This window comes from Phycodurus eques, chromosome 10, assembly GCF_024500275.1.
Source record: "Phycodurus eques isolate BA_2022a chromosome 10, UOR_Pequ_1.1, whole genome shotgun sequence".
In the NCBI taxonomy this organism is placed as follows: Eukaryota; Metazoa; Chordata; class Actinopteri; order Syngnathiformes; family Syngnathidae; genus Phycodurus; species Phycodurus eques.
In genome coordinates this window covers 18134429-18277905 of record NC_084534.1, presented here as the reverse complement: position 1 = coordinate 18277905, position 143477 = coordinate 18134429, and the positions used below count along the sequence as shown (strand labels likewise).

At 41.9% G+C, this 143477-nt stretch overlaps 8 protein-coding genes across 17 annotated transcripts in view; 6 read left to right on the top strand and 2 right to left on the bottom strand.

The window, feature by feature from the left end:
• kaznb (kazrin, periplakin interacting protein b) overlaps positions 1–14427 on the top strand; it is a 116580-nt gene extending 102153 nt beyond the window's left edge. For 2 of the 3 annotated variants that reach the window (XM_061687532.1, XM_061687533.1), the window contains 5 exons: positions 776–912; positions 1131–1301; positions 2940–3135; positions 3884–4017; positions 5735–5952. In XM_061687532.1, coding sequence (XP_061543516.1) covers positions 776–912; positions 1131–1301; positions 2940–3135; positions 3884–4017; positions 5735–5905 — 809 coding nt within the window. In that variant the 3' untranslated portion in view covers positions 5906–5952. Of the gene's footprint in view, positions 1–775; positions 913–1130; positions 1302–2939; positions 3136–3883; positions 4018–5734; positions 5953–9582; positions 9762–9840; positions 9960–10216; positions 10449–10527; positions 10630–11636; positions 11804–12466; positions 12564–13946 lie in introns of those variants that run through there. The other variant, XM_061687534.1, reaches the window with a different exon arrangement.
• Positions 14428–16873: 2446 nt separating this feature from the next.
• Positions 16874–20858, top strand: tmem51b (transmembrane protein 51b). 2 transcript variants are annotated; one of them, XM_061687869.1, is made up of 3 exons: positions 16874–17149; positions 18235–18652; positions 19621–20858. In XM_061687869.1, exons 2-3 carry the CDS (start codon positions 18249–18251, stop codon positions 20057–20059), a joined length of 843 nt encoding a protein of 280 aa, XP_061543853.1. In that variant the 5' UTR covers positions 16874–17149; positions 18235–18248; the 3' UTR covers positions 20060–20858. The 2 variants fall into 2 exon arrangements, with proteins under 2 accessions (XP_061543853.1, XP_061543854.1); XM_061687870.1 differs by lacking the exon at positions 16874–17149 and adding an exon at positions 17166–17627.
• A 2500-nt stretch (positions 20859–23358) lies between these two features.
• skib (v-ski avian sarcoma viral oncogene homolog b) lies at positions 23359–82436 on the top strand. The gene is made up of 7 exons (XM_061688133.1): positions 23359–24631; positions 76419–76532; positions 76730–76833; positions 77027–77223; positions 77647–77927; positions 79779–80009; positions 80798–82436. Exons 1-7 carry the CDS (start codon positions 23756–23758, stop codon positions 80963–80965), a joined length of 1971 nt encoding a protein of 656 aa, XP_061544117.1. The 5' UTR covers positions 23359–23755; the 3' UTR covers positions 80966–82436.
• A 2190-nt stretch (positions 82437–84626) lies between these two features.
• plch2b (phospholipase C, eta 2b) lies at positions 84627–101030 on the top strand. 2 transcript variants are annotated; one of them, XM_061688581.1, is made up of 20 exons: positions 84627–85104; positions 88273–88419; positions 89419–89662; positions 90783–90912; positions 91728–91898; positions 92675–92768; positions 92833–93036; positions 93795–93915; positions 93995–94166; positions 94631–94741; positions 94815–94898; positions 94973–95073; positions 95973–96061; positions 96148–96333; positions 96408–96515; positions 96594–96718; positions 96810–96894; positions 97354–97500; positions 97607–97680; positions 97743–101029. In XM_061688581.1, the coding sequence occupies exons 1-20, from the start codon at positions 84801–84803 to the stop codon at positions 98799–98801; spliced, it is 3756 nt and encodes a 1251-aa protein (XP_061544565.1). In that variant the 5' UTR covers positions 84627–84800; the 3' UTR covers positions 98802–101029. The 2 variants fall into 2 exon arrangements, with proteins under 2 accessions (XP_061544565.1, XP_061544564.1); XM_061688580.1 differs by lacking the exons at positions 84627–85104; positions 88273–88419; positions 89419–89662 and adding an exon at positions 89725–90033 and having other exon boundaries at positions 90796–90912; positions 97743–101030.
• si:dkey-183j2.10 (probable glutamate receptor) lies at positions 100363–111461 on the bottom strand. 2 transcript variants are annotated; one of them, XM_061688583.1, is made up of 10 exons: positions 111336–111461; positions 111180–111256; positions 107927–107958; positions 107657–107836; positions 107365–107588; positions 105611–105708; positions 103568–103785; positions 102320–102539; positions 101098–101342; positions 100363–100713 (listed from the first exon to the last, which is right to left on the bottom strand). In XM_061688583.1, the coding sequence occupies exons 2-10, from the start codon at positions 111238–111240 to the stop codon at positions 100591–100593; spliced, it is 1401 nt and encodes a 466-aa protein (XP_061544567.1). In that variant the 5' UTR covers positions 111241–111256; positions 111336–111461; the 3' UTR covers positions 100363–100590. The 2 variants fall into 2 exon arrangements, with proteins under 2 accessions (XP_061544567.1, XP_061544568.1); XM_061688584.1 differs by lacking the exons at positions 111180–111256; positions 111336–111461 and adding an exon at positions 109805–109997.
• A 1851-nt stretch (positions 111462–113312) lies between these two features.
• Positions 113313–130885, top strand: brpf3a (bromodomain and PHD finger containing, 3a). Of its 4 annotated transcripts, none has more exons than XM_061688579.1 (13): positions 113313–113651; positions 115147–116642; positions 117744–117900; positions 118682–118813; positions 118891–119019; positions 120079–120391; positions 121921–122205; positions 122864–123346; positions 125920–125974; positions 126074–126162; positions 127138–127235; positions 127324–127478; positions 128427–130885. In XM_061688579.1, exons 2-13 carry the CDS (start codon positions 115165–115167, stop codon positions 128611–128613), a joined length of 3561 nt encoding a protein of 1186 aa, XP_061544563.1. In that variant the 5' UTR covers positions 113313–113651; positions 115147–115164; the 3' UTR covers positions 128614–130885. The 4 variants fall into 4 exon arrangements, with proteins under 4 accessions (XP_061544563.1, XP_061544562.1, XP_061544560.1 ...); XM_061688578.1 differs by having other exon boundaries at positions 122831–123346; XM_061688576.1 differs by having other exon boundaries at positions 122810–123346.
• Positions 130886–131705: 820 nt separating this feature from the next.
• mon1bb (MON1 secretory trafficking family member Bb) lies at positions 131706–142581 on the bottom strand. 2 transcript variants are annotated; one of them, XM_061687720.1, is made up of 6 exons: positions 142398–142581; positions 140998–141092; positions 140283–140816; positions 137824–138616; positions 136624–136771; positions 131706–133645 (listed from the first exon to the last, which is right to left on the bottom strand). In XM_061687720.1, the coding sequence occupies exons 2-6, from the start codon at positions 141074–141076 to the stop codon at positions 133418–133420; spliced, it is 1782 nt and encodes a 593-aa protein (XP_061543704.1). In that variant the 5' UTR covers positions 141077–141092; positions 142398–142581; the 3' UTR covers positions 131706–133417. The 2 variants fall into 2 exon arrangements, with proteins under 2 accessions (XP_061543704.1, XP_061543705.1); XM_061687721.1 differs by having other exon boundaries at positions 140283–140813.
• Positions 142582–143436: 855 nt separating this feature from the next.
• tcta (T cell leukemia translocation altered) overlaps positions 143437–143477 on the top strand; it is a 1040-nt gene continuing 999 nt past the window's right edge. The window contains exon 1 of the mRNA XM_061688688.1: positions 143437–143477. This exon is cut by the window's right edge and continues 299 nt beyond it. The gene's annotated coding sequence lies outside the window, so the exon portion shown is untranslated.

Here is a 143477-nt window from a genome sequence, read left to right as displayed (position 1 = left end):
GTCACAGGGCAAAAAAAAAAAGACAAACAACCGTTTACACTTACATTCACACATATGGCCATTTTAGAGTCTTCAATGAACCTAACATGGATGGATGACGCCCTGAGATTCGAACCTAGAACCTTAAAATTGTGAGGCAGACGTGATAAACATTAGGCAACAACCCTTCTGCCCGCAATTGTTTCATTAGTTTACATAAATGTTCTAATATTCGGAAATGTTCATATGTGTGAAAGTGAATATGAGTGCTCATTTCCCGTGTGATTGGCTGAAAACCACACTGACAAGGGTGGCAAGGATTGGCTGACAAGGGTGTACCCCGCTTCTTTTACGCAAAGTCAGCTGGGATAGGCTCATCTCACGGACAACCCTCATGGGGACAAGCGCTATAGAAAATGGAGGGACGTATGGATGGATAAAGGTTGGAAAACTAATGTAACTGAATTATATATACATAGATAACTTTGTCCAGTTCCTCTGAATGTTGGCATTAGCTTGCTTTTGAATCAAATGTATGGCTCGAGAAAGTCTTTTAATGCAACCTTAATCACCACCAATGCCAATTCGACTGATTCCATTCTACCTCATGAGATCCAATTTGAGAGCTGTTTAAAAAAAAAATAAAAAAAAATCTACTTTTACAACGATGATAACGTTCCCATTTGATTGACACTCACGAGCTATGCGTTTAAAAATATGTTTATTATTGTGCATATAGTTCACAGTCAACGGCGATCACAAAATGCATCATAACTCGGTGAATGTTGCATTGCAGCCATGAAAGCCGACCGTAAACGTCTAAAAGGGGAAAAGGGCGACTTGGTGAGTCAAATGCAACAGCTGTACACGACGCTGGAGAGCCGAGAGGACCAGCTCCGAGAATTCATACGCAACTACGACCAGCACCGAAAGGTAACGCTTTGCTCAATTATTGCTGAAAAGAGACACGTTCTGCATTTTTTTTTCAATTTTCATTTGGCTGTTTTTACAATATTCTATTCAAAAGGTGAATTTTTGCTGCGATCTTCAAGTGACATTACGTTCCTGTATTCTCGCCAGTTTAGCTGCCTCGTTTTAGTGGCGCGCCACGGATGCTTTAAAGCCATCGTCCGCTGCGTTCGTTCTTGCAGGAGAGCGAGGATGCAGTGAGGTTGCTGGCCAAGGAGAAGGACGTGCTGGAAAGGGAGAAGTGGGACCTGCGGCGACAGACCAAAGAGGCCACGGAGCAGGCCAACATCCTGCGCTCTCAGCTGGACATGAAGGAGAACAGGATCAAGGAGCTGGAGGCCGAGCTCACCATGGTGAGTGAACTCCGCAAACGGTAATTTTACATGCATTCTGCTATTCTCGTTTCCGGCTGTGCATTCAAATGAGACGCAATACGGGAGTTGCATCAAAGATTCTGTCTCAGCTTATGTTTGTCTGTAGAATATTGTTCAATTTTGATTGACACTGTCAGAGAGGTATGTGTTTATTAATGTGGTTATAGTTCAATCAAATAATTCATCAATATAATAGCTGAGCTGTCCCTAGTATTTTCCTCCATCATGTGGCTATTTGATTATTATTTTTTCCTTACATTCCTTTTCTACTGGTTATCCCATATAAGGTTACGAGTGAGCTGGAGCATATGCCAGCTGATTTACGGCCAAAGGCAGTATACACCCTGGACTTGATGACATTAATTTTTTCTTGTAATTTGTGCTATTATTTTTCCATCATAATTATTTTTTTAAAATATTTTTGTATTTATTTGATTTTACATCCATCCACTTTCTACAACCTATGCTGTTGACAGTCAGGTCAGTTCTGGACTTAATTGATTTTATTTTATTTAAAAACAAATTTACCGCTTATCCCATTCTGTGGAGCCCAACTCAAGAATTGAGTGAAAGATTTAAAATTACAATTATAATTTTTTTTCTTATATTTGAAATGTCATGTTTTAAGCATTATATTTCATTTTATATTATTCTATGTTATTTTAGTTGTTATTATTTTGTTCATCGTCAGATCAGTCCAGGACTTTTGATTTTATTTGATTTTATACCGCTTATCCACTCAGACTGACAGGTAACATGGAGCCAAACTCAAGACTTAGGCAATAGGTTTTATTTTATTTTATTTTATTTTATTCCATTTTATTTTATTTTAATTGATTTCAATTTGCTATTTTCATATTCATATTATTGTTGTATGTTTTCCTTTTATTTCTTCCCTTTTATTTTTGTTTTTGTATTTTATATTTTAAATTGTTTTAAATCTAATAGTTGATTTGTTTTTCTATATCATTGTATGTTATCCATCCATCCATCCATTTTCTGAGCCGCTTCTCCTCACTCGGGTCGCGGGCGTGCTGGAGCCTATCCCAGCTGTCATCGGGCAGGAGGCGGGGTACACCCTGAACTGGTTGCCAGCCAATCGCAGGGCACATACAAACAAACAACCATTCGCACTCACAGTCACACTTATGGGCAATTTAGAGTCTCCAATTAATGCATGTATTTGGGATGTGGGAGGAAACCGGAGTGCCCGGAGAAAACCCACGCAGGCACGGGGAGAACATGCAAACTCCACACAGGCGGGGTCGGGGATTGTGCCGCTCATTGTATGTTAGATTTATTTTTATTTTATTTGCATCCATTAATTTCCTACAATTTAGGGTTAGTTCAGGATGATTTTATTGTATTTAATTGTTTTATATTTCATTTTTCTAAATTATTTTATTAAATTGTATTATTTTTATTTGATTTTAAGTGACACAGCTCTTGACTCGGACCACTGGTTGATATAATTGTTTTTAAATAAATATTTTTATTCCGTGTCTTATGCCGATGTTCTTATTATACGCCCTTATTATATTGCTATCAAAAGCACAGAAGTGGTGATGAAGAATGCTCCATCATTCACATCTGAGTGTTCCTTCCTCCTTTGACCAGGCCAAGCAGTCTCTGGCCACACTGACTAAAGACGTCCCCAAGCGCCACTCGTTAGCCTCCACCAACAACGCCGGCGGCGCCGAGCCCGTGGTGAACGGCAGTCAGGAGTGGGTGATGCAGGCCGATCTGCCGCTGACCGCCGCTATCCGGCAGAGCCAGCAGACCCTCTACCACGGACACAACGCCGACAGACAAGGTAGCGTCCCCCCTCACTCGCCAGACACGTCATTAGGTACACCTAATGTTAAAGGTCAGAGGTGGGAAAAGTATTCACACACTGTACTGAATTAAAAGGACAGATACTTATGTAAAAAAGAGATCTGAAGTACTGAATCGACTCCTTTCAAAAGTAAGCTTAAAGAATTACAGACTGAAATAAGATAAGATAACCCTTTGTTAATGACTCAGGTATTCCAACAATATAGTGTAAAGCAGCCGTGTTATTAGTTATCTACATTTTTGGCCATTTTTTTTTATGGGCAAAAATGTAAAAACAGATGTTTGCAAATCTTTTATTTTGATCAAATTGAGAATATTTAATGTTGAGAGGCTGGAACCGAAGGATTTGAACAATTTGAAGTTAAACAGGGCCTCTAAACGATTAATCAATTGTCAGAAAAGTTGTTGATTAATTTCATAATCGATTAATTGTTGCGCCTCCAGCAGGGAGTAAAAGTAAAAAGTTGCCTGTAAAATAAATACCCAAGTAAGTAGAATAACATCACAGCATTTCAACGTTGTCACTTCCCACCACTGTCGAAGATGCATGTGTACCTAATGAAATGGCCTTTGGAGTGTGTCTTCGTGTTACTAATAACGGGTTTCCTTGAGGTTTCTCAAACTAACAGTGGGACTATTTCAATGCTGGGACAACCTGTGTGTGTGTGTGTTCGCGTGTGCGTGTGTGTGTGTTTGGTGTGTGTGTGGCACCCAACCACCCCTAGCTGTGGTCAGGGTCAGCCCCTGCCACTCGCGCCAGCCGTCCGTCATCTCTGACGCTTCGGCCGCCGACGGGGACCGCTCGTCCACGCCCAGCGACATCAACTCCCCCCGCCACCGGACGCACTCCCTCTGCAATGTAAGAGCTGCCTGCAACTTGTGTGTGCGTGTGTGTGCTGTGGGTGGTTGCTGTGCCTTCTCGGTAGTGGTGGTGGTGGTCTTGTTTCATTCCAATCGTTCCCTCACAAACCATTTCTGAGCCAGGAAACATTCTAAATATGTATATACTCAACTGCAGAGAGTACCAGACCCTTAGCAGTGAGGCGTTTGCGATTGTAGAAATAAAGGCCTCCCCCAAATTGACGCGGCATTGAGTAAATGAACACACCTGGTCACTTTTTGTGGAACGATACATCCATCCATTTTCTGTACCGCTTATCCTCACTAGGGTCGCGGGCGTGCTGGAGCCTCTCCCAGCTATCTTCGGGCGAGAGGCGGGGTACACCCTGAACTGGTCGCCAGCCAATCGCAGGGCACATATAAACAAACAACCATTAGCGCACGCATTCATACCGATGGGCAATTTAGAGTCTTCAACCAACTTACCATGCGTGTTTTTGGGATGTGGGAGGAAACCGGAGTACCCGGAGAAAACCCACGCAGGCACGGGGGGAGAACATGCAAACTCCACACAGGCGGGGCCGGGAATTGAACCCTGGTCCTCAGAACTGTGAGGCAGATGTGCTAGGAACTATACATACTGTACTTAATTTAAAAGAAGGAAAAAAAACAAGCAGCTGAAGAAGTTTATACATCAACTGCAGAGCGTACTAGATGTTTATTAGAGGTAAGGCTTTTATTTCAGGAGGGTCTTTATTCTCTTTATGATATTATTTTTTATCATTTTGGATGACAGCTGGGATGTGGGCTCCAGCATGCCCGCGACCCTAGTGAGGATAAGCGGCTCAGAAAATGGATGGATGGATGTTTGGAATTTTCTAAAATAGTCACATGGCTCTCAATTAGTCCACCGGGCATGTTGTCCATAAAATTAAATGCTTCCCTCAAACAAATGCCTCCCTTTTCCCATTATCAGTTTAAACTCATCTTTTCACTTGACCTAAATTGTAATATAACACTATTACAATTGTTTAATCTTAGTGCAAACGTCTAACACATTTAACATTGTTTAAAGTATTTATTGGTACAAATAAATTTTAATTATAATGTCATTGTATCATATTTTTAATCATTTGTTTCATATTTTTGCAACTAGTGACATGCCTCTCAATTAGTCAGCATCCTTCCAGTCGATGCTGTATTGGGTAAATAAGCACCCCCTGTATTGTACTACTGTACTATACTGTATATATTATGGACATATAAATGTTTACAATATATACTCAACTATAGAGCGTACCAGAGTTGTGGGGGGAGGCATTTGTTGAGGGGAGGCTTTTATTGTACCAAATGTATTTTAATAATAATATAATCTTACTTTAAATCATCGTTTTCATATTTCTGCAAAGTGAGTAGTGACATCCCCCTCCGTTAGTCAGCGGGTATGTAATAAGAAAAATAAAGACCTCACCCTCGATAGACACAATGATGTGTTTAAAAAAAAAAAAAATAATAATAATAATCTTAGCCACTTTGCTGAAATACAGTAATGTACAGCTAACTTTTTTTTCTTTTAATCTAATTTTCTGTAGCTTGGTAGGGCTTTTATTTTTTATTTTTTGTGTTCTTTTGGACACTTTGCACTGGCTCCCTTTTACACTAAGCTAATGCTCGTTTGCAGTACTATAGAAGTAACTCGTGTAGCTGTGTGTGTGTGTGTGTGTGTGTCCATATAGTCCATGGAGGACCTGGAGGAGCAGAAGCGTAAGAAGAAGAAGGAGAAGATGACGCTGGGCTCGCTGTCGCGCGTCTTCGCCCGAGGGAAACAGCGCAAGTCTCTGGACCCGGGCCTGTTTGATGGTACAGCCACACCCGACTATTACATAGAGGAAGATGCCGACTGGTGATGCTGAGTGTGTGCGCGTGTATGAGATGGGCTTGTCTAGGGGGGGGGGGGGGGGGGGGCATCTAATTTAAAAATAAAAGCCTAAAAGCGACTGCGATTCCACCAAATGTACAGTATATTATGCTCTTAAAATTGTATGTATGTAAATGACATATATATATTTATAGATGTACATGTATGCATATGTATATATGTTTACATGCATATAAACATACGCGGGGTTATCATCATGTGTATTTGTAGACATGCTGTATTATCTTGTCTTGATGTTTCTTTCTTTTTTTCTTTTTTTTTTTTACAACTTGAGACTTGAAGGACTGCTGTTCATGTGTAAATAGGAAGAATTTGTGTTTTTACTGTTTGTTTGTTTATTGTTTTTACTTAATCACGCATTACAACAGCATTTTATCCGACAAATTTCACGTTCATGTGGGGCGAGGGGGGAACAGCCCCAAAACGGCTAATTATGCAGTTATGCCTTGTCATATCGGAACGGTGGTCGCAGGGATGGAATTTAAAACTGAAATAATAAATTACTGACCATAACAAAAATGTCTCGCATCCTGGAAAATTACCTTATTTTCTCAAATAGTGGCCTCAGTTTTATTACACATCTCACTTTCAACAAGTAAACCTTAAAAATAGATATTTCATGATATTGGTACATGATCATATTATACTCTATACTATAATAATGGAATTAATACAAATATTGTGTTAGTGTATGTTCTGTAATAATAATCCTACTTTTGTTTTATTTTGATGACTTTTAATGAAGTATTATTTGTTTAGGGTGGGGGGAGAGATACAAAATATATTAAATATGATTAGCTATATAAAGAATTTTGTACAGTGATTAACAAATGTATCAGACACCTCAATGTAAGCCACTCAACCACTCAATGGAAGCTAAATGATGCATCGGTAATGACAAATATCATTTGTGTCTGTTATTATGTCAATACATCCAATTGATATTTTAAATGCTAAAATATATTTATTCTTGTTTTCTATCCAGTTTCTTATTTGCTGTTTTAACCGTGCTCAAAAGATAGAAAAATAAAATTGTAAAGGACATTGTTATTTCTTGTTTAATATGTCAAATATTAATTGTTAACTTGCATTCCTGAAGAGGAAAGGTTTTCGTGGTTGAATGTCCTATAATTTAAAAAGAGTCTGCATTAAAGCTCTCTATAATACTGGATGGTCCCTTTCTACTAGGTGGTCTAAATAACGGGTAAAGTACTGTACAATGATTTATTTGTAGAAAAAAAATATATGTATGCTGTAATATTATTAAATATGAATATAATGCTTTAGTATGAACACGAAATCTCTTCCTCCTAAAAATAGTTGTAGTTTTTGTAGAGGACACATTTTGTCGTATGGAATTCATGGAATGACGATAAATGCATTTGAGGTTTTTTTATTTTTATTTTTTTAAATGTTTACACCTCTAATCAATGCCACTGTTTGAGAAAGTTCGGTAATTTAGTGTAGTCTAACTGTTAGCATTTGCTACTTCATTTCTTCCTGGGAGCTGTCTAACATGCCAATAGGAGTTGAATGAATGTGTGAAAAAACATCTGCATTGCATTGTAGTTGTTTTTTCATTCATTCATTCGTTTCCATAAACATTCATTCGTAAAGGTTGCTTCCTCCCTTTCTCACCAAGTTGCTTGCATTGTAAATGCAAGGTCTCTTGTTCTGCCCGTGTTGCTTTGTTATACTGTTTGTGTAAAACTCTTCCTAATACTGTTTAATGCTTTGTAATGTAGGCAACATGGAATAAAAGATGAAATCTATGGAAGTATTTTATTTAAAAATTAACAAGAAATATCTGCTGCAGATAGTTGTTTTTTTTGGGGCGGGGGGGGACATGAAATTTTATTTTCTAAAATAAAACTACAGCACATGTTCTATGGAGTAAGTGTTGTTTCTAATGTCTTTTCACTCTCTTGCCATTTATAACCACTTATCACAGTAGATGCAATGGGTATAAAAAGTCTACACACCCCTGTTCAAATGCCAGGTTTTTGTGAGATAAAAGACACCAGCCTAAACCAGTTCAAAACATTTTCCACCATTAATGTGACCTATAACTTGTATAATTATATATATATATATATATATATATATATATATATATATGATCATAATTCCCTACACCTTGACTAAGGCACTAGTTCCAACTGAAAAAACCGCTGCAAAGCATGATGCTGCCAACATATTCACATATTCTTGGGGGATTTTGAACAGGAACGTGTATACTTTTTACATCCACTATGTCTTTTTCTTTCTGGGGATTATTCATATCACACATCCTGTATCAACTTAGTTGTTTTTTTTTTGAAGCGACACTGGACCGTGGATGTGAGGATGAATCAGGTGAACGCTTCATCCTGCGTGTCAATTCAGTATAGTATAGTTTAGTATATAGTATCGATGGCCATTTATGAGTAATCCCTAAGTAATGTACTAATATTGCACATCTCTCTAATGGTCTTAAAAGTGTCATCATAGTAGGTAGTTAGTAAAGTGTTAAACATTTACTAAAACAATGTCATATACTGTAATCCTATATCTATATGAGTTCTATCATAGATGAGTTGTTTTTGGACCCATATGCATCTCATACTGTAGATATGCATGTTCAAAACTACAATGCTACTGTATATAAACAGCAACTTATATTATAGTCATCGACAATGTAATTCTATCTAGTGGTCATAAAATTTCAAAACAACTCAATGCAGTTGAATAGAGGGACAGATAGTTTCTGTTCCATTCAGGTACACTTGGTCCAAGAGCTGTATTTTGAGTTCATATTTGTTTTATTTTTGTTTTTAATTGTTTAATTTAAATTAGGGTACACTCATAACAAATTCAAAGTAAAAACGTAAATATTTGTATTAATTAATGTACATTGAATTATTATTTTATCCTGATTTGTTTTTTTCTTTTTTTTTATCAAAGGTTTTGTATTTTTTAATTATTTCTTTAATTCATTATTGTTTTCTTTACAGCGATAATGCTTCGGGACTTTTATTTTCTATATTTCTGATTCACAGCATTCCTTATTAAGTAAAATACCACTAAAGATATATTGAATTTAAATTAATTATTTTAACATTGTTGCTGCTTACCTTTCAAAAAAGAACTTTATTAAATATATTTAATTATTATTTACTTTACAAAGATATAATTGCCTCTAGTGTTTTATTTTAGATTTTCTTAGTAGAAATTCACTGCATGCCTTCCTAATTAAAAAAACAAAATTATATTACATTCTAATTAATGTTTCTATTTATTGTATTTTAATTATATTTTTAAAATGTGTACCTAACTTGTTTTTGTATTTCTTTTTTATTATATTAATTCAATGGGTTATTTTAAAAAATAATACAAACAATAATAATAACATTTTATAGAATAGAAATTTGCTGTAAATCAAATCGAAATTGAGAATTATCGTCTTTGGAAATGCAGCGCTTGTGCCATGTACCTAATAAAGTGGTCAGTGACGGAGGCAGTAAAATCGGCACATAGGAGAAGTTGATTTTTTAATGCTACAACCCTCTGCTGCGCTGCTAAATAAAATCCTCGCGAGTCATTTTTATGTTGTTCATATCCTTCTGACCCTGAACCTGCACGTCTACCCCTGAACTCCGACCCCAGACTGCGAAGGCCTCATGTCCGACAATGAGGAGCAGCTGGACCGCCTCCAGCAGGCGGCGCTCACCCGGACCACGTGCATGTCTCTGTGGAGGGCGGGCGCTGTCCAGGCCTGGCTGGAGGTGGTCATGGGAATGCCCATGTACACGCGGGCCTGCTCTGAAAACGTCAAGAGTGGCAAGGTAGGCGGATACTACAGAGCGTGGCGTGCTTTCAGTGCTTTTCCCTCAGATATAAAAATGATGGCTCTATGCATTTTAGGTTCTTCTCGGCCTGACTGATGAGGATTTAGAGATGGGACTCGGCATTAGCAACCCAATTCATCGCAGGAAACTAAGACTAGCCATCGAGGACTACAGGAGAGCCGAACGAGACCAAGGGTGAGCTACGAGAATTATTATTATTAAAAAACAAAAACTCTTTGGGGTGGGCTGCAACGGAATAATGCCAATTCCATTCATTTCAATTGGGGAAGATGCTTTTGAGTTAAGAGCATGGTCACAGAACGAATTAAACTCAAGACACCGCTGTATATACTTTTTGGGACATTTGTGTTTGATTTTTCATGTGTAAAATATGTACTTGAGCCAATAAAGTTTGGGAAACAGTGTTTGTCTCTATTCCTTCCTTCTTCCAGTTTATCCAAATCGTCCGACATGGACCATCACTGGGTGTCGACTTCGTGGCTGAGCGACGTGGGTCTGCCTCAGTACTCGCAGACCTTCCACGGTCACCTGGTGGACGGCCGGGTGCTAAGTTCTCTCGGCCGCCGAGATCTGGAGAGATACCTGGACGTCAGCGACCGCTCCCACCAGACCAGTCTGTTGCTGTCCGTGCAGCTCCTGCAGGTGCTGGGCTTCCGTAAGGAGGTCAGACTACAGCGCGCTGACACAGGACTTGGCTCAAGTGAAAGGTGACCTGAACTCACTTTGCGTTGTGTTCTTGCAGGCCTTGCAGGCACGAAGGGCAAAATGTGAGCAGCAAGACCGGGACCCCATCGTTTGGACCTGTCACCGAGTAAGGAAGTGGATCAGGGACATTGACCTCAAGGTGAGTGGAGGACCGTTTACAGCGCTGCCTTGACATACGGGTACTCCTATTTACAGGTTTTCAAAATTTCAGTTACGAGCAAATTTCAGATGCACTGCCGTACAAGTTAAGTGGGGGGGGGGCCAAATGAGGCAGACATCAGTCTGAAGGAGAACGTTAGAGAGGACACAGGTTCAAGTTGCTGCCGTTCTACACAGGGACCTAGCTAACAGCTAACTGCAGTCCTTTCATTCTGACATGCTGCTCCAAATGAAAGCCAAACATGCAAGATAATCTAATAAGATCCAATTTTAGACATTTCTTAAAGCTATATCAGTCTTGTTTTCGTCAACGTTGACAATTTGACAATGGTGAAATGATTTCATTGACGCCCGTTTTTTTTTTTTTTTTATGATGATAACCAGAGTACACCGATTTTTATCAGCTGATCGGTATAGGACAATATTTAGCATTTTATGCTGATGGGCTGATCAGCTTTAATGTCATAATTCGCCAATCCGATCAACCGCAAAAGACATTAACTCCGCGTCACCGCCTGCACAGTATATTTGAATCCAATGGCTGGTTTATTTTTAGCCTTGTTGCGTGTCTTTTGACATAGTACTGTAAATATCTGATGGCCAATGAAGTTAGTTACAAAAAAAAAAAAAAAAAAACATGTCGGCGGTGTGGAACAGACAACACGTCTTAGACAGACAACACGTAATGCCCGGATCAGACTACAAGACAAATTTGCTCTTTCAGGATTGCACTATTTCAGACTACTGCATTAAAATCTTGTGTTCCGATACCACTGCATCCCGCTTTTTACGATCATTGGGCTTTATCTTTATCTTTATCTTACATTTCCAAAAGCCACTGTAATTTCATTACACATTTTCTCCCAGTAAAGTAATAGACTACAAGAACATAAATGTTGTAATTAAATTACATATTGTAGGTACACGCAATGATTTACTCTCCAACATTGCTCGTGAGTCAAGTTAGCACTGGTACTTGTTTTTCAGGAGTTTGCCGACAATCTTCAGGGTAAAGGCGTCAACGGTGCCGTGCTGATTCTTGACCCGGCTTTCGACGCGGACGCCATGGCAAGAGCGCTGGAGATCCCCGTCAACAAACACATGCTCCATCGGCATCTGCGTGAGGAGATGAAAGCGCTCACCGCCGCTAGCAGGTGAACCTCAAACACCCAAAGTTAACTTCTTCATAATATAAGGACAATTAAAACTGCTTCTTGCTTTTAAAACACCTGAAGGACATCTAGGACAACAGGCCTGTTTGCAATACTGTCACAAAGTGGCGCTTTATAGGTACTGCCCGCTGCAACAAGGGGCAACATGGTGCACTAGTGGTTAGCACAGCTATCTCGCAGTCAAGAGCTCCTGGATTTGAATCTCGGCTGTAGCACTTATTTTGTGGAGGTTTCATGTTCTGACTGTGCTTGCGTGGGTTTTCTGCAAGTAAACCACGTTCCAAAAACAAGCATGTTACTTACAGTGGAAGAAACAAACAAAAAAATGTCCATAGGTGTGAATGGTTGTTTGTTTATATGTGTCCTGTGATTGGCTGGCGACTAGTTCAGGGTGTACCCTGCTTCGCTCGCCAAAGTCAGTTGGGTTAGGCTCCACCTGTGACCCTAATGACGACAAGCGCCTTAGAAAATCGATGGATGGATGGTGGAACAAGTGAAATAACAAAGAAAAGTTCAATAAAAAGCAAAACATACTTGCAGACTTAATCCTGTCCTGGCTCATAAGATTTGCTGAAGCCTCACGTGAAGTCACGCTCCTGCGATCTTCCATTTTGGAGTTTCTACTGAACACATTTACGTTCACAGCAACGTGGAGCAGGAATGCGAGGTGGTCCTTTCTTCTACGCCGGTGGCCGTCCACCGCTTTGGTGAGGGGAGGGTGCCGATGAGGAGATCCAGCAAGGTATCGTAAGGCTCTATTGAAATGTGTTGAAACGACAAATTATTTGCCCGTATGGTTGCTTCGCTTTCAGACTTTTACTTCTGTGAAACAACAAAGAAAAGAAACACAACACTGTTACACCTGCACAGTCTAATACAAGATGTGTATCCAATAGTCTGCTTTTACAAATATAATGAAAAAAGGCATTTCTTCGAAAAAAACATCAGCGAATAAATGAGCGCCGGACCGCAAATAGAAAGCCAGTTTGTTGCCTCCAGGGCGCAGTCATTACCTTCACTCTGACATCATATACAGCCACTCGGACCTATTTGACCCAAATACAATGCATTTCAATGATACCAGTAAATTATCATATGTGAGTGTGACAGGTTGTTTGTCTATATGTGGCCTGGGAAACATGCCCAATCGCAGTCAGTTTTCAGTAAATATTAAGTTTGGCCCGCGATTTTGTCCCGATGTTTTATTTTGGCCCACTGTGAGTATGCGTTTGACACCCCTGCACTAGTGGTACATGGTCTCCCTCTGGTGGTACACCATATGCATTTAACCTTAGCACTGTTTTGTTTTTAAACTTAATTAGGTACAATTTTATTTAACTTTTATGTGCAATACATTTTAATCAAATCATTATTTTGGTACAAGTTTTTATTTTACTTTATTGTAACAGTGTTAATTTTCTAACTGTGAATAATGTTACAGTGGCTTATAAAATGAAATATACTGTTTAGGAATAAAATATCTGTCTTGTTTTTAATGAACACTCAGGCGTACTAGATTATCGTATTTTAATGTCATTATGGTGGTACTTTTTATATTTTTTAGGTTGTACTTGGTGTAAAAAGTTTGAGAACCACTTATAAAGTTAAAATCTAAACAAATAAAACAAGTTTAAATGATTTATTTTGCATAATATTATGAAATACAAAGAACATCTAATATATAGAAGATAAAAATATAGAATATACCTCGTAATATAAAAGGCTTCGGTATACAGTGAAATCACAAGTATTCACAGCGCTTCACTTTTTCACAATTTATGTGACAGTCTTATTTTTTTTTAAATAATTTAAAAAATTCTACACACATTCAATACTGACAACATGAAAAATAAGTTTTATATACGTATAGATAATTTATAAAAAATTAACCAAATCACATCTACGTGATTCACAGATGCACTGAAAATCTTTTTCAATCTGGTCTTTATACAGACAGAAAATGTTGTCGTTTGGAACTCAAGCAACAATAATGAAGGCGTTTGAAGGCCTTAATTTGTATGATACTGGACTAGCTTTAAATAATCCAGAGCGTACCTAATAAAATGGTACTGTAGCAATCAGTGGCTCTCACCATTCAAGCGTTTCACATCTTGCATGTGTCCAGAGTCCGCTGAGGTTCCGCGCAGCGAGCCGCCCGGCAGAAGCTCGTGTTCAGTCGGGGCCTCGGACCTCACGCGGTCCCGTGCACGCCCGCAAGAGCGTCGAGATCACCAATGTGTGAACAGCACCTGTGTTTACATGGATGTAACATTGTTTACTACACAGAAAAAGAACACTTCACTGGACTGATCTGCAAAGCTTTTACCTCGTCAAAAAGGGATCGATTGGGAAAAATGACTTTTTAATGTCCTGTATACAAATGTAATAACTCAGCCATCAAATGTGAAATTAAACAACCAAGTAAATCTTTTGTTTTCAGCTTCTGATTTTTTTCTGGATTGTTATGTAGCAGTGGGGCTGGTTTGCACAATAACCACCAACTTTCTTCGCCCCTGACAAGATCCTGAGCCGCTTTCAAGTGACTACAATGGTTGAAACGCTATCATGCAGAAACCGCAACATCGCCACTGCTTTCATGTCAAAGACAAAAGGTAAGCAGAGCTGCGGTAGGTTTTGTTGGATGCAGAGATGAGTGCTAAGTGACACATACTTGATTGCCTGGAGGTGGCGGGGTCTTGTGGGGGCATTTGCTTTTGGGGGTGTATCAATGTGGCACAAACAGTGCAATCCATGAACTTCTGCCTTCACGGGTGAAAATTAATTTTATTGTCTTTGCGACAGAGTGTTTTTTAATTGTGAAAACATTTATAAAACTGTCTCCTTGAGTTGAAAGAATCAGCATTGAGAGTAAACAACTAATGAACAGAAGCTGCTATAAATATAAGAAAAGAAGACTGTATGGACTTTAAAGGTATTTCTGTTAATATTTTGACTTTTCTAATAAATGACACTGATGACAAGACTATTTAATCATTAAATTTAGTGTTGCGCCACGGTTGCCTTATCTCATACTGGTTCTTGCTCGTAATATATTTTTTTTTTTACTTTTTTTTTTTTTTTTAGCTCACTCACTGAAAACCTTCAGAATGCATCATTTTAACCTATCTAGAAAATAGTTAGAGTATACTGCAATTAACAAAATGCTTAAAATAATCAGTCATTTCTATTATATTCATTAGATATTTTTTATAATACACTTTTAGCGAGTCAAAGTTTGGACACATATTTAATTAATCACAATGAATTAATTTGACTGCGTCTGTAGCTACAGTACCTCCCATTGCCCAACCAAGCATGTTAGGTTCATTGAAAACAATAAGTGTACTACTATTGTATGTAGATTGACTGGGGACCAGGCCCCAACTTCTCTCACCAAAGGTCTGCATAGAGCCCCCACCATGAAGGTACTTTATAATAACCAACCAAAAGTAAAATAACTATGAATTTTGTACCCTCGGTGGCATTTTTGTATACCTGCTGTACTGTTGATTTTGATTAGTCCGGGATGGGATTTTTTTCCCCCCCACTTCTCTCAACAGAAGTCTGCTGGAAAACGCATTGAACACCAAAGAGGTAAAATAACCATAACTAACTGAAAGTAACTACTACTACTATTTTTTTTGTACCATAAGTCTTATATTTACAAAACAAAGTCTTATATTTACCACAAAAAAATGACTCCATTTATATGCTGTTTTGTGTTAAATTACACACACTTCAGGTGGTTCAAAGAGTAAAAAAAACAGGTTTGTCTGCCGCTTAGTGGGCGTCGCCATGCTTGTTGTTGAAACAAGACAAGTTCAAACATGCAGAGAGATGCGAACCACTTGAAAGAATTTGACTTTAATACATACGTGGCTTTTTCAGCTTTAATCGCCCATTTGGTAGAGTTAGTTTAAAAATAATAATAAAAGCCCATGTATAATATAATAATTCAGTCAAGCGACTCGTTTGGTTTACTGCTGAAGACGTTGCATGATTCCATATTAGAAATTAAGATAGCATTTCCATTTGACAGAACTTCATTGAGTAAATGCTTATAATACACACCACGTTTGAGTTAGTTTTATTAGAATTTTCTCATTTAGGCATGATGGATTTTGGTTACTCACTGTGGATATTTGGATTTTATTATAATTATTGTTTTTAATATTTAATATACTGTAATTGTATCATTAATATCAGTATTGTTTATATGTTTATAATTAGATATAATTGTTTATCATATACATTGCAATTTCCATTTAATATCCACAAAATAAGGCATTTTTAATGACATTAAGAACATGTTTTTAATTATAGTTATTGATCTTGGCAGGAAAAAAATTTTAAGGAAAAGGAAGACTCACAATTAATACACAGTTGTCTGATGACTTTCTAACCAATGAAACCATGTTAGTTTCTGGTATGATTTTATTACGTTATAGCATTTTAAAAATTCGCTCATGCCGCATGCAGTGTTTCCCGAAAAACCCAGAAAGATGACATCAGTGGGAGTTAAACCCTGTACTAATCACACAAAACCTAGCATCATTACTTTCAACTGATAATCACTTGTTTTGTGTCAAAATTTATATATTTATATATATATATATATATATATATATATATATATATATATATATATATTTTTTTTTTATGTTCACCAATGCCTTCTGACGGCCTTGATAAAAAAAATTAATGAATAATTCATCCATCCATCCTTTGAACCATTTATCCTCATTAGGGTCGCGGGTGTGCTGGCGCCATCTTATGTTGTATTAATAATAGTAGTCTATTTCTTTTATAATTCACTAACTGGTCATAATGAGGATTTCATCCATCCATCCATCCATCCATTTTCTGAGCCGCTTCGCCTCACTCGGGTCGCGGGCGTGCTGGATCCTATCCCAGCAATCATCGGGCAGGAGGCGGGGTGCAACAACAATGCAGGTAATTTTGGTTTTCGTGCCCCCCACAAACATGGAATGTGCCAACACTTTGCCCCCACTAGCTTTAACGTCACTGTAAGAGGGCGTGTCGTATCTGCCTACATTTCAGATCTATGCGCGCTCCGGCAGGAAACAAGGAGGTTTGCCAGGTTGAACGAAGGCGGTGGTGTGGACTAAAGTTCCTCTCAACTCATTAAAACTCTGGGATAAACACACATTCGCTGCTTTGAAATCGTACATCTGTACTGCCGAGCAACCTTCTTTTATTTGACTTGTGTTTATTATTATTATTACTATTATTATTATTATTATTATTATTATTATCTTTGCCTTCGTATGTGCGCGTGAGCTGGGCGAACACACCTGCGTGACTTAGGTAAGTCACCCATAAAGGAAGTCAACGGCTTTGTTCAATTTACGAAGGCACAGGAGACTAAATCACTTCTCGCTTTCGTTTCCTGTCGCCATGAAATGTTCAATTCAGAAGATGGCAAAATGGGCTTAAAGGTGAAAGCCATTAATTGAAAGTCCTCCCTCCTTGCTGCTGTACGTTATGTAGCATGGAAGCTAGTCTAAAGGACACCGAAGTTGTGCTAATGTAAAGTTGGCTCACTATTCGGCAGAAACCGCAGGACACTATGTGGCAGGGGTTAATGATTGATACTACATGTCGACGTGAAGAGACCGTGAATGTGTCATATCACGTTTTGATTTATTTTATTTGTTTTACAATGCGCAAACATTATCACGTTCGACTGTGTCGTTGCGAGATTGCTGAAAGAAGTCCATCGAGAGATTTGCTGATGGTGGTGGCACAATTGAGTCCGAACATGTACACTTACAACAACATACAGGTATGCAACAATCATAGTTTCTAAAGCAAAAATAAACAAAATTGTATGACCAAAAATAAGGAAAATAGAACATTCGGCAAAATATATTCAATTAATATTCCATAAACATAATGGGGCGTGCAAACATATATGGAAAGATACAGACTTATTACGGAAAAATACTGAATTAGAAAAAAAATTAGATGCAAATTACATAAATAGAAAAAAAATAGAGGAAAAAATATTTTGAGGTCACACATGATGAATACTACAAAAAGTATTAGGGAGGGGGGGGGGGGGGACAGTAGATGAGTAATACACAAATAATATACAAAAAAAAAAAGAAAAATATAACAACCAAAATACAAATACTGTACTAGGATTGGGGGTGCTGAACAATTTCGTATAGACGCCAGGCGGCGACATCAGGTGTTGTAATAGGTAACTGGGATTGTACACGTCAATTGACGTCTTTAGTTAATCTGTCCCCGTACGAGTTTAAATTCTGTTGTGGTCATGAGTGTTTTTCAGGAACTAACATTAAAAAAAATAAAATTAAAAAAAAAAAACAGCAAACAGAAACTACATGTAGTCAAAATGTGTGGAGTAACCTTGGTTTTTGTTGCAGCGCATCCTGCACGGATGTGTTCCAGTCGGGGTATTTGCGGCAGCGGCGAGCGACCCGCCAACCGGTCTTCCCGCTCCGAGAGCACCGGTTCGGGAGCTCACTATGCCCTGTGCGCCCTGGGAGTGGGCCTCATTGCGCTGGGCGTGGTCATGATCGTGTGGACGGTGATACCCGTCGACGGGGAGGCGTCGGGCGGCTCCGCCAACTCCACCGTAAATGGAGGCGATGATGACGACGACGGCAAAGAAGGGGAGCTCTCCAAGTCGTCATCGGTCGCCATGGTGCTGGTGGGCGTCGGCCTCGCCATGCTGCTGCTGTCCGTTTGTCTTGGCGTTCGGAGCAAGCGGAGAGCGAATAACAGCAGCGAGCAAACTACTGCGCCAGCTTTCATGGACCACGTGGCCGGCGAGCAGGAAGAGTGAGTACGGTGCTCTTCAGTCAGTAAAGTCCCGCCATTATCACTTTCCCTTCTCTCCAGATGTTTATTATTTACTCATTTCTAAAAGGGTCACAATTAATCGATTCAAAAACTAATCGATTATCAATTTAATCAACTATTTTGATCATCGTTGAGAGACTGTTTAACTTAAACTTATCAAAATCCTCGGAATTTCACCCTCTCAACAGTAAACATTCTCCGATTTCTGTAGTCTTCCATGAAAGTAGACTGATTGTGTTTTGACATTTGCAAAGATCTGCTTTTACTTTGGAAAACAACACTAAATATTTTTGCCTATTTTCTGAGGGAAAATAAGGACCAAACCAGTAACTTAATCATTATCAATTTATGTTTGTGCATTTTCTGCGCTGTCCATCTGAAATAAAGTCATCTTTTTGCATTAAGGGATAGAAATTGGATTTTTAAAAATCAGATTTGTCAATTAATTGAAAAAATAATCGACACAATATTCTATTATTAATGTTTTGGTAGTTGCACCCCTAATAGCTTGCATTTTACAAAAATAAACAATATTTATAATTTCATATTTCCCTGTGGCTAAAGCAAAGGGTGGAGAGTCTCTGTTGCCAAAATGAATGGGACTATATCATTGCCCACATCCTCTGAAATATCCACACTTCTTTTATTTCTTTCCTGTTTCATCCCTTGGAACTGTATTATAGCTACAGCGGCCAGAGCAATCCGGTTCTTCCTTGACAATTGCACCATGTCGCTTGTGGTTCATTAAAAATAATGCGGTATATGTGGCGCCTCAAAACATTTTCTGGTCAGAACACCAGGGGTTGTAGTTTTTTTGTTAAAGCGAGTTGTGTGCAAGGGTAATTTCCTGGGTGTGAGTTACCAAATATAATTTGTTCCCGTTCGCCGGCATCGCTCGGTGTGCGGCGGGGCTTTAAGGTTAGTGGTGTTTTGTCATTGTTTCTCAGAGTTCCAGATCCGGCCGCATTCAACGTTCCGAGCTACGAGGAGGTGGTCGGCAGCAGCGACTACCCCGTGCGTCAGAGCAACCTCCGCCAGAGCAACACCCACCTGCCGTCCTACGAGGACATCATCGCGGCCGTGGAGAACGAGGGCAGGGACCAGCCCGCCGAGGACTCCCCTCTCAACGACGCCGCGCCGCCCCCGCAGCCGCCCGCCGCCGCCGAGCACCAGGCCGACGCCGCCCGTCAGCCCAGCCTGCCGGCACGCGGCGCCAGCCGAGCCAGCCGCCTGCTGCGCCCCTTGCGGGTGAGGCGGATCAAGTCGGACAAGCTGCACCTGAAGGACTTCCGCATCCAAATCCGCAGCCCCACGCACAACCCCGTGACCATCGAGCCCATCACGCCGCCGCCGCAGTATGACAACAGGCCGCCGGAACTGGGCTGAATGCAATTATCTCTGGACTGATAAGACTCCTGAGGAATCCAGTTTTTCCAATGTTGGTACTAAAAAAAGTAGGTTAGATGTTGCTGGGAGCGGCCAAGGAAACCAGTCACGAGACCATCTCCTCGGCAAGGAACTTTGTCAGATGTGTTCCGTTACCACGCATTTCTGGTCCTGTGTGAGTTACATCAAAACCACCTAAATTTAAGTACAACATGTAACATTTATTATGAGGATACAAGTGTAGTGTTTCAAGGGCAAAAAAAAAAAAGGGAATTAAGTATATTAACGACGAGTGTCACGTATACAAGCTTTTCATAATGTTGTCTTAATGAAGAAGATGCACTGTGAATGAGGAATTATTTGTGAATGTGCTTTTAAATGTCTTTAAGTGGCTCAAGTTGAACATTTTCAAGCCGAATGTCCTCTTGAGGGTGTGTCGCAATACTGGAACATTAAATAAGAATATGTGGAATATTAGCTGTGGTCCTGTCATTAGGTAATGGTTTGCGTTCTTTAAGGCATTTTGTGTTGTTAAAAAAAAATCATCTTTCAGTTGCATTCTGCTTTTAATTAGACAATTTAAAGCAGCTACTTCGATGCAACGTTACTGATGCCTTGTGTGATTTTGGTTTTTTTTACCCACGCTGGAATCGGTGCTCTTTTTAGGTTGACCTCATTAATTTATTCCTTTAATCTGGACTACTGTCAAAAGGAATGGCAAATTAGAGACGCTGCAAGTGTATTTATGTTCCGAAATATTGTCTTTTATGGTCTCATAATAAAATGTACAGTATCTGTAGTTGTTTTTACATTGTACTTTTCCTTCAAATGCATCAAACTACTGCGGTCTCCGTGCGGTGTGGCTCAGAATGCATTTGTTGGTATTTAGCGCCCTGCAGTGGCTGCACGAAGCAGAAACCAAATTACTCTTTTACTGAAATGAAAAAAGGACCATAATATGATACAAGGATAGTACTTATATTGATAGTGTGGAAAGTGAACTTCAACGGGACTTGCATCTACAGTACTATTATGGACTATTAGGGCCAGGCCAAAAAAAATAAAGAAAAAAAAATACACTGGGAATTACAGTCATAATCTTAGCAGAATAGTTGTATATATTTGAGGAAAATATATATATGTTTTAGTGACGTCCAATTTTGAATAAAAGGTTGTATACACGTTCACAAGATGAGTGGTGATGGGAATATTACAAGAATAAAGTTGTTTGCTTTCTAATTTAAAAAGTAGTGTATTTTCAAGATTGAATGTTATGTTTTTGGATTAGTAATGTTACATCTATAGTCATATATTTTGAAAAAGTATATTTCGGAGATTAAAGTTGTATATGCTTGCAATTAAAGTTGTACTTTTACAAGAATAAATACATTTTGGAAAAAGTTTTAATATTTTGCTAACATTTTCAAAGAATTACATTGAAATTAGGAGTTTAATCATGCTTAATTCCTTGCAGATGGTCCTGGTGTGCGTGACTTGGCGTGCAGACGCAAATGAGGAAGAGTTTCACAACTACTGCACAGTAACTAACTCAATAAATGGCAGCGATATTCGTCATTTTTCGCAGAAGCAAAGAATATATGCCAACGAGTATTCTTATATTATCTGTCTGTATGTGTTGCTGCACCGTTTGTGTTTGCATACGAGTTCCTTAAAGTTGTGACAACACTGTGACGATCGATGCCATTCGTTAGCCCGTCGAAGGTGTTTTTTTTTTTTTCTGCACGCACGTGTTCAGCGACCAGAAGGCAAAATTGTGTGGTTGCTTTAAATATTCAAAGTGTAATTCAATTTTGTTTTGTTTCGTTTGACAGTAAACTTCAACTTAAACAGCTTGAAGCCTTTTTTTTTGTTTTGTTTACTTTGTCACTTCACTCCCGTCGTACAGCGCTTGTACAGTATCTCAAATTGTTGCTCTCAAGTCAAAGCAAAAAAAAAATAATTGGCCAAACGACGGCTCCTACCTCGAAAAACCCGTAAATCGGGTCAGTTGTATCTCAAGGCAACACTACATTAGAAACATTGAGCTAGTTAACTAACGCAATTGTACTTATAGAGCATGTAAAAACAAAAACAAAAAACAGCTGAAATAAATTGCTGCACATAATATCGAACCTGAAACACAACTAATAATAATGACAATAATAATAGTAATAATACTTTTCAATAAAAATACACCTATTTATAAGCTTCAAACCAGCCAGTAGCTGGAGTTAGAATCAGGTTAGAAGCCCAAACTCAATAAAAACGCTCAATGTAAACACCTCAGTCGGCATTCGGTTTTACAGGGGTAGAACATTCCTTTCCCCAAAAGTAATCTTTTATCGTCCTGTAAACGGTCAATCAGAATGTTGTTTCTGTCAATCAGGCTGCGCTCTGTCGCAAGCTTTTGCTTTAATACAAGTTGAAAAAGAGTCGCCACTACTGTGCTAAATAAACGACAGCCTTTCATCTTGATAAATCACACATCTGTAAAAAGGCGATTCGGATAAATGTAGCGGAATAGATCTGAATGTGAACCCGCCGAGTGATATCATCGTGATGCGTGCAGCGGCTCGACTGTGTCAAACCGACGTCACAGTCGTTGCGTTGGCCGCCTGCTGTTCCAGCAGCAGCCTGTAGGTGGTCTCAAGGTGTAGCAAGTTGTGGTCAGACTCCCCAGATGAGGAAGACAAGAGTTGGACGATCTCTTTACTTTAGCATACAGGAGGACCGGTTTTATTCCATTCTCGTTGGATCGTGAAAAAAAAAAAAAAAAAAAAATATATATTTTTTTTTTTTTTTTCCATTTTTGGTGAACCAATCGAATATATTAGCTAAATCAACGTTTTGTTGCACCGTTTTGATTTTATGTTTTCAACATTTTTTGATTATCTTTTTGAACATTAGATTTTTATTAATTTTGTGATTATTATTAATTATGTTTTTACGTTAAACGTAAAGTAACATTTGATTCAATTTTATTTCAGGCTATTACATTCTAAACATTTAGAATCTTATTTCCTCCTCACTTACACAACATATATCCTCTGTACGCTCCACCCCTCGCCTCACTTCGGAAGGATTCTTTTTTTTTTCCCTCTTCCCCTTTTTTTTTGTTTTTTGTTTTGTTGGTGTGCAGCTGCCATGTAGCAGCGGGAGGCACAGCTGTCTGCGGGAAGAGCCAAAGCCCGGGGAGTCAGTCACATTCCTGGCTGGGATTCAATGACTGAAGCAGACACAAACAAACAGAGAGAGAGAGAGAGAGAGAGAGAGAGAGAGAGAGAGAGAGAGAGAGGGGGGTGGAGAGAGCGAGAGAGAGAGAGAGAGAGAGAGAGAGAGACTGGGTGGCACATTTGAGGCGCACATTAGGAGTGCGTAAAACGGCTGTGGAAGGCGTAAGAAATAAGACTTGTGCTTGTGCTTACAGTTGATTTTTCCCAGTGTGGAAGTTGTTTATTTAAAGACAGAGAAAGAGAGAGAGAGAGAGCGGGAGGACAAGCCCTTGTGGATCTTTTGTTTGTTTTTTCCCCCCCCCTGTATGGGCCGCACCGGGAAGGGAAGCTGCTCCTTGTCCGGGGGAAGCTGTCTGGCTGGCGGCGTGGAAATGCTCAGCGCGGACGCAGAGTGAACGAGACGCCTCGAAGCAACCAAATCGACCAAAGTTGTTCTACTTGTCAACCCTTCAAGAAAAGGAAGATGGAGGTGAGCAGCTTCCAGCCTCACCCTGGACTTCAGCAAACTCTGAAGCAGTTCCACCTGAGCTCCATGCGCTCGCTCAGCGGACCGGCGGCGTTCTCCGCCCGCTGGCCCCACCAGGAGTCCCTGTTCAAGGACGCCAAAGCCGAGATGGCGCTCGCGCTGCCGGCCCACACTCCCCCGGCCATGTCCGGGCCGCTCTTCATCCCGTCCGACCGCTCCACGGAGCGCTGCGAGACGCTTCTGGAGCGCGAGCCCATCTCTTGCTTCGTGGTGGGCGGCGAGAAGCGCCTGTGCCTGCCGCAGATTCTCAACAGCGTGCTGCGGGACTTCTCCCTGCAGCAGATCAACTCGGTGTGCGACGATTTGCACATTTACTGCTCGCGTTGCACGGCCGACCAGCTGGAGATCCTCAAGGTGGTGGGCATCCTGCCCTTCTCGGCGCCCTCCTGCGGTCTCATCACGCAGACGGACGCCGAGCGCCTTTGCAACGCGCTCATCTACGGCGGCTCGTACCCTCCGCCGCGCCGCCGGGGAGCCGCCAAGGAGCTGGAGCGCACCGAGGCCAGCTTCCGCGTGTACCACGAGTGCTTCGGCCGATGCAAGGGCTTGTTCGTACCGGAGCTCTACTCGGGCCCCGGCGCAGCCTGCGTGCAGTGCCTGGATTGCAGGCTCATGTTTCCGCCGCGGAAGTTCGTGGTGCACAGCCACAAGCGGCTGGAGAACCGGACGGTGCACTGGGGCTTCGACTCGGCCAACTGGAGGGCCTACGTGCTCCTGGACCCGGACTACAGCGGCAAAGAGGAGAAGGCGAGCCTGGAGCGGCTGCTCAGGGACTTAAAGGGCAAATACGACTTGACCGTCAAGTCGTGCAGAGTAAGTGGAGTTTCATTGATTTGATCGGGAGTCGTGGCTCGGTGTGCGTTCTCATTGGACTTGTCAACTTTGTGCACATCACACATCTGCTGCGTGGGCGGGGAGCGCACGTTGTATACTGCGGTGGTTCTGGAACTTTGGACACCAAGTACCATCTTTCCAAAAAAAAAAAAAAACAAACAAACAAAAAAGAGCTCCCCAAGTAGCACCGCCACGACCAACATTACAATACAGCAAAATAGTAGGATGACACTGTATTTATATAACATCATTGTAAGTCACTGTAACATTGTGCACACTTTGAACATGACCACTGCCCTGAAATATAAAAACCGTTCTGAAATAATCACTCAATTAAAATGTAAAAGTCAAATGAAAATTGTATCTCAAGAAATGTTTTGTTATAAACAGTTCTCAAAGCGTAAAGGCTAATGAGTTGAACGTAGAAGTTAAATACAACCGAACTGTGCTTGAGAATCACTGGTACAGCAAGTCCTCTAAGGGCCATACTTTTTTTTTTTTTTTCATGTAAATGTTTCATTATATATAAAATGAGGTCACTGATGGTCACCGGACTTTGGTGCACGCAGCGTGGACTCAATCCCCACTGAGTGACGATGTGAATGTGAGACAGAATGGTTATCTTTCCTATATACGCGCCCTGCGGCTGCTGCTGACCAGTCCAGGGTGGAATCCAGGATAGCGGATAAGGACAGTGTGGATATATGGATATAGAATGAGCATTTGTAGTTGTGATACACAGCAGTGCTTAGCGCATCTGCCTCACTGTTCTGAGGTTCCGGGTTTGAATCTCTCCTGTGTGGATTTTGGATGTTCTCCCAGCACTCGCGTGGTTTTTCTCCAGGTAGTCCAGCGTCCTCCCGCATTCCTAAAACATGCATGTTGTTAAACCTAACACCCATTCACTAAAGATAGAAAATGTTCCCTCAGTGTGAATGGCTGTCTGTCGATATGTGCCCTGCATACATTCGATAGGTTTCATGTTTTTGGGTGGCCAGCACGGTGGAATAGTGGTTAGCACGTCTGTCTCAGAATTCTGAATCTCAGCCTTCCTCCCATGTTCTCGCTGTGCTTGCGTGTGCTTCCTCCCACATTCCAAAAGACGTTACACCAAACATAGGAAATCTGAAGACTACATACGGTATATCCGTAGGTTGATTGACTAATGACTACAGTATATGGGCGCTGCGATTGACTCGGGACCAGTTCCAGGGTGAACCCGCTTCTCTTGCCAAGTCTACCGGGATTGGCTGCGGCTCCTAACCGGAACCCTAATGAGGACAAGCGGTATAGAAAATGGATGGATGGAAGTTGGGCTTTTTATAACAGTTCCTCTGAGGTTTTATTTTTAGAATTAGTTGGCAGGACACCCCTGCTCTAATAAAGGTATTTGATTTTCTTTGATATTGTGACTGTTCCGAATATTTTTTTTTTTATATTGGACGCACCTTTTATAGTATACACACCTGGGCGATGCCCAGTTGGATTGACTACAGTTTTCTACGACCGTTCATTTTTGGTATTAGTGCAGGTGTAACAAATGTGTTTGTATCATACTACATCACACATACAGCCCCTCTGCATTAAGATAAATGAAGTCCTGATGGTTTTTAAGCAAGATGATGAGGAGGGGGTGGATGGAGGCTATTTAAAAGTGGTGACGGGGTTAAGAGTTTAATGAGGTTTGGGATATGGATGTGCGTGCGTGTGTATGTGTGTGTGTGTGTGTGTGTGTGTGTGTGAGAAGGTGGTGGGCTAAGCTGCACATGGGTGGGTGTGGATGTCACCGTGATGGCGTCCTGCGTGGGTCAGCGTGGACAAAAGAGCATTGAAGACGGGGGTGGGTGGTTGGCTGCGTGGTTCCGTTGCAGAGCAGCTGCTGTGTGGGACTCTGGAAACGAATGGACATCTCTGTGGGCATCGCCGCCGTCCGAGCGCCAGCCAGGAGATGTGTCATCGGAGGGGAACCTTCGGCGCGAAAACTGAGCAAAGTTGCTAAACAGAAGAAACAATGGCTCACTGTTTTACATGTCTATAGTGGTGCTTTGATTTATGAGTTGAATTAGTCCTGTGACCATGCTCATAATGCAAATTATTGGTATCTCAAATCAACCATCCCCTTTAAAATGAATGCAAATGTCATTAATTCGTTCCAACCCCTAAAATAACACCTCCCAAAAATTGTAACATGCTATGCAATTAGAAAAAAAAGCACTCTACAGTACAGTGGTAATACAATTGTAAAAACACACAGTAATAAAATAATACAAGAATATAACATAGCCTCATTTACTGTATAGCAACGACAGAATGATCAAAATCCAATTGATCAAAAATGGAAAAAAACGCTATTCCAAAGTGGTTTTCAGCAACCTAAAAAAAAACTCACTCCAAAGCAAACAAAGTTTCCATGTGTGAATGTATACATAGCCACAAGATAAATTGGCCAGTCAAGGGAACCTCCCTCCATTTACTTTCCACTAGTCTGGTTAGGTACAGTATATACAGAGCTGCAATATTTACAATGGCAATACTTGTGGTTTCCGTCTCACTCCGAATTATTCAGCAGCCCATTAAGGCAGCAAAAACTAGTCGGGCCTGAGTTAGCCTGCTGTCAAATAGTGACATCCACTCGGTTCCGTTTACTGTGAGACGGAGACGACATAACGCCTGCTCCCTATTTCCATTTGTATGGCAGGCTGTTTAGCCACGAAAACGTAGTCGGGCTTGATTTTAGTTAATTAATTAGTTAACCTCCTGCTGCTTGCTGCCAAGTACTACAATCGAATCTATTATCATGAACATACAGCAATGACATACTTACCGAAAAAGAAAATGTTAATCGGCGAGGATTACTGTGTAGTGGTGCATGAATGTGTCCATTGTATTTGTGTTTTACTGCTCTCCCAGCGTTCATACATGACTTAAACGTGACGTGCATAGTTGACTGGCTCTCCTTTCCCACATGCGAGGGCGTTACACTTAGGAAGTGCCTTGAGATAGGAGTGACCTGTCTTACAAGTCTTTCGAGATGCAAGCTGTCATTCGGCCGATTTTTTTGCTTTGACTTTCGATTGCAAACTTCCAATACGAGCGCTGTATAACAAGTAGCACTTTGGCAAAAAGTGAACAATTCTTTTAGTAGCTTAAAGCTGTTTCATGCCACTTGCAGTTCAACGTGACTGTTAAAATAAACAAAACTAGTAGACTCACACATTGTGTCTTCAAAACAAGCACATAGTTTAGCCTTTAGAATGCTAACTTAATGCTAATGCTAACACATAATGGGAAACTCAAAATAGAACCCCTTAAGCAACTGATGTTTGAACACAAACGGTGCAAAAAACAACAACACACATTTAGACATTGAATATAACTACTCAAAGTCATATATTCTTTATCCTCTGCGAGAGGCGGGCTAAGGCGTATGCACTAACATCAATGTGCAGTATATCCATCCGTCTCTCTTATACTGCCCCCAAGTGGCCAAGGCGGACAGCAGCACAATGTGCATTGCATTAAATGATAATGTGTGAAAAAAGTGTTTGATTCTTTTTAATTGGATTAAATTAGGTCATTACTGTATGTATTTATGAAGTGCATCGTTATAGAGTGCTATTTTTCTCATTAAAAAAACATTCCAAAATGTTTTGGCGTTTTTTTTTGGGAGGCTGGAATGAGTTAATGCCGTTGTCTTTCTTTTCAATGGGGAAAGATGATTTGAGATAGGAGTGCTTTGAGTTCCAAGCGTGGTCACACAATCAATTCAACTTCTATCTCACGGCACCACTGTCCTCGTGAATCCAAAGTACCTGATTGGCCAAACTGTTCCAAACCACATCATGATGTATCACCTGTGTGTTGTTTGTCATCTAAAAAAACTGTGAACTGTGTGTGGTAGGCAGCCTTTCACAGAGTGTGTGTTATACACAAGACGGAGGGATGGGTGGCGGGGCGGGGCGGGGCGGGGCGGGGCGGGGGGCAGTGCACGTTGGCTGTGGTTCACTGTCAGTCGTGTCCCACTTAGCAGACAGGCCACGCTCCTCAGGGAGCCGCACACCAGCGCTGCTGCCATACATCAGCCTGACAGGCCAAGCTGCTCAAAGGCCAGACGGCGGCTCGCACACCAAGCTTAAGCCGGCAAGAAAAAGAAAGACAGAAAAAAAAAAGAGTCCACGTTATCGGCCGCCTCAGACTCCGTCACATGTCACGCGGCTTTATTAATAAGAGCCACAACTCGCCTGTCCGCACTTGATTGTCGATGCTGGGAGGTGCAATTAATTCAAATTAGATAGCGGAGTTCCATTACATTATTGTATATTATCATAAACTAATATTAGCACGGTTATTTTTCTCTCACTGGGTCTGTCAACGCGAACAATCGAGGCAGGTGGCCGCCCCCGCTCGACAGCAAATCTGATTGATTTGAACGTTCAAATCAATCAGAATGTTACTGTGTGCCGTCGCTACATTTCGGTGCAGTAGAAACAAATTGCTTCAAGCATGCTGAGGATGCAATTAGCCAGCAAGCAGCAGTAGTTTGACTAATTAATTCACTAAACAACTTGACAACAAGCAGCAGTGGGCACAACTAAATCATGCCCGACTAGTTTCATGCCTAAACAGCTCGCTAAAAAAATTGGAACAGAAGTTAAACATGTTGTTGTGGCTACATCTTGAAGTAATCAAAACAAATTGTATTTCACAAGTACTGGGCACCTCTTTTTCAGGCCTCACTTGTTTGCTGCCTAAATGGGCGGCTGTAGGAATCAAAAGAAGTTGGAAACCTCAAGAGTGAGGCTGTCGCAATGCCTTGAAGTCATTGAAACAAATTGGATTTCACAACTCCGTAGTAGGCAGCAGTGGGCGCAGCTAATTCAGGCCCGACTAATTTTTGCTGCCGAAACAGATCGTCATAAAAATGACAACAGACAACCTGGTATGTTGTCAAATAGATTTGATTTTACTACTTGGCAGCAAGCAGCAGTGGGAACCAATTACAGTGAATCAGACCCAACTAGTTTCCAGCCTAAAGGGCCTGCCGGAGGAATTGCAACAGAATGTAAACATGCATGTTGTCGCAAGTGTTGAAGTAATAAATTGCCTTTTACTACTTGACAGCAAGCAGCAGTGCGAGACCTAGTGACTTAACTAATTAAGGCATGATGAAGGTTTTTTTCTGCCTAACCTGCACGCCATAACAATGTATCCAGAATGCAAACATGTCACTTTGTCTTCAAGCGTTAGCGACAAGATGAATTTCACTACTTGACAGCAAACGGTAGTGGGTGCCACTTATTCAGGCCCCACTAGTTGGCTGCCTAAATTGCCTGCTGTAGAAATCCAAACAAGTTGGAAATCACAATAGAGAGAAGTTGGGTTCAGTTGGACCATTTTGAGCTACATAGGACAAAGTTCCAGGTAAATAGTACAGTTGCTTATACGCCTGACAATCTTTAGTTTGCTGTCGTATAAATCAACAGGTCAGAAACCACAAGAGAGCAAATGTGATTGCCAAAACCTTCAAATCAACCACTGACTGTACACAATGTTCTGTGAAGCGATGGAAACAAAATGGGATTTTGCCACTTAGTAACATCCAGCTGACTACAGTAATTCAGGCCCGACTACAAGTAGTTTTTGCCGCCAAACGTTTTGCTATAGAAACTGAAACAGAATGTAAACGTGATGTCATCGCTAAATCGAAATCTACTACTCGGCACCACAAATTCAGGCCAACTTGTTTGCTACCTAAAGGGGTTGCGGGGGGAATCAAAAGCCCGACGTAAGTCCAATTGAACTGAGTGTAACTTTGCTTGTTGAGTGGTTTGGGGGATGTGCGTGGGAGTTGCTCAAACCGCTGAGTCATTGTGTCCGTTCTGCATCGCGTCCGACATCCGGGCCATTCGTTGCCGAACGCTCCGGCGAGAGGAGGCTGCGGGCCAGGCCTTGACATGTGTTGTCAAAGGCCCGTGACCCTCGACCTTTCCCCAAAGACACCAACACAGCCGCCCACTCTACCAACCCCCACCGCAACCGACCAATCACGGTGCAGCCCGCTGGCCAGCTGGCCGTGTGATAAAGCAAGCGAAAGGAGATGCAGTGAACCGGCACCCGATGTGAAGATTTTATGATTTTTAATTGCCAAACTTTGACTTTGCTGTAAAAAAAAAAGAGAAAGGGAGAGAGAGAGCGAGAGAAAGAGAGCGAGAGAGAGAGAGAGCGAGAGAGAAAAAACTGATTGCTCCAATGGGTTAAACACTGTATTTGATTGTTCTGGATGTTAACTTAGTCTCGTTTGGATTAAAAGCTCGAAAAATTGAGGATTGGATTTAGGCATTTTCCAAAGCAGTTTAAGTCTAAAAGTATTAACGTTCGTGTGGAAGGGCATACGTTAGTCCCTTCTTTAATGGCACGGCTATTAAAGTCATTCAGCTGAGGCCAATTCATGCCATTTCTCATGCCATTGTTCCTCTCACTGGGAGAAATTAGCCTCAAACGCGGTGTGAACCAATCAAGTGAGCGTCAAGGGCTTGTGCTTCCATTTATCCGGCGCAATTAAAGTTATTGAATTCATGAAAAATAGCAGTTCACTACTACTTCTACGACATTAACTTCCACATTCGGGGAAGTTCAACTAACAAAATACAATCCAGTCGAACCGTTTGATGAATAATATTACTCAGTTTCCAGCCCAATATACGAAAATAGTCTACTGTTACGTCTTGCACTACGTTATGGGAGGATTAACTCAGAAAATACAATCCTGTTGAACTGGTTCATGTAAAATATTACTTTTTCCAATCCAAAATAATACAAAAAGTAGTCTACGACTTCTTGCACATTGTCATGGGAGGTTTAAATAACAAAATACAATCCCGCTGAACCATTTGCTGTAAAAATATTAAGGAAAGTCATTTCAGTTTATTTTCAAGCACCAAATTTCTCCCTGGGAGAGAAAACGATACATGTGTATGTGTGTGTGTGAGAGAGAGAGAGAGCAAGAGAGAGAGAGGGGGAGAGAGAGAGGGAGAGAGAGAGAGAGAGAGAGAGAGAGAGAGCTTGATATACCGTTTATGTACTGAAGTCCCATAACACTGACATGCAAATAAATACAGTACAATAAAACATGAAAAATTACATACATTAAATAAAATAAAAATGTTTTATATTAAAATCAATGCTTAAAAAAACAGTTGTATACTACTTACAGGTTGTGGAAGATTGAACTAACAATAATACAAGGAGTGAAACCAGTTGACATAAAGTCTTTTTTTTATTATTAGAAAATTAGAACGGTTCTTCCCGGGAAAGAAGAACATAATATTATACCATAAAAGTGACATACACATGTAAAATAATGATACTAGCAACTAAAACTGATAACAAAGAATGAAAATGAGTGATAAAAATAATTAATAAATAAGAAATATAATATTAGAAAGAAATATTCGATAAAATTAAGAAATATAAAAATAAATAGCTAAATATAAAACCAAAATAAATGAAAAGGAACGATAAATACATAAACAATGTACTAAGTCATCTTCTTCAAATACTACTACCACTAATAATAATAATAACAATAATAGTAATAATAATTATTATTATCATTTGGTTCCACCATTTGGTGTTTTTGGAGCACCAGTGTGCTTGCAGGTATAACTATGCATGTTAAAAGAAATAATAAAATAATAAATAAAATTCATAAACATGAAAATTAAGGGGGAAAATAATTAATTCATGAATTAATCCAATTCATATTAAAAACGTTTGTATTGCTTTTGTTTTTACAATGGACAGTTTTGTTTTGAAATGCCAGCGTGCTCCACGTACACAATGGAACATACTAAATATAAATGAGTTAAATTGATAAAAAAAAAAAAAAAAAAAGAAACTTAAGAAACATTTAAATATTAGAAAAATACAGAAATAAAAAAACTAAATGACTTCTTCGGTACCGTCGGTTTGTTGTGTTTAGGAACGGCAGCGAGCCCGTACGTACACGAGTACATAATGACGGGATCATCCGTTGACGGCCAGATTAAAATGAGCTCTCGGGGCCGGCTCATTTCCATTCCCATCTGTCCGCTGACCTCTAGGAAGCCACGGCATGACATCCTTGACGGGCCCGTCTGGCTGCCATCCACCAAGTCGCCTTATTCTTGCATGTTCCTTAGAGTTTTGCTTTCATTGTGGCCTTCAGTCTTTTCTCTTGTCTTCATCCAACCCCCACCCACGCTTCCTCTTGTCCTCTGAGCCGCTCCCCACTAGAGACCGTCACCTTGTCGTCGCGGTGCATGCGGGCCAGTGTTTGGCCACTGCGTGGACGGCGTGTCAGGAGCTCCCACGGGTTGTGGCCTCCATTCTCCCAGGGGTGACCCTGTGTTAAAAGAGTGTCAGCTGGGGTTCTGTCATGGCTGATGCGGGCTAAAGATCTGCCGCCTCTTTTGTTCGAAGGCCGGCCTTTCACAGGCTGTGAAGTGCAGTCTCTTTTCTCTCTTTGTTCGAAGGGTCTTGTCTCTTTCGGGTGCAGTGCGGAGGGCTTCGTAACCTCCAGCCTCTCCCAGGGTGGGAAATCCAAGAGCGCGCGTTAGGCCGCATCACAGCCTTCTTCCTATTGGTTGTTATTGGCGCTAAAAGTGCGATCTGCTTGTCTGAATGCAAGATGATGAATATAACGTAGCCTCATTTACTGTACAGTAACGACAGAATGATCAAAATCCAATTGATCCAAAATGGCAGAAAATGCTATTCCAAAGTGGTTTTTAGCAACCTAAAAAACACTCACTCCAAAGCAAACACATTTTCTAGAATGTATACATAGCCACAAGATAAACTGGCCGGTCAAGGGAACCTCCCTCCATTTACTTTACTAAAATAAACTGTAACTGCATTAACATGGAACTGGACCAATTTTAAGCAATTATGCACCACGCAACAGCACACACTGGCATGATTTAAAATTGGTTATAGGAATAGTATTTATCATTTGTATTATTTACTTGTTTCCATTCATATTCCATAGTATTTATTTCTTTCTTTACACTTTTAAAGCAATAAGTTGTCTCGTGACTACTGTTTTGGATTTTTTAAAAAAAACTTATACTAAATTCCCATGAGGTGCACACATGGTCTCAGAACTAGAACAAGTTGTTATTGCAATAACTAGAATAGTTAACAATATTTTAAGTCTCTTGTAAAACAACTTTCAAAATCTGTGTGTGTACGTGTGTGTGTGTGTGTGTGTGTGTGTGTTTGCACTGAGGGAATCGAGTGATTAGTGTTGATCAGTGTCGCTTGCTCCGTCAGCCACGGAGCAGATGCCTGTATTGGGTTCGTCATCGTCCATTTCTCCCGGATCACCGCCCGGTTTCCAGCCCTGTGATTAAGAATCAGGCCCATCTGCTGCGGAGACAGGAAATCTTGGTCTGCATCTGCTGCTGGCTGAGACGCTAAGCCGCTGCAGTCAAGGGGTGCGGCGGGTAGGAGTTCAAACTCCCATAATCCCGCCTAACTCCTGGAATGCAGAGAGCGCGTTACACATCCCAACTTGCGGCGTCTCTCGGGAACAAGAGACGGGACTCAGACGGCCTTTACATCATCATCGAGGCTCATTCAAAGTGCGGGCCTATAAGCATCCCCTATGGAACGCGCTAATTAGAGCGTGCATCGGATGTAGCGCAGCAGCTCAGTTGCACGTACGGTGCAGGGGGAAATGTTCCAGAACTACCCGCAAAATGTATTTCATATTTTTGATATGTGCCGATTTTTTTTTTTCTCAATATATCATACATGTTCCAAGATCATTGCTGAGAACTATGTAGTACTGAATTGAAAAGATGATGTCGGCGAGTCTGCGTGTCAGTATCTGGGCATGAGCAGCTTCTGAGTGTGCGATCATTGTGGTTGTGTCTAGCATTCAATAAAAGTCTGAAAAGTGCAGCTGTGGCTCTCCTTACATGAGAAGGAAATACAGATTTTCGCGATATAAAGTGTTTCCTTGATATACCGCAGTTCATTGTTCATGTTTTTTTTTTAAGCCATCGTTAACACTTACATAGCGTAATGCATGTAGGAGAGTCACAGCACTTTTCAGCAGTTTATTGAATGCCGGTAGAACAGTATAACACACAAACACACTGAAAGCACCCTCATGCAAGAGCTGCTGTGAGTCACAGCTCTCACCCAGACACTCACATGCAGAATCGACGACGTCACACGCCACCCCACCAGGCACCGCCTCTTAAAGCCACACGTATGTACACTGACACTACGATACATACATTATTTTCTATCCGTTTTCTGCTTGAAATTTTAGTTGTGCTGAAATACTTTTAGTGTACTGAAACAGTTTAACCGTGTCTAAAACATCTGGGAAGGGTAAAACTTTAAAAACAAATATTTGTATTCGGTCTCTCTATGTCTTGGGTTTTTACCTTCCACGGTTGGGGGGTGGGAAGTGGAGCGTAGCCCCCCCCCAACCACAGGGATTTTCGGGCACATGGTAGGTGAACCCTGGTTTAACGGTATCCTTGGTTTAAAGCTGGAGGTTTAAAACACCAGCAAGACAGGCTGTGTACATGCACGTTACATTTGAACGCTGCGCCCTCCTAAAGCTCCACCAGTGTTAGACCACATCGGAGCAGAAGCGGGCCCTGCTGGTGCCATATGACAAATCGGCATGCCGCTCCTGTCTCCAATCCGCCCACCGACCACCTCCAAAGCTGGGCAAGGGAGGAGGATTAGCTCACGCAGCTAAAAGCAAACAGCCTGCTCTGTGTTCAGACAGCTTTTGGTCCAAATCTTGTTTGTGCCTCCTGTTTTGATGGCTCCCATCACCAGCGGGGTCGCGCTGCACTTCGCAACTGGTGCCAAGCACCATGTGTGTGCGTGTCTGTGTGTGTGTGTGTGTGTGTGTGCATGTATGTGTGCGTGAGTAGGTTGCAGGGGGAAAAAAAGGAATCTTTTGAGGATTCGCATTGCTCGACTCCCCTGTTATTAAGGATATGCATAATTAGTTTTGGGATTACGATGTCCGACAGTAACTAGTAAGTATCTCCCTAGTTGAGAGGATGTGCATTAAGTAACGTAAAAATAAAGCTGAAGTCGCGTTTCCACCAGTTGGTCCGGTTTAGTTCCCCTTGACATGGTGCGGTTTGGAACGCTATAAAGGCAGACTTCCCCTGCAGGGTGTGCAGGTAGCCACCCCGCATTCAGGGCAGAAGGAGGCAGTGGTGCACTAGATGCTATTTTTCTTTACTTTATATGAATACAGAGAGTAATAATCTCAACCTATAAACTTCAGTTCGAGGGTCTTGTGGGAATGACTGGCATAAACCAATTCTTTCATTGAATTCTACTTAGTAACAAGAGGACAAATGGTGTTATGAGACCAGTAATGTCGTCCCCCGGTGCCTAAGCAGTTGCTACCCGAGTAGTGACTCCATGAATGGCATAGGCCAATTTTTTTACATTTAATTCTGTGGGTGTGCAATCCCGCGACTCGACCAGAATAATGTAGTTTTCCCACACGATGAAAGTAGTTAGTGCCTCACTAATATATATTTTATATTTAATACAGAGGACTGACTCCATTAAAGGAATATGCACATTTCTTTTACTGGGATGATTATGTGTATGTAATCCTTCAGTACGAAACAGGCGTAAGAGCGTGATTATTTATCTAAATTGGGCTTTCTACCCCAAATTATTGTGCTCCACAAATCCTGCCTAACAACGAGTGGCTATAACTTAACTGCAAAATCATCGTATATGATAACATTTCACTATGAAACAGCCTCATGAGTGTGATTTTTTTATTTTTTTATTTTTTTTAATTTGTGATTTTTTTTAAAACGGGCTTTTCACCACAAATGATAGTGCAACAATAAATCTACCTAGCAACAAGAGGCCATATGTTATTTAATACAGAGTAGTGATTCAACTGCCAAATCAAATCGTATGAATAAACTTATTTTTCTCACTGGAACCTCATTGTTTTGTTTAACCGCTTTGATGCTTCATATACTCTACAGTATCATATGCTACATTGTGATGCCCGTGGGATATACTGAAGTCGTGTACATGCATTTCCAATTTATTGGCAAAATCGCACAAAATAAATTGTGTATGCCTTTGTACAAACTGGGCTTAGAAGAGCAGAGAGTCTGGAAAAAAGTTTGATGTGCAGACTTGCTGTGTGTACTGTGTATGTGTGTGCATGTGTGCGTTTGTGTGTGTGTGCATGTGTGTGTGTGGGTTTGTGCGTGTGGGCAGGTGAGCGTTGTCGGACTGAAGTCATGGTGGTTTGCAGTCGGCTGGTGGTGATTGGAGGGCGGCTGTGGTTGCTAAGCAGAGCTGTGCTAAATAAGAACTTGCTGGCACTCGCCAGCTCCGAGGAAAGCGCAGCAGAGCTCACAGTGGCACACATATGTACTGTACTGTACTGCACGCTAGTATGCATAGACCGCACACTGCACGGACCTTTCACAGCTGAGAGACCGCAGCGCTCTCCTCCTCCTGCTGCTCTTCCACGCCGCATCACGCACTCTTTTCCCTGCGGCCCGGCTCTGCGTAAAGCTCGCCTCTCCATCAGCGAGACCGTTCACCTCCTCCATTTGACACGGGGGCGACCCTGGAGGACATACACACTCGCGCAGGGCCGCCCATAGAGCAGACCTGCATGGGCTCTCCTCCAACTGCACGCCACTGCACTACACTCCCCCTCACACTGCTTTATACTACATCTCTACCTCCACACACACTGGCCTACATAAAGAGGCTGGATGGATGGATGGATGGAAAGCTAGAGAGCATTTACATGTCCAAGGACTAGGAGTCCAAACTCTTATTAATCCTACCCTTTAATCACAATTTAAGTGTGGTTAATTGCATGTAGTAATGTTCTAACATTAAATAAAGTGCTTTTGAAGTAATACTTTAAAGTGCAACAGTAAAAGATACTATATAGTTAGAGTTCCTTCAATTCCTCTCTCTAAAAAAAGAACGGAAATATGTTTCAAAAAGTTCTTAAATGTAGCTTGGATAGGTAACTACTTAGCTGTGATAGGTATAAATAAATAATGTTGACCTTCAATTCATCCCTGTACACTACCAACAGAATCAGAGTCATCTTTATTTGCCAAGTATGTCAAAAACACAAAAGGAATTTGTCTCCGGGAGTTGGGGCCACTCTAACATTTGACAGAATATACTTTTGAGACATAAAAACATTAAAAACACAGTATGGAGAGCAATTAAAAGTTAATGTGTGTAGCTCGACATGCTCCCTCGCAGAGATGGAGCCATGCGGAATTGTCAGCAGGTGCCCGTATCAAATGAATTCAGCACACCCTGCTGGAGTGACGCTTTGGGTATAAAACAGCCACGCTGGGATCTGCCATGCTCACTCTTTATCACTGTGCATATGATCCTGAGTCCTCTAGTAATTTACAACAGTTTTAGTTTGAGCAGAAAACAAATATGTCAAAAAAGTACATAAATGTAGCGTCAATGCTGATCTTGTTGGCTAGTGAGCAAACTCATGAGCACTTTAGCTGATTGCTAGGTAAATCGATAATGTCGACCATCAATAAATCCCTCTCTATATTACCCACAGAAGAGAAATATGTGATTTTTTTTCCTTAAATGTAGCTTCTACAGCTAGCTAGTCGGAAAATTAGCAAGCTCGCAATCTTCAAAAAGAACTACTTCAATTTAGCTTTGACAGCTACATAGATAGCTAATTAGCATGCACGCTAGCTAATTAGCTGATATATAGGTAGATATTGTCCTTCAATCCATCTGTCTATATTTCCAACAGAATACAAATCTGCTATAATAAAGTACAGAAATTTGCATGCTTCAAAATATAGCAAGCAGGCAAGCTAACGAGCTGGTTAATTGCTAGTTAGGTAGATAGATAATGTTTTCCTTCAATTCCTCCCTCTATATTACCGACAATACACAGATATGTTAAAAAAAGGTAGGCTACCTAAATTTACACTTGATAGTTGGTTAGCAAGCTCGCTACCTAGTAAGAGGGTAAGCTAGATGCTAGCAAGCAAGCTCGCAGCGAGTTAGCAGATAATGTTAACCTTCAATTCATCTCTTCATATTACCAAGACACCAGAAATGTTTTAAAAAGTACATACATTTAGCTTTGATAGCTAACTAGTCAGCAAGCTTGCGAGGTAGTTAGCTTGATTTATAGGTAGTTAGTTTTGACCTTCAAATTATCCCTCTATATTACCAACAGAACGCAAATCTGTTTTTAAGAAACCACATAAATGTCGCTTCGATTAGCCAGCACTATCTAAATATAGCTTGGATGACTCGCTAGCTACTTAGCAAGTTTGCAAGCTGCTAGACTGCATCGGGAATTGCTTTAATATACATACTATAAATGTGTTATATTTTGAAAAAAAAAATTCCCATTAGAAACAATGCAAATCGAATTCCTTTTCAAAAGGTCGCCATCATCTAAAAAATAACAACTATATTTTAAGTAGGCATCACATAGGATGAGTGGTTAGCATGTCTGCCTCTCAGTTCTGAGGTTCTGGGTTCTAATCATGTCTGTGGCCTTCCTATGCAGAGGTTGCATGTTCTCCCCTTGTTTGTGTGGGTTTACTCCGGGGACCCGGTTTCCTCCCGCATTCCAAAAACATGCTTGTTACCTTCATTGAAGACAACATTATCAATAGACGTGGATGCCTGTTTATATATACTGTATACTGTACGGGATTAGCTGGCGACCAGTCCGGGGTGTAACTGACCTCTCACCCAAAGTCACCTGTCATAGACTACAGCCCACCCATGACCCTAATGAGAAAAAAAGGTATAGAGTGAGTGGATGGATGGATGGATGGTTTATGGATGGATTCTGTTAGTAACATTTTAACTGTCATATAAGTATGAAAATATGTGTGTAGCTATATTAAAACTAAATGCATCACATCAGCATCAGTGATGGAGATGCACATCCCAGCTAGATACTGCAGTTTGTCAGGATGACCTCAGGACCAATCTACCTCGTTTTGTGTGTTAAGAGCTTGTTAAATGATCAAATAAGGTGAATCCACATTTTCCGCTTTGTCGTCTCCTCTGAGGGTGCTGTGTCTTCTCGCCAACTGTAAAACAATATGGTTTGGCGCGTTTGGGGTGGGGGATGGGGGTTGGGGGGGCTTTACGACAGGGAGTGGTGATTGTTGGTGAACAATCTGCAAGCCTCGCATGTGCTCGACATGCTCTCTTGCAGAGATGGAGCCATGCGGAATTGTCAGCAGGTGCCCGTATCAAATGAATTCAGCACACCCTGCTGGAGTGACGCTTTGGGTATAAAACAGCCACGCTGGGATCTGCCATGCTCACTCTTTATCACTGCATCACAGTGTCAGGTGACGTGTCAAAGTGCCAAAGTGCACTTTGGTGCTATTCATGATAAGAGGCATCTTGCACAATAGAAATAAATACAACAATTTGAAATAATCCAGAGTCAAAAGAAGTCCAAGGCACACTCCGTAACGCAGGATCATATACATACATGATGTCATGATTAATATGATATTGCCCCTGGCCAGTTATACATGATAACAGCTACATCGCACAATCTAAATAAACTGAACAACTACAAACAATCCAAAATATTTGTAATGTCCACAGCATGGTAGTTAATGCATGGGTACATTTGTACGCAATGTATATGCCATATAATAATGTGACCGGTCCTCTCATTAGATATTCATGATAACCACTGCCTTGCACAATGGAAATTAATAAAACTCAAAATAATCCCAAAAACTATGCAACATGCTCGGTCACGCATGGGAAAATCCAAGCGCAATTTACATAAAATGAACACTCCTCTCGCCAATTATTGATCAATAACCACCCCCTTGCACAATAGAAATAAATGCAAAGAAAAATGCACAGTAACAAAAAAAAGTCCACGGGACACTTAGTAAATGCACAGGCAGGTTGCAATATACAATGTCCAATCTCTCCTCACCTTTACACAATAGGAACAGTTATGATCAATACAATCCAGTCAAAAGCGGCAAGCTAGGTCACGCTCGGCACATGTGCATGCGATTGATCATATAATTAATGCAATCACTTCTCTCACCAGTCATACATGATAACTGCCACCATTCACAACAGAAATAAATGGACTACAAATAATATACAATCAAAAAACTCCATGGCACATTAGGTCACACTTGGGCAGATGATTACAGTATGTGATCATTCCTCTTGCCAGTTATTAATGACAACCACCAGCCACCTTGCACAATAGAAATAAACAGAAGTCCTAGAAATAATCCACAAAGTCAGCAAAATTGCAGTATTGCACCCTTGTATAATGTAAAGTGAAGGCACACTTATGACAGCCCTAAGAAACAGGTCACGGTTCCTCACATCATGGCCCTTCTTGCAGCCCTTTTTTTGACAGGTTTAGTTGTCAATTGGATTGCCCGTTTGTGCCAAGCACCTGGCTGTATCGCCACGCACATGCGCGCGCACGCACGCACACACACACACACACACACACACGCGCGCAGTCAGTCAGTGGTGGCCCGAAATAGAGCACGCCGAAGCCTTTATCCCATAATGACCAGACTATTATAAGACGTGGTGGTGTCTTACATGCACTATGACTGGTGTCGAGGGAGGAGTTGAGCAAATTATCTTTAAAAAAGAAAAATATGATTCTGAGATTATCGTCAAAAAGCTTGAATCTAATAATGTATTTTAGTGAGTGCAGGTGAGGTGATGGAGAAAGAAAGCTGCAGGAGAAAGACGCAAATATTTGGTACAACTGTGCGTTTTTGTTCTTCAATGCGGCCCGCAAAAATTAAGTTGTGGGTCAAATTGACATGCAGTTAAGTATAAAACGCTAGAAAAAAATATTTTGAAAAAAGATTGTAAAAAACAAAAAAAGGATCAACTTTTTCTGTTTTTTTTAAATGTATTTTTATTATTATTTTGGAATTTACATGGTATATAAAATATATTGACTTGGTCATAAATATCTAAATTACACAATTAATATTAAATATCAAATATTATTCATCACATTTGTCTCATATTTCAAAGAAAACAAATATTTGAAAATACAAAAAACCCTTTTTATGGTTAAACACATTGACCCATGAATTTTTTTGTGAGCCAAAGAAACAAACATAAGAACAGGTAAATGAATGCAAATAAAAGTTAATGCTAGCCCATCTGCCTGTTTAAAAAAATAAATGTGGCCTATAAGCTCAAAGATTTGCACACCTCTGATCTAATGAGATCCAGCATAAAATCTGTTGATAAAGGTTGCCTTTATAGAGATAATAATTGTCAGTTTTTACCATTCGTTAAAGAAAATATGAGTGATATACATACTTATTTTATTCCTAACGGTATTCAAATTTAACAAAACTACGACAGTGGTGCCTTGAGATACGGGTGACCCAGCTTATGAGTTTTTCAAGATACGAGCGCTTGGACTGTGGCAGCGAACTCAAGTCAACTCACTTGACAGCACGTCACAGTTTGGCAGATTGCAAACAATTCTTCTGCTGTTCAATGCCTCTCCCAGTTGAAGTTTAATGTCAAACTAAACAGAAAAGAAAGAGCAAAAAAACATATAACTTTGTCTTTAAGTCCACTAGCTTAATAATGAAACATAATGTGAAACGCCATAGACAGGCTAATGATCTGATTCTATGTTGCAGAGTTTGAACACTTTTAGCAACGTGATATTTGAATAAAAATGGTGTTCTAACATATGTAAATGGTCAATACAATACTCATAGGCCTATGTGAAAAATTACTATTACTGCGGTTTACTGAGTCAGTTGTGAAACTCTTGTGTCTGACTCTGTAATATTCTGCCCCCAGTGGCCTAGGCACACATACCAGAAAGAGCAGAACAATGTCCATTGAAGAAAAAAAAAATGCCTCAAAAACTATTTCTTCTTTACATTCTATTTAATTATGCATTTTTTAAAAAACACTATTAATGAGTGTTATTTTGCTTATGAAAAGACATTACAGGTCTTTGGGTCTTTTCATGGCATTTCTTATTCATTTCTATGGGGAAAAATTAATTGACACGTGTTCATACATAAGTGTTTTGAGTTGCGTGGTCACAGTACATTAAAATCGTATCTCGAGGCACCACTGTATAAGGCAGTTCAGAATAGCACAATTGTTAAATAAAAAAATAATGAGATGATACCCGTTTAGTCATCAGTCATGTTTTCCAAAACACTGCCAATATTTCACAAATTCTGCCAGGGTATGTAAACTCATGATCACAACTCCGTTTATATTTAGAGTAAATCTAAATTTACATTTAGTTAGTACAGTAGAAATTCGTGCAGTATTAATGATTAAGAACAGAAGATTGTGCAAGTGTACCTAATGTCGTGTCTGGTGAGTCGATTACTATTAAAAATGTGTCTGTTACATAATAACATTCAAAATCATAAATTGCATGCTGATCTTTTATTAGAGAGTTGTGTTTCAATCGAATGTAAGTAAAAAAAACAAAAAACGTCATTGTGGTTGGATTGTGTGTCCCATATGGAATGTATAAATGATTCCAGAGGTGATAAAAGGGCATTGTTGGCGGCGGCATCATGCTCACAAAGATCCCCCTGCGCCCCCTGCCCGATCTCCGTCTCCCTTCCAGCTGCCGCACTGTACACGCCGCTGCAACATAATGAGTCGCTCCAAAGAGATTAGTCACCCAATCATCAACGCCGCTCCCTAATTTCTCCGCCTTTTGTCGCGGTGCACGCGGTAACCAAAATGGGGGGATCAGTGGGAGGAAGTGGCTTTTGTGGCCACAGCAGGTGCGGGAACCCCCCACCCCCCACATACCACCCCTGAATTACCCCCACGAGGTGCTGCTGAGATACTCCAGCAACCTTCTGGAGCTCAACTTGAACCCTCAGTCACCGCCCGAGAAATTCTTCAGGCGAATGGTTTTCTCCCCGCCAGCCCCTCTCTGCACAGACATCTGGTGAACAGCACAAGCACCCCTGTCATCTTTTACTGCGTTGAGGTCATTTCCACCCTATCAGTAAAATGGAAACACATGATGTGGAGGCTTGGCTCTTAATGGGGTGGGGCTGGCATGGAGCAGCACTGACACACAGCTTTTTACAGGCTGCCAAAAAAGCCTCTCTGCGATCCGTCTCCAGAGACATTTGGGGTTCATTCACGTCAAAACGCATCAGATGCGTAACAAATGCGTACGTATTGTTTTCCGCCTTCGACTTAAGGTGCTCTCGAAGTGCTACGAATTGGACACGGTGCAGCGTTTTGGTTTCCATGCCGACTCTCGGGAGAAAGGGCGTGGCGGCAGTTTTAATTAGGATTCTCCTTCCGCAATAAATCGTACACATTTCCACTATTCTGCGCCACTGTTCCTCTCTTGTTCCCAACTTCGCGCCATTCTTTCCTTTAATATTGACGTTGTCGCTACGTCGTACGGAAACCACATTGGAGATTGCAGCAGCCCGGTGCCGAGTGATCGGCATATGTCTGCCTCGAAGTTCTGTGGTTCGGGGTTTGAAGCTCAGCTCTGGCCTTCCTGTATGGAGTTTGCATGTGCAACTACGGGTATGCCGGCTTTGCCTATATGTGCCATGCGAATGGCTGGCAACCAGTCCTGGCTGGATCCCGCTTCTTTTGCCAAAATTCAGCCAGGACTCCAGCTCACACTCGAAATGAGGACAAGCGCTATAGAAAATGGATGCATGGATGGACGATGGAGTTCACATTTTTTTCTCACCCTTTTACAAAAAACAAAGAAGACGCTTGTATAAAACGAAGTCTCGCCAGATAAGCTGACAATTTATACGTCCATTTCCAAACTGTATTTGGGTTCTGTTGTATTTTTGTGGTTGAAGTTTGCAATGATGTCAAAGATTGCCATTATTCTGCATCTCTCTCTCTCTCTCTCCTCCAAACTCCTCTGACTCCTTTTGACTGGATTCTTGACTGCATTATTAGTATCGGCGTCATATGAATTAATTGTGCCGACACTTTTTTTTTTTTTTCTATACAGGAAATCTGCGAGCCATTAGTATGCAACGACTGATTTTTCTTGTCTTGTACATGTACATTCCAGCCACGCTGTGGTTTCCATTTGGCAGGCGATAGAAAGAAGGAAGGGGGGGGGGGGCTCCTTCAACAGGACTTGATAGTAGACTGCGGCGTGGCTCGCAGTATATATCGAGGGCGCACGCTCCAGTGCAGCGCGCCTCCGTCCTCATTACCTCTGCGGCAGCTTCGCTCCTCCGCCTTTGTTCTCGCTCATCTTGGCTTGAAACTGGAGAGTATGGAGGGATGTGCTGAGGCTGCACTTTTGCTCGGCTGCCCACAACTACTTGCGTGCCGCGCGGGAGGAAACCTAGCACAGACAAGCACCCCCTCAGGCCCCACTTCTTGTCTACATAGTTCCATGAAACAGGCGCTATGGTTTGATTCATTGTCCTGACTGGGATTTCTCATTTTTGTATTGTTATACAGTGATACAGTGCATCCTCACAAACATAAACTATTCCCTGAAAAACACAACTATTGGCCTATCCATGTATTTTCTTCTGTACTGCTGTAAGATGGTCCTAGTCCTTCTAAAGAGCTATGTTAGCAACGGAGTAGCTAGTGTTGATAGCTGGCCGGCTTGACCGTGAACGACAGCGTGATGAAAGATTCCAGTAAAGGTCAGACAGACAAGCGAGGCTCCTCGTGGGGTTGACGCCAAGAGAAAGCAGGATGGTAAACTTCTCAAGATGATGCAGAGAAAGGTCCGGATCACTATTGGCAGTGGTGGAAGTCAATAGCTGATCAGCTGGTAATGGCTACCTGCACAACGTGCTTAACTAAAGATAAAGAGTCGTTTGCGACACAGTAACACCCCCGCTATCCGCCTAACATGAATAGCGAAATAGAATACGAGTAAATGACACCCCCACCAATTTTTTTTCGAATTGCCTATATTAATAGTTTAAACCATAAGTATACCACAAGAACCAATGGACTCAAATGGATTACCCCAGTCTCAAAAGGTCCAAATAAGAGTCCTTTATACACAAAAAGCTGTTTGGCCGAGAGTCTTATCAAGCTATTAGCTACGGAACCAACCATGAATGTAGAAACCGATAAAAATGAAGCATAATGGTGTTAAACATGGCTTAATAGAAGCAACTCTTGCACGCTCAGCCATTCAGATGACTGCTGGCTATCACCTCCCACTCTCATGACATTGATGTTCTAACATCCAAGTTCCAGTCTTATATATCCACACCCACCCCCCCAAATCAGAAACCTCATGACCTACTGACCAGCCTGGAACGATCCTGTAGACCAAGGCCTCAAACAGTGGCGACCATCCAGACACAAGCTGGGAGGACAGTAAAAGTTTATCACACTAATAACCCACACAGTCATGTTTTCTAATGGCTCAAACAGCCACGCCAGAAGGGGTTGCCTGGAGGTCGTGTTGAATTGCGGGTGGTGGGCATTAAATGGACCTGGATTCTGACCGCTAGACCAGATAAAGGAGGGGCAAAGTAACAAAGGGCATGCGAGGTGAGATCAGTTCATTGGTGGGAAAGTCGGCTTGGGCAAGGATATTTGTAAAACAATGAATGTTCTGAACTCCTATTTCCATGCCTGTTGTCAAATACAGTGAGTGTATTTTCCAGCTAAAGCTTAGTACACGCCGGCGTTGCATTACTTGTCGTAATGAGCAAAAGTCTGCCTTAGATAAGGTGGAGGGAATTATGAACAGTTCGAAAAAGCAGTCGATGTTAGCACAAAACCTTGAGGCTTCTGCTGGAAAGCATAAATGAGAACATCTCGTATTTATTTTGGGTTAATCGTCAGTTTAAGTGGTGGCAGGTGTGTGTCGATTCCCATTTGACATGAGTTTGAATGTGAACACGGCCGCATCCCAATTAAAAGAGGGTGTGTCCACTTTTTTAAACTTGTATTAACAGTTCAGCCTTGGTGGAGGTCTTCGATCTACTTAATGGCATTGCAACTACAACAAATCATATGGAGACCGAAGAGTTTTACACAGTATTGTACACACACCAAATTTAAATCCAACAAAATTTCTTCAAAAAGATGTTTTCGAATAAAAACCTGGGAGCACAAGCAATTGGTGTGTAACGTTTCTTTCAAAAGTGACCAGGCGAGCATATTACAGCTTACTTTTTGCTGGGCATTAAAAGTTGTTGACTGTAACTTTTCAAAATAAAAATTCCTTAATAGAAAGTCTCCACTGCGGCCGTAGTTTTCCAAGTATATCCATGTTCATGTGGACATGAACATGGATAAGTCGTTGATAAGTGCTTCTTTTATTTTTTCTTCAAAAAACAACGCGAGGGTCTGTCCTTTTAACCCCGTTTCCACCCAACTCCGCAGGGACCGTGGCCTCGGTCCGAGCCCGCCGCCAAAAGGCCGCGACTCCTACACAAGTGACAAGCGAGTGAAAATATTTGAGGCCAGTTTGATCAACACGGGCTGGTCAAAGAGAAGAAATTCAAGAGAGCGGATTTGTTCACTTTTCTCCCGAAGGCGGAGCGCTCCTGAGAGTGTTTGTGTAAGGTGAAGTAGGAAAACGAAGGAGCTCGCGAGCCAGACGGCGGCGGCGGCGGCGGCGGCGCAGTCCGAGCCTGGACGGGAATGCAGACGGCTCTTGTTTGTTTGGGGAGAAATTGTAGACTCTGCCAAAGCCCTGCACTCACGCCCAAACCAGGCAAATAAAACCTATTCGCGCAGGAGGAGGAACATGGGGGGGTGTCCCAGGGTGGAGGCACTACATCGGGACAGCACTGCTTGGTCGCAGGGGTTGCGCGTCCTCTCGTAAAAAAAAGAAAAAGAAAAAAGGGGGTAACTCTTTTGCAGATGAGATGGCATTAGATTGTTGGATGTTTGTATGTTTTGTTCCGAGCCTTTTCATAAATAACCCTTTTTTTTTTCACATCGCTGAGGTCAACTGGTTTTACTAGACTAGAGAGAGGCAAGTCCAGAGGCAAGGAGGCCTCCCCACCATCTGGCAGCCATAAAAAGAGGGGAGCGAGAGGGTTTTTTACAGGCGGTTTATTGGATGGCAGGGTGAGGAGAGCCAGAGTGGATGGTGGACTCTGGTTGCCCCCGAGCTGCAAAGCTTCCTCTGCAATCTGAATGACAGGTCAGAAGTTCATTGCCTTTTTTTACCCCCTCCCTCCTACCGCCGGCATCTGCCTTGTAAGGTGAAGGAGGGGACGGCGGGGTCAAAGTTCGAGAGCAAGGGAGGAGAAGAAGAAGAGGAAGAAGAAGCCGCCGTCTCCGAGAAGCTACTCGGAATAAGAATGGCTGCGAGGGTTTAATGAGGCTTGGTGCAGAGAAAGTACATCGAAGCGTATTGGCGAGAGGAGGTTTAACAACAATGTCAATGGTTGGAGCTTTTTTTTGTTTGTTTCTGGGTGATACACCCATTCATTTTTTATAACACGCATTCTGGTCAAGGTCATTGCAGAACCTGCAGTGGATCCCAACTGACTTGCGAACAGCGCATTGAGTGAGAACGGAGCCGCATCGGCTATGTGAACCGCTGCACATGCCAGCACCCACGGTTTGCGAGTCATTTTTAGGAAGCCAGAGTACCCAGTGAAACCTTATGTAAGCATAGGGAGGAGAAGAAAACTGACACGCACAGAATCCAACCCAGATCCTTTGATTGTGAGGCAGACACGCTAAAATATGCTCCACCGTCGTTCCACCTAGAAAGTCATGTAGCAATGTAGGAATTTTTGTCTTACTTTGACATGATATAATGATAAATAGTAGGACAGATAGTTGATATGATCCCATAACTGGGTATACGAAAGTCATGTACGTGACTGAACAAGTGCGGTTTTCACGTCATTTTCATCACTTTCCCAGAAAGTACGAAATAGATTGGTTATTTTTGACATAGCAACAGAAAAAGCAAATAGTAGGACAGATAGAGTGGCCAAAAAATAGATTCCACGTAGATTTGTGAAGGGTAGTGCATGGGCCAAGGAAGAACATAACATTTTGGTGAGGCTGCACGAATTTATTTCCACCATGACTCACTATGACATCAATTGAACGTCGTTATTGTGTTTGTTTTCCCTCGGCAACTCTTCACTGAAAACCCTTCGCAACGATGTATCTTATCCTGGAAAAGTATTCAAAACTGGTGTGATCTGGGGCTTTCCAATGCAACAGTGCCCCATGGGCTCAGTTGATTTATTTTATTTTTTATTTTATTTATTTTTTAGAATGTTTTTCATTTATTTTCCCAGTGCTTGTGAAAAAACAATGTCAGGTTTTGTGAACATTTCTGGATATATTTTAAGGCGATTTTGATTTTTCTGCTTCCCGTGTAATGCTGCACTGAAGATGAGCGGTACAGATGGTGCAGAATTATGTGGCTGCGTAAACACTGATGATGATTCAATGGCTTGGTGTTATTTGGCGATGCGTCACAAACTCCAAAGCCACCCGGCACACCACAGGCTAGCTAACACTCATTTGTTTTTGTACGACAAGCCCTCACATCCAGCCCTATTAGTCAGGTGGATTCTTGTTTGCACCAAAGTGGCATTAAGAGGAAGCCATGAAAATGCCAGACTTTGAAGGGGCCATCATCTTCATCTCTCACCCCCGAGAGTCTCGCTCGTGTCCTGCCGAAATGTTTCTCGTCCAGGTTTGAAGAGGCTGATTTTGAGTGGGCCGGTGCTTGTGAGATTGGATGTGAGTGGGTTTATAGGTTTTCCAGAATGAGGTTATCATTGCAGAGGTCCACTTTGCTGACTCTGGCACAAATGCCCCCCAGAGAGACTTCATCTTTTGTCCTGCTGCAGCTGAGACGGGTTGACCCTGTTTGCCCCTTTGCGACGACGTGGATACGTGAAGTTTCTGAAGCTGTGTCAATCATTCTAACCTTGTTACTGTACGGAGCGCATATGGTCGCTGCCGTCTACCTCCCAAATTGATATTTTTCCAGCAAAGAGACTCATTTGAAAACATTATCCTTGGCCTCAAAATTGCACTGCCGTGTGCGTCAGAGTGGAATTCGCACAAATTAAAGCAACAGCAAGAAATACAGAACAGATTCCGATTCAGGGCACTGGACATTGGACCTCCGATTTGTTTGTATTTCGAATAAATGTTTCCCATAGGAAATTATGTAAATTGAGTTAGTCTGTTCCAGAGTCACACAGTCACCACCATAAGACCTTCTGTAACCGTACAGGCAATATTTTAAGTAAAAATATTTTAAGTCGTCTAAATCTGGCATACCACGGAGAAGAGTGCTGTTAACAACGCTGCCAACGGTGCCGGATAACCACTGATGCGAACAAAGGTGCTCAAGTTTCTATATAGTGGGGGAGGGGCGATACACAAGTGCGTCCGTGGCCGCTGTTTTGGCCACACCCCCAAAAATGTAGGAGAACTGAAAATGGTGAAAAACAGTTAAACACAATATCACCAGAGTTGTTAGTCTTGGCACGTTTTCAGCACTTATCTTCAAACATCCATCCATTTTCTATTCCGCTTATCATTATTGGGGTCGCACAAATCTCTGAATTCAATTTACAGGGTCTATAACCGTCATCCAAGCGCAAAAGAGAAGTTAACAACCTCTGTATATAAATACAAATAAAACACTTTGTAACTCACCCTTTGATGAAAGTAGTGACTTTTTTTATACATTGCACAACAAGTGTAAAAACACGAATGAGTCAGAACATTAAATCCTGAAAGAGCAAACAGTGCAGTAATCAGCAATGCGGCGTCCTGGCTAGTCTACCTTATTACCAGCCAGTGTACCATCAACATGATTGAGAAGACTTCAGTCGGTGAACTCACTCAATGTTCTTTCTTTTGGTGTGTCAAACTGCCATTTTCTGGGCCATTTCATTTATCCGTCAATCCATTTTCTGAGCCGCTTCTCCTCACTAGGGTCGCGGGCGTGCTGGAGCCGATCCCAGCTGTCATCGGGCAGGAGGCGGGGTACACCCTGAACTGGTTGCCAGCCAATCGCAGGGCACATACAAACAAACAACCATTCGCACTCACAGTCACACCTACGGGCAACTTTAGAGTCTCCAATTAATGCATGTTTTTTTGGGATGTGGGAGGAAACCGGAGTGCCCGGAGAAAACCCACGCAGGCACGGGGAGAACATGCAAACTCCACACAGGCGGGGCCGGGGATTGAACCCGGGTCCTCAGAACTGTGAGGCTGACGCTCTAACCAGTCGTCCACCGTGCAGCCCCATTTCATGTAGTCACACTAAAATAAAAATACACAACGTGCGGCGTCTGGGCAGGTCCACCTTTATTACAAGCCAGTGTACCATCAGCATGATTTAGAAGACTTCACTCGTTGAAATCACTAAATATTCTTTCTTTAAGTGTGCCAAACTGCAATTTTCCGAGCCATTTCCATTCGTCACACTTTAACAAACTACACAACATAAGCGGCATCCTGGCTGATCCACCATATTACAAGCCAGTGGACCATCAACATGATTTAGAAGACTTTAATTAGTGGAATCACAAAATGTTCTTTAAGTATGCCAAGGTGACATTTTATGGCCATTTCCAGGCGTAACACACATCTCACCTCTGGCCTTCCTGTGTGGAGTTCACGTTCACCCATGTTCTTGCATACTCCAACTTCCTCCCACATTCCAAAAAACATGCACAACCATGACCGTAATGAGGACAAGGAGTATAGAAAATGGATGGATAGAAGGAACGATAGGAGAAGAAGAATTCATCTCCATTCCAGAAACTCTCTCTATAAGGTGGTTGTAGATATGCTTCAGTGTTGCGCCTACTATTTCTTCAACTAGTACGGCAAAAGCAGTGTTATGTTTGCACTAAACATATCTTTTGGAACAATGGCCAAAAAGTTCAACCTTGCTTTCATCCGACCATAACAACAAACACATGTGGGGGAAAATGTGTTATGGTTGAATAAAATACAATAATAATAACAAAAAATCCACTGCGTTGTACAGGTTATAGGCTTAATTAAGTGATTTATCTTGGTCTAATTTATTTATTTGGCAAATGTTTGGAATGTAAAAAGGGGTGTGTAGACTTTTTATATCAACTGTATGTATGTGAATAGACAGACCGTTACCCAATGTGATAAACAAATGCAAAATGGTCGAACTGGTCTACTGACACAGAAAAAGAATTATTTCGACCACTAATAATGGTCGAATTATTTCGACCACTCCCTTAACGCTTAAAACTTCACCATTCAATTTCCACTCAAGAAATTTAGAACACCCATGTTGGTGTTAAAAGGGTGACCTCAGGTACTGATTTATGAGTCAAAGACGAGAACGGGGACACAGCTTCGGGCTTTAAAGCATTAATGTGTTATAAAAAGTTGGTGTTTGCGGTATGAATGAGTCACGTTAGCGTCGTCCGTTGGCCGCCGGCGCTAGTTTGGGCTTCGCGAGACCCTCGGCTGCTCATGTATGGGGAGAAGACAAAATGCTGACAGCAGAAGAATGAGAGCGTGTTTGGCAGGAACGCCCTTGTAGGTTTCTGTGTCACTCAACTCTTAAATTTTTAATGGTTTTCCTCGACGTGGCATTGGGCTCGACATGCTCATCAAACTAACGGAGGGGTGCAAAAGTAGCTATACAATTATTATTGTGAAAAAAATATTTAGTTTTATAAAATCAGGGCAAGCGTGGAACAGTACCTTAGTTGCGCCGGGGGTTTTCATTCACTTCATTCGATCGGCGGCGTACCTGAAGGTTGCTCATGACTCGAATTTCGCCATGCAACACAAAGCAAAAAAAATAAAAAATAAATAAAAAAAGCGACCAAGCAACAGCTCTTCCCTCTAAAAACTTGTAAGTTAGGGCACCCGTAAGTCAAAGTACAACTGTGAAGGACCCGTGTTTACGGTTCGCGGTTCGGCACCTGCGGAGTCACCTATTCCGTTTTTTTGTATTTAATTTTCTTTTTTTTCCAGTTTTTTTTCCATTTTTCTTCCATTTTTCTTTTTTTGTGGCGGAACCAACCCTAAAAACGCTTGTTGACAATTTATCCCTGCCTTTTCAAGAATTTTGGGATTTACAAAGAAAATGTTTTTCTTTTTTTCAATGCAATTATAATGGGCATCAATTATCCTTAGGTTTGCGCTATTCGTGGTCCGGCCTAGTTCCTATGATTCGTGAATAGCGGAGGTCCACTGAACTTTATCTTTGACAGCATCCCAAAAGAAGAAATCCATTGGGGTGAGATCTGGTGATTGTGGTGGCCATTCAATATCAGGAATGTGAAATGGATTAATGTCATTTCAATTCATTTCATTTATTTGATATGCAGGCAATTTGAGTTATGAGCTTGGATCCTCGCATATTCACAGTTGAGGACCTGCGGATTTCACCTATCTGCAGATGTTTATTCAATATTTTTAAAAAATTATTTTCGTTTTAAATTTTTTTTTTTTTTGGGAGGAACCAACCCCGAAAACGCTAACTGGTGGTTTATCCCTGCTTATTCAACAATTTTGGGGGGTTTAATTTTCAATTCTTCGCTAAATGTTTGCTATTCGCACTCCAGCCCGATTCATCTCCCCCGTGAATAGCGAGGGTTCACTGTACCTACTTTTACACCCACCACCCCCAGACCCCCCTTTATAAGTTTGATGGTAGGACAGAAAAAAATAGAGATCTCTTCTCAATGACGCGGGAAGTTTATCGGCAGCGTTTTATGCACGGGCGCCAAGCGTTTGGCTTCATGGGGTGCTGCGAATTAACCCAGCAAGAGTTGTCGCCGGGCTAAAACGGACGTCTCAATGTCGTGTGCACAATGTGACCTACAGCCGGGCAGCATGCGCACATATGTGCTACATTCGTATTCCGAGGATTTACTGGAATTAAACCAGACCTCCTCCGGGGCAAAGACCACCACTCGCACTTGACATTGTTATGTCTTTGAAAAGAAAGGCATCAAAGGTGCTAGCGTTCGCTGAGAGACTCTCCACGCACACTCTCAGCCTGCTTATTCACTCACATTTGGAGACAATGAGGTGAAATTGAAAAAAATAATAAAACAGACCCTTCCTCTGCGAGGGCCTCGCCGGTGCTCCGCGGTTCCTTCCACTGCATTGAATCAGAGGATAAAAATGTGGGCCTGTGTCTCTTTAAAAGCCTGTCTGCAGAATGCATCAGTCCTGCGGAGCAGACACAGGCCAGGACGGGGGAGTGGGGGTTGGGGGGTTTACGGGGGGAGGAGCATGGGGCTGTGCGGAGGGAGGGAGCCGGGCAGGAGGGAACAGCCGCAGTCTGGGCTTCCAGCCTCCTGGCTAGACTGCTGAAAGTTATTATTGAGTTCCTGTGTAGGGCCTCCCCTCCCTGTGGCATACTCCTCTGCTCCGAGGAAGAAAGTGCGGGAGAGGTGCACGGAAAAGCCTCGGCTACGCGGCCATCTTGCAGGGGGCGGCAAATGTTACAAATAATTCGGTCTTCTCGTGAGTCTTCCGCGAAGGCCCCCGCGCTCACAGCTGTTCAGCACGGCAGCTGAAACGTGGACACGGGCACGTTGTTGTCTTGAGTTTCACTTTAGTGCCCCCTGTTTTCTTTTTAGCACCAGAACTAGACAGGACAAGAAGACTATCCACGGGCCAATGAGGAGGCGGCAAGTTAAATCCTCTGCTCTTATGCTAAGCGATTAGTATGATTCAAGGGCAGGTGGTGGAAGGGCGGTAGAAGTTCTGTGTCTCTATGTGTGTGTGTGTGTGTGTCTGTGTGTGTGTGTGTGTGTGTGTGTGTGTGTGTGTGTGTGTGTGTGTGTGTGTGTGCTTGTGCATGCGTGCGCGTGTGTGTCTGTGTGTGTGTCATGAATTTGAAAAGCCGATTTTTGTTAAAAGCACGAATGTTGGTTTAAAGAGTGCCAAAGATTAGCAAAGGCGTGAGTAAAATTGTCATAACAACCCCTGCCTATTCACAGTTTGCTTGTCACAAACTCACATACAGTGGTACCTTCACTTATAAGTTTTCGAAATACAAAACGTTGCTTGGTCGTTTTTTTTGGGTTTTTATTTTTTTTGTCTTGAGTTGCGAGCAAAAGTGCTTCCTGCAAGCTGTTCGTTTCCAGTCTCAGTTGACGTTTACTGTGAAACGAAAACCAAACTTTATAACTTTGCCTCACGGAAGTCTGCTATCTTAATGCTAACACAAAATGGGAAACGCCATAGACGTGCTAACGAAACAAGCATCAATATTGCAGTAGTTATGGACTTTTATTAAACAGCTTACATTTAAACACAAACAGTGGCAACACATACAGACAGAGCATGCAGCAATACTCACAAGGATATATTATTTATCCTCTATAAAAACTACAAATTACTGCAGCATAGTTGTGGAAGTGTTTCAACATCAAATCTTCGTGTAGTATGTCTCTATGTATTATACTTCCCCCTGGTGGCCAAGGTGGGCACATCAGAAAGAGCAGCATAATAAATTAAAAGTGTGAACTCACAATGCATAAACTGTTTAATTCTTTAAATTGTATTTAATTATGTAATAACTGTATGTTTTAATAAAGTATAATACGGTAACGAGCAATATCTTTGGGGTGTGGGGGGGGGGGCTGGAACAGATTAATGGTATTTATGGCATAGGTAGCACTGTATGTGACGCTCACATTTTTTCTGTGGAACGTACCCTCCGCTATTCACAGAAAATCTTAAAACTTAAACTTATTCAGTTTTTGTACACTTTCTGCAACATCAAAGCCAAAGTGTTGGCTAATTGGAAAGCAGTAATCGGTATCAAGGAAGTATGTTGAAGTGATACACCTTGACTGAGAGACTAACCCAATTGTATGTCAGGGAAGATTTAAGTTTAGCCTGGGTTGTTAGTGGAAGTTCTGAACAGTTGTTGCTTCATGTACGTGTACACGTCAGTGTATTTTTTCATAATCAAATTGTAAGGAATTATTTTCAGGGAAATGTTGTAAGATAAGTTTGAAATTATGTTTTGGCATCATAGTTTGTGCTAGCGGTATATTTAAAGTTTAAACTATTAATATGGGCCATCATTGAAATAAAAAATAAAAAAAGAGGGAGGGCGTCAAGGATCCTGACATGAAACTAGCCCCTAGAGCCAGTTTCTCTTAGTGGTGTGAAATGTGGTAGGCATGTCTATCACACCAGAATGTGCAAAAATGCCCCGAGAACACATGCCCTCAAATGAACGGGAAGTCAGCCATGTTGTGTTGAGGCAGCCATTTTCAGGTCATTTTCGCCATTTGCAGGGGTAGCACTTCAATGAACTCCTAAGGGACTGATCAGATTGCTGTCAAATTTGAATCAATTCATGTCAATGGATGGCTTTCCTGAAATTACATAACTTGATGCTTTGCCACTGTGTGTGGCCGGTGGCAAAGATTAGCATTTTGAATTGATATAAAGGTGGTCCCCGCTTTACGACGGTCCCAACATGTGAATGTCAATTGGCGTAAGAATACGTGGTCGAGGGGCTAAAGGAGATACGCTCAGTTAATGCCGTAATTAAAAGGGTTTTCATTTGATTGCTTCATATTTGTGGCCTAGAAATGTTTTTCATACAAATATTTACTGTTATTATGACATTTCAAATTTCCAAACGGTGCACAATGAAATAGTTTGCACAGCGGCCTAAGAATACGTGGTCACATGGCACAAGAAGGCACGCTCAATTACCACCGTTCTTACTGTTTCTCATTTGATTGTTTTATATTTATGGTCTAGAAGTGTTTTTCATACAAATATGAACTGCAGCTTAGAAGACCTTTAAATGTAATATGCTGGATGTAAGTTGAGATTGGATTCTTTGAGAAATGTATAAATGTCTGTTTCTCTGCTGCCAGTGACCAATTGTTTCCAATCATTTCCTGGCATGTGTAAAGACATTCCGCATACAGAGGACACGCCTTTGTAGTGCATATTAGTGGTTCTTTTATTAATAATTCACTTGGTAGCCAAAGTAAGTTTACGTCAACTGAAAGGCAATGGAACAAAAAACATGCACACGCTGAACAGTAACACACAACATGGAATGGTCCTGGCAGGTTCGACCAAGCAATCTGGGTCACCATGGTAATGATAGAGATTCTACTCCTATTACAAGCCTGTATGATTTGGAAGCTGCCATTTAAAGGTAGCACTTTTCAAAAGTGGCAAAGGTACTGACTCTGTATTAGTAGTAGTAGTAGTACATATACTTACAGTGTGTGAACATGGTGCCCAGCCAATAATAATATGCCGATACAAATCAGTTCAATCAAACAAAAATACATTGATAAAGAACTCGGTATACTGTAACTCCTACAACCGTATACAGTAGGGGTTGAACCGATTAGTCGACGAGTCGCCTTTACCACTACGCATCGACATTTAAAACTTGAAGTCAACTAAAGGCTAATCACATGTTTGACATCTCGTCTTCCAATGGGCCAATTTACGGAGACCTTTCGACTGAACCATTTGCTGCCGTTGCCAGACTACAAGGCTCTGAGGAGCAGCGAAATGTCCCGCCATCAAGGTGACCCAGTTGACATACATCTGGCCGTGTCAGAGAGTATGAAAATAAGCATCTGGCGCTAGCTTCGGCTATTTCGATCGCCACTAGTCCTGAACAATTCATACCAGCGGGACCTAAAGGGACCTCAAAAATATCAATGAATCGACTTCAACTTGACTTTCATCACATTTTTGTCAATTACAAAAAAAATCTTTAGCTGTTCAACCCCGAGTATACAGAAGTATTGACTCAGGAGTGCCCCAAATTGCAAGTTTTCTGAGTACCAAGCATTTTTTTTGCTATGAGCTTCATAGCAAAAAAGCTTCATATATGATTAGTTTGGCATACAAGTAAATTGAATCGGGAGATTGGTCAAGGAACAAAACTCGTTAGTCAAGGTAGCGTATCCGTTTTCAAATGTAGGAAGTGAAAGTAAAAAGTCCTCAGAAAAATAAATACTCTGCTAAAGCAGCTGAAAAATATACTCAAGTAGTTTTACTTTGTTACTTTCCACCACTGGATCTTTTACATATTGACGCATTAAATGCATTTATGCAAGGGTCAGGCCTCAAGGGCAGGCTATGCGGTATTGAAAGACCTTCCCCTCAGGCCGATGACACTAATCCCTGGCCTGCCTTCACCATTTGCTGGCCTGCATCCTGTGACACTCAGTCCGGTGACACCACGAGTGGCAGATTTTTACGTCACTGTCCAGTCTATTTATTCAGAACCTGCTGTCGTTTTGAACGTGCCCATATCCACGACCGGGTTCGGCTGCCGCCTGTCCGACGGCACCGAATGTGTCAGGCTGAACCCACGCAGAGCCTGAGCCATGTGGGTCTGTCGAATGCCCTATGTCAGCCATTCTCAAAGGGAAGCAAAAATAAATCACTGCCTATGTTGTATTTAACTTTGAAGTTCAATACATATTAGATTAATATAGATTAATATAGATTATAGATTATATAGATTAATAGCATTCCTATTCATTCATTTCAATGGGGAAAGATGAATGTTTTGAGTTACAAGTGTGCTTGCTCATGGAGACAAACTCGTATCTCAAGGGACCACTGTACATTTAAGCACAGTGTTAATGTTCAAACTGTGCATAAGCTCTCAGTGGCTTACAATAATAGATAACTGTTTTAGAAATACAACGCCAATTCCAATGAAGTTGGGACGTTGTGTTAAACAAATAAAAACAGAATCATGCAAATCATGTTCAACCTATATTTAATTGAATAGACTACAAAGACGGTATTTAATGGTCAAACTGATAAACTTTATTGTTTTTAGCAAATAATCATTCACTTTGAATTTTATGGCTGCAACACGTTCCAAAAAAGTTGGGACAGGTGGCAAAAAAGATTGAGAAAGTTGAGGAATGCTCATCAAACACCTGTTTGGAACATCCCACAGGTGAACAGGCTAATTGGGAACAGGTGGGTGCCATTATTGGGTGTAAAAGGAGCTTCCCTGAATTGCTCAGTCATTCACAAGCAAAGATGGGGCGAGATTCACCTCTTTGTGAACAAGTGCGTGAGAAAATAGTCGAACAGTTTAAGGACAATGTTCCTCAATGTACAATTGCAAGGAATTTAGGGATTTCATCATCTACGGTCCATAATATCATCAAAAGGTTCAGAGAATCTGGAGAAATCACTGCATGTAAGCGGCAAGGCCGAAAACCAACATTGAATGCCCGTGACCTTCGATCCCTCAGGCGGCACTGCATCAAAAACCGACATCAATGTGTAAAGGGTATCACCACATGGGCTCAGGAACACTTCAGAAAACCAATGTCAGTAAATACAGTTCGGCGCTACATCCGTAAGTGCAACTTGAAACTCTACTATGCAAAGCAAAAGCCATTTATCAACATCACCCAGAAACGCCGCCGGCTTCTCTGGGCCCGAGCTCATCTAAGATGGACTGATGCAAAGTGGAAAGGTGTTCTGTGGTCCGACGAGTCCACATTTCAAATTGTTTTTGGAAATTGTGGACGTCGTGTCCTCAGGCCAAAGAGGAAAAGAACCATCCGGACTGTTATGGACGCAAAGTTCAAAAGCCAGCATCTGTGATGGTATGGGGCTGTGTTAGTGCCAATGGCATGGGTAACTTACACATCTGTGAAGGCACCATTAATGCTGAAAGGTACATACAGGTTTTGGAGAAACATATGCTGCCATCCAAGCAACGTCTTTTTCATGGACGCCCCTGCTTATTTCAGCAAGACAATGCCAAACCACATTCTGCAAGTGTTACAACAGCGTGGCTTCGTAGTAAAAGAGTGCGGGTACGAGACTGGCCTGCCTGCAGTCCAGACCTGTCTCGCATTGAAAATGTGCGGCGCATTATGAAGCGTAAAATACGACAACGGAGACCCCGGACTGTTGAACAGCTGAAGCTGTACATCAAGCAAGAATGGGAAAGAATTCCGCCTACAAAGCTTCAACAATTAGTGTCCTCAGTTCCCAAACGTTTATTGAATGTTGTTAAAAGAAAAGGTGATGTAACACAGTGGTAAACATGACCCTGTCCCAGCTTTTTTGGAACGTGTTGCAGCCATAAAATTCTAAGTTAATGATCATTTGCTAAAAACAATCAAGTATCAGTTTGAACATTAAATAGCTTGTCTTTGTAGTGTATTCAATTAAATATAGGTTGAACCTGATTTGCAAATCATTGTTTTCTGTTTTTATTTATGTTTAACACAATGTCCCAACTTCATTGGAATTGGGGTTGTAAAACCTGTCGCCTTTATTGATGTACACTTAGACCTATTATGCTACTGTATTTTAATGTTAGACATGATGGTGGTACTTCAAGAGTCAAGTTGTTTTTTTTTAGGTAGTATTTGGTGTCAAATATTTGAGAACCACTGCCCTATGTCAAATACTGTTCGTAGCGCCATATTCATCAACATTCCCGTTCAGTGTCGTCACCGGACGCCACCTTTTTCCGAGGCGTCCCGAGGAAAGGTTCGGACGTACGGTATGGGGCTGAGTGAGAAAACCCTGGCGCTGAAATGGGTATTTTGTGGGGTTCAGTTTGTGAGTCAGAGCTGAGTTGGGCTCTGCTGTTATTGGGTTGCCATGGAGAGAAAAACACTGGCGCTTGAGCAATAAAAAGCATCCAGGAAAGGAAAAAGACATTTGCGGACTCAAGGAACAGACAGCCGAGTTGGCCCAATTTGCGAGGTTTTCACTGTGTTTATTTATTTAATATACGGAACACGTTTTCATCGTAATGGAAGATGCGAGGCTTGGGGCCCTCTCACCTAATTGCTTGTGTAAGCAGATATGTTTCCCAATGGCTGAAGGAGGAAAGCAAAAGCAGTGTTTAAGGCTGGAATGTGAGATCTTAGGAACGGATGTTGTGGGTGTTTAATCCCCCATTTTCCCTTGACAGACAATTCCTCGGACAAGTGGAAACAAGCCAAACCCTATATGAGCTTCGTCAAATATTACTGTATGCACGGGCCCTTTTTTACATCACAGTGTCTCTCCTCCAGAGAGAATTCTGTGAACGTGCTGCCCTTAACAAGTCCAAAACATGTAAATTTTTTATTCTGACGGGGAAATTAAACCCCAAAATTTTATGTCTCAGCACAGGTCAAAACACGGTTACTTGGATTAAAATTGCATTTGTGGTACGGCTCGTACTCGCCTCCTAAAATCCTACTCGCTATTGGCATTGACAGTAACGAATGACTAGCAAATCAGAATGGAATCGTTACTCCTTGTACTATTCCGAACTAATAGTCCAACAAACGACTGGCGACCGGTCCAGGCTGGAGCCCGCCTCTTGCCCAGAGTCATTGGCTCGCGTTAATAGGAATCCCACACTTGATGTAGGCAGGCCATGCCCAGCTGCAATATGATTAGCTCCTGCATCACGGAAAGGGCAGGCTACCCTGATGTAACGAGATGACCAGTCCAAATATGTACGACATTTGTACAAAATGAAAACAAACACATTTGTTATGGTTTAGGGCTAGTTTGGGGTTAGCTTGGTAGCGTGGTTGATACCTCTTTTCCCATCTGGAAGCAGTAGGGCGTGGTCCCCCGTGTGGGATTCTAATAACGCCGCCACTGTAAACTCTAATTTACATTCTAATAACGCCGCCTGTAAACTTAAAGGACAAGAGCTTTAGAAAATGGATGAATAGTTAAAATAAAACATTAAAAAAAATAATCAGATGCGTAATAATAACAATAATAATAAAACTGAAGTGAAGGTCAAAGCTACTTGGACAAAAGCCCTTGTCTGTGATAGTCACAAGGGGCCCTTTTGATGACCAGGTGACCAGGAAGGCCGCATTCAGCAGATAAGGCCGGAATGACGTCCATCGATTGCAGCAGGATTTATGACTCGGGTTCAACCAATTAGCTCAGAAGCCATTCTCATGACGGACACTGTGTTGGTGAAACGACATCAGATGGGACCCTGAGCGAGCGCCGACCCTAACTTCACCTCTGACAGATTTTACGCACCCCCCGGCGCGACCCCTCCTCCCAAGACAATCCTATCCCCTCGTGCTTCTTAACCTCTGGTATTCATCCCATTTTCATCTTTCCAAATAAACCTGCCACCTGCCTTCCTCTCCACTGGCGTTCGTGGTTCACGGGGGGTTGCATGCGGTCATGCGGCTCAGCTTACCAGACGCGACGTCGCAAAACCGCACCCCAGCTGACTTCTGCTCTGCTTTTGTGTTTTGATATTTTTAAAAAGAAAATTCCAGTCCTCGACATCCCTTTGGCTCACCAAAATGTCTGCGTGTCGGTTGGTACAATCAAATTGCTTGTTTGAATTTATATAACTAGCCACAGGCGAGACATTTTGGAAGCAGTTTTAGGAAACATAAAATAACTGTTCATTTATGATACAAAACAAATGGCACTGCAAACTATGATTGACTTTTTAGTCTATTTCTATTAATACTCACTGGATGGATTTTTTTTCAGGGCATTTTATTATGTGTTATTTTAAAAACTAATGAAAGTAATTAAAATTTCCACTTTTTTTACTAAATTGCATTTAAAAAACAGATTTAATATTTATTTTCCAAACATGTCCCAGATTTATTTATTTTCAAATGCATGACGATTTCAAATAAAATACAAAAAAAATATATATATATATATATATATATATAGTTTTATTGAATTTCACTTTTTTTTCTTATCCAAAACATTTTTTATTCAAAATCCCTGATTTCTTTTTTTTTTTTTTTTTTTTAATTGGATGGTGCCTTAAAAAATGTGTTTTTTTTAAATGTAAAATTAAAAACATTCAGGTTATATTGTTTTTCATTGCATGGCGCATGGTGAAAGTCACTGATGGTGTAGTGGTACACTCGCCTGACTTTGGTGCAGGCAGCGTGGGTTCAGTTCCCACTCAGTGACGGTGTGAATGTGAGTGCGAATGGTTGTCTGCGTCTATATGTGCCCTGTGACTGACTGGCGACCAGTTCAGGTTGTAGTCGGCCTTTCGCCCGAAGTCTGCTGGGATAGGCTCCAGCGTCCCGTGACCCTAACCAGGATAAGTGGTGTTGAAATGGATGGATGGAGCATGGTGAATTCATTTTTAAAATTATTTTACAAAATACACAATAAAAAAAGGAAAGGATTTTTTTTTTTTTTATTCATCTGAGCTTTTGTTTTCTTATCCAAAACATTTTCTTTAAATCCCAGATGTTTTCTCTCTCATTGCGTGATGCTTTGACTTTGAACAGATTATATTGTTTTTCATGGTGCTTTGATTGTAGGGTTTTTTTTCATGGAAAAAATACAATTAAAAAAAATCTCAGATTTGTTTTGGCACTTACAAAAAAAATTAAAGTTATATTTATATTTAAGTTATACTTTTTTCTTTTAGTATCCCATATCCATCCAATCATTTGATCTACTGCTTGTCCCCATTATAAAACAAACAAAAAAAAAATCTCAAATTTGTTTTCATTGCATGGTGGCTTAAACCCAATGCGAGCTTTTGTTTTCAAAACTGTTTAATGGAACTAAAATGCCATCAAGGTCTCGGCCTGAGCATCATTAAGAAGCTTAGTTTTGCCCCCGGTGGTGAACAATGGGATGTGCCCATGTGTCCATGTGGCCTGTCAAACTCCCAGACTGAGATGTCTTGACCCTCCCGGGGATAAGATGGACCTGTTGTACCTCGGCCTCGTCTGAGAGGTGTGATCCGGTACATGCTGTTGCCACTGATACTTTGTGTGTGTGTGTGTGTGTGTGTGCGTGTGCGTGTTTGGAGCTGTTACTGTTTGGGTTGCTGAGAGGTTATCCAGTGACATTTTAATCGTCTTTGGGCCTCCTTTGCCATGACATTAGAATTAATCTGCCGGATTAAAATCTCAGCCAGTCAGACAGTGATGTCGCTGTTTTGCTGTGTAGAGCGGAGAGTGTTTTGTTTTTGTTTTGGGGTCGGAGGGTGGGTGGGAGGGAGGGAGGGAGGGAGAGAGGGAGGCAGTGGGGGCTTGCACGCACCAACCAATGTTTTGCAGTCTACAAACAGAGAGATGAGAGGAGAGGGATTGTGTTTTTTTAGGGCAGAGAGTGAGAAACCACCATCTTGTTCCGGTCCTCTTTTAGAAGGAAAAAAAACAAATAATTCCATCGTAAAACATACACATGACCCATTTCTGACTCAGTTGGAATGGATCGTTTCTATGGAGGGTCTTCATTTTCTTGATCTTGCATCATAGATCAAAATGTACGATACGGCAAAGAAACATTTCGCTACATTGTGGTCAAATATCACTATTTTCTGTTAACTATGGAAACACAAACACACCATTATATTTTTGGGTTAGCACACAGATATCGACGTGTACCAGATTTTATGTATCACAACTGAATTTGAGGAGGTTCATGATCATGGCTAATGGCGAGTCCTCATTTTGTTGATATTACATCGTATGTAAAAATATTCATCCGGCAAAGTAACATATCATTGTCTGTTGTGATACATAATGGATAATGGAACACTACACTCAAACATGAATATTTGTGTTGAATATACAGGCAACGGGAATAATTCACTTGCATATTGATCATTACATACATGCCAAAATATTATCATGATATTTAGATTTATATGGATCATGATTATGAATTCAATTGATATCTTCAGTTACTCTATACTATAAAGACTGGAACAAAATATTTTTTTGAGTTACGAGCCATCATCAGCCGAATGTTTGCTTTGACTTGCGAGCAAAATTTTGAGATACAAGCGCTGTATGGTGTCAGTTAATTCAGCTCACTTAACAAAAAGCAGTAGATTGACAGATATTGAACAAGTCTTCAAAAGAAGAGGCTTCAAGCTGTTTAATGCCACCCTCAGTTGGAATTTACTGTCAAACTAAACATCAAACAAAGAGAATTACACCTTATGTAATTAAAACAACCAAAAACGTTTGCCTTAAAGTCTGCTCGTTTCATGCTAACACATAATGAGAAATGACATAGAAAATCTAACAAATAGCATCCATGTAGTGGCGTTATAAAACATTAAGCAACTGATGTTTGACGGCAATCAGTGAAGCGACGCGTAGGCAGGCAATATAACAATACTCAAAGGGCATATTTTCTTTATCCTCTGAGAAAAATGAGAACAAATCCTGTAGTTTAAAGAGTCACTTACATTAGTTATAAAAGTCTTCTTTGATTGTGTCGACCTGACTGTATTATATTGCGCCTGGTGGCCAAGTCACCCACACCAGAAGGAGCAGCAATGAATTTATCATGATGCACAAACTGTTCATTTTTTTACATTATATTTAATTACATTATTACTGTATGTTTTTATGAAGCACAATATTGTAGTGATATTTTCCTCATTAAAAAAAACGTGACAAAAATGTGTGTTAATTTTTGAGGGAGGTCGGAACGAATTAACGGCATTTCCATTTATTCCAATGCGGAAAGATGATTTGAGATACAAATATTTTGAGTTATGAGCGTGGTCAGGGAATGAATTTAACTTCTATCCCAAGGCACCACTGTATTCACAAAACCATATATCGGGCTTAATATAGCCATTATTACTATATTATTATTTCGGGCAAAGTATTAAGATTATACAGTATCTATATGTCTTCATTTTAGTGTCAAACAATAATAGTGAACACCACAGAGCTGTTTGACTACATAAATGAGCAATTATGATTGCACTGCGGCGAAATGCGAGGGCCGAGCACGGCGATCTGAACACAGCGAGCCGTGCACCACCAGCCGAGCACCAGATGAGGGTCAGTATAATGCCAAGAGATTAAGCTCGCATAGCCAAGATGGCGTTGGCACTGGTGCACCGCAGAGATCAAGTTCTGTGGAGGCACGCACATGCACACACGGACATGTCTGCATGCACCCGTGCAGAACATAAAGTTTGGAAATTAAATAATGATTAAAAAAACGCTGCAGAGTTCACTTGAGCGGATTTGTAATTTGTGTGGCTCCGACCTTAAAAAAACAACAACTAAATAAATAAATAAAATTAAAATGTAAAAAAATCAATAAACTGCACCGAAAGCAGAATAAGTAATAATGTAAGTATAGGTCAGATCTTTCTCCCTAACCTTCAGCCCCTCCAGCCTCCTGCTTAACATCACAGCTGCTCCTGCATTGCAAGTGTGCTAAATGTGAAAAGAAGCAGAAAAGCAAGTGTGGATGCGTGCGGGTGCGTTTTTGTGTGTGTGTGTTTGTGTGTGTGTGTGTGTGCGCGCTGGGGTGTTTTCGTAAAAGATCATAAATAAATCTTTTAGTTATCGCCCCTCGTAATGCAATTGTATCACAGTATGTGTTTATCTCAAAGACACCAGAGTGTGTGCTCTAAAAGATAATTCAAACATAAATTGATTGAGAGGAAAATAAAACATGAAAATAATGTTCATTAATAATAGCATATTCACCACTGAGAACCGAAGTGGGCTAATGATTTTGTGATTTTGATTTTTTTTTTAATACATTGAAGTTTTATGGCTACCGTCCAATGGCTGCTAGTAAATGTTTGGTGCAATAGTGGTCTAATTCCAAATAACCATCTAATCTAGCAATATATATATAAATATTTCATGCAAGATAACATTCACCTGTATTAAAATGCAGATGCACTGGCACACAAGCTAAAAAACAAAACGGCCTAAATGTCCAAATTGGAACTAAACCTCAATTTAGACCTGTATTCATCTAATCTAATCTTTTCTGTGCTCATTTTTGCACCGAATTCAAAAATGACCAAAATGAAGTTAGCCCACTCTAGTTCTCTTTGGCTCAATTCTCCATATGTTATTGACCGACTTTGAGTAAATTGGACACGGGAGGTCTGTGCCAGACTCATTACATAAATAAATAAATTAATGAAATGATATGAAATGGTTAATTTGTTTTCTAAAATATAGTATCTTTTGTCAAAAAATTTAACTTTTAAATAAATGTAATAACATTACATTAAATTAAACATTTTTCCTTCTAAAATATAGTCCCTTTTAGACGATTAGATGGGATTGACTGGTCCCTGCTGGGGTTTCAATCTGGATGAGCCCCACAACAATACTCATTAGCATAATATGGATACTGTCAACATAGTCACTGGAAGCTCTGAAAAGACAAGCTGCTGTCACGTAAGCCTCTCTACAACTTTGTAATAATAAACATATTGTTAAATGAATACCTACTCTAGCCATATCAATTGAAGCCAAGATGTATTATCTTGGTAAAAGCAGTTGTTCTTGTATTGGATACAATTAGACCAGTGGTTTCCAACCTTTATTGAGGCAAGGCACATATTTTACATTAGAGAAATATCACATATATATACTGTACACTGACGTATCTTTTTGCCATTTATTCACAAATGTACTAACTCAGTGTGAAGTCTGGGCCTGTAAAGCACAAAGCTATTATTAATTGTACCATCTGCCATCTAGTGGAAATGCCTTTATTTGTTCTGCCTGTCGACCCCGCCTCTCGCCTGAAGATAGCTGGGATAGGCTCCAGCATGCCCACGACCCTAGTGAGGATAAAGCGGGACAGAAGATGGATGGATGGATGTTCTGCCTGTCACTATACGCCGCTGGCATAGAACAAAAATAAAGTGAACACCTTCAATTTGCAGGGGATTGGGATGGAGCTCTGCCAAGAACAACGAAAATCTGCAACTAATCCCAAAGGGATATATAATTGCCTAGAGATGCCACAAGATGGCAGCAAAGGGCTACCTTTATGTATGAACCTAATGATGATCCTCAACTCACTTCAACATAGTTCCTTGGGACCGAGGGGGTTCACTGTACGTTATTTGGAACAAATGAATAATAGTTTTCGAACCAATTAGATGAAATTGGATAATTTCCCGTGGCACAGAGGTTGGGAATCCCTGCATTTGACTCTTCAGGTGTACCTAATCAAGTGTCTTCCATAAGTAGTGCCTCTCTCTGCTGAATTTGCCACCACGCATCTATAAATACTTGCCGCACGTTTTTTCCTCCAAAGATAACTTTGACCAACATGCCAGCGCTATTAAAGTCCAAATTGCGGTCATATCGGTTACCGGCCCTCCTGGTTCAGGTCTCGCCGCTTCTGTTGAAATGACTTACAAGCTTCAAATGCTGTGAGGTCATGCTCCATGAGGGAAGAGTGACACGGGACACCACTGTCAACAGGCAGGTGGGCACGTCCCGATGTTATGGTTGCCGTGTTTGGACCTGAATTGGAATTTGTCACTTTTGGCGCACAGAAGAGGAGTTACCTTGCTTTTTGTTTTCCCAGCCAAATATGACTTTTCTATTAAGGCATCAAGAAATAAGAAGAGGGTTGATGAAAAAGATGATCACGCATGAACCTTACACTTACAGACCACTTCGTTGAGTATTGATGAGAACCAACACAAGAGCCTTTACTATAAATGTGCTCACTTTTGACACTGTCGGAGAGGTACTAGATTTATGTGTTTATTCTAGTGAGTTTTGTGTTTTCCGGAGCCAATGGCTACCACAAAATGTTTAATTCTATAACAGTCTAAGTTCAAACATGTCAAATCTATCAATATTTCATGAAAGATGATAAATAACATTCAGAAATGCTAACATGCAGATGCACTGGTACCCAAGCTACAAATAAAAGGGCTGCGTGCAATAATGGGCTGCCCACTTTGTCAAAATTGGAAGTAAACCTTGTGACGATATGCCTTTTCTCAATTAATTTCTGCAAGACAAAAATGGCAAAAAATGGAATTAGCCATTCCAAAATTAACCTGCTTCTTTCCTCCAAATTCAACTGGGATAGATTCCACCTGTGTGTGTATGTAAGGATTACAGAAGACTAAATTGAGCTACTAAGAACTTGAGTGGGCTAACTCCATTTTTGTCATTCGCAGAAGAGTATTATGGTTGCCGCTTAATGGCTGCCACTACAGGTTTAGTGTAATGATGGTCTGAGTCCAAACATGCGTCAAATCTATCAATATTTCATGAAAGAGAAAAATGGGACTGAATGCAATAATAGACTGCCCCATATGTCAAAACTGGAACTAAACATTGATTTAGACCATCTGTATTCATCGGAAAGATATCAATCAGCCTAATAGCATAATTGCCAAAGTCATTTTTGAAAGTTTTCAGAAAACAAGAAACAAGAACGCAACAAATTCAACCTTTGCGGATTACCGTGACCTGGGTGACTGACAAGCTACAGTACACAGACTTAAAGACTTAAAGATAAAAACATTTAGCAAGCACATTGGTATATTATTGATAATGTGACAGTAAGTTAAAAATTACTTGGGTAATTATGCTATTAGAAAAAAATATTCATTTCCTTTATTCATTTCTGCACTGAAAAATGACCAAAAATTTAGTTAGCCCAGTCTGGTCAATTGAGTGGCTCAATTGTCCATAGGTTTGAATGTGAATGTTTACGGTTGTTTGTCTATATGTGCCCTGTGATTGGCTGGTGACAAGTCCAGGGGGTAACTCGCGCTCACCCAAAGTCAGCCTGGGAGATGCGCCAGAACACCCGCAACCCTAGTGAGGTTCAAAAAATGAATGGATGGACAACAAACACTCAAATATTTCATGATTTCCTTTCCTGTAAATCTGATTATAGCTATGCAGACATGCGGGCTGCTAAGCGGTTGCGTCGCATATTGCACCTTTTTTACGGCCAGCCTTTCCTCTCGACTCGGCATCTCATCCAGTCTCAAGCCCAAAGACAATTAGGACAATACAATAAGTTTGGCTGTCATGACGACCTCATGTCAAGCCCCTCTGGCTCTCTATGTGTGTGTCAGGGCTGTCATGGCTGAGTGCAGCTACATAAACACCGTGACCCTAAAAGTAGAAGCGCTAGTGAATAAGCTTAAGAGAGGGGAAATTAAAGCATAACATTAGGGTCGGAGTTGGGATGGAGTTTCAGGGACATCTTGGTTAGACACCCCACACTATCGTCCAACTGTTGCAAGGTGACCACAGGGGACTTTATATAAAGCAAAGTCCTACAATTGATAGCGAGCATGCATCCGGCAAACCGCGGGGGATCCGATGACGACAACCAGCCTTCCCAAACAGGGAGGCCGTTTCCTGAGTGAGCGATAGCAGTTGGCGTGCCCTTGAGGGAGACAGTGCCCCATTAAGCACACGTGGAGCTGGGGATTACACCAGCGGAGGAGGGGGGAGGGGGGAGGGGGGGGGGGTAGTGGAGGGAAGGAAGCCGTCATCCGAAACTGTTGTGTCTTCTCGGTTGTTAAAGCAGAAGCAAACGCGACGGTACAGCGCGAGAGTTGTCGCCCCAGGAAGTTCAGCTGAGGGAGACTATTTCCGTCTCGCCAGATGAGAGCCGACCCATGTTGGGCTCCTTCGATAACTTCGTTTAGTTTGTTTTGTTTTGTTTTGTTTTGTTTTTTTAAGCACCGCAGCAGATGCTGGATGTTTCCATTTAAGCCTCCCGTCATTGCTTTGGACATGTAAAAGTAATAAGGTCAAAGGCATTTCCTTGCAAGGAAACATTTTGGGAGGTTTTCTTTTTCTTTTTTTTTTTTTACTTTCGCTCTGGGAATTATCACTGTTGATACCACTTGACCACCAGCAGCTTTGGAACATTGGAACTAGCCAATCCCAAAAAAAAAAAAAAAAAAAATAATAATAATAATAATATCCGTGCATTGAAAAAATATATATTTCTGTGATAAAGCATTTAATTTAAATGTAATGATAGTTGAAAAAAAATCATATATGTACTGCAGATACAGATATATCTTTATGGGTGTTTGTGTCCAGGGCTGAACATGTTTATTTTTAAATTAAAAGTAATTCAGCAAAAATAAAAAATGGGAAACTAAATTTGAAATCAAATCACTACTTTTGTTTATTCATTTTTAATTATAAAAATGAAGAAAGTTTTTTTATCTGTATATTATTTTATTGCATGTCATTAGTTTATATATATATATATATATATATATATATATATATATATGTTCATGTATAGGAAATTATGTTGTTAGGAGATCCAGCCTTCGAGCCATTGAGGGCTACAATGGTACTGCAAGATCAAACAAGCAATCAGAAACTATGTCTTTAAATTTAGACTTTGTTGTTCAAAAAACTAATCGAAGCTCAGAGAGACTGTTATTAAAATAAAAAAGTCATAAATGGTCATAATATATAATCTGGGCAGAAAGGACGACACTGAACAAGCTTCTGTCCATCATGGGCAATCCACAGCATCCACTGTACAGCACCATCTCCATACAGAAGAACAGCTTCAGTCACAGAACTATCAATTGATCGATCAATCTATAATTTAAAAAACGAAATAAAAATAAAAAAAATTAAAACAATCATTCACTTGAAAATGACCCTCAGATAAAGATTAAAATGGCAATTGGGAAAAGTTTACTTTTCTAGTGATGGTCGTTAGCTGTTCATAGAACTACTATGTCCACGGTCAAGAAGCGTCGAGAAGTTTCGTGATCTTTGGCCATGCTCCAGTTAGCGCAATATCAACAAAAAGATTATTCCTCAACTAGGCCAGTGAATCAACACGTTTGCAATGTGAGGCCTACCCCTGGAATTGCAGAGCGCCTCTAATTAAAAAATAAAGCATGTCTGCTCTCGCCCGGGCGGCTATTAGAGCCTGTTTAGCCTGGAGATTTGCTTTGAAAGGCCGCTTCATTACAGCACCTCAAAGCCATATCATACAATGGCCAGTTGAAAAGGCCAATGCTTGAATGGAGTCTTAAAGAAGTGAAGGGGTAGGGGATGTACTTGGCCTTCAAGTAAACATTCCTGCAGCTCACTGTTTCCTCTGTGTTCCCGCTCCCTTGGCCCACCTCCCTCCCACTCCAGTTCCCACAGGGGACTCACTCGGCCACAGGAAGTCTGAGGAGGGAGCGGGGCTGCCAAGTCTCCAGTACGATATGGTGCTGTGTAAAGCGTGTTTTGTTTAGTTTTTTACAAGCCATGCTGTTCTCCTCCATTGCCATAGATGGCGCTATGCATTCAGTCTCTTAGTTTTGGCCTTTTATTTCCCCAACCAAAAATATTTCAACAAGCTAGAAAGTGGAAAACTGCATCATGGTGTGCAGTAATTTGGACATTGTTAAGAACTAAGACGATAGAAGGACACTATTTTTGCTTATGGGGTGTGGGTGTCTCAAAAATAGAAAATAAATTCCTCAAGCAACAGTGGAAAACCACTGTGTTTGTGTCTGTTTGCCACTGTTTCAGCTAGCATGCTATTTCATGAAAGACGGCTTAAGATACTGACCCGTACCATTGTTGATTTTCTGCTGGGGGATTAAGGCAAAAAGTAGGAAAAATATATGAATTTATAAAAAAATAAAAATACAACAATTTAAAAAAGCAATGTATTTCTCTTTGTCCATCTATTTGTAAGTTAACATGCTACTTCCTGGTTCATGATGGGTGATGAAAGATGACAGGACTGTACCATTTTTTATTCTGGCGCTGGGGGAACATTTACATTGTGACTTAAACAGCAAAAAGAGCAAATACGTGTGGCGGAAAAACCCATAAAGGCGCTATATTTTTCTTTGTCCATCCATTTTTATGTTAGCGTGCTACTTCCTGGTTTACAGAGGATGATGAATGACAACTGTACCATTTTTTATTCTGAAGTGGGGGAAGCAGTTCCATTGTTACTAAAATGGAAAAAATAGAGAAACTCAATGGCAAATGGCAAAAACAGCATACAATACATGCACACAAAAAAAAGGACTGCATTTGCTTTTATACATACGGACAGTATATTTCCCATACTGCTTGTCCTCATTAGTATCGTATAGAGCCTACCAACGTTGATTTTTGGCGAAAATAGCCAATAGGCAAAATAACCATTCATCCATCAATTTCTATCGTGATTGTTCTCATTAGTATCGTGGGTGAGCTGGAGCCAATCAATGTTGACTTTTGGCGAGGCACTGGTTGTCTGTCAACTGCAGTGCGCATGAAGACAAAATAACATTCGCACTTATACACAATTAATATTCTTCAATGAACCTAACACACGTTTTTGGAATTTGCCAGAAAGCCGAGTATCCTGAGAAATCTCGCGCAAGCAAGGGGAGAACATGCAAACTGAGATTCGAATCCAGAACCTGAGAACTGTAAGGCAGACATGCCAGCCACTAGTGCATCCGACTGGTGTTGCTGTATTTATTGATTTATTTGAGGTTTGCATGCTACTTTCTGGTTCACGAAAGATGACATAAGACAACGGGAGCATACCATTTTTTTTTAATTCTAGGGTGTATAGTGACTCAAATTTAAAAAAGAGAAAATTTATAGTTGATTGGCATATTTTGTTTGTGTGTTGGTTTGTTAGTTCGCATGCTACTTCCTGGTTCTCGTTGGGGGGGTTGGTCATTTAACCACTGGGACATGCAGTACAAGACGGGCCAAGCTATGTCTATGAAGCCAGTGAGGTCAGCGTCACATTTAGCCATGCGGGTCCCTTGTGGTGTCTGGTGAGTGTCTGCTTTCGGCCTCTATTATGTCTAGGGAACCTTCCTGCGGACGCAAAAAAGAAAAGAAACAACCTCAGAGTAGAAATAGCCACGGTCATCCTTTGTCGTAGCACGTAATGACACACTCCAACTTCACAAACCCTTGAGTTATGGGGCAGGTGAGAGCGACCGTTCCTGAGGACGTGCAGTCTGGGTTCAAAGAATGAACTCGTAGAGGAGAAGCCAAACAGTGCGTGAGTGTGTGTACCGTGTAAATGTAAAGTGGTGACTGGTTAGACAGGTAGAGGAGACCTGCACATGAGTCAGACAGACAAGAGGGGAGTGTCCAGACAAACGTCTTGTGCAACACTACAAGTGGAACATGAGTAGGCAGAATAAGAATGCCAACTGTTTTAAAAATGCAGGCTGATTGGATTTTGTACAACAAAGTGCCTTATAGTTCTTAGGGTCTGGGTTTTGAATCTCAGCTCAGGCCTTCTTGTGTCGAGCTTCTATGTACTCCCCTGTGTTTGTGCTTGGTTTTCTCCACGTACTCTGGCTTCCTCCCACATTTCAAAAACATGCATGTCAGGTTAACTCTATATTCACCATCGGTTGTGAAATGTGAGTATGAATGGTTATTTCTCTATATGAGGCCTATGATTGGCTGACCAGTCCAGCGTGGACACGGCTTCTCTCTGCCAAAATCAGCTTGGACAGGGTCCAGCTTACACCAAGCCCAATGAGGACAAATGAAATGGAAAATGGATTGATGGATAGCTGGGTTTTAGTCAGACTAACGCAGTGGTTTGCAGACAATTTGCGACCCTGTACCCTTTCGAAAAATACGTCACATCTTCAACAAAATAGAAGCACGAGATACCAGTTTTGGCCCATGTCGAGATGACAACAACTGCTCCATACACACAAAATTTGAACACACAATAGCCGAATAAAATTGTGTTCTCTGCACAAAAATCTCGATCAGCTGCACTTGTGAACGTACGTAATGAATGGGCAACTGAATCCGTGGTACACTTCCTGGTTTCCTCAGGTGGGATCCCATTGCTGAAGTTTTCCACCCCTTAAAATGTGATCTTGCACACTGACTGTTGGGACTTGCCTGCCTTATGGCAAATCTCTGTGAGGTGCGGCCAATTATAACTGAAGGTGCAGATACTTTTGAAGGTTAATGTAAGGTTAGTGTTAAAGTAGTGGTTTGGCATTAAGGGGCGCCCCCGGGAAGTGAATGTCAGTCAATGTAATGTGCTTTAAAAAGAGTAGAAAATTAGTGTGTGTGTGTGTGTGTGTGTCTGTGTGTGTGTGTGTGTGTGTGTGTCTTGGTCTGGACAGCAGCCAGCATGGCTTTCACCCCCCCCCAGTCAAGGCGGCGTCAGGTACAGCACAAACCACACAAAGTCTTCAACGTGGAGTCGCGGCCCAATTAAATTAATTGCCCTTAAACGCTTGTGCAACGCAGCCAAAAAAGAGAATGCAACGTTACGGGGAGCTACTGTAAGGGATGTTCGACTGCCGGCATGACGTGTGCGACGGCAGATGTTGAGATACGGAGAACTTCCTTACCCTGCAGGTCTACACTTGTCACACAAGAGGATGTGTATACCTTGGCGTGGCGAGGAGGCCCGCACAGGCCTGCTGCTCGCTTACTCACTCCCATGACGTTCCGCCTCAAGCTCATGTCAAGCATTTCCATCGCCTAAACCAGCGGCCCCAACTTTTTTCACGCCGTGGACCAGTTTCAACTCAGGCCCGTAATTTGACGGACCAGCATAGAAACAAATAAAAACAAAGTAGTCGGAGCCCTGTAATTGTTTCTCTTCAATGAGTTGGTGACGGTTTTGTGCTAACACTGACTTTTTTTTTTGTATATACAATAAACCCCCATTCACGGGGGATAGGAACTGAGCCACGCAGCAAGTAATTGACGCCCCCCTAAAAGGGTTTCTAATTGCCTATACATGCCATAAGATGGACTAGTTTTGTCTAAATGAAGCTCCTCAAATCACTTCATAGTTCCTTGGCACCAAGATGCCACCAGATGGCACCAAAGCAATAATGTTATATAGACCAAAAACACTGACTAGGCAAAAAAAAAACCTCAGTGAATAACAGAGGATCTTAGTGTCTCTGTGCTGCCCTGTACCAAATGCCCCACGGACCTGTGCCAGTCCGCAGCTCGGTGGTTCGGAAATCCTCAACGGGGGGGAACGTGCCTGATCCTGCTCATGTTCCCGTTCCTGTGCGCCAATGCAAATGGAAGACAAACCTCATTTAGCATTAAGTGAGAAGCCATGAATCACGTCTCACAGCTTTCACACACCAAGCTTGGTGAGATTTGCTTGGTCGGTGCGAGTGTTGACGTGCATATGTGTGCGTGGGTGCATATGTAGGAGTGTGCGCGCGTGCGTGTGTGTGTGTGTGTGTGTGTGTGTGTGTGTGTGTGTGTGTGTGTGTCTGTCTGGTACAGTGCGCTCAAGGGTGGGAGGTGTTAAATCAGGTCTGGCACTTCATACCTGAACTAGCGATGATACACGTGGCCTCATGCTTTTCATTTTAGTCATTTTCTTTCAATCGTCGTATATATAAATTGGTTTATTAGTTACCAGGATTACGCTGTACCTACATAACTCATAGGCAGTATGATGGAAGTACAGTTGTCCCTCGTCATAACGGTTCACTTTTTGCCATTTGACTGTATCGTAGATTTTTAAATCACACATATCTCACTTTATATCGCAGATTTTTCACTATATCGCAGGATTTTGCGGTCATCGTTTTCCCATTAAGACTAATGTTACTCACGTAGCGAGAACCGTGAGCCAGGAGGAAAGAAAAAGGTAGAGAATGTCCAAAGTTTGGGATTATCTCACACTTTAAAGATAAATTGCAATGCGTTTACTGCAACGCAGAATGTCTACGGTAAAGTGAACATTGTTAGCTCAGTTAATCGTCCCTACCAACGTTGGATAGAATAAAAACATTTTTAATCGGTTTGAATGTTGGTCTCTATGCACCCCACTTCTCTCTCGCCCAAAGTCAGCTGGGACAGGCTCCAGCTCACCCACGACCTTAATGAGATCAGACGGTATAAATATGGAAGGATGTTATTCATATCACACATGCGCGTCTGTTTTCATGAGTGAAAGGATCGCCGCCATTTAACGCCTCTCTTCTCTCTCCCCTTCCCCGCAGTCGCTGAGCCCCATCACAGCCAAGCGGCCCAAACTGGAAAAATTGCAATCTCCATCATCTGACAGCGAACGCAAAGCCGAGTGGCTGCAGTCGCTGTCCAAGTCCACACACAAGGTTGGTAAACGGGCGGCAAAGTGTGACAAGTGCAAACTTGAAAGGGATGATGCACAAGCTCCTATTATCTTCAATTGTCAGCTAATAACAATAACAAAGAATTATTCAATGAATCTTTGAGTGTGTCAGTCACGGCCATTTGAATACTTGAATGGTTGTACTTCATCATGACTCAAGCTTGCCGTTTTGGTTTCCAGGACCTGAAACAAGTCCAGCTAAAGCAGAGGCCTTCAGCATTCCGGCCTTGGTCTCCAAAAGCATCCGAGAGGGAGAAACCAGCAGTTCAGAATGAGCAGGAGAGGTGAGCGATCAGGATTGTCTTAAAAAAATGATAGCAGAAATGCTTAAAAACGGGTGGGCAAACTTTTGTGCTCAAATTTCACAGGACTCTTGAAAATGTAAAGGCTCAGCAGGCCAGATTAAGGAACTGAGTGGGTCGCATGTGGCCATATTTTGCCCACCCCCTGCTTTAAATGGACCCGTTGCCTTTGCAGGTCCCATTTTAAGAGTCAGGAGACTTTGGCACAAGCTCCCGCAGGCCCTCCGGTGCATCCTGACGACAGCCACGCTCCTGGCAGGGGGACCTCAACCATCCAACAAGAGGTGCACAATGGCGACACGCAAGCTGCAGCACCCAACCCTAACGACATGGACACGGACGGAGAGATCGACGTGGATGACTGTGATGATCGTGAGTACCTTCTGTCATCTGGACAAGGAAATACTCAAAAACACTGAAGAAAGTCAATCATTTACTATTCACAAGTTGTGTTGGAATACTGGAAAGGAACCACACACAGGCATTGGTTCAAGTGATCACTGTGAAATGGCGCCCCCAAGTGTTTCGAAGTAGAAATTAACAGTGCTTCCACGGTGTGAGACAATTATGGAAACATTTTAAAACGTCCTTTTAAAGCCACTGACCAACCAATTTATTATAACATATGACTACAAAATGTTTAATAATAAATCCTAGAAAATTGATTATTTTAAAAACGACTACAAAATGTATTATAAAAATACTACAAAATGTATTATTAAAAATGACTACAACATTTGTTATAAAATTCACGACAAGAGTTGCAGATATCTAACTGCAAGCGTTTCTCTGCAGGTACGCTGCTGGCGTCCTCCCTCGCTTCACCCCCCTCAGCCTGCAACAGTGCCCCTCAGACGCTGACCCCCCAGACCGAAGGTGCCTCTCCGCCTCAGGAGGCGCCAAACTGGCTGTCAGGGCATGTCTGCCCTGAGATGGACGCTCTGAGACAGACGCTCTACACTGGTGTGGACACCAAAGAGGCTCGAGAGAAATTCCTGCAGGAGGTGGTCAAGATGCGGCTGAAGCAAGAGGAGAAGCTGGCGGCCGCCATACAGGCTAAACGCAACCTGCAGCAGGTAGCCAAACACGTTTTTTTGTGTGGGTAAAATCCAAATACAGTGAACCAGGGGCGAGTCTAGGTCGAGTACTTTGGGTGGGCTGAGCCCAAGACCTCATTTTAGAAAGTACCCTTCTGAAATGTGATTGAACATTTTAGACCTTGAAAAAACACCTCTTTCAGGTGTTTTTGTTTTTTAGCAAACTCCATGGGGGCTTTCATGTATGTGTCTTGTACTGAGGAGAGGCTTCCGTCGGACACTCTGTCAGAAAGCCCCGACTGGTGGAGGGCTGCAGTGATGGTTGACTTTCTAGAACTTTCGTACATTTCTCGACTGCATCTCTGGAGCTCAACCACAGTGATCTTTGGTTTCTTCTTTACCTCTCTCACCAAGGCTCTTCTCCCCCAATTGCTCGGTTTGGCCGGAGGGCCAGCTCTAGGAAGGGTTCTGGTCGACCCAAACGCCTTCCATTTAAGGATTATGGAGGCCACTGTGCTGTTGGGAACCTTAAATGCAGCAGAATTGTTTTGTAATCTTGGCCAGATCGTTGCCTTGCCGCAATTCTGTCTCTGAGCTCTTCAGGCAGTTCCTTTGACCTCGTGATTCTCATTTGCTCTGACGTGTACTGTGAGCTGTAAGGTCATATATAGACAGGGGTGTGGCTTTCCTAATCAAGTCCAATCAGTATAATCAAACACAGCTGGACTCCAATGACGGTGTGGAACCATCTCAGGGATGATCAGAAGAAACGGACAACACCCGAGTTAAATATATGAGTGTCACAGCAAAGGGTCTGAATACTTATGGCTATGCAATATTTGAGTTTTTCTTTTTTAATAAATAAGCAAAAATTTCAAAAATTCCGTTTTTTCTCTGTCAATATGGGGTGCTGTGTGTACATCAATGAGGAAAAAAATGAACTTAAATGATTTTGATAAATGGCTGCAATATAACAAAGAGTGAAAAATTGAATGGGGTCTGAAAACTTTCCGTACTCACTGTGTGTATGTACATATTTGTATATATACATACACATCTACACACACGTACGTTTTTTTTTTTTCAAATTAATTTGAGGACAAATTCATAGGGTGGGCTAAGGCAAGTTTTGGGTGGGGTCAAATCGGGTTGGCCTCGCCTCTGCAGTGAACTTTGGCTGTGTTGCAGTTTATTGTTCGCGCCACCATTATATCACTGAATTTTAAGCGAATAGTTTTTTAAAGCTTTTTACAGTATACACGCAGATCCGAATTTAGAATTGCGCGGAATCTATCCCCCCTTTGTCACAGAAAGTTTTTATTTTTTGAAGACGTCAGATTTTTTTTCATCGCAAAATACTGTCTACGGTATGTATTTAACCATTTTGAATGCTATGAGCCTCTTCCCAAGTGGTTTGGGTTGAAAGCTTGTGGCATATTTGTTGTTTGAACCAGTGGTCCTCAAACTTACCACCTAAAGAAATCCTTAGCCTTCCAAGTGCCAACTTCATGATCATCATAAAAAATACTGTAGTGTAGTAGGCTTAAGCGTTCAGCAAAATCAAGACGGAGGCTTTAATCCTTAAAAGTATATTTAATATTATTGTAAGCCGCTGTAGCGTAATATAGTTTGAACATCAATACTGCGCTTAAATATAGGAAAATAAAAATCTGTACTTAAATAATGATTCAATTAAAAGGTATTGCACATACAGTAAGTTACAAAATAGTACCTAAACAAATGTTTGGGGGAAAAAACAGTTTGCAAAGGTTAAATGCATGTGTATTGTACGCAAAAGTTAAATGAAGTTGAACTGCACTTAACAAATATACGAGCGTAAGATATGAAAGTGAGATATTAAATCACAAGGGATCTGCGCTGTTTTCACAGGAGTTGGAGTTTGTGAGAGTGGCCAAGAAAGGCCGCCTCCGCGAGGCCGTGGAGGCAAAGAGGAATCTGCGGAAGGAGATCGAGCGCCTCCGCGTGGACTGGGAAAGGAAGATCAGGGAGGCAGAGGAGGCGTGTGGGCGACTCAAGAGGGAACTGGAGCACGAGAGGCAGCAGCGAGGCTGCGACAAAGGATGCGAGTCCGAGCGACTCCGCGTCAAGTACGCCGCCCAGGTGAGAGGCTCAGGGATGGCAGAAGTGCACAGTCAGAGCGCAGACGTCGGCCAAGGCAGAGCAACCCGAAACATAATGGCTTGCTGGGTTATACAGTACTGCAACGTGGGTGCAAACACACAGCGAGGTTTATTTTTTTCTTTCACCATAGCGCCACCTGCTGGATATGGGAGCTCACTGTACCCTAATGAAGGAGTGGGCAAACCTTTGTGCTCACATTATTACAAATACACAACTAATTGCTGGATGTTTTAAAATTTAGCAGCCAGTGAAAACAGTTGAACTATTATTCATTTTATTTTAAAAGGGTGCTACTAACATAAAGGTTTACAATTCCCAACTTTATTAGAGGTGAAGACAATTAGCAATTTTGGTATTTCAGCAAGAAACATGAATTCGACAAACATGATTCACATTCGCAGGCCACATTAACTGACGTAGCAGGCCAGATCTGGCCCCCGGACCTTGAGTTTAATACCTGCATTTTATATTTATGGCCTAGAAGTATTTTTCATGAAAGCATTTACTGTAATTATGACTTTGGTACTGTGCTCACGTAAGTTAATGATCGACTACAGCACTTTCCCACTTAGGTACAAGTTCGGGTTTCATTGCTGCCATAGAAACGAAACTCTTCTTGTAAACCGAGGAGTGCGAGAACCCCCCTGTATGTACCTTCTTTGCTCAAGTAGTGACCTCTACTGCATAGCACAGTTTTACCACAGGAGTGAGGACTTGAAAAGGGTTTAACTCAAAAGTGAGTTTTACCTCTGATCTCTTTACATCAGATCGACGAGCTGCACTCTCAGCTCCAGCAGGCCGAGGCGGACCGCGAGCAGCTGCGGAGGGAGCTGCAGCAGGAACGGGAGGCGCGGCAGAGCCTGGAGAGCGTGGTTCGAGACCTGCAGTGCCAGCTGGCGGCGCAGGATACGACGCCACGCAGCACTCCATCCTAAAGTGGAGCCCAAGAAAAAAGACACAAACAATTGAATAATAGTACTTGTATGTATCTAGGATGAATGAAAAGGATGGTGAGTTTTAAGGAAAGGAAAACTGGATGAGAAAGCATGATGTCCAGGACTCCATCAGTGACTGTTTTTGCTATAAGCTAATTGGAGAGAGGCCACATCACACTTACTTGAATATGAAGGGAATAGTCACACAGTCAACAATGGTGCCACAAAAGCATTGGTACACTCCAAGGTGTCACTGCAGACCACTGGACCCAAGAGACACCCGTTTACCACTATTCGCTATTAATATCAGCTTGCTTTTATTATATTATATATATATATATATATATATATATATATATATATATATATATATTCAACTGTAGAGGATGTACTTTTAAAGATAGCCTATATTGCTTGTTTATTTCATAGGCGAGAAAAGCAGCCATATACTGATGTGTACGCATTTAAAGCCGAAGTATTGGATGCTTTTTATATATATATATATATATATATATATATATATATATATATATATATATATATATATTATAATAATATAATTCAGCTTAATATCTTCTTCTACATTCTTATTCTTTAAAATATGCTCTCCTATCAGCAATTAACGCTCTCCTAAAAGACACACACACAAAATGAGAAAAAGTGTTTTTTGTTTTTTTTTTCTTTGGAATGCGGTACCTCTGTTTTTTGTATTTAGTACTGTAATTACATTTATATGGCTCATTTGAAAGCATTCGTTTTTAGGGCTCTTAAATCAACAAATGGCGTTTATATGAACAGCATTTCTACGTATATAAAATGCAAAACGAGCATATATTTTTTTACTCCAGGAAAAAAAACATCAAGGAATTGCACTTTTTGAACAAACCTCACGTTGCGCCCACCTGTTACACGATTCAGACAAATTCAAATGAAACACTCGTTCACTCAGTATGCTCTGATGTAAATACAACAATATTGTAAATAAGATTTTGTTGCTTGCTCCTGATTTTTTGTTTTGTTTTGCTCTTACTTGAAACCAAAAAGAGACTATATTTGGATTTTCGAAGCAGCCTAGTATCACACGAACAGGGCATTTAACAGACTTTGGATGAAACCCATCAAAACAAGTTACCTTTGATTGTTTATTTGAGATAAATAGAGTATTATAAAAGATATATATCGACGCTACTGACCAAAAATCTGAAACACAATTAAAATGTCTGTACTTGCCACTCGGATTTAGAGTAGAAACCAGGCTTTGGTGTTCTCGCCTAGTTTAGACAAGAAACACGTGTATGTTTTATCAACTTCATCATCATGTTACCCTGGCTCAGTATTTGTTGGGTACAGTGTTATATAGCACTCGCAGTTTTCTTACTGTAGCTCATGCTCTTGTAGTTTTGGTTTGGATATAGGCTTTATTCTTCTTATTTTTCCCCCTTCAGAAAATGTGTATAATACCAATAAAAAATCTAAGTCAATCATTAAGTGCTCTCGAGTGTTTTCTCATCTCTGAATGGTGACATACAATAATGAAAAATGGCAGTCAACACACGGAGGCCTTTTTGAACGACAATAAAGCTATCTTGCTGTAAAAACTGAAAACTAACCAAAGTGGTGCCTTGACATACGATTGACATGACTTAGCAGTTTTGCTTTTCAGGTTTTTGATTTGCCATGCGAGCAAAAACGTGAGACGAACGCTGTACAATTGGCAGTGAGCTCAACACACATCACAACAAGCAGCAATTTGGCACAGAGCGAACAATTCTTCAAAACAGAGGCTTCAACCTGTTTGTTGCCGTTCCCAGTTGAAGTTTACCACAGACATTTATATACTAGATCTTGTCACGCCAGCATGCTGTAAGAGCCCAGCTAAAAAAAACATGTTCATGTGGCGGCCACATTGGTGGGGGCAACGTTCCAATCATAAGCAATCCATGTAGCCTCTATACAATGGACGAATACATCACAACTTGCTAATTTCTCAACAAATTTTCAAGAGGTTTAGTTTATTGTCAAGGTCGAAACATGTGCTATTAACGCAGAACATTTTACAGCAAATGTAGCCTGTAATTTTAGTTATTTTATTCTTTAGGTTCAGAGGCCAGGGAATATTTTAGGTTCAGCCATTTTATATATATATATATAGATATATACACATATGTATATATCTATATATATATATATAGATATATACATAGAGAGAGAGAGAGAGAGAGAGAGAGAGAGATATTGAACACACAAATGGCGAAGCAACACATGTAGACAGATAATAACAATTCACAAAGGCATAAGTTCTATAGCCCATGCGGAAATTTGACTAATATTACTGCCTCTTAAGTCACTGACAGTGTAGTGGTACACTTGCCTGGCTTTGGTGTGGGCAGCGTGGGTTCAGCTCCCACTCAGTGACGGTGTGAATCTGAGTGTGAATTGTTGTCCCTGTCTATATGTTCCCTGCGACTGACTGGCGACCAGTTCAGGGTGTAGTCCGCCTTTCGCCCGAAGTCAGATAGGCTCCAGCGCCCCGCGATCCTGAACAGGATAAGCCGTGTTGAGAATGGATGGATGGATACTGCGGCTTACTGAGGAGCAGCCGCAGTCTACATGAATATTCGTATGTTTCTATTATACTGCCCCCCTGGCGGCCAAGGCACAGGAGTAGGACAATGTCCATTGAAAAAAAGCACAAAATGTGGCAAAAGCTGTTTAGACTAATTCTTTACATTCTATTTAATTATGTCATGATATCCTTAGATCATGAATGGTAATTATTTTCAGGCACAAGGAGCCCACTGTACTGTTATGTGTTCAATTATTTTCTTGAAATGTTCATGAGTTTTATTCGTTGAACAATTCAAACCATTCCAATTCCAAACTGTTTTGCTCATTCCCTCCCCAAAATTCCGTTTTTCAAACTAAAAGCCACAACTTGAGACATTTTTCCTTCAACTTGTACATTTCATGACAAATTCAAACCATTCCAATTTTTCAACTTCAAACAGTTTTGCTCATTCCCATTCCCAAAATTTCAAAAACAATTTAAAAAAATACAAAACTTTTTTTTAAAAATTAAAACAAAAGACATTTTTACATATTCACCTCCAATATCGACATTTCTTGACTGATTCAAAGCATTACAATTTAAAACGGTTTAGCTCATTTCAATTACCAAATTTTAAAAATAGAAGCCCCAAATTAAAACAGTTTACCATATCTTTCCATATCATTCATTATCATACCACAATTAATTCCACAGCATTTCAGTTCAGCTTCAGCTTTTCACCATTCACACATCATCTATTTAATGATTTTCTTGAAATATCCATGGTTTTAAATTCCTCTCTCAAGGCATTGGAAAGGGGGGGGGGGGAGGGCCTTATTGTGGATAAACACTATGATTTGCCTAAAAATATGAAACGGTCTCATTTTCTGGAATCAAGTCTCCTTGGAAAGTAAAACCTTACTCAGAACATTTGAACTGCAATGTTTATTTAACATGAACCCTGTGTACATAATCCTTTGGAACACAATGTACAAGTTCAAGCATATCTTCATAATTGACAGGACGCTATGGAGTGACCATTTGCTCGTCCTTCCTATTGGAGGATTGAAAATCCCTCCATGAAAGCAAGACTGGAGCCTCACTTGAGGATTAGCGCTTGGGAAAGATTTACAGGTGGTCACATGCTGCGCTCTTCCTCCCTTCGAGCAACAATGCATGCACAACCTGAGGTTTAGGGTGCCTTTTACGTCGGAGGATGAAGAAGAACCGGTGGGATGAGCACATGCGTATAGGACATCAACTTTGCAAAGAGTGGCGACGGTGCTGATGGGACAGGACAGTTGGATGCTAATGTCCACTTCAGGGATGAACGCCGCCCCGGGGATGGCGCCTCCGTCACCGGGGATGAGTGGCAGCCCTCCAGCGCCGGCTTCTCTCTCCCCGAGAACGAGCACCTTCCAAGGTGTGGGCTCCCCCAAATTGCCTCCCAACCCTCCTAATTCCCCCACCATGTCCATCATGAGCTCCCCCAGACTGTGGAAGAAGGCCTCCATCTCCAGACTGGCAGAGGAGTTTTTCTGGATTGGTGGGAGTGTGGTCGCTCAGCCCAAATGGAGGCTGGGGCAGTTTGGTGAGACTCACTTTTTTTGTAAAACTATTGTGCAGATTAAAGAGTAAATTTATGAATATTTGATATGGAATACCCACATATGGGATTTTAGTACAACTATACCACTGTATATGACATTTGCATGCTTTAGAGTAGACCTGCGGGGAGGCACTTGAGTCAATAATGGGCATATGGACTGGAGACAATCCTTTAGGATTAGCCAGGCTGTGTCACAAGCAGTTTTCAGATTACAAACTAGTAGGGTCACCTGTACTCGGCCCGCGCATGCACACACAAATCTGTTTTTTTTTTTTTTTGTTTTTTTAAAAAAAGCTTACATAATCAAAGGTTGTGCTGCCTTCAAACGAGAGACAACTAGTGTGCTGTATATGAATATATTGGACCCCCGCTATTCACAGGCTATCAGGACCAGACCCCTGCGAATAGCGAAGATCTGCGAATAATTGACACTCATTGTAATTGCCATGAAAAAAAAAATCCCCTCCAAAAAAATGCGAATAAGCGGGGGATCAGGGGGAAAAAAAAACAAAACAAAAACATGGGATAGGTTAAAAATAATCCACAAAAACAATTCACAAATATGCAGTGGTACACTGTACACCTAAATTGTATATGTCATGAACGGAACTAAGGACAGGACCCAAAATGCACGACTCTAATTAAAATGGATAGTTTCAATAAGAGAGGTTTAATAAACAGGCACAGGCAGGCAATCCGGAAAGGCAACAGTATCCAAAAAACGTGAGGCAAAAAGGCAAGGTCAATAATCAGAACAGGGTATAGTCTTACTATGAGTCGGTGACGTGGAAACAAGGAATGCTGGAACGTGACAACAAGGTAGAACGAACTGGCGACCAGAAAGAATGAGACACGAGGTTAAATGCAGGGGGTAATTAGGGTAAACGAGGCACAGGTGGGGAAGATCCTCTCAGGAGCTGGTGTGTACGAGACAAGAGAAGACAACAACCAGAACACACACCCATGAAAGTACCCCCCCACACAAACACACACACACCTTAACGGGCGACCCCAGACGGCCCCGGAGCCCCTGGATGCGCAGCGTGGAAGTCCCGAGTGAGTGAGTCATCCACGATAAACCCAGACGGCACCCTTGAACGTTCCTCAGGGCCGTTAGTGTGTGTTAGTGTGAGCCCAGTGGATAAGTCTTCCCCTTAAGGTCAGGACCACATAAAGCCTGTTTTCAGGGCAATCTTCAGGGCTAAGAGTGTTCTTCAGAGCCTCTTTTACCGCAGTTGCAATGTCCCAAACAAAAGCAGAAAACATGACTTGAGCAAAACTGTTTTAGGGTCGGACAAAGAATTCTCTACGCAGAAAATACACGATAAAGCATCTGGACTACCATTTTTAGAACCAGGTCGGAAGGATAACGTGAAATAAAATCTTGTGAATAATAGAGCCCATCTAGCCTGCCGAGCATTTAATCTTTCAGCTGACTTGAGATACTCAAGGTTCTTGTGATCCGTCCATACTAAAAACGGGGTCTGAGCCCCTTCACGCCAGTGCCTCCACTCCACCAAAGCCACCTTGACAGCCAGCAGTTCACGGTCACCTATGTCGTAATTTCTCTCGGCTGGAGTCAGTTTTTTCGAGAGATAAGAATGTAACTTAACATCCTTGAGACATTTCTGGGAGAGCACTGATCCTATTCCGGCATCAAACTGCTGTTTGGGATCTGGCAAAGTGAGGATGGGAGCAGAGGTAAAGCTCCATTTTAGTTTCTGAATAGTTGACTGACAAAGCGAGTTCCACACAAAGGGTCTGTGTGGCGAGGTAAGACCATGCAAAGGCGAGGCAATTGAACTGAAATTTCTCATGAACTTTCTGTAGGAATTTGTGGAGTTCGTACTGAGTGATGAACGGCTTAATATTCCCAGAATCTCCAGAGAACCTCTCCGGTCGATAGAGCTGTGGTCAGACAGCAGCGGATGTAGCAGGTGGCTGCATCGTGATTGCTTCACATGGAAACGGTGGTACAGTGGCGGCATCGGGTGCTGTGCCAGCTGGTTCCTTCTTCTGAACCATATACATTAGAACTTCAAACTGTGAGGCCACCTGTCTCATCATAGTGTCCTGATGCTCTGGCAGTCCCTTTAGATGAAAGGTGGAGGGCAGCAAGCTGCTCATCCTGCTTCGAGATCTAGCATCGACCCTGCGCTTGAAGGGCTTTGCGCACCGGGTCTGAGTCTGCTGGCGCCATGTTATGGCCAGTTCGTTCTGTCATGAACGGAAAAAAGGACAGGACCCAAAATGCACGACTCCAATTCAAATGGATAGTTTCAAAAAGAGAGGTTTAATAAACGGGCAGAGGTCGGTACACAGGCAGGCAATCCGGAAAGGCAACAGTATCCCAAAAAGCGTGAGGCAAAGAGGCAAGGTCAATAATCAGAACAGGGTCTAGTCTTACTATGAGTCAGTGACGTGGAAACAAGGAATGCTGGAACGTGACAACAAGGTAGAACGAACTGGCGACCAGAAAGAATGAGACACGAGGTTAAATGCAGGGGGTAATTAGGGTAAACGAGGCACAGGTGGGGAAGATCCGCTCAGGAGCAGGTGTGTACGAGACAGGGGGGAAACAACAACCAGAACACACACCCGTGACAGTATTTCCTCAAAGCCTCCATTTAAATAAATGCCTTACCTCAGTTAACTGTCAGGTGTATAAATGCAGGGCAAAAATACAGTTGTGCTTCTTTAAAAGGCAAGAAATACACACTGGTTATGAATAAATTCATACTGTATTTCCTCAAAGCCTCCGCTCAAACAGACGCTTCACCTCAGTTAATCGCTAGGTGAATAAAGGCAGGGGGGAAATGAAAACGGGTTGTGCTGCCTTAAAAAGAGAGGACTTTACACGATGAAGAAATTACTCAAAGACTCTGCTCAAATTCCTCAAAGCCTCCTCTTGAATACACGTCGTACCTCAGTTAATCAGTTGGTGAATTAAATCAGGAAAAGGGGGTAAAACGGTTTGTTGTGTCTTAAAAAGAGAGAAATGTATGCAGTTTATGAATACATTGATTTATATTTTATTTCCTATAAACACAGCCCAAACGTAAACGTAACCCCTCTTCTTTGAGTTTATCGTGCACATACGGTATACATTTATATGCATCGTCAGAATAAAATTGTGATGATCTCCTGTAGTGGAGAGGTGCATGTGCACAATGCAGACGGGGACCCAGATGACCAAACTGAAGGGAAAGAAGAAGGGACTCATGCGCGTCTACTACTTGGATGAGCACCGCTCATGCATCCGGTGGCGTCCCTCCAGGAAACACGACAAAGCCAAAAGTGAGCTGTGAATTTATTTTTTCTTTTTTTCTTTTTTTTTCATTCAACTTTACTCACGGTTCAGACTATAGGGAAGTCAAGGGAGAACAATGTCTTGGTCACCAATGGGGAGGAGCGGGGCTCCTGGCATCCTGTCAGGCTTCATAGGAAGGTTGTGGCAGTTGTATGGACGTGGGAAGTGTCCAGCGGAGAGGATATCAATCGTATAGTCGATAGACTCCTCGATAGCTTCAGCTCAGGCTTGCTAGAGGGCAGAAAGGGATTCAATGTAATTTGTTCTTGCATTTAGGGAATACCCATTCAGCTCAGTGTCAGTCAGTAACCCTTCTGCTACTTTTTATCTAAATGTGATTAACACGACAGTAACACTTTGCAAGAAGCAAATAAATCAAAGCACTGCACTGCTTCTTGGAGACTAGAAACGGATGATGCTGCAGTGCCATAGTACGCTGTTATTAACCCTTTATTAATAACAGTCAGAAATCTATTGTAAATATCCATCCAACCATTTTCAATTGCGCTTGTCCTTATTAGGGTGATGTATACAAAATGGATGGATGGATGGATGCAGTGGCGTGCACAGATAGACCCAAAGTGGTGCTCAAGCACCAGCCCTTTTTCCCTAGGCAAAAGAAAATGGCCTTTTTGGTCCGACACTTGCCCTTTTGGCAAAGACAATTTTCCTGTCGGCAAGTATTTTTAGCCGGCGGGAAACATTGTACGGCACTCCAAAGTTGGCAAATACTTTTACCATGAGCCTTCGGAAAACTTCCACCAGCACGCCCCAGCGCCTCAACCCCCCCGTTCAACAAATATTTTGAGGTACCCCTTTTGGGCATCGAGCAGCTGCCCTCCAAAGTCTCTCACACACCTGGATGGATATATTATAAGGCTGATTAATCACAGCATAGCAAAGCAATCCCTATTTATTGTGGCAATACGCCTTTTAACGTAAATACAACAGAGCTGTAATTGATTCCTTGTCTTGTCTTGTCTTAGTTACAATCGACTCCATCCACGAGGTCCGCGAGGGGAAAAAGTCGGAGGTTTTCCGCAAGTACGCCGACAACCGCTTCGACCCGAACTGCTGCTTTAGCATTTACTACGGCGAGCGTGTTAAATCCCTGGACCTGGTCAGCACCAACGGCGAGGAGGCCCGCACATGGATCACCGGACTCAAGTACCTCATGGCCGGTATCAGCGACGAAGACAGCTTGGCTCGGAGGCAGCGCACCCGTGATCAATATCCTTTGAAACTGCCAGAGGAAGCAAAAGTACTCACACTCTGTACTTAAGTAGAAGTACAGATAGGTGTTTAAAAAAGACTGGTGAAAGAAGAAGTACAGATACAGCGCCTAAACTTAAGTACAAGTAAAAAGTATGGATTCTGAAAGTCGCGTACAAACGGAAAAGGAATTTTTCCTATCAATATTAGACAAAATGAGTGCTTTTCCACCAGTTCGGGGTGTACCCCGCCTCTCGCCCAGAGATAGCTGGGATAGGCTCCAGCACCCCCCGCGACCTTTGTGAGGATAAAGCGGTACAGACAACGGATGGATGGATAGTGCTTTCCCACCACCTTGTGGCATCTTGGTGCCAAGGAATTATGATAAAGTGAGTTCAGGAGCTTCATTTAGACAGAAGTAGTGCTTAGTGGTCATCATGTGGCATACAAGGAAGCGATATTGGAGTGAGTTGAAGAGCATCATTTAGGAAAAGGGTAGTGCTTTGCTACCAGCTTGTGTCATCTATAAGCAATTATAAAACTCTTTAGTGACGTGTCAATTACTGGCAGAGGACCATTCACTGTACCGGTTTTGATAACTTTGCAAAACAAAACAAAAAACATATCTGAATAAAATAGTTTCTTTCTTTTATTAACTCGCTTATACTGCTTATACTGAAATGAAACACACTGGACGCAGTTTTTCTGCTATATTCTGACACATGATATTATGCTGGGACAAGAAAAGGCATTCATCGCAAATTATGCTTGACGCCAACAAGGTCAAAAAAATGATTTTAAATGAGGCCATGGATGGTAAATGTGTGCTAGAGACAGCATACAGTATATAAAGAGACACAACCTTGGGTTCTGAATCATAGCCTACGTCATCCAGATAGGTTGAAAAACCAAGCCTATTTTGACAAAGGGGTAGAAATTATAAAGAGCTGTTTTCAAATGGAGGGAATAAAAGTAAAAAGTCATCAGAAAAATCGAAACTCAAGTTAAGTACAGCTACCTCAAAAAAACAGTACAGTACAGTAACAAATGACTTAGTCACCTCCAAGTACTGGATGTTGCCAAACATTGTTAAATGAATGCCAACCTGCGCGTCATCAGCCTTAACCGCAGCGCTCACGTGGCTTCAGCAGACTTTCTCGGAAGCGGACAAAAACGGAGACGGCACTCTCAGCATCGGTGAAGTCCACCAGCTTCTTCACAAACTCAACGTGAATCTTCCCAAGCAGAAAGTCCGTGAGATGTTCCAGGTAAGGACCAGGACCTCGCTCTTTCAAGGAAGAAATAGTGCCGAATTTTCATCAGTCACAATGCTGACATATGACGACAATAGTGCCTCCTGTGTTCGCTTTTCAGCATTTGGCTTTTGGTTCAGGTCAACAAACTCATTTTATTCTAAGTGCAGTGAGAAATCTGGCCATTAAAGCAAAATTGAGACCGTGGAATACAAAACTACTGTGCGCAGATGAAAAGGCTAAGCTCAATTCCAGCCTGCGTTGTCAAATTTCAATGCATACCTGACTGGCGTTAAACATCCATCAATCCATCCATCCATTTTCAATACCACTTTTCCCACATTTGGGTCATGGAAAAACTAGAGTCTATTCCAGCTGACTTTGGGCGAGAGGCCGGGGTACACCCTGGACTGATCCCCAGCCAATCACAGGGCGGCATTAATCCTCCATCCATCAATTTGCAATCCTGCTTATCTCATTCAGAATTACTGGCGATCTATCCCAGAAAACACAGGGAGAAAGGCAGTCTACAGCCTGGACTGGTTGCGTGTCAAACACGGGGCATACATAGCGACAGACAACCATTCACACTCACATTCACATCATCACTGAGTGGGGACTGAAACCTATGCTACCTGGAGAGAAGTCAGCCGAAAGAATCACTACATCGTGAGTGATTGGCATTACTCAATACAGTTCGGTACAGATGACAACTGCAGTTGACTAACTAGACGGCACCCGACACAATATGAAGGAATACAATTTTATAGTCTTATGAGTAGTACAATTGTGGAAACAATATGACCAAAGAGCTCCATATCCTTCCGCAGGAGGCGGACACAGACGAAAACCAGGGCTCTTTAGGATTCGAGGAGTTTTGTTCCTTCTACAAGATGATCTCCACACGGCGAGACCTCTACCTCATCATGATTTCTTACAGCAACCAAAAAGAAGTCATGGACCTGCACGACCTCGCCCGCTTCCTGGAGAACGAGCAGAAGGTACATCATCGCGTTGAAAAGTTTGCATGCTAGTCTAACCCTGCTTACTGGCAATTGGCAGTTGGTGTCAAGGCTGCTTAGCTTAGCGTACATACAGGAATCACAGGACAGTACTTTGCAAAAGTCACCATGGACTTTGCTGTAATGATCTCTTTCATTGCAGTCATTTCGACACTGCGATAAATAGAAGGACACGTACAGTTAGCGTGATTAATCATCATTATCGTGGGCATCCGACTAACTTTTAGCGAGACAAGTTTGGTACAACCTGGACTATTCCCCAGTCAATCGCAGGGCACATATCGACGAAATACCATTGATTTATGGATAATCTAGTCTTCACTTAACCCAGCGAGCATGTTTTTGGAATGTGAGAGAAAGCCAGATTGCTCGGCGAAGACCCATGCAACCACAGGAGAACGTGCAAACCCCACCCAGGAAAGAGATTCGAACCTGAAACGCAGAACAATGAGGCAGACCTGCTATTCACGAGTCCACCATGATGCTGAAACGGACAAAGCTTAACCATAAATCCCTTTTGTATGAGCTGATGACACCAGAGAGGTAGAGGCAGCCTACAAGGTGGACATTGAGGGACTAGTGTCCTGGTGTCAGGTAAAAAAAAATCTCTCTGAATACGGATAAAACCGAGGAGATGATTATTGATCCGAGAAAGAGGAGGGTACAGCGCACACCTGTTTACACCGGAGAGGCTGAGGTGGAGATTGTGAAAACATTCAAATTACACAATAAAACAAGTTATGTTTGGTTGTCAGATGCGAGGTCTTGCCAGAGAGCACCTGATAGACATCGTCGCCAGGTTTGAGCCGTGTCCTGACAACCTGCAGCATCTGGTTTTGGGAATAGACGGTACGAGCTCGACACCGACTGAAAAGCATCTGTCGACGTTCGTTCAACTTCTCACACCGTCCAGGTTTCACCAACTACATGCGAAGTCCCGGCGGCGACATCTTCAACCCAGAGCACAACCAGGTGAACCAGGACATGACGCAGCCACTGTGCAACTACTTCATCGCCACGTCTCACAACACCTACCTGACCGGAGACCAGCTGCTGTCTCAGTCCAGTGTGGAGATGTACGCTTACGTTCTCCAGGCCGGCTGTCGCTGCGTGGAAGGTGACACCCTTCAACCTGACGGACCCTCCTGTTGCAACATCACATGTTCTTCTTCAGTGGAAATACACATACTTCGTTACTATATTTAAGTAGTTTTTCAGGTATCTGTACTTTAGTTGAGCATTGAATTTTCTGACAACTTTTTTCTTTTACACCCTACATTTAAAACACATTTACTTTCTAACAATTTCTTTGTCAAAATAGGCTCTACTTTTTTTTCAACCTCTGTCGATGATTTAAATAGAGAGAGATAAAATCTTGTTGAAAAGGTCTTGTTTAAAAGATTTGTTTGAAGTTGTCGGCTACAAGAACGATTCATTGCGAGTGCCTTGTGTTTTGTCCCAGCCTAAAAACCACCAGCTTCTGGCAGTCAAAAATTCTCCGTCTAATCTGAAAATAGGGTTTGTTTTACTAAAATCCCAAATATAATATAATATAAAACCAGTATTTTCTCCTTCTTTTCAGTATGAGCACTATGTAAGTTAATAAAAGAGGGAAATTATTTTGTGTGCAGAGAAGGTTTTTCACATTGTGCCAAGTTATCAAACAGTTTTTTATATATATATATATATATATATATATATATATAAAACTGACAGTAAAATTTCCATTTTACTTTTGTACTTAAGACAGAGTCTCTAATTTTTTACTTTTATTTAAGTCCAGGAGTTGAATCACTACTTTTCCCCATAACTATCTGTAATTCTATTTAAGTACAGAGCGTGAGTACTTTTGTCACCTCTGTTCTTCTTTTGCAGTGGACTGCTGGGACGGGCAAGATGGTGAGCCCATTATCCACCACGGCTACACCTTGACATCCAAAATCCTTTTCAAAGACGTTATCGAAACGATTAACAAATACGCCTTCACCAAATCACAGTAAGTGCTCGTTCAATCGAATTAGCCAGGAGAGGCAACAAAAGAAATTTCAGGTATCACATCTTGCTCTCCTGTGCAGGTACCCAGTGATTTTGTCCATAGAGAACCATTGCACTGTGCCTCAACAGAAGAAGATGGCGGAATACCTGAGAGAGGTGCTGCAGGATAAGCTTGACCTGTCCAACGTCAACACGCTCGAAAGCAAGAAACTGCCCTCCCCGGAAATCCTCCAGGGAAAAATATTAGTCAAGGTGAGGCTGATTGTTGAAAATATTCCATACAAACTGACTATTACCTAACTTACTAACTACAGTGTAACCTGCAGTCAAACACATTCCTGGACTGCATTCGTTCAAACAAACATACCCACAGTACTTACCTGCCTACCGACCTGCCTAGTCCCCGGCCTACCTCCCTACTACTTAGCTACCTAACTACCTTCCTAATTACGAGGGGCAGTCAAAAATTAATGAGCTGAATTTTCCTCTAGCTTTATTTATTGCAATAGAAAGGCAATATTCGCATAGAAATTAAGCGCAAAACGTGGGGATTTTATTGCTACTTTACCTACCTAGTTAGGTTAGTTAGAGCATGTACCTCTGCCAAGGTGTACCATTCATACTATCGTGATTCAAATGGCAAAATGTGGCGAAAAAACATTCCTCGATCCTCGTCTTTATCCAGATTTCAACAACAGTCGTTTGTCGCGTTTCAGGGAAAGAAGCTCCCAGCGAACTTGGACCCGAATGCCGAGGAAGGAGATGTGTCTGATGAAGACACCGGGGACGAGGAAGAAGAGGAAGATGACGAAGAGGAGGATTCCCAGGCAAATTTATCTGCGACATTCAACAGTTTCATTGGACGAACCCTGTATTTACTGTACAATTCTACTCTTTTAGGAGGAAAACAATGGTCTAGCTGCTCGACACCCGAAGAAGAGGAGGCGTTTTGGCAGATCCATCATAAGAAGCTTCAAACGCAAGGTCTTCCTCTTGGTTCGGATGGATTGGATGTGCTCGGAGCATAAAAATAACTGTAATTTGCGATATTGTTGCAGAGGAAAAAGAGAATGCGAGTGAGGAGTAAGGTCCGGTCTGACGGAGAGTCGGACTACAGCAGCGGCAGCAGGGACAGGACACAAATTGTTTATCACCCCAAGTGAGGCTCTTTTTTTAGTTAGATCTTTTTAAGGAGATTTAATTCTATTTCTTCACAATTTAAAACAGTTCCCAGGTATTTTAATAAAATATCTCTGACAACCTTTGGTCTAAATACACAAAGGACAGATACAATTACAGAACACTTAACATCCACTTTTAACACTGTTTTTTTTGTCACTCGGTTTTAGGGGGGCGGTTCTGGCTCATGCAAATGCAGAGAACCGCTTTTGTTACCATGACGATCCAGGGATTGAAGCTTTTCTGACCCCTTTAGCAATTATTTTCTGAAAAAGAGACTACCAACAAATCTAGCGACTTTTTGTGGTGTTATTGGAGACTTCTGAAGACTGAGACTCCTTCCAGAGCAGACCCCTTCCGTGTACAGACTGCAAATGAATGACAGTTGCCCAAAGCCATCCATCCATCCATTTTCTACCGCTTATCAGAGGTCAGCTCGCGAGGGCAGTAGCTTTAGCAAAGCCTCGACTGGCTAATTTAACCCTATCCCCAGATTCTATTGCATTTTCACTTGCGGAGGCAATGTTTCATCACCAAGCCACTGAAATACACTTTGTCAATTAGTGTAGTGGTGTGGTGCGTAACATCGCCCAAAAAAATAAGACGCCCTCTCCCATGTCTTAGTTGACAATGGCAGAGCTAGGAGCCTAGCTTCCTAATCCTGGGCGGAGAAACTCGGTGTGGGTGATTATTATGTAAATTATCCCAATTGTAACAACAATTAGGAAAAGTCATAGGAGCTCGCTCACAGACATTTTGAGAAGGATGACAAAAGATTTACTTGGCAGGCTATCCTGAGACTCGGTTATTTGTATACAACCAATAAAAGTTAATTTTATGTAATCTGTCACTGCTTTATGTTTATAACGTTGTCTTCAGGAAGAGGAAGACAATGAGGTTGTCCCGTGCTCTGTCTGACGTCGTCAAGTACACAAAATCTGTTCGAGTGCACGATATAGAAACACAAGGTACCATTCATTTTATTTGATTTCATTTATGATCTGGGAATGGGAACGGATGTTTGTAGCGTTTTTGGATGTGTTTTGCTCGGCAGCCTTTACAAACAGTTGGCAAGTGTCGTCACTCAACGAAACCGTCATGAACCAGATCGTGCTGCTAAAGCCCGGTCAGCTGGTGCGCTTCAACCAGCGTCAACTCCTGAGGGTCTACCCGTCCAACTACAGGGTGGACTCCAGCAACTTCAACCCGCAACCCTACTGGAATGCAGGATGTCACATGGGTTCAGTGACATAATAATCATTCATATTATTGTAAGAATATTGATGGTCGCTGATTGTATCCCTTGTATTCCAGTTGCAATGAACTATCAAACAGAGGGTCGCATGCTTGAACTGAACCGAGCTAAATTCTCAAGCAACGGAAACTGTGGCTACATTCTGAAGCCTAAAATCATTTGTAAAGGTATGTAGATGTTCATAATTACATGCATGATTTGATGAGCATTCCTTTCGCTAAGGGTGATGGTTTTTCCCCCCTCAGGTGCCTTTAACCCCAATTTGGAGGATCCACTTCCAGGAAAAAGGAAGATTCAGTTAGTTCTGAAGATCATCAGCGGACAGCAGCTTCCCAAACCCAAAGACTCCATGTTTGGGGACAGGGGAGAGGTCAACTATACTGCATAGCATATAGGCTACTTCTTTTCAACCTGTAAAGATAATTATTGTTATATATTGCATTTTTCTATGCCACATCCAGATCATTGATCCCTTTGTGGAGGTTGAGATCATCGGTCTACCCGTCGACTGTTCAAAGCAGCAGACCAGAGTGGTGGATGATAATGGTACAGTGTATATATATATTTCACAAATATGCTTTGAATTGCTGAAAATGTTTGGATAGTAATGTTTTGTCAAGTTTTGAAAGGTAGGTAAGTAGGTAGATAGATACAGTGCAAAAACCCCAAATTTGACCGAGAACATTTTCCTTATCTCTAGTAAAACTAATTAAAATAAGACTCATCACGTAAAAAGTAAGTGGGTGCTAATTAAAAGTTCGACCAGACATTTTGTTCTACGATTGTTCCCGACACATGTGAGGGGGGACCGTCAAGATGCCCACCCTGTGGCTCCGCCCATGGTAGATGAGTAGTTAGGTACCGTAGGTAGAAGACTATCTAAAGGTATCTAAATCGATATGTAAGTGTCCAGTATATGTATGTATTGAAGACAGGTATCTTAGTAGGTGGGTAAGTAGGTAAATAACATCAAACGCATTAACCCTGTATTTTACCGTCCCTCAGGTTTTAACCCCATGTGGGAGGAGACTCTCGTCTTTCACATTCTAATGCCGCAGATCGCTCTGGTGCGCTTCCAAGTGTGGGATCATGATCCCATTGGGAGGGATTTCATTGGCCAGAGGACAATAGCCTTCACCAGCATGATGCCAGGTGAGTGCCACAGTCTGGCTGTGAATAGGTGGTCACTAGCAGTAAATAGTAAGCATAAGCAGTCATCTGAAATACATAACGACATCCCTTCACTGTGAACTTGTAGGTTATCGACACGTGTACTTGGAAGGGATGGCAGAGTCTTCCATCTTTGTTCACATTGCTATCATCGATGGGAAGGTAAGCTCCTCGCAAAATTATGCACATTTAGCTTTGAATTTATGCAACATGTTGTATCGTAGGTAAAGCCAGCAAATGCTGTGCAAGTGGCCAGAAAGCACATCCAAAAGGCAGCCCAGAAGCACATGAAGGGACCCCATAGGCAGCCGTCCCTCGACTCATCCGTGCAGTCCTCGGACGATTGGCCTCCTCCATATCTACGCAAGGATGCAGACTCCTTCTCCCAGGAAAGCAGGAATGGAGAAATGTCCCCCCTGGTCCAAGGGCCCGCCTCCAGGGCCGGGATGCACAAAGGGATCATGAGTGAACCCGTGAGACGTGCCCACCGTGTCAAAATTCATGACCCAGCTCAGATGAGGAGAGGGATATTCAGCAAGATGTCCTCCACAGCTTCAAACCCAGTGCCGACTTTAATGCTTCAAGACAGCTTTGACTTGGACAGCCCTTCATGTCTGAACAGTCCTACTGAGGACAGACGGGATCCAGTTCCAACTAACTTCAGTGAGCTTCAGTCTTTGTCTGAAGCTGCTGAGTTACGGATACTCCCCACATTTGGACCACAGGAGCTTGAACCTCCTGCGGTGGCCCGAGCAGAAGCAATGAGTGACCCAGAACCGCCAGGGAAACCTCCACCTACAAACCCTCAGTCGATACCACAACGTCCCTTACATTCCGACGCCATATTTGTACCTCTCATCCCTCCGCCAACCCCGGCTCAGGTCAGAAGGACCTTGGAGTCTCCGGCCACCCCCAGACCCACCACCACCCAGATACGAACAAAGGTCCGCTCGCGCAGCTGCCCTCGAAACCCCAACACCTCCACCGTCACGCCCATGGTGAGCCGCAAGCCTGCTTCCCACTGGCAGACCTGGCGAGTCCAGAGCACGGGCAAGGACAGCGACCGCCAGGTGAGGACCATACTCAACGGTCTGTGCTTGTCCGACAGCTCGTCGAGCAGCGGGAGCAGCTCGGACAGCCTGGAATTCAGAGATGGCCCCGTTGCGGCGGGTGCAGAGCAGTGCGACGGCACCCTGCAGAGGGAGATGAAGGCACTTTTTGATGTAAAGATGAGAGCGATCAGATGTAAATCTCCACTCTTCTTCGATGGTTGGGATGTGTGAACACGTTTGGGCCGAGATAGGCTTTGTTGCTACTGGTTAGGCTACCAAGATCCAGTGGTACCTTGACTCACAAGTCGTCAAGTCACAATTTGTTTTGTGACTAAGTCTGTACCTGAGTATACTCGTACAGTGAAGCCCTTCATATTCATGATTCAGCTTTCGCAATTTGTGGATTTCTTTTGAGAACCTATCCTCCGTTATCTGCTGAATACCTCGCTTTGGTGCTGACTGGTGGCATCTTCCTCATCATTATTGCGATTACTTTACATGGACCTGCTAGCTTAGGATACATAGAATTTCACCCGAATACCACTTGACTATCATTGTACAAATTAATTTTTTTTTTTTTTTTTTTTTTTTTTACTTCTTCATACTCCTATTGAACATCTACATTTATTTTGTTTATTATTGCTTTTTTCTGTTTGTTTGCTTTCTTCCAACTCTTTCTAATAGCCTACTTTGATTTGTTTTTGTATATGTTCAATAAACGTAAAAAAATAATAATAATAAAAAAAGAATTTGTGGTGCCAAGCGCCTAGGTTAGACTGAGCTTCATTTAGCCAAGTCATAGCTTTGCCGAATAGAAAGTGTTTTTCTGCCATCTTGTGGCATCTTTAACCAATTACAAACATTTTTGTGTGGGTGTTTCCTATCGCCAGTAAAAACGGGCCTTCACTGTATAGCAAGTATGTTTTCCTTTTTGACTGAAATGCCATTAATCTGTTCCAGCCCAACAAAACAAAACAAAAAAATTTTTTTGTCTTTTTTATTTTAAAAAATAGCACTGTATTGCATAAAAATATGATAAAATCTAATAAAATAGAATTAAAGAAATAAACTGGTTTTATAAAGTGTAATTACTGTACATACTGTAGTATTCATGTGTTGGATGTGTGCCTATAAGGGGTGTGGCCTCGTGAGTGATGTTAGGAGCTGGTGTCGGTTTGGCCAGGTTAGTCTGCGTGTGAGCTTCTGTGCATGAGTTGTGGTCGACAGCAGCTCCCTGCATTTTTTTTTTTGTGTGTTTCACTGTTTGTCCCGTTCAATAAACAGCTGAAAGTGCATCAGGGACTGTTGCTCTCCTTGCCCACATGTAAGGTCATCACAGTACCTTAATTGCTAAAAAATGTTCGCCCACATTACTCGAACCACGGCAAAGCTGAAGCTCACCTGAACATCCAATTTTGGCTCACAACACCAAGCAAAACAATCTCTACAAAAATCAACCAAGCAACAGCTCACAGCTCGGAAAATTTGTTCCACTCGTAAGTCAAGGTACCACCGAACTAATGCACGTAAGTAAAAGGACAGAGTGATGAGTGGTAGTACTAACAAATGTGATGTGGTGAAAACGGTGCACAGAATAGGAAAAACAGAAAAAGTTAGATCAACGTTACCACAATTTGGTCAGCCTTGTTTGGCTTACTTTGGCTCGTTTGAGGTACGGTGACAAAAATGTACAATTTTTGCAAAGCGCCCCATTCAAAAAGTTGACATTCTAACCAATAAGATGCTTGTTAAAGCGTGTCAGAGTGAAATAACACCAACAAAAAATGTGTGACACAGTTTGTATTTATTTTAAGCTTCCTTAAAATGTATTTGTAGCAGCATTCTGCTCAATTGTTTACACAAAGTTTTATGCTAAGTTGGCTTTTATTTCAGTTCACAGTTACAGTTGTTAATGGTTTATTTGTATTATTTGTAGAGGGTTATCATTGTAAATGTAAGACTTTTTAAAAGAGTTATAGGCCATCATAAATGGCCAATTGTCAGTGGGTGAAGAATGATTCTATGCCTTTTCTGTTTCTTTATCGGCAGGCTCTTGAGCTCGCTTTGTTGGACTGTTGTTGTTGTTGTTGTTGTTCCTGAAACGCAAGCTGAACTCTTCGGTCAGAACCCGGCAGAAGGATTTCTGTGGGCAGGATGTATTGAAACGAAAAAGTTAAACTTTGTTGATGTTTTTTGTTGTATATATGACTATGAGATTGTAAATGAGAAGGACGCTTAAATTCAGCGGTGTCCAAAATCCTGAAAAAAATCTTAAACTATTTGCCTCATCAACTTTTACAGAAAACTGTGCTGTCGCAGTTTTTCAAAATAATTATAAAATAAAAACAATGCATAACTGCTTGATGGATTTGTATTCGCACGTTTGGTGAATTAAAATACAAGAATGTCAAAGTGGCCCTTGCATCCATCCATTTTTCGTTTGCAGTATAGGGAGGAAAGGTTTTGGACACTTCTGCTTTAATCTGACTACTCGGATGAAAATGCAACTCCGGTGACGCGATCGTACCTTCTGCTCTGCCGCGCTGCTGCGACTCCTGGATGCGAGCTCCAGGACGGCCAGCAGTGTTCCCAGTGTCAGGCCCAGCGCAAGCACTGCGAACATCCCCTTGAGACTGTGAGGCTGCACAGCTGTCGCCTTGGCCTTGTCCGCCATGCAGCTGCTGGCCCACCATTTGCTCTGCAGATAAGCCAGCTCGCCCGCCTCGCTCAGCTGCAGGATGGCCACGCTCAGGTTCTTTATGATTGGAGATCCTTGGAGAGAAAAAAAATCATGGTTAGTCAGATAATGAAAATGCATTTTTCCGTTTAAAATCATCTAACGTTAATTCAGAGATTTGTTTTTAAATACATGTTTGAAGAAAATTGCTGAAAACGTGCAATGACTGAGAACTATGTCGTACAGTGAGTGATCCCTCCCTTATTGTGGTTCACCTGTTGCGGATTCAGCGCACTGCAGTTTTGTTTTGTCTTTCATATTCATATCATGCATAATTAACCATATGGCGGGATATTGAGTGTATGCTGTAATTTTTTTGTGGTAAAAATAAACCCTTTCTAGCCTAAAACATGAAAAATTAGGGAATAAAATCTATGTAGTGTGCAGTACTACACTGTATGTTTTAGAGTTTAAAAGTGTTTAAGAGTATAAAAATGATTTATAAGAGTATGGTAGAGGTTAATAGGAGTGTGGGGAAGATTATTAAGCATCTAGAGAGGTTCACACAGCTTTAAAATATGGATGAGTAATCCTAAAAATATGTGGTCGCTACTTCCTGTACTCAATTGTGGAAATATAGTCTGAAAATGTTTTTTCAACATTTCCGTTTTTCTGATGTTTAGGGCTTGGCTAAAATGGCGCCCATTGATACACTTCGGTGGCGAGAATTATTCCCCTCTGGCCCATTATATAAGAACTTGAGGGCCTACATTCACAGTGGTTCTTTGGCGCAATTGCGAGTTACTTAGTTAATATTACTAGTCCCAAGCCTGTTAGTTTGCGGCTAGCGCCTTTCGTTGAGGTGTGGAAAGCCTCACGACGACCCGGTAGAATATATTTCAGCCATCGGAGGCTTTAAGCGGATATATTTTCGTCCTTCAGTGGCCCAGCCAGAGTCCAGATTTGAATCCGATTGAACATCTCTGGAGACATTTGAAAATGGCTGTGCACTGACAGCAATATAAATTTAACAAGGAAAGTCCAATTTAGCATATTGAATATGAGGCCTCACCAAGTGTGGCAGCAATGCTGTATCCCCTCATGCCGACCACCTCATGCGCTCTGACCAGGTCGCAGTGGCGTGCCACTGCCAAGTCCAGAGACACCGACTCCCCGATGAAGGCAAAGTTGCCCTCCTTTGCACGTTGGATGCCTTCATCCATGGATGATACCAGACTTTTACTTCTCTCCATGTGCTCGTAGACCCTACGATACACCGGGTTGTCTGAATTCTGGGCGAGAAAAGGAAAAATCCAGAAATAGAATCAGTTGTAGAAAAGCTCGAATACGCTGGTGTGTAGGCCATGAAAATGGCAATAACTACTTTCCTATTAGCCATTTACAGTGGTGCCTTGAGATAAGGATTTATTTCAATCCATGGCCATGCTCGTGAGAAGCAAAAGAAGAAAAATAGCACTCTATAATATTGTACATTATGAAATCTTACAGTAATTACGTAAGTAAATAGAGTGTAAACAAAAACAGATTTTGCCACATTTTTGCTTTGATTCAATGGACATTGTTTTGCTTCTGGCACGGTGGGCGACTGGTTAGCACATCTGCCTCACAGTTCTGAGGACCGGGGTTCAAATACCAGCCCCGCCTTTGTGGAGTTTGCATGTTCTCCCTGTGCCTGTGTGGGTTTTCTCCGGGCACTCTGGTTTCCTCCCACATCCCAAAAACATGCATGGTAGGTTGATTGTAGACTCTAAATTGCCCGTAGTTGTGAATGTGTGCGCGAATGGTTGTTTGTTTATATGTGCCCTGCGATTGGCTGGCAACCAGTTCAAGGTGTACGCCGCCTCTCGCCCGAAGATCGCTGGGATAGGCTCCAGCACGCCCGTGACCCTAGTGTGCATAAGCGGAACAGAAGATGAATGAATGAATGTTTTGCTTCTTGCGGTGTGTGCACCTTGGCCGCAGTGTAATACAGACATACAGATATACTGAGACTGTCTCAGCTCCTCAGTAAGCCGCAGTAATTTTTGTTTTTCTTCACAAAGGATAATATATTATATATGAAATAATAATATAATATTTCGTGGTGAGTATTGTTATATTGTCTGTCTACATGTGTTGATCCACCATTTGTGTTCAATTATCCATTCCTTAAAGTGTTATAACACAGCAACACCAGTGCTATTTGTTAGCCCGTCCGGCAAGAGGCAGGGTGCATCCTGGTCTGGTCGCCAGCCAATTGCAGTTTATTATTTTCATTATTATTAAGTGGCAAACCGGAAGTGGAGCGGTTCATCTGCACCTTGAAGAAGGCCAGCGTGGAAGAGGCACTCAGGCAGCCATATTCGATGATGTCCTGATTTGCCAAGTCCTCGAAGCCTTTCACACTCAGCTGAGTGGACTCGGGGCTTTTGGACGAGCTGAGGTTGGAGAAATAACAAGCCAGGATCGCCACGGCAAATAGCCACCAGCTGCAGCAGACGACGCGTCCGGAGAGAGCGCGGGGGTGCGGACCAGCACCTGGCAACACAACACAACAATAAGCCATGTGCCTTTCCATTCTTTGAAAAAAGGGATAGTTTATGCGGAAGCAGACAGAAGGGTGTGCACTATGCAGTATTTGAAAGTTACATCAAAACCACATTAGAGTGACAAAGAAATCATGCAAAACAAATAAAGATGTTGACATGCAGGTGGGTGCTCTCTGGTGGCTTCACCCCACCATAAAAGTTTGAAGTACTTCCACCAATTGGGGGCGGCCCATTGACCACTGTGGGCAGGCAGTCAGGTGCTGCACAGAGACCTAACCCACCATAACAATTTGGGAGCAGTATGGAGCATGTGGCTTTGCTGGATGGTGACGGATACAATAAAAAAAAAAAAATTGTGGCGATCGGAGCATGTGGAAGGCAGTTTTTAATTAGTTTTTAGTTTTATTAGTTGTGAATTTCCACCAATAGGAGGCAACACTCGAGGCAGATGGGTCATACTGTAAGGTGCTGGCGGGTGACCGAACCTACCATTTAAAAAAAAAAAAAGCAAATACAATACAGTGGTGCTTTGAGACACAAACGACCCAAATAACACATTTTTTGAGCTAAGAGTCGTCGTTCAGACGATGTTTTGTTTTGACTTACGAGCAAACATTTCTAGCTAGCGAACACATAATGTGATTATGTGCCATCTTAATGCTAACACATAATGGGAAGCATCATCGACTGGCTAACGAATAGCATCGGTGTCTCGTGTCGTGTTTGAACCCTTTAAGCAACAAATAATTTGAACACAACGGTGGAGCAACACACCTAGATAGATAATATAACAATACCCACTCATGCCAGAGTAGCATCTGCTCCATTTGCACACTGATTGAGGAGTATCTGTAACATTTGCACAACCGACATTGTCCCAGATGATCGCACTACTCGTCACTTTAAACCACATACACTCCTTGAAGTCTCAGCGCCCCTTGCACAATGGTCATTGCACCGGACTATTGCAATATTAATCGTTCGAACTGCTCTAAGTGCTAGAGGACTCTGCATCTTTTTGCACAATTGTTTTTTGTCAATGTCTTTATGTCCCCAAAGTGTTCTGTAAATTGACTGTTTGTTGTACTAGAGCGGCTCCAACTACCGGAGACAAATTCCTTGTGTGTTTTGGACATACTTGGCAAATAAAGATTATTCTGATTCTGATACTCACTGGCATTTTATTTTTTATCCTCAACAAAAAAATACTAATATTACTGCGGCTTACTGGGGAGCTGAATGTCTCCATGTATATCCTTATGTCTGTATTAAACTGCCTCCAGGTGGCCAAGGCATGCACACCAGAAAGAGCAGCACAATGTCTACTAAATTGGACAAAAAAAGTGACAAAATCTTTCATTTGTTTCGTGTCTTTACAGTCTTAAATTATGTCATTAATGCATGTTTTTATACAGTAAAATTAAAGAAACAGTAGAAATATATTAGTTGAGCTAGAGTGGATTAATGGCTTCCCATTTCATTCATTTCAATGGGGAACGGTGATTTTAGATACGAGTGTTTTGAGATTACAAGCATAGTCATGAAACAAATTAACCTCGTATCTCAAGGCACCTCTGTAATTATTTTTTTAAAAGAGCAAAAAAAAAAAATAAAATCTAACTTTTTCTGTTGTACGAATAAAATGTGCATAATTTCTGTATTCAAAATAGTTCTGTGCATTTCTGTGATTGGCCAGTCATCGATGCTGGGGTGAGGTTTAGGAAAAGGCCAAGTAAAAGAAAACATGTCATAGGCTGATAAGCACTCATGAACAAAGAGTCAAAACCGCCATGATGTCCAACTGTGGCCTCTACCTTGTAGCGTTAGCGCCCCAGCGGCATACCACAGGCTGTGTGGGAAGCTGAATGTGTTCCGCTCGCTCTGAGGTTGACGCCACTCACTCGGACTAGCTCTGGGAAGAAAGAAAAAAAAAAAAGAAAAAAAAGATAACAGTCTGTGTCAACATTCACCAGCAAGCAATCTAAAGGCGATGCTTGCCTTGACACACCCTATTATTTGTCTTACTGTGAGCACTGCTCACCCCCCCCCCCCCCCCCCATACACTCCCAACTAAGTATTAAAAAAAGTGAGTGTGAACTGCAAAGCACATATGAGACCTCACAAAGACAGATTATTATTTTCCCTTGCGAAGGCAGCACTTCATCACCTAGCTGCCAAATTACACTTTTCACTCTGCATGCAGATTCGTGCATGTGGGGCATACAGCAGACACGGCACCAAAAAAAAAAAAACTTCACAGAGCAATCAAGTATGGGCCGCTTATTAGAGGCAGCGCAAATCCATGCATCCAACAAAACACATGCAACTCTACCTACCTTTTAGCTTTGACATAGTGTTTCAGACAGCGTATTGTAGTTTGGAAATGGCAGATCTTTGCTCAGCCGCTGCCAAGTCATGGGCAGAAAAACTTGGTGTGGGGGTGGTAATTATGTAAATTAGCCCCACTGTTACATCATAGTGAAGCGGAAGTACAGAACAGCTTACTTGTGGACACATTTTTAGAAATAGGCAGACAAAAGATTTACAGTGGTGCCTTGAGAAACTAGTGACCCAAATTATGAGTTTTTCAAGATATGAGCCGCATTTTGGCCTATTTTTATTTTCTGCTTTGATTTGCGAGAAAACATTTAAGATACATGCGCTGTATGGTGGCAGTGAACTAAACTCATCTTCACTTCAGCAAGTAGCAGTTTGGCAGATAGTGAGCAATTCTTCAAAAAGAGGCTTCAAGCTGTTTATTTATATTCCAATTTGAAGTTAAGTGTAAAAATAAATGTAAAATAAAGAATTATATGTTGTGTATTCAAAACAACCACACAAGATTGCCTTAGACTTGTCCCCAAGCTTAATGCTAACAAACAATATAAAATGCCATAGACAGGCTAATGAATAGCATCAGTGTCACGGTGTTATAACCCTTTAAGCAAAATATATTTGAACACAAACGGTGGCGCAACACATGTACCGATAATATTACAATACTCACAGTAATATATTCGTTATCCTCTGCGAAGAAAGACTAATATGACTGCAGCTTACTGAGTCAGTTGTGAAACTCTTATTCATGTGCGTCTCTATGTCTGTGTAAATACCACCCCCCAGCTGGCCTAGGTGCACACACACCAGAAGGAGCAGCATAATGTTCATTAAACTGAAGCAAAAAATGTGGAAAATTAAGTCATTGCTGTATGTTTTTATAAAGTACAATATCATAGTGTTATTTTTTTGTTAATAAAAAAAAAATGCAAACATTTATGTTGGGTTTTTTTATGGGATGCTGGAACGGATTAATTGCATTTGCATTCATTTCGATGTGGAAAGATCATTTGAGGTATGAGTGTGGTCACGGAACAAATTACACAAGTATCTCAAGTGTTTCTGTACTTGGCTATTAAATTTATTTCACACTTGATGGGTGGGCAGGCACACCAGAGACCCAACTATTTGTATAAAACACTTTAAAAAAGTAGAATTTCCATAATATGTCCCGTTTAAAATGTTACTTAATACATTGTTGTATACTCCAGCAGCACATATTATTACCAACCTGGCCACTATAGAGATGCAGGCAGCAGTTACCAGGTAGGCAATGATGATACCGGCCCAGGTCTCGGCCGAAAAGGGAGTGAGGAAATCAAAGAACCCCGTGCCCTCAGAGATGCCCTTCCTCAGCAGGATGCTTATTCCTGTCTGCATGAAGGGTTTGCTCATACCTACCGCCTTTTCCCGAGCCGCGGTGAGTGTCAGCGGGGCGATCGCCAAGTCGGCCTCCTGCGGGGAGCCTTAAAATCAACATCATCCATATCACTTTGATGACATTCTTTTTGTCATTTTCTTACCCCTCGCACCACTTCGCCAACCATCCCGTTCCAGTGTCCGTTGTCATCCTGTCTGCCGTACGAGGCGTCCTTCACCAGATGCACCTTGTACCTGAAGTCCAGCTTCTTGGCAACTTCTGACAGGAGGTCCATGCAGAAGCCTTCCAGTTGTGAGCCTTTGGACATCGTGTAAGGCTCTTGCTACAGTTTGTTTGAAGGTTAATACAGTATGTTATTAACATTTAAGTGGTATGCAGAATTATGAATGGAAAAAAAAAACAGGAGGGTTACCAGGATTGTCGTAATTCTCAGATCAGATTGCGCTGATAAAGGGGGAGACAATGTAAACGTTACAATGAGCACTTTTTGAAATATTGTACTGTGATACACTGTTTATTGTGTCCACTGCTATATTTTCCCACTTTTAGTCAAACACACATTTAAAGGACCTCTCTAATGCTGTGAACATTGGCACTTATTCAATAGTTATGGGATGCAGAAAAAAATCCATCCAAAATAAACTTAGATAGGCTTGTTTCCAGACTTGGTGAAGTTCAGTCAGATTTTGGCCTGTCCACAATTAGGTCGAAAACGACATGTCAGCCTGTGACGTCAGGGGCAGGAGGCGATGACATTTCTTCATTGAACTACTTACCACATGTTCAAGTCTAAGGTAATGTTGTGTGGTCCTTTTGAATACGCAACATATAATTATTTATTTTGCGTTTGCCCCCTTCCTTTCTCTGTCACATTTAAACGTTTTCCAAATACTCTATGCTCTGATGAGACAAAATAACTTTTTGGAAGGTGTGTGTCCCATTACATATGGCATAAAAGTAACACCGCATTTCAGAAAACGAACATCATAGCAACAGTAAAATACTGTGGTGGTAGTGTGATGCTCTGGGGCTGTTTTGCTCCATCAGGACCTGGAAGACTTGCTGTGATAAATGGAACCCTGAATTCCCGCTGTCTACCAAAAAATGTCCGGGCATCTGTTTGTGACCTCAAGCTGAAACGAACTTGGGTTCTCCAGCAGGACAATGATCCAAAACACACCAGCAAGCCAACCTCTGAATGGCTGAAGAAAAGAAAAAAAGAAGACTTTGGAGTGGTGAAGTCCTGACCTGAATCCTATTGAGATGCTGTGGCATGACCCTAAAAAGGCGGTTCATGCTCGAAAACCCTCCAATGTGGCTGAAATACAACAATTCTGCAAAGATGTGTGGGCCAAAATTCCTCCACAGCGCTGTAAAGGACTCATTGCAAGTCATCGCAAATGTTTGATTGCAGTCGTTGCTGCTAAAGGTGGCCCAACCAGGTTTACATTTCTGCCTAATACACGGACAAGGTTTCGTCAGCTCAACGTTGCACTGATTGCATCACTCATGGCTTCATGCCTTTGAAAAGGAGTTTGGATGGATGATGTGACAAATATTTGCTTTTAAAGACTTCAGGTAAGATGCATGGTGGACGACTGGTTAGAGCGTCTGCCTCACAGTTCTGAGGACCGGGGTTCAATCCCTGGCCCCACCTGTGTGGAGTTTGCATGTTCTCCCCGTGCCTGTGTGTGTTTTCTCCGGGCACTGCCTGAAGATAGTTGGGATGCCGCCACCATGCCGCCCACAAACAAATAAATAAATAAAAAGTATGTGTTGTCACTGCTGGGCAGAATCCTCCCATCTCCAGAACTACTACTTTTAAGGAAATTGGGGGGGAACAACATCTTGCTTGAGTTACCAAACATCGCTATGTTCTAGTTGGTATTATACCTTATATTATTATTTGATTTATTTAACCAGGAAACCCTCATTGAGATTAAACATATCCTTTACAAGAGCGTCTAGGCCCAGGACAACAACTCGTCATGGAACACAAACAACATACAAACAAACAAACACAAACAATACAACAACAACAAAACATACTGCTGTATATTGCTGTCATATACCATTGCGCAAAAACATCAACACAACACCACCTCAAAATCATGGTCAGTCGCTAAGTTCATACACGCACAAAAAAAATTGCTGTTTACGTTGTAATAGCTCAAAGTCCACACTCACGCTGACACCCCCCCAAACCAGACAAAAATACTTCCCCCAAACTCTTTTATAAAGGTCTTAGAGTCATGAGTTATGCAATAAATAAAATGATGAACTAACTTACCTTCGTGGCTGACCAGTTCCATCTGCACTGAACCAGCACGGCGAACCGTTTCTAACAAAACAGGCTTACTCAAATGTATCTAACCTAACTATTTTCACTTGTTATTGTGGAAGAAAAATCCTGATTTGCAATCTCGAGGCAACAAAATGCCACACGACTCCCGCAGAGTACCCAGCCACTGCTGAGCCAGCCCATAAAAAAGGGCAACAACAAGACAGAATACTGCTTGTGTTTTCCTGGCTCATGTCCTTCCTAAATGTAGCAAAATCAAAGCTTTCTTTGTGAATTTGAGGTGGACAATTGGAGGGCATAACTACCTCCTTCCTGTGTCCTGGTGATACAACCTTTCTGGTCTCTTGTTAAGGCCGCACTCTTCAGCCTGCAGTGCTGTGTCCATTCAAGGGGTGTCAGTGTCATGGCACTGGGACATGAGAGGCCAGTCAAAAGAGTATCAAAAGCGTTGGTTCGGGCCAAGGACCTCGCGGATACTCCTTTTCAAAAAGATGACACTTATACAAACACTTCCAACCCCATGTAGCTGAGCCACACAGGCCCTTTGTATGCCCCCTCGCGCCCAACCCTCCCTTCCACATTGATGATTTATGACTATTTTTGCATGAAAAGTCAACTGCTTTTCTTCTTTCTCAGCAGTCGGACAGGATATGGAGTGACACTTTTGATGCAGAGTTGACAGATTGTGCATTTATGTCACATCAGAGCAAAAACAACACATTGGGGAATTTGGCGACGGGCGAGAAGAAGTTGCCAAATGCTGTGACCGGGTCACACTTTGCCATGTTTGGATCCATATTCCTCATCTGATCAAAATCTGTGCACCATGATGTTGCTGTTTTTATAAGGGGCCATCCATCGATCCATTTGTTTTTTTTTTTTTTTACACTATCAGCCTTATTTTCAGTACGAGGTGAGCTGGAGCCTATCCCAACTGACTTTGGGCGTACATCTGGACTGGTTGACAGCCAATCACAGGGTACATATAGACAAACAAGCATTTATACACAGATTCAAACCTATGGCCGATTTAGAGATGTCAATGAATCTAGCATGCATGTTATTGGAATGTGAGACAAACCAGAGTACCCAAAGAAAACCCACAAAGCACAGGGAGAACATGCAAACTCCACACAGGGATTTGAACCCAGGACCTCTCGACTGTGACGCAGATGTGCTAACCACTTTGATAGGAACAATTTTAGGCATAAATATATGAACAAAAATATAATGCAAAAAATAATTATAGAACAAGTGATTATTGTTATGTGTTAGGAGCATTTCTGGGGTTTTTGGACGAATTTTAAAGTTGGCTGGCCAGGTCAAATGCATGCAAGTACTGTTAGCTGGGCAAATCCCTTACCTGCAGTGCATGTCCCAATGTTGAAGAGGAACACAGCAGATGATAGAAAGACAAACAGCATCCTGATTTTATGTCGCCTATCCGATAATTGAAAACAACAACATGACCATCATATATATCACGTTTTTAATAACACATATGCAAAATGCAGCTTACCTTTATGGGATCTCCTCAACACTGCACTTGACCACAGGTCTGGGATGTCAGATCGCAGACAAGCTGAAGTGAGCCACACAGTGAAAGAGTGGGATGTAGTGATTACCACATTGCCAGCAGTGACGCTTGGTGCTTGGTGGGAGGAGCTTGTGAAAGAGCTCTGTAGGGGTGAGCAAAAATATCACAAGGTGACAGATTATGGGAACATTTCACAATTACTTTGAAAATGGTTTTGTTTCTGTAGTGCCTTCTCAAGTGTGAAATTAAACAACCAAGTACTGTAAGTCTTTTGTCTGCCGGCAAAAATATTTGTTGCAAGCTGTAGTCTAAAGGGTGTCAGCGAACTTCACAGCAAGCAACTGCTATTGTAAACATTTCTTTTTTCGAAAAAAGAAGAGAGGTGCTTGCTTTAAGCTGTTTATTGCCATTCCCAGTTGAAGTTTAAAACGTAAAACAAAAAGAATGACATGCTGTGTGTGTAAGCCAAATAACGTATGAAAGTCTGCTGTAGCATACTGATAACACAATTAAAAACACCATAGACAGGCTAACATAACTAGCATTGACGCAGTTGTTATAACCCTTTATACAACGGATGTTTGAACACAAACAGTGCAGCAACACGTGGGTGGACAAAATAACAATACTCACAAGCATATACAGTATTCTTTATTTTCTGTGAAAAACAATTAGCGCTATATTAAGAGTGTTTTGAGTTATGAGCATGGTCACAGAACAAATTAAACGTTTAAGTCAAGGCACCGCTGTAGTAGTAATCCATCACCAAGTGTGTTAAATGGCTAATAGAACAGTTGAAATTAGTATTTTGATGGATTGCGAAGCAGTGTCAAACACACCAGCATTTGAATTTATTTTGAAGTGTATTGGGACCATAGTATGGCCTGTATTTAGGGTTTAATCTATTAATATAGGCTTTTAGTATTATTAATATTAAAGGGGAGACTCCATTGTACAGCAAAATGCTGCGAATGAGATATGGGCGCTGCTGTGACTGCCGCCGCTTGACTTGAGATGGTACGGCCCCAGACCGCTGGTTGTTTTGTGAATTAACGGGCAATATTTTTGCAATCACCCTGTTTGTTGTTGTTTTGTTGGGCGGTGAATGTTGGTGCTGCCAAACGTAGTGTCTCCAATGGTATGACTGCGAGGAGCGACACAACGGGCCAAGGAGCTTCGCCCCCCGATGTGGTGCAAGATGCGTCCCGGTGGAGATGTGGAGAGGAATGAGAATCGGCGCAAAAAAGTAAAGACAACTTGATGGGAATTTTTTAAACCAATCGTTCAGTATGCGTGTTGCTCACCGACGGACAAACTATCGAATTGCTTTCAAACTCAGAATGTAGCGATTGAGTGACGTCATGTACGCTGTGATCGCTACATCTATGATCCCAGTGCCTCATAGTGGTCAAAGGAGCTTCTCTCATCACTCTCATCTACCAATATTAAGGGTTAGGTGAGGGGCGCTATTGTGTATTTGATTGGAGAAGAAGATATTGTCTGGTTATCATTATTATTATGTGTTTTATATGTTCTAAGTAGAGTTTGTGCAAATCACATTGCACAGTTTATTGTATGTCTTTATTAGTATTAGCTTTTTTTTTTGCCTTGTTTTAGTCTGTCTCCAGCCACTGCATTGCGATAAGAGAGTTTGTTCTCAATTGCCTGACATGGATAAATAAACGTTAAACAAAATACATAAATGCCTAATTTGGATATTACAAACCCCCTCAAATAACTAGGGTTCACTGTACTGTATACATGATGAGGACAAGACCAAACCCACACGCTGTTTTTTTCTCTCATTGGCTTTTCACGTTATTGCCGGACCGACGAGTGCGCTGAACTCGCTTTGCCAAACCGACCAATCATACCAAGGTGCGCGTTGCCCGCGAAGTAAAGCTGCGGTCTTTGATTGGCTAACTGCGTTTTTTCCTCCAAAAATGGGCGTATTTTTCGAGCCAGTTTGACCGAATATTTAGCCATATCAAATGTACATTAATTTGATATCTTTGCGGTTACGCGACCGTATGACTATGGGCCGGGACCTCTGGGAAGGTTTCGGTCACAGCCATGTGAACGGCCGGGTCTGAGTGCTTAGTGGTAACCACAACGGTTGCAGCGAAGATGACGCCGCGTCGCTCCCGAAATGACCGGCTATCTAGGCTAAGAGCTAGCATGTCGGCCGCCGCCGCGGTGGCTCAAGCCTGAGCTGACATTTAGCGAGGTGCTTTTTTTTTTTCCTTCCCCACCCTCCCTCCTGTTTGTCACTTGCACCGCCGAGGACCACTTTTCACGGTAAGTCAGGCAGACATGTTCGGCGTATAGAGTCTTATTCGAGAAATTGTTATTTTGTTGTACGAGTCGTGTGTATGTGTGTATGTAGTCCCCTGTCCGACTGAGAAACGCTATCGTAGATATAGTTGCGTTTTTTGTTTTTTTTTATATATTTGCTGTGTATGAACGTTCTAAAAGGTGAATACAGCCATGTCGTGTCGTCTAATGTATACGTACATTTGAATGCCGCACGTCAGCACGGTGCATAATGTGATTTTTTTTCTTTTCTTTGCTGCTATTGGCATAATGTAATTGTGTCGCTGTGCTGTTGTGAGCTCAAAATGGCTGACAGACGTTCAGCTACTCTGGTTGGTATTTAGCGCCCCTCAACCGAACTATACATAACATAAGGGGTTAAAAAAAACGCATTCTACGGAATTTGATTGGACGGAGAGAAACATGACAGCTGAACTGGCTACCAATTGGACCAGTTGGGACAGAGACGGGGCGTGACCTTACAGGCAGTGAACTCACACCGGCCAAAACATTAGGTACACCTGTTCAGCCCAACAAGCGCCAAATACAATTTGTATAAACAATTGTACCTTTGTAAAGACCCTAAAATCATTTTAAATTCAACTAACCTATCAGGCGAGTACAATTGTATTATTTTTTTAACTACCTATGATGATGCAGTGCAGTTCTGCCATAGTAATAAACATATTGTTAAATAGCACCTTCCAAAGATCCATCAATATTTGCATTATAGTTGACCAAGTGTAGGTACTAAAGGGGACATGGTGCATTTTCCCAGCTAAGCAAATTGTTGGTTGAACCTGCAGTTCAAAGATGCAGTCAAGCAACATTTATTTTTATCATATCACCCCCCATGAAAATGAGTTCAGCAGGTGTTAAAGAAGACATTTTTTATTTTATTTTTTACATTTTAAAACGGTTCCCAGGTTTTTTAACATAATCAAAAACCCCAACGATCACAAATTACAGTACACTTTACACACCCTCTATCTTGTGAAAAGTAACCTGTTTTGAGGGTCTTCCTGCCTCAAGTGAGCGAGCCAGCTCTCATTCTGGCCCACATACTGCTGAGCTAATAGAGAGTATGGATTTTGTTAATGTGACGACTGGGTATGAAGCTAGGGGATTGAACCTGCGGTGGGAGACCCCAAAGTGTAGTGGAAAAAAGTGATGGCCTGTAAAGACAATAAAAACATTCTCACTTATGGAGGCATAACTTCATGCACTACCCCGTGTGTATGTGGTGCATGGCCACATCACCAAAAAGACTAATCCAAAAGGCAGATAAAAGATTGATTTTGTTGTTTGATTACACACGATAGGTAGGCAGGGACTCCAGAGACCCAAGATTATTTGTAAACAAGACATTAAAGTCATTTTTCTATCATATGTCCCCTTTAATATTGCTAGAATGTTGTTACTTTCTCACAACTATTAGGCACTGCATTAATTTATCTTCCTTTGTGTGTGTGCAAGCTAGCTCCTCTCAGCACCCCCCATGCAGAAGGCGAGGGGGTGGGAATGTAAGAAAGCTGTAAGTGGACTTAACATGGGTCGCGGCCGAGGCAGAGGGCGAGGCAGGGGCAGGGGCTCGGCGGGGCAGTTGCGCTCGCCCTCGCCCTACAGACTGCAGCTCTCTCCCTCCAGGGAGACGCTGACATACGCCCAGGCGCAGAAGATCGTGGAGGTGGACCTGGACGGCAGGTTGCATCGGATCAATATCACGGATCCCCTGCCGGTGATCACAGAGGATGAGATGATGGCCCAGGACATCGCGGAGTGCAACAGCAACAAGGAGAACAGCGTGCAGACTCAGAGAAGGAAGCCCTCCAACACCAAAGGGAGAAAGAACGTCAAAAATGTGTCTCAGCAGAACAAACGATCAGGCTCCCAACAGCAAACGGCATCGACCAATTCCCTCCAGCTCCATAGTCCGCTCCCGGAGCCCACCTTTCGCACGCTGGGCTCCGTTTGCCCTCCGGACGGCTCTCCCCTGCCCACCACCTACTACCGCTTCATTGAGAAGTCCGGCGAGGAGCTGGACAGAGTGGCCGAGTACGACATGGATGAGGAAGACCTAGCCTGGCTGGAGATGGTGAACCAGAAGAGGGTGTCCGACGGCCACGCGTCTGTGTCCGCCGACACCTTTGAGCTGCTGATCGACCGCCTGGAGAGGGAGTCCATCTTGGAGTCCCGCAGCCAGGCGCTGTCCCAGTGCGCCGTGGACGAAGACGCCTTCTGCTGTGTGTGCCTGGACGACGAGTGTCTGAACAGCAACGTCATCCTCTTTTGCGACATCTGCAACCTGGCCGTGCACCAGGAGTGCTATGGCGTGCCGTACGTACCAGAGGGTCAGTGGCTTTGCCGCTGCTGCCTGCAGTCGCCTTCCCGACCCGTAGATTGCGTGTTGTGTCCCAACCAAGGAGGGGCCTTCAAGCAGACCAGCGACGGGCGCTGGGCTCACGTGGTGTGCGCCATATGGATCCCAGAGGTGTGCTTTGCCAACACCGTGTTCCTTGAGCCCGTGGAGGGGGTGAAGAACATTCCCCCCGCCCGCTGGAAGCTCACCTGCTACCTGTGCAAGCAGAAGGGCCGGGGCGCGTCCATCCAGTGCCACAAAGCCAACTGCTATCGCGCCTTTCACGTCACCTGCGCCCAGAAAGCCGGACTCTACATGAAGATAGACCCCGTCCGGGAGACGGGCATCAATGGAACTACCTTCTCTGTGAAGAAGACCGCCTTCTGTGAACACCACTCCCCGGTGGGGTCCAGGCGGGACGGGCCCGGAGACGAGTCGGTGGAAGGCAGACTGGTGGGGGGCAGGGGAAACAGGGGCCAGCGGTCGTACACTCAGAGCTCCCCTACCCCACCGGCGAAGAAGGCATCCAAAGGCCAAAAGAAGAAGAAAGGGCCTGGTGGGTCCACACGTCGATCGAATGTGCCTGTGCTGCTTGTGCCTCAAATTCCCTCTCACAGGTGAGACCATCACCATACATCCATTTTCACAACTGAAGGGAAACAAATTATGCCACTCTCTCACAATTTTGAACAGTTCCCACGTCTTCATAAAAGGTGTGTAACATTCTTCCATTAAACTACACAATGGATAAAGAATTACAGAACACGTAATATGCACTTGGTTTGGTGGGGAGGACGGTTCTGTCTCATGCAAATGAAAAGTAGAGCATTCATTACCATGATAACCGTGGCAGAGCTAGGGTTTTGCAACAAGCAAGCATCTTCCCAGTATTGCTAACTTAGCATCTTTGTTACTATATTTAGCGAATTCCCCACCTCTTTAGCGACTATTTAAAAAATAAATAAATAAAAAGTGACTAGCAACAAATTTAGTGACTTTTTGTGGTGTTATTGGAGACTCCAAGACTATGTTGTGGCACCAAATATCCGCCAACATAAAGCGAGCACATTTAAAGATTCAATTGCATTTTCACTGATGGAGGTAGAGCTTCATTACCAAGCTGCCGAATTCCACTTTGTCATTAAATTTGCGGATCTGTGCAATGCCACACAGAAATAGACAGCACCCCCCCCCACATTTTCAAATTAATCAACATTCATACTGGTAACAGTGGTAACTACCACTAATCTGAGCTAAACTTAAACTCTGCTTACCTTTTGGCCTTTGGCATGATGAGTGCTTCAGTGTAGTCCAGGCACTCCAGAGGTGGGGTACAGATTACTCATCAATCCCAGGACCGACAGGTTGGAGACAGACAACTAAATTTGTGTTTTGTGGAAGGAAGCACGCAAAGTGTATGTTTGTAGTTTAAAACAAACTCTTTAATGGCCTAATGTGTGGAAGATGGTGTCTTTGATGTGAGGTGACTATGGTTACTGCCCTTTTTTTAATTGAATTTCTACTTCAGGACCCCAATAGGTGAATTAATTGAATAAATAAAATACATCATACATACATAATAAATACAATTAATGAAAACGATCCTGACAGAAAAACGGTTACATCTATTTGACAGAGGTGTTTAATTTTACATTTAGGTGGATGATGCCTCTATTTGAGGAAATCTATGCCTGGGAATTATTGTATCTTCTCTGCAGGCTGAACAAGATCTGCACAGGAGTGGAAGTCCAGCGGAAGAATCAGTTCATGCAGAGGCTTCACAATTACTGGCTACTCAAGCGACAGTCACGGAACGGGATGCCTTTAATACGTCGACTTCACTCCCACATGCAGGCCCACCGGACTGCCGAACAGGTGAGGAAAGAATGTGGAGTAATTGAGACCTGTGATTCCCAACCACTGGTGCCATGAGAAATCCTCAGGTGTTCCATGGGAACATTAACCAGTTACACCTACTGTAATTGGTCCGAAAATTATTTACTACAAATGTTGCCATTCATACAACAGAATAGCAACTTTTTGTTCAACAGGCCCGGATTTCACAGTCAATTTGCAAGGAAATTAAGATGTAATTAAAATGTCAGTATATACAGTGTTCCCCTGCATAATCGCAATTTGCGGATTTATTTTGAAACCTATCCTTGATTATTCGTTAAACTCACCTATTTGCGGTTTTGTGCTCAGTATTACTGTGGCATCGACTTGTTGCTTCTTGGTGCTAAGGGACTATATTGATATGTGTTGAGAAGCTTCATTTAGACAAAAGTAGTTTTTTGCCATCATCTTGTGGCATCCTGGTGCTAAGGAACTATGTTGAAGTGCGTTGAGGAGCTTCATTGAGACAAAAGTAGTGCTTTGCAGCCATCTTGTGGCATCTAGAGGCTATTATGAGTTTTAGGAGGCGGTGTCAATTTCTCAGGGATTTTTTTTTTTTTTTTTTTTTTTAATCACAGCAGGGCTCGACCCCTATCACCATGAATGTTGGGAGAACAGTATACTTTTTGTGACATTTGCTTGGTGGTGAACCGTGAGGCTGCATATCATTCTAATATGTGCTTTGGGTCAACAAATGTTGGGAAAATCTAATGTAGGAGACGGACGGGTGTATAAAATTTGCGTGTTCTTCTGTGTTCAGAAAGAGCCGGATGAGAAGCTGTGTGCTGCCCGAGAGGAGCTGCGTTACTGGCAGAAGTTGAGGCAAGACCTGGAAAGAGCCAGACTTCTGGTGGAACTCATTCGCAAGAGAGAGCGGCTAAAGAGGGAACAAGTAGGTCATGGTTGTGATTTTTGGGGAGGAGTTCTCACCAATGCCTGAGCATTCAAACCCTGGAATTTTCTTTGCAGATGAAAATTCAGCAGGCTGCCACAGAGCTGAAGCTGACGCCGGCGCTGGTGCTCCTGCGGACCACCTTGGAGCAGCTGCAGGAGAAGGACACAGCCAAAATCTTCTCTCAGCCTGTCAATCTAGCAGAGGTTGGTGAACGTGGGGAATCGTTTAAAAAGCACGTTATGGAAAAATGACCATTTAGCTGTATTTTTATCTAGAATGCTTGTCCTTATTTAGTCATTAGGGTTGCAGATTTGGGGCGAAAGGCAGAGTACATACTGGACTAGTCGTCAGTCTCTCATAGACCACATAGACAAATAAGTATTTGCTCTCACATTCACACCTCTAGATGTGGGAGGAAGCCAGAGTGCCCTCCAAAAAAACGCACAAACCCCGGATTTCTGGGCTGTGAGACAAGTGTACTAAACACTATTTCACTGCGCTGCCTGTAATGTAATGCCGCCATCACACAGAGTACTTTGTTTTTCTCTTAAGCATAAGCTAGACAGAGCCATATCACGTCAGAGCCAAAAGCTAAGCAGAGCTGCAAAACACATTAAAAGACACTTAACGTTCCATGGTTGTAGCGAGCATAGCCAGAAAACATGCATGAACGTAGTCTGCCAACAAAACGGAGCACAGAGTTCATCCCAGGATTCGTTTTTAGCAGTCATGGTAGTAACAGCGTACTAGGCACTCCCCGCAGTAGAGGGGTCCAGAGGGAGCGGTGGCCAAAAGTGCCTGCTATGAACAGGGCTGTTTAGAGGGTGAAGTCACACATTTTATGAAGACTAAGGATAGGAATTAAAATTGAAAACTGGTTATTTTTGAGAATCTGTTCCGAGAAATCGTTTATTGCTTGTCTGACGATTCCACGTATCGATTCCATCCATTAATGGGGGGGACCAGTGCTTTGAAATGGGCTTGGCTGCTGGTGAGGTCCCTTAAACTGGATATGCTGTAGTTTCTGTCCAAAGTTTTAAGATATTAAACAAAACTAACCCATTTGTATTATTTACGGTAATTCCCTTACCAAATGAAAATCTCAGAATCAATAAGGAATCTGATCGATAATGGAATCGAAATCACAAAATTCTCATCAATTCCAATCCCAAATGAAGACATGGGAAATTTCTTCTATGTCTGTTTTAAAGCTTTGCTAATGATTGGACGCGGCTCACGTTGTCATTCGAATCATTCACGAGGTCCCAGACTACATGGAGTTCGTATCCCAGCCCATGGACCTGTCCACCATGCGAGCCAAGCTGGAGGGACACGCCTACTGCTCCGTCGCTGACCTGGAGGAGGACTTTGAGCTCATGATCTCCAACTGCCTGAAGTACAACTCCAAGGACACCATGTTCCACAAAACGGCCTTGCAGCTGCGTGAGGTGGGCGGGGCCGTCCTGCGCCATGCCCACAGGCAGTCGCAGAGCATCGGCCTGGACCCGTGCACCGGCATGCACATGCCCGAGTCTCCCAATAAGCATGGCTTCCAGCAGTGCACCTGGGACGACGGTGAGTCACCATTTAAGCATCACGGTCACATTTAGACTGGATTTACACTGTAGGTACAAATGCTCAATTCCCATTCAATGCCTATATCCAGTTTTATTGACTGTCTATTGTACTATGTAAGTACTATGTACAATTTAAGTGACTCTTATCTGGTACGGCTATGTTTACACGGGTGAAACACATGAAAGAACGCTCCTGCTCAGTTGTCCAAATTGCTAAATAACTCCACAAACGTTGGCCCGGGCTGACTCTTCCCATTTATTGAAAATGAGGGTAACCTGGGACATTATTCCACAATTATTTCATTTATTTCATGATGGACACACAGAATGTAGCATATTTGGACCATAATTAATTAATTGTCTGCTTTCACTGTAGTTCAGATTTACAGCAGGTGTTTTTGAAAGTGTTCTTTTGTACTGTTTGGCCAGACGCGGTGTATGTGCCTCAGCAATCGGTGTACAGCACAGTGGTGCCTTGAGATACAAGTTTAATTTGTTTTGTGACCACACTCGTAACTGAATTCAACACAATATCTAAAATCATCTTTCCCCATTGAAATGAATGGAAATTACATTAATCCGCTCCAGGCTCCCCCCCGCCCTAAAAAAAATGTTTTTTTAATGTTTTTAAATATCTAGCACACTATGAAATTGTACTTGATAAAAACATACAGTAATTACATAATTAGGCTATAAGGAACTACACAGTTTTTACCACATTTTTGGCTTTTGTGCTGCTCTTTCTGGTATGTGAGGCTTGGCCACCGGGGGGCAGTATAATACGGGCAGAGACGTGGAAAAGAGTTTCAGAACTGACCTAGTACGTGGCATTATTACTTTGTCATTTTTACCAACGTATGAAGAATATATGCCTGTATTGTTATATTGTCTGTCTACATGTTTTGCTCCAGCATGTGTTCAGGTAACGTTTGCTTCAATGATCATAACACACTCATCACCAATGCTAATTGTTAGCCTGTCTATGGTGTTTTGCATTATTTGTTAACATTAAGCTAAATGGCCTTTGTTCCGGTAAAGCTATGTGGCCGTTTTAAATAAAACAAAGAATTACACATTTTGTGTTTAGTTTGACAGTAAACTTTAACAGGGTGGAGCAATAGACAGCTTGCCAAGTCAAATGAGTCGAGTTCACTACCACCATATAGTGCTTGTATCTTAACTATTTGCTCACAAGTCAAAGCAAAAAAAAATTGTCTGAACGACAGCCCGGATCTTGGAAAACGTGTAAGTCAGGTCATTTCGTATCGCAAGGCACCACTGTATTTTCCTTGACTTCAAATAAGTTTGTTGTGTGTGTTATCATATGATGCCACAATTGTAAACTTATGCTTTTACAGTCATAACGGCCCTCTGAGGGAAAACCATAATGCAATGTGGCTGGTTAAAGAACTACCGGAGACAAATTCCTTGTGTGTTTTGGACATACTTGGCAAATAAAGATGATTCTGATTCTGATTCTGATTCTGAGTTTAACACACTCACGCTTTTATTTTCCTTCGCAACCAGTCGACTCCCTCTTGAACCCCGACAACAGGCTTCATCTGAGCACGGACGAGCAGCTCAAGGCCTTGCTGGACAAACTGGACGTGGTGACGTCCATGCGGACCAGCGGCGGACGAACCAAACGCATTCGCCTACTGCGGCGAGAAATCAACACTCTGAGGCAGAAGGTGAACCAGCAGCAGCAAAACACTCAGACACTTAATGCCAAGGATGAAGAAGAGGAGGAAGAGATGAAGGAAAAGAAGAAGGCAAAAAGGAAGATTGTAGATAATGGAGTTGTGTCATCAGGTAATATAAAAACTTCTTTTGCATAGAGGTCCTACAAAATAGGCGCATAAATGCCATAGCAGATGATCTAGTATTTATCCAGTAGTAAAGTCATAACTACTGTAATGTATGGAAAAACATTTGGAGGCCATAAACATAAAACAATGAAAAATGGTGAGTATGGGGGTCATTGTCATTTTCTGCAAATCTCGTCACGTTGGTAACCTAATTAGCGTTATCGGTGACAAAACTAAAAGTTATTAGTATTAGTGTGATCATTTTCTTTCATCTGAAAAAGCATGTCTTGTATCATTCAATTATTATTATTTTTTTAAATACAAAAATTTTAATTCAGATTTACTATATAAAATTTTTAAAGGTGAAATTTATTGGAGGAATTAATAAAAAGTGGAACTTGTTACATTATTTTAAATTTGTAAAAATAGTGTAATTTTTTAACATTTTCTCATAACCTTTTGATCCGAACTGTGTTTAATTTCATTATTATAATATGCGACAGGCTGATAATAAAAAGTGTAATGGGTCGCAATTAGCCCCTCGGCTGTACTGAAGACACCCCATTTCTTGTTGATCATTACAGTGATGCATGTTTTTCCTCATACAGATGACTCTCCTCCTGTGTTAGAACTTACATGTCCGGTGTCATCGCCGCTGCCAGGCGACGCTCCGCTGGAACCGCCCGTCCTGGGCATCGTAACGGGAGGGCGACGATCGCCTGGGCGCTACTACAAGCGCCAGAGATCATCACGAAGTGGCAGCAAAAGCCATGGCGAGGATGAAGCCGAATTGGGTGAGACGCCTTCTTCCCGACCGGAGGTCGTGCACGAGGGCACGCCGCTGGGAACGCCACCGGGAACGCCGCCCGCCCTGCCCGCGGTAGGCGTCGGCCGTCGCACGTCCATCCTGTTCAAGAAGGCCAAAAATGGAGTGAGAGCCGGCAAAAAGAAATCTCCACCGCAGCACAACGGCAAAGCGGTAGAGGATCCGATCGATGGCTTGGACGGCGACTCCGCCACCCTGCATTCACCCCACGCCAACGTCACCATCTTACCACCCACTCCTCCCTCGCCCTCCTCGCGCCACCTGAGGCCTCGAGGCCACAGCTCAGACAGCGAGGCGGACAAACACTCTAGTGAGGGAGGTGAGCATCTACTTGTTTGTGTCTTGTGGATTCCTGAGATGGGGAAACGTTGCATAGTCAGGGCCATGAGTATGCAGGAAGGCCCAGCATATTATTTTTTTTATTCATCCCCCTAAGCAATTGTAATTTAGCAACATTTGGTAGTTTATTGTGAGTAGAGCCACAAAAAAGTCTCAAGAAGCCATACCCAAAAAGACAGAAAGTTAGCTATTTTAGAGTCGTTTTCCAGGGGTGTTTCAAAGATAACGCGTCCTAAAGATTTTGTCCAATTACTGCCAAATTTGAAGCATGTTTTATACTATACATATGGATGACACTGAATGGCAAATAATTCACGTTGTCATCACTGTGCGGGTGAAGCATGAACAGACAGTTTAACTTAGCAACATGAAATTTTGTAGACATGTCTATCTTGAGTAGATGCACAAAAAAAAGTCTTAAGAACCCATGTACGAAAAGATGGGAAGATTGTTATTTTAGGGTCATTTCAAGGAGCCTTTTGAAGACAAATTAATCTTCGAGATTTTGTCTAATTAATACCCAATTTGAATTACATAGACTAGATGTATTGATACCAAAAAAAAAAAGCTAACATTGTGTGTGGTGAAGCCTGGGGGTGAAGTTTGGCTTGTGAGCTCCCAACCCTCCTAAATGTTTTGAAGTTTTGGATGACTCAGCGCCACAAGGTCAAAGCTTGAGCAAATGTTGTTTGACAAGTCCTGCACTTAAGAGATTCATAGGTGCCCTCCACTGACATTTACTTTTTACATTTACATAATGCTTCCATCCTCTTAATACTCAATTTCCTACAAACGAGTCCTTCCTCGAACACAGGGGTGTCAAGCTCATTTTAGTTTGCGGGCCACATTCACCCCAATTTGATCTCAAATGGGCCAGACCAGTATATCTGTGACCTAATAAGCTATAAATAATGACAATTCCTTTTTTGGGTAAAAATATTTACAACCACATTTGGGGAAATAGTCACATTGATTATTATCTTGTTTCAAATCATATGAGCAAATTTAAATGTCATAAGAAAAATAAGCACAATTACAATATTATGAATCAGTGTTTTCATTTACAGTCATTTTAAATTTGCATACAGTACATTTCCACATCCATCTGGAAATCTTGAAAACCTCACTTGACTCGTCACACCATACAAATGAAAGTGGCAACTTATCAGAATGAAACTGCAGTTATCTCCCTGCCTTGTAAATGTATACATAAAAATTAATGAGTTGGAGCAAAACAAATAAAAGGGTTGCACCAAACCAACCTCTTTTTGAACTAAAGCTGTTTACTGACAATTTGCAATATTCCGCCTCTTAAAATATTTGTACAGGTTTTCATTTTTCACAGAACTGTTTATCAGTGCAAAGGTGGCACAGCATTTGATATGGAATAGGCTTACTTTGCTTCTCAAATATGGACTCTTTTATCCTTTTGTGAACAGACGATGCAAGACGTCCTTGGTAGTTTGCAGGGTAAATTTACAGTGTTCACATCAGGCAGCTTGACAGAGTGAAACTCAAAAAATGAAGGCAAAATAAATGTATTAGCTATGTCTATTAAGGACATACATGTTCACAGTAAGTGCAAAAAAGAAAGTTGAATTAGCTGCTAATATAATTGTTACCCAGAGGTTGCCATAAAAAGCTGAGGGGGGAAAAAAAAGAAAATTAATCTATAGGAGGTGAGCATTAGTCTGCAGTGCACAAACATTTAGCAAGCCCTCTGCAACTATTCACATGCATCAAATTATCTTGTAGCCCATGTCAAACGAAAGAACTGACTTTTCAGCTTTTCTGTCAGGGCTCGCCGCCAGAGCGAGTCACTTGCATGATTTGTTTGGCTGACGTAAACCCAACCATTTTTTTATTCGGCTTTAATAAACATGTCCCAATTAACTTTGTAAACTTGTTTTTAACTGCACATGTGCACATTTGCAAATTAAATTACTTTACAAACCATACATATGATATTATATACATTTTAACATTGCTTCTGCAGGAGCTACACAGGTCGCTTACTGCATATTGGAGTACCCGTGGTTCCCCCCCCCCCAGCTTCTTGCATGTCACATCACTTCAGGTTCTAAGGTGCTTGTGTCAAAATAAAAGCATGAGTTTCAAAATAATAGTCGATATGTATAAATGAACTAAAACTTGCCTTGACCCGCAGAACAATGCCAGCTGGCCCCTGATGGGCCGATTCTGGCCTGCGCGCTCTTAAATTTGATACTCCTGTTCTAGCGCGCCTTGCCCCCAAAATCCCGCCTGGAAAGTTATAAACTGAGCCCCTAACACCAGTTTCACCAATCAATACAAAATTGGGTGGACATGTATATCATAAGGTGCACAAAAAAGTCTCAAGAACCTGTGCTGGCAAACGAACATAAAGTTGACGGTTATGGTTTGAAGCAGTTATTTTGGGTGAATTCCAAGGCTAGGACTCCTACTTGGGAAGTCTATGTGATCTAATGTGGGTAGAGGATGGTGTCAAATTTTGATGATCATTTTGAGGAGTTGCCAAATTTCTTTTTTTTTTTTTTTTTTTTTTTTGTTCAGACCCGACAAATGAAAAACACGCCTCAGAGGAACACAACGATGACCACAAAGTCAAGTGAGTGGCACGCATTGACCTTCTGCCAGTGGACTTTGACATGGAATTAATTATATTATTATTATTATTAATTATCTCTCCCTCTTTCCCTCCCTCCAGCTGCACAGTGTCCCCTCCCAAACGCAGCAGAGGGAAACCCGCTCTGGCCAAGGATCTCATCAACGACAATGGAGACATCTCGGAAACAGGTTTGTATTGTCGGAGGACATATAGTACATTACAGCCTTAGGCCACATACACATCAATATTACAATGTGTTTTTTCATGCCTTTACTACTTGCAACTTTCCAAAATTCTGGTTTTAGTGTATTGGGGGGGATTTTTATCTTTGTGAGCGGATGTAATACCATTAGTTTTGTTTTTAAAAAGCCGATATTGCTTGAGTTACCACTGTACTGTAAATTATTTAACAAAGTTTGAAGTTCATTTGAACATTCTTAACAGTCGGAAGTATTAAAGGGAAGTAAACTATAATAAAAGTAAAGTAAAACTATTCACCACTTTGAAGACATCTTGACGGACGTAACTGAGGAAAAACATTTCCCTGGTGTCTTAATAAAAGGTCTTGGACATTCTTTCGTCCAAGTGCACGGCAGCTACTTGTCACACACTGAAATCACAGTTTTTTTTTCTGTCGCGCAAAATTAGAGTAAAGCTGTTATTACCAAAACTAGGGAGTTGTGATGAAGCGAGTGGTTCCTCAATATTGCCAACTTTGCGAAAATTCTGGCCAAACTTTCTGACCACTCTAGCGTACATTTTCCCCAAAACAAAACTAGCAACAAATCGCGCAACTTTTTATGGCATTTTTAAAGTTAAATAAAAATGGTACCTGAATAAAAGTTTGACAACAAACAGTTCTAAAAGCTTACATGCAAATGGATTGTACTTAAAAGTTAACATTCTGCAGTTTGACGATTTAATTCAGTGATTCCTGTGCACGCCACTAGATGGAGCCTGCATACACACTTTGAGACTCACTGATCTAGTAAATGATCATTATCCATCCATCCATCCATCCATTTTCTGTACCGCTTATCCTCACTAGGGTCACGGGCGTGCTGGAGCCTATCCAGCTATCTTCGGGCGAGAGGTGGGGTACACCCTGAACTGGTCGTTTCACATCCAAATCAACTGTCTTTGTTGCAATATGTTGTCCACAGGCAAGCCTACGCTTCTTTGTCCCGACAGCTATACAGAGTTGGCCCCTCTAGATTTGGTGTGGGCCAAATGCAGAGGCTATCCATCATACCCAGCTATGGTGAGAAAGAACCAACGACACCTTACAGCCTTGCTTCCGCTGAGACACTGAAAGAGTGATTGTTCATAAATCCCTCTCACTGTGGCAGATCGTTGACCCAGACATGCCCCAGGAAGGACTCCTCCACAACGGCATCCCAATCCCAGTGCCTCCCGTGGAGGTGCTCAAGATGGGCGACTGGAGGCGGATGGAGGCCGGACAAAAGCTCTTCCTGGTACTCTTCTTTGACACAAAAAGGACTTGGTAAGATCCGGAAAGGCATAACGTGACATGCTGGACTCTGACACGTTGCGGTCATTTGGGAGATTTCAAGTGTGTTTTTGCAAAAAAATTTAAACCAACGTTGAAGATTTTGGCCATAAATCCAAAAGCTATGTTTGGCGCAAACACAATACTGCTCATCACCAAATGAACACCACACCGACAGTGAAGCATGGTAGTGGCTGCATTATACTTTGGGGCTGGTTTTCTTTAGCTGGAACTGGGGCCTTAGTCAAGATGGAGGGAATATGAGCAGCTCCAAAGAGCAGTCAGTGTTCGCACAATACTTTCAGGCTTCTCTTAAGAAGTACATTTTAAAGAAATGTCAGGAAAAGCCTACTAGAGCATCTGAAATGTATTTGGGTTAATCAGAAGCACTTTAAATGGTGGCAGTGCCGAATACTATTTAACATGAGTTTGATTGGTTAATTCTGAATACACCCACATTAAAGGTCACATTAATAGTGAAATTTTTTGAAATGATTTATCACCAAAACCTGGCATTTGACCAGGGGTGTGTAGACTTTTTAGATCCACTGTACAGGGTGGGCCAAAAGTAGACTTAGTAATACCGGTTTAGAAATGGTTTGGATGGTTACCTCGACCTCCCAACAACTGATCATGATTAGACAAATATCTTTAACTTGCCAACCCTCTCATTTACAATGCATATTTGGCATCCGTATATTCACCAACAATGAAGAGCTCACACACTAAGCACAGAACATACAATAAGACCATCGACGAAGGCTTGCCCACTGCATTTCCAACCAGAGAAAATTCAAATTCCAAGTCGAGGAGGGGGGGGGGGGTAATCAGTCGAACGAAGGATCGTATCTCAAACAACTTGGAAGGCGAGTCACTCGCTTCTCAAGGCACCACTGTAATTAAAAAGTACATTTTCCATAATATGTCCCCTTCCATTTTCAGGCAGTGGCTCCCTCGGGATAAACTGCTGCCCATGGGAATGGACGACACGGTTGACAAACTACGCCTGATGGAAGGCAAGAAGCCGAGCGTTCGCAAGTCGGTGCACACTGCGTACGACCGTGCCATGATGCACTTGAACTGTATCCGAGGCAACCTCAACTTCACACCCACCTCCAACTTTATATGACTTTTTTTGCGTTGAACCGCAAAGAAAATGGGAAATTCTCCAGGTGCTCTTACGATGAAGGGTAAGTAGTGGGCAGAGTTTGACTCAACCACTTGTCGCTTTGAGTTCAAATCAAATTATTTTTATTTTGACGTTTTGGCCAAAGTAATTCAAGACTTGTAAATAATGAACGCTCAAAAGGGAAACTTGTATTTTGTGAACGTCACTTGACACTCTCGTCACAGCTGGACTTAGAAACACCGTTATAAATAGTAGACACGAGATAACGTTTACTATTACAGTGGAACCTCCAAAAACAATCTGCTGTTATTGACTTCTAAGTTGTTCTAATTTCAAATAATTCTTTTACTATAGGAAATAATGTACCAAACGTGCTAACTGTACAGGTAATCTTTTGAGCACCATTCCTAAGGGATATGAACCACTGTATGCATAATGTAGCTAAATAAGACTAGAATTAAGTAAAATTACTCCCCCTATGAAAAGGCCTGACAGATATAATGGAGAGTGAAGGTTACAGGTATTAGTGGAATAAATACAATTAGACTGATTCAAGTCTGAGATTAAAGTCTACAACTCTGATGAGGGGAAAATATATTCTAGAAAATAAAAATAATATCGTAGAAAAAAACTTGTTTTTAAATAAAACATTTTGGGGGGGGTGTTGGAATCTCAAAGTTTTTTTTGTTTTTGTTTGTTTTTTAAGAAAAGTGTTTTTATAAAAGATGTATTCTTTTTTCCCCAAAAAAAGGCTTAAATATGAAATTCATTGAGGAAAATTCATTTTAAAAAACATGATGTAAAATTGTGAATTTATTCTCCTAAGATTAGCACTTCTTTTTTTCGGGGGAATGACTCCTCAAAACAATATTCTCGCAAGATTGCGAGTTTTTGTCTAAGTACAATTTTCACATTTTTCTAATGCTCCCTATGGGGCCATTGAAGTGCCATAATAAATTTATGAAAGACAATGATTTATTATTAGATAATTAACAGTGTGTTAAATGTTTTGGACTACCTTAATCAGCCTATTTGCCTTTTATTGTAAAATTAATGTATGCAATTGACAAAGACCCTTTAAAGTGAAATTAAATGTCATCTATATTGAAGTGTGCTGTGAAAAACCCTGCCAAATTTGAATGTTTAAAAAAGAAGTATATAAAATGAGGCTTAACATTTTTGAAAAGTCGTTCTCGCTACACTCAACGCTGTGGGCGTGGCCGCTGAATGCACAAAAGCACACCCGGTTCAACTGTCAATCGAATACCACTACGACGACGTGGAAAAATGGACGCTCCTTTGTCTAGCATCTTTCATATGCCTACACATAACTACATATTTGAGCCGCAAAACTATATGCACTTAAAGCCTCCACTGGCTGGATTATATCGCACCGGGTCGTCACAGGGCATTTCCACGCCGTGACTACAAGGAAGGCGCTCTAACTCAGTCTTGGTCCACAATTCAGTACTATATAGTTCTGTCTTTACACGTTTTCAGCATTTATCTTCAAATATATATATTTAGAAACAAATCTCTGAATTCACTTTACAGTATCTTTAATTAATTGTACTGCTCCTACTGAGAAACCAGGATCCGAAGTTCCATATCCAGTTCTATCTTTATCATCACACATTTTATTTGTTTTTTTTGCCATCCCTGGTGCCCCTTTTCTGTGGTGATGTCACTGAAAAGACAAAGAAAAAGCCAATGTTGGAGGTTCTGCTGTATTTTCTTTTTTTGGGGTGGGGGGGGAATAGTACGCAGTATATTGTAGTCCAGCCATGACGTGATATAAAGTACATGGGACTTGTAGTCTGTACTTACGTTTTTTCCATATTGTGAAAGTGTATGTGGAGTACCTGCTAAGTGCATACAAAGACTACTGCAGTCGAGTGACTTTTTAACAGACTTGAAAAGCACAAATTGGCTCCTGTGTGTGTGTGGCACATACGATTATGATTACTAAGCGTAGTAAAAGGTGCATGTTTATAGTTTTGTACATATGTAAATGTTTGTTTATACCAGCTAACGGGAAGTAATTTAAAATGAATGCCATTTTAGAAATGTAATTTATAATAAGAAAGCAAGAAAAAAAACAAGACAGTCGAGATTATTGTAACGAAAAGAGTCAAATAACGGGAAAAGCCTTTTTGTGTGTAAAATGCTTTGTAGCTCTTTGTAATAGTGACGACATGTCAGAAAGTTTTCTTTAAATAAAAAAAAAACAACAACAACAACAAAATCACACAGCACAACACTTGAGCCTTCCTGGGGTTCTCCTTTCTCTGGCAAACCTTGTCTTCAAGAAGCCATATTTTCTCACACAACAATAAAAGCTGTTTGAATCTATTGAATACATAGTTTTTTTTCCATAGAGGCCATAATATCCTGTTTAAACAGGAAATGCGCATCAAAGATGCCATCTGATGCATAGACACATGGAGGCCGTACCCTCACCACTCATCCACATGAAGAAATTCACAGGTTAAGTGGCCTGAGAGTCCAAAGTGGCCATACTACGAAAATAAAAGTCTGAATGACAATAAGAGTTAACATTGAAATATATTAATTAAATCCAGAGTAGTCCATTGTAACTGAAATATATCTTCACTGTCCAAATTAAAGCATGTACAGTACTCCAAATTCCTTTTTTCTTTCATCTGAAACAACACTATCCATCAAAAAGAATTTGTCTCCACCCATCCATTTTCTGTACCGCTTCTCCTCACTCGGGTCGTGGGCGTGCTGGAGCCCTATCCCAGCTATCTTCGGGCGAGAGGCGGGATACACCTTGAACTGGTCGCCAGCCGATCACAGGGCACATATGTATATACTTACGTACGTATATATATATATATATATATATATATATATATATATATATATATATACTATATATATACTACTATATATATATATATACATATATATATATATATACACATATATATATATACACATCTACATATATACACACATATATACACACACACACACACGTATATGCACGATTGCTGACGACCACCATGTATCCCCCATAAAAGTTGCTCAACAAAACAATCATGTTCCAATAATAAGATGGACAACAGTTTTAGTATTAATTTAACAATATTTTTATTGGTGTGGTTGTAGAACTGCAAATAGTGACAACAAACCCACCCTGCACATTCAACACTTACGTACTTGTGCTACCTGGGGCGGGGGATTTCTTAATACTATCATAGGCGTAGACTCAGACTATTTAAAGTGACATCAACAACACATGAATGATGAGGCTGCTGTATAAAGAGCATCTTTAAGAAACGTGACATAGAAAACGGTTCAGGAATTCTCTACCCAAGCACATTACAATGATAAATAGTTTCAAGTCCTGCTGATGAAAACACTTAAATACGGTGAGTTGTAACAGATAAATATTTCCTGTTTGGAATATTTTATTTTTGCACTACAAAGGAGTATTAAGGCCACACTGTAAAATAATTATATCACGAGAATATTATAAGCAGTTTTCGAAAAGTCGAAATGATGCATCTTCCAAGATGTATTTTGTGAGAAGGAATATTTTTCAGAGAAAAAAAAAAATTTGCATGCGAATAGTCGTATTTATTTTTCATGAAAAAGTGTTCTGAGAAAAATGTCGTAGTTCTATGAGAATACAAGCTTATTTTATTCCTATTATATTAAATTTGAAATTTAACAAGGGCATCAATTTCCTTGAATAAAAAGTTGTAATCTTATGAGTGTATTTTTTTAAGGGAGAAAAAAAGTCTTCATCTTAGAATAATGGAAATTTACTTTAATATGTTCTATTTTTCATGAAAAAATTCATATTTTGGCGAAAAATCATTCATGAAAAAAGAAAACTTTTTCGCTCTGCAAAAACAATGTTTTAGCTATAAAAAATAGAACATTTTATCTTAAAAAAAATTACTTTATTCTTGAAAAAATATGACCACTTGTAAGTTAGTGACTTTTTCCCTGAAAGAACACCACTTATTGTCCCCCTAAAATAAAGCATTTTATCCTGAAAAAATATGACTTTATCTTGAAAATATACGACTTTATTCTCGTAAGATTCAAACTTCCAACACAAAAAAAGAAATTTTGAAAAAAAACACAAAAAATATATAGAAACAAATACAACATACAGGACAAAAGTACAACTTACCTGGAAAACGTATCGTTAGCCGACTTACATAATTGCGTAAGTCATTTCTAACTTACTGACACATCATCAATAAAAAATATAGATGGACTTGCTAAACTTTTTTTTCTTAATGTCAGTTATCCAGGGCCTGGTAATCTGCAAAGGTTGAATCGAGGCAACTGGACTCTTCTTGTTGAATTCGTTGTGTTTTTGTCCTGTTTTCTGAAAACGTTCAAATATGACTGAGACAACTATGCAACTGGGCTAACGATATGACTTTTTATTCTCGTAATATAATATTCTATGTGACCCAAATTCTCTCTTGAGTCCTCTAAGGGCTGTACTAAACTGATGACAAACAAACAACAGTTTATTATTATTATCATTCTATCTTATGAGCAATTGTGGGGTAAACGTTTTTGGGGCTCTGAGGTTTTATTGCAAGGATGTTCTCGTTTGTCCATCTCCACTTGCATAATAATCCTGTTAAAGAAGTCTCCCATGCAATACATTCATTGTTTGATAAAACTAAGTAAAACCACTTAAATATCGCTGTCCATCGCCGCTTCCGGCTGAAAATTAAAAGGTGTTCCTACCGCTTGCTTTTGCGTCCCCCGCTGGCAAGTGTCAAAATGTAGCGTTTGATGGGTCCCCTCATAGCAGGGACAGGAAGCCGTTGTCAGCAGAGTCCGTCGGCTCCGCCTTGGCCCCCCGCAAGCTCTTCGCGGGGTTAGGCGTGGTGGAGTACTTGGGCGGGTACCTGATAAAGAGACGCTCCTCCTCCTTCTTGATCCAGCGGAGGAGCTTGGTGATGACTGTGATGGCGCACGCCTTGGTCACCAGTGGACTGAAGCACGTGTACAGCTCGAACTTACTTGTCACCTGCGCAAAATAACCAAACAACAATCCTTACACCTGGTGCCTGTGTCCCCATTCTCACTTTGACAGATCCTCTGCATGATTTTGAAAGCTGTTCATGATTTGAAATCAAACAGTACGAAATGTTGTATTGAACAATAAACAACCCATCTGCCACGACCAAAGTTGAAACAATGAATTCTACACGGGAGAGTACAAAGTTGGGAGTGTGTGAGATTATTATTTTAAAACCTATTTACTCAAATTTGTGGACAATATTCAGGCTGGTCGGCGTGGTCTTCTCCAAGTCGGCACTACCTCTTCCTACGCCCTGCCCCGGGGGTATTTAACTCTAAACTCACACCTTTCTCAGGGAGTTGAGTTCAGGCTCGTCTTGTTTTTCCTCTCCTCATACCTTGCGGGCAGCTCGCCAGCCGGTCTGGCCGTCGGCCACCCGTCCCTTGTTTCCACTTTTGTGCGGGCACACGGCTTGGTAAACGCGAGCCGGGATCGACGGGACATGGCTTCCCAGCCTAAACGTGGGCCTCCACTAAGCGATCAGAGCCGCTACTACGAAGGTACCGCGTCCGCTCCCAGCCAAGCGGGATCGCTCTGAAATTGCCAGCGAGCCGCGAAAGAGACAGGAAGAGAAACGGGCACTTCTCCCAAGAAGGCTGACTCTGACTCAACGCATTAAACGCCCATTTAGTTTAGCCCAGCGACCACACACGATGTCCTCGTGTCCATTTTCGTATGCCTCATTTTCTTTCTTCCGTTTACCCTTAGTGTTATTTTCCCTTTGTAGTTGTGTGTAAAATTAATAAATAATTAAATATACCATAAAATTCCACTCTTGGTCGTATTTTGTGTGTGTTCTGAATTTAAGTCAACCTCTGGAACCTAGGACTCAAAATGTTATAGAGTGTAGCAACCTCCAGATTCTGAGACTTATTTAAAAAGGTTTGTTGTCATTTCGCCTAAAGTTAAACATGAAAAATTTGACGCGGTACCCTTTGAAACAGTTTGATTTTAACAATCGAATCGAATTTTACGTGAAACCGGAAGTAACGCAAACATCGCTCCCGGTTTATTACTTTATCCTAAATTAATTACAATTCTTATTTCATACATAATCGCTACAATAGCTTTGTAATAAAGATAAAGCCATCTTTGTTGTTACTATGGTGACCATTGATCACTTGCCAGTAGTGTGTCAGAGTGGTGGAGCAGCTAGGACATCTTAAGATCACGTGTACCGAGGCTAGTTTGTATGTAGCACACAGGCTGAGTCAGAGAGTGACAAGCCAATTAATTTCCCCTCTACCAGTACAGTAGTGGCTTGAGATATGTTTAATTTGTTCTGTGACCACGCTCATAACTCAAAACACTTATATCTCAAATCATCTTTGCCAATTGGAATGAATGGAAATGCCATTATACTGTTCTTGCCAAATATTTGTTTTTTTTATTTTTAATAAGAAAACAATAGCACTCTATGGTATTGTACTTTAAACAAACGTACAGTAATTACAATGACAATAGAATGTAAAGAAACAACCATTGCTGCCACATTTTTTACTTCAATTCATTGAACACTGTGGTGTTCCTTCTGGTGCGTCCGTATATACTGTACAACGAGACTGTCTCACCTCCTCAGTAAGCTGCTGTAATAGTAGTCATTCTTCGCAGAGGATAAGGAATATATGCCTGTGAGTATTGTTATATTACATCATGTGTTGCTGCACTGATTGTGTGCAAACATCCATTGCTTAATGGGTCATAATGTTATTAGTAAGACCATCTATTGCGTTTTGGGGTGTGTTTCCATTAAGCTAACTGACTTTCCAAAGGCAAAGTTATGTGGTTTGGTTAAATAAACATTGCGTAATTAGCTTTATGTTTTGTTTGACTATGAATGTCATCTCTTTTTTTTGAAGAAATGTTCACGATCTGTCAAACTGCTGCTTGCTGTGAAGTGAGTTGAGTTCACTGCCAGCATACAGCGCTCCTCTCTCTGCTTTTTGCTCACAAGAGAAAGAAATTGGCCGAACAATAGCTCATAGCTTGAAAAACTCGTAAGTCGGGTCACACATATCTCAAGGCACCAATTTACTTGGTAGTTGTGGAATAGCCACGACATCTCGTCTTAGTTTAAATGAATGTGACAAAGTTGTAATTTTGGAGAGAAGTAATAATATTGCAAGATTAGTCAAATTTTATGTATTATTTGAGGAAAAAGTCTGATGTATTAGAAAAAATATTTTCAAGAAAAAAAAGTCTTCAGCAAAGCGTAATTTTTTGTTGTATTTTTGTGAAAAATTATATTTAAAAAAACGAGAATAAAGTCTTGATTTGGGGGGGGGAAATAAGTTGTATTCTTTTGACAGCAGTAAGATTTTGGGTTAAAAGCCCTAATATTACAAGATTAAAGTTAAAATTTAAGGGGAAAAAAAGTTTACGAGAGAAGTTTAATTCTTATGAGTGTGTTGTATTTTGTTTAAGTCAAACTTTTTTGCGGAAAAGAAAGTAAAATGTATTGGAAGCCCATTTTTCCTAACTAATCCTTTGAAGTTGTAGACCAGCCAGCACACCTAACATGTTAGTTCACATTGCTGATTCAAAACTTCAAAGAACAGCGCCAAAAGTCATAGTAACGGTACACAGCATCTTTGTTATTACAAAGGCAACTAATGATGCCTACTTTAGCAATCTATAATAGTCAGCCAATCAAGACACTGGTCTTACCTTTAGTCAAGCTTTAGTGTACGCTAATCAGTATTATAATTTGCACATTTCCTTACTCTGCTTTGAAGAGTATACACATGAAGTTAGAGCAAAATCAACACTACGTAGTTGATCTAAAAATTTAAAATATTTTTTATGGTGCTCTGGTTTGTAATATAGGAAGCCAGCATGTTTGACATTTCCATGGTCACTTGACTTTACTGTTCTGTAAAAGTGCCATAGATTTTAAATAAGAGCGGAGAATAGCACATACGCACCCATGCTAGCAGAGTTTCCCTCTCGGCCACGTGGTAGATGAGCTTGAGCGGTCGAGAGCTGCTGTGGATGCGGCTGTGCATGGAACGGTAAAGGTCCAGCAGCCTCATTTTCTCCTCCTCGTTGTGGTATGGGGCCTCCATCTCGGGGCTGGTGACATCAACAAAGTCACCATTAGGGTCATACACAAGGATCCATTAAAAGCGGACAGGCAAGACAATTAAATGCTCTTCCACTAGACGGCAGAAGATACATAATTGTGTATGCACCTGTTACCATTCATAAAACACACACACAAACAAAACACGCCTCTTCAGAAAGTAAAATCGCCTAACCTTTACACCACCTTTTCTTAACCTTTGTTGGAATACATCATCGGATCAAGGGGAGATGAAAAGGTGCCTCCTTTTGAACATAGGGAAGGACAGCACCATTTCAAATGAGTTCGACTCAAAAGTTTTCCTAACTCATCGCGCGACGGCAAGTATTGCTGATGCAAGTCTCTCGCTTGCGGACTTTACCTCCAAAATATTTGCTTAATAATAAAATTGTGGGCGGCACGGTGGGCGACTGGTTAGAGCGTCAGCCTCACAGTTCTGAGGTGCGGGGTTCAATCCCCGTCCCCGCCTGTGTGGAGTTTGCATGTTCTCCCCGTGCCTGCATGGGTTTTCTCCGGGCACTCCGGTTTCCTCCCACATCCCAAAAACATGCATTAATTGGAGACTCTAAATTGCCGGTAGGCATGACTGTGAGTGCGAATGGTTGTTTGCTTCTATGTGCCCTGCAATTGGCTGGCAACCAGTTCAGGGTGTACCCCGCCTCCTGCCCGATGACAGCTGGGATAGGCTCCAGCACGCCCGCGACCCTAGTGAGGAGAAGTGGCTCAGAAAATGGATGGATGGATAAAATTGTGGGTCACATATCTCCTTTCCTTTCGTATAGGTTGGTCAGGAAGAGTAAGCTTTGCTAAAGCTGGCTCAAAAGTTGCATAGAGGCACCTTTCCTAAACATGTTTAGAATTAATTTCATTAGAATTAATAATTTCAGCATTTAGACCAGTTCAAGGTAGACCTGGCTTTGCTTGCCACAGTCAGCTGGGAGAGGCTCCAACTCACCCACAACCCTGCAATTTGCTGGTGACCTAATGAAGACATGCACTATAGAACACCACAAACAAAAACATGAAATAAGAAGAAACAGACCTGGTGAACTGTGTGAGCTGGCGGTGGTTGTCGGGCACGTCGAAGGGCTTGTACATGAAGTGCCTGAGGTCGGCGACGCCCACCTGGCTCACGCTGTATGACTGCACCTTGGCGATGAGGCCCAACGAGCCCTGCGCCATCATAGCCTCCTCGATGCGCCGCTTGCACTCAGCCACGGCGTAGAAGGCCTCTTTGTCAGTGGAGAGCAGCAGCAGGCACACGGTGCACTCGGGCGGGTCCAAGTAAGAGATGTACGCATAGAAGTAACAGTCGGGGTTGAAGAGCGGCAGGCAGATGGGTGTCCAGATCTCGCCGGCCTGGAAGGCGGAGGAGGCGCCGATCAGGTTGAGCAGCAGGTGGACGTCAGCAGGATCCAAACGTGCGTCCTCGATGACCGCCCTCTCCTGCACCACGGTCAGCAGCTGTTTCTTAGCAATGAGGATGGAGAAGACCAGGTTGGGCGTGATGGCCTTCTGCAAAATTTGGCTAAGGGAGTCCCTGAGGGAGGAGGCGAGTGGCAGGCAGTGCACGGCTTCCAGTAAGAAGCTGGGGTCCGAGTCCACCAGGTCCAGGAGGCCGTCCAGGATCTTCTCAGAACCCGCCAGCAGCCGCCGCAGGTCGTAGTTCTTCTTGTGCTCGAAAATGCGCGAGATACTGGCCTGCGTGAGCATGCTGATGATCTGGTAGTAGACGTAGAGGAGCTCCCCACGCAGCTGCTGCTCCGATTGCTGGCTGCTGGACACGCACACTAGCACCAGGGGGCCTTTCTGGAGGAAGACCACCGTGTGCTCCTCTGATGGACGCACCATAGAAATACACTTTTAGCTGCAATTCAACAGTTAAGACTGGATTTCCTCTAATAGGCCTTGGGGGACGAATGACTTCAGAATTTTTGTAGTCAACGCTAAGGTCATGCTGGTCGAGTAGACGTCGATGACGCCATTGATATTTTTTTCAGTTGTCAACTCGCTGTGTGCGCTTTTGCGTCCAAACACAAGCTCGCTCACTCACTCACTTTTCATTAAAGTGTCCATTGCACGTGATTTTGTTGTATTTCAGGATAGACTTGCATATTTTGCAAGTGACCGCGCTAACACTCTCGTTTAGCAAAATATTTTCACACATTTGAGGCAGTGTTTCTAGTTTGCTGTGCCAACCGACCACCTGTTGATTTCAGCAAGGTGTCCGTGTTGTTAATGGCAAAACACATGATGAGTGTTGAATTGACTTCATGCTACTATCGTCATTGCGCAGTGAAGTAGATGAGTCGGCTACAGTAGAGGGTAAATATTAAATATTCACAGCACTTTATCACATTTTGTTATGTTACAGCATTTTTACAAAATAAAGGACATTCTTTTTTTCCCTCTCAAAAATCTACACACAACAAAAAGAAATCACATGCCTTTCCTCAGTACTTTATTGATGTACCTTTGTGGTCTTCCATCCATCCATTTTCTGTACCGCTTTATCCTCACTAGGGTCGCGGGCAGGCTGGAGCCTATCCCAGCTAATTTCGGGTGAGAGGCAGGGTACACCCTAAACTGGTCGCCAGCCAATCGCAGGGCACAGAAACAAACAACCATTCGCGCCGACTGACAATTTAAAGTCTTCAATCAACCTACCATGCATGTTTTTGGGATGTGGGAGGAAACCGGAGTGCCCAGAGAAAACCCACGCAGACACGGTCAGAACATGCGAACTCCACACAGGCGGGACTGGGATTTGAACCCCGGTCCTCAGAACTGTGAGTCAGATGTGCTAACCAGTTCGGCACCGTGCCGCCCCTTTGTTGTCTTGTCTTTGTTAATTGCAATTTAGATTCAGCTACAAATTATATATCAGAAATTGTATTATGTCACATATCAAAAGTGTTTTGATATGCAATCAATCAACCGTAATATTAATAAGTCACCAGCAGAGCGATTAAACACATTTTTTAAATGTATTTTAAAAATTAAGACTTGATTTTTGTATTTTAAAACATATATAATAGCATAAATCGAAATCAAATAAAGATAAAATAATGATAAATATAAAAATTTAAATGTATCATACAAGGCGGTGGACGACTGGTTAGAGCGTCAGCCTCACAGTTCTGAGGACCCGGGTTCAATCCCCGGCCCCGCCTGTGTGGAGTTTGCATGTTCTCCCCGTGCCTGCGTGGGTTTTCTCCGGGCACTCCGGTTTCCTCCCACATCCCAAAAAACATGCTTTAATTGAAGACTCTAAATTGCCCGTAGGTGTGACTGTGCGTGCGAATGGTTGTTTGTTTGTATGTGCCCTGCAATTGGCTGGCAACCAGTTCAGGGTGTAACCCCGCCTCCTGCCCGATGACAGCTGGGATAGGCTCCAGCACGCCCGCGACCCTACTGAGGAGAAGCGGCTCAGAAAATGGATGGATGGATGGATGGATGGATGGATGTATCATACAAATGGTGTATTTTCATGACACTCACCTGAGTAGACGGAACGTATGATGTTATCTCCACTTTGCACAAAGGACACTAGCGCCATCATGACGCCCATCGTAGACGACAGAGCTTCTTCGCTGCCATAGCGTGAATAGATGGGCTTTCCGGCTTCGCTCAGCACAAAAACGTGTTTCCTGTGCCGCCGCCAACTTTCTGTCGTCACGTCCTCGTCACGGTGGGACACGCCGTGGGCGGTGGGGGGAGATTCCTGGATGCCAGTCTCCAGCAGTGGCGACGAGCGACCCTTCACGCCGAAGCCTTGCTCCTCCAGCTTGGCCTTGGCCAGCACGGTGACAACAAATTCTCCAGATTCACTTTGTGCACCGTCCACAACATCGTCTTGGGGCTCCTCGCTTTCTGGCTCGGTCGCCGGGGGAGGATGAGAGCCTTCTGTGTCCTGGGGGGGTTCTTCTGGAACATCTTGTGTCTGCTCCTCATCATGGGCAGCCTTCCTAGCCACTAGATCAGGAAACATGTGATTCCCTAAAAGCGAAAGTGAGGTTGCCAGGGTGTCTGCTGCTGAGATGACAACACAATAGCAAACAGGATATGTCATAAGGAGGTGAAAGAACAGTGTAGTATTATTAGCTTTATGGTGTGGTGAAGACTCTCTGTAACTTCCACTAAAATCCCAGGCTAAACTTAAAAAGGTGAATTTGTGAGTAGTGAACCGCAAATATGCAGGGGATTGCTGGGATACCTGGTGTGTTGCCTTCTATCAGTGGACCACAAATCTTGACTCCCTGTGTCTCTCCTTCTTGATGATTCTCCATGTCCATGATACCATCCCAGTCACTAGAGATATGAGGGGGGAAAAGGAAAAATAAAACAGCTGGCAGCAAGGTGAAATAGAGGTTAGCAAGAGGCCTTGGGTTTGAATCTTGGCTCAGGCTCTCCTGTATGGAGTTTACATGTACTCCCTGTGCTTGCCTGGGTTTTCCTCAGAGTACTCCGACTTCTTCCCACATTCCAAAAACATGCATGTTAGGTTCATTGAAGACTCTAAATTGTCCATAGCTTATAATGTGAGTGTCAATGCTTTTTTTTTGTCTACATGTGCCGCGCAACTGGGTGGCATCAAGTCCAGGGTAGACCTCGCTTCTCTTGCCAAGACAGCTGAGATAGCCTCCATCTAACCCACGTCCCTGTGCTTGACCGGCTACCAGTCTAGGGTAGACCCCGTTTCTCCCACTCGATGTCTGCTGGGATTGGCTCGAGCTCACTCTGGATCCTGAGATTGACTGGCCATCACTCCAGGGTGGACAAACGATTTTTCTGGACTAAAGTCTGATAGTATGGGCTCCAGCTCACCCCAGGTCACGGACAGGCGATAAGTCTAAGGTGGTCACTCGCCAAATGTCATCTGGGATAGGCTGCAGCTCACCCGCAATGTCAATGAGGTTAAATGCTGTATAAAATGGGTGGATATTGAGCAACTAGATGCTTTCCTGTGTGTCGGTAACTTCCATTAAGTGTTCTATGGTAATCATCACATTTGTCCTCTTTGCAGGTAGCCTCCTGCTGCAGCATCACAAATAAAACACTAAAAAAGCCAACTGAAAGTCAATTGCACACACGTGTTGAGTTAAATCTGAGCCTCACGTGATTTGCTGATATCTCGCTTGACGAGTTTATTATAATTTGGGGTCGTGTCATAAAAGACATCCCAAGACTCTTGAACAGGAGCATAAATGAATGGCAGCAATTATACTAGCGTCTTGTCACATGACAACAGAGAAAAGCTGCTGCTAGAACATTATAACGTAAAGTGCACGGTGGAATTCTCTATGCACGTCGAGATAATACCGCACCACAAATGCAGAAAGCCGAGTATTCAACTGTGATTTACTGGTCACCCTGAGGTTAACATTTCGTTAATAATTAGCATTCAGTAGTACCTATGTTTGTACTGTTAGCTGACACGCCACGGTGAAGGGGTATTTTCAATTCATAGCATATATTTGATTAAAGTAAGTGAATGTTGATGCTAGCGTAGCCTGCTAGCAAGCGACACACTCACTCACAGTTGACTGAATGTCCCCGTCTTAACAGTTGTTACAAAAGCGAGCTGCAATCAGAACAAAAACGGGTTGAACTTACGATTTTGTGTACAGACGAAAGCTGGATTCCTAAACTGCTACATGAAGTCTCTCGCTGGTCGCCAGGCTTGCATTACGAGCCGTCAGTGATAAGAAAACAAATGTTCCTCTTACCTCGCGAGATACATCCGGATTCGGTGACGCCAAAGCTCATTTACCCAATCGGCACGCTCGTTGCGCCGGACGGCCCCACCCCAACGGTACGTTTAAAACGGCGGCAAGAGCAAATTCTTCTTTCGAAACAGTTTTAAATGTTAAGGACGCTTTTTTTCAAGACCTAGAATACATAACTTTGTAATAATAGTAATAGGCAATGATTGTAGTCTATATATGCTTTTGACACCAGCTTGTTTCAGTTGACAATGTGCTACGTAAACTACGTAAAATCCAATACACTCATCCGACCACCGGAAATACCCAACGTAAATTACGTCACGTTGCATATGCATAACGGAGGGGAGTGGAGTCGACCTACAAAGACATTTGTGTTGATTCTGTGAAATGTCCCTTGAAAGACTGGTACACCTATTCTGGCAATATCTCTGTGCATTACTAACGAATTCTGGAAAACTTTACCCCGGTTTATTATAGATACTATTATATTATTATTAATATTATATACTCAGACTTCACTCTTCAATGGAAAAAAATATTGTTTGGTTTCTTCAATAATGATAGCAACAAAACTAGTCTATGTTATCAATGTAATAATTATTCTTGCTAAATTTCATATCCACTAATTTAGTCATTCAAATTCAAATTTAGTCATTCAAACTTTTTTTTTTTGTAGGACACCAGACAGCATGAACTCTAAAAACGTACCCCAAAAGCAGTTAAAATTATCATTTTATGCTCTTCATTTAATGTTTTTAGTTTAAATGACCATGTCTCTTTTGAGGGATTATTTGATGTATAAATAACTAATTAAAGACTGTATTTTTGTGCGTTATTGTACATTGAATATTTTCAATAAAGATTGTTGAAAAAAAGGAGGTGCGGTAACTACGTAACTTCGTATCCCTCACCACACTTCCGAAGCGAGTTTAGCGTAGCCTGTTTCGCTACGGCGAACTGGCTGGCA

Excerpts from the sequence above, each read along its gene's own strand:
- tmem51b (XM_061687869.1), top strand. The coding sequence starts at position 18,249 with ATGTGTTCCAGTCGGGGTATTTGCGGCAGCGGCGAGCGACCCGCCAAC. Across the intron at positions 18,653-19,620 it reads GTGGCCGGCGAGCAGGAAGA|AGTTCCAGATCCGGCCGCAT; the intron begins GTGAGTACGGTG and ends ATTGTTTCTCAG.
- mon1bb (XM_061687720.1), bottom strand. The coding sequence starts at position 141,076 with ATGGACATGGAGAATCATCAAGAAGGAGAGACACAGGGAGTCAAGATT. Across the intron at positions 140,817-140,997 it reads GATAGAAGGCAACACACCAG|CAGCAGACACCCTGGCAACC; the intron begins GTATCCCAGCAA and ends TTGTCATCTCAG. Across the intron at positions 138,617-140,282 it reads CATACGTTCCGTCTACTCAG|AGGAGCACACGGTGGTCTTC; the intron begins GTGAGTGTCATG and ends TGCGTCCATCAG.
- brpf3a (XM_061688576.1), top strand. The coding sequence starts at position 115,165 with ATGCAGAAGGCGAGGGGGTGGGAATGTAAGAAAGCTGTAAGTGGACTT. Across the intron at positions 116,643-117,743 it reads CCTCAAATTCCCTCTCACAG|GCTGAACAAGATCTGCACAG; the intron begins GTGAGACCATCA and ends TCTTCTCTGCAG. Across the intron at positions 127,236-127,323 it reads ATCCATCATACCCAGCTATG|ATCGTTGACCCAGACATGCC; the intron begins GTGAGAAAGAAC and ends TCACTGTGGCAG.
- skib (XM_061688133.1), top strand. The coding sequence starts at position 23,756 with ATGGAGGTGAGCAGCTTCCAGCCTCACCCTGGACTTCAGCAAACTCTG. Across the intron at positions 77,928-79,778 it reads CTAAACGCAACCTGCAGCAG|GAGTTGGAGTTTGTGAGAGT; the intron begins GTAGCCAAACAC and ends CTGTTTTCACAG. Across the intron at positions 80,010-80,797 it reads GCGTCAAGTACGCCGCCCAG|ATCGACGAGCTGCACTCTCA; the intron begins GTGAGAGGCTCA and ends TCTTTACATCAG.
- si:dkey-183j2.10 (XM_061688583.1), bottom strand. The coding sequence starts at position 111,240 with ATGCTGTTTGTCTTTCTATCATCTGCTGTGTTCCTCTTCAACATTGGG. Across the intron at positions 105,709-107,364 it reads TGCATCTCTATAGTGGCCAG|AGCTAGTCCGAGTGAGTGGC; the intron begins GTTGGTAATAAT and ends CTTTCTTCCCAG. Across the intron at positions 100,714-101,097 it reads GCAGCGCGGCAGAGCAGAAG|AAATCCTTCTGCCGGGTTCT; the intron begins GTACGATCGCGT and ends TCCTGCCCACAG.
- plch2b (XM_061688581.1), top strand. The coding sequence starts at position 84,801 with ATGGGACAGGACAGTTGGATGCTAATGTCCACTTCAGGGATGAACGCC. Across the intron at positions 89,663-90,782 it reads AGGCAGCGCACCCGTGATCA|GTGGCTTCAGCAGACTTTCT; the intron begins ATATCCTTTGAA and ends CGCAGCGCTCAC. Across the intron at positions 96,062-96,147 it reads GCACGATATAGAAACACAAG|CCTTTACAAACAGTTGGCAA; the intron begins GTACCATTCATT and ends TTTGCTCGGCAG.